We start from the raw sequence: 135346 nt of genomic DNA, 5'->3' as shown, positions 1-135346 counted from the left end.
GGGGGTGGGGCAGAAGTGGAGCTGTGGCTTATAGTAGAATATATAGCTCATGGAGGCTGGGAATGTAGTTTAGTGGCAGAGTGTTTGCCTAGCACGCATGAAGCCCTGGTTCAATTCCTCAGTACCACATACACAGAAAAAGCCAGAAGTGGCCCTGTGGCTCAAGTGGTAGAGTGCTAGCCTTGAACAAAAGAAGCTCAGTGCCCAGGCCCTGAGTTCAAGTCCCAGGACTGGCCAAAAAAAAAAAAAAAAAAAGCTCACAACAGCAACCAGGATCATAGTTCGAACCCCAAGATGGGCACAGGAAAAAAAAGCGTGACTAGGCCATACTGGGAGCTCTGGCTAGCAGTCTGGAGCTCCTATGCATTGTCACTAGGGACATACAGTACCCAGGTTTGGGGGGTTTGGCAAAACTGTCATACCCCAGAACACTCAGCCTCCGAACCTCTGCGACTGGAAATATCCAGAGCTGACCTCTCCTGCCCAGCTTCAGCTCTACTTCCAGTCGCTGTGCTTCATAAAGTTCTTAGGCCATGGGGCAAGGGGGCTCCTCACTGTGACCAGGGCAGTGTATAGCCTTGGGATGCCCCACCCAGACTCTTCCTCCCAGGTACCTGCACTGACTCATCCACCCAGCATCCTCCTGGCCTGGTGAGGGCCCAGCGCCCATACCAGGAGCATCTATAAAAGCCTGCTAGTCCGGTCCCCAGTATCCTACTTGTCACTGCTTGCATTTGAACCATGTTCGGAGGTTTGGGGAAGCTGGCGGCCGAGGGCCTGGCTCACCGAACTGAGAAGGCCACTGAGGGAGCTGGTAAGATCTGGGCTTCTTTCTACTTGGCGAGGTAGGGGCAGACTCACCTGGGCCCATGGAAAGCTGGTGACAACACATGGGTGAAGGATTTGGAGGCGATTGGGGCCCCATTGGGACCTTTGGTGGGCAATCTTCATCAAAAGAGGGAGGTACTGGGGACCTAGCGACTGAGAGGGTGACTCAGGAGAAGCCAGTGAAGTCTTGTGCCCGAGCAGGCTTACTTCCCTGGGTCACCTGCACGAACCTGCTCAGGGGCTGTGAGTGTTGAGGGTTAGGAGGAAGACCAGGCCTGAGGGGAGTGTTCGCCCCAGGTACTAAGAGCTGGAGACTTAGAGCCTTCTCTTTGGAAACCTGGAGAGACTTCCCTCCAATCTGCCTATTCTGGAGCTGGAATATAGCTTAGTGGTAGAGCACTTACCTAGGATATGCAAGGCCTTGTGATTTTTCTTTTTGCCAGTCCTGGGGCTTGAACATAGTGCCTGGGCACTATCCCTTAGCTTCATTTGCTCAAGGCTAGCACTCTACCACTTGAACCACAGCACCGCTTCTGGCTTTTTCTGTTTATGTGGTACTAAAGAATGGAATCCAGGGCTTCATACATGCTAGGCAAGCACTCTACCACGAAGCCATATTCCTAGCCCAGGCCTTGTGATTTTTTTTTTTTGGTCCAGTCGTGGGGCCTGAACTCTGGGCCTGGGCACTGTCCCTCAGCTCTTCAGCTCAAGGCTAGTGCTCTACCACTTGAGCCACAGCGCCACTTCCGGCTTTTTTCTTTTTGCTTATGTGGTGCTGAGGAATCGAACCCAGGGCCTCAGGCATGCAAGGCAAGTGCTCTACCACTGAGCCACCTTCCCAGCCCCGTGATTTTTATTTTTTAATTTCAGTACTGGTGCTAGCGCTTGAATTCAGAACCACATGCTCTCACTCGGCTTTTTTGTTTAAGGCTGGTGTTCTACCACTTGAGCCACAATCCACTTCTGGCTTTTTGCTGGTTAATTGAAGATAAAAGTTACATGAACTTTTCTGGGCTGGTTTTGCACTGTGATCTTCAGATCTCAGCCTCTTGAGTACTAGGATTATTGGTGTGAGCCACCAGAGTCTGGCAGTTGATTTTATTTTTTAATTTTTATTTTGTTTTGCATTATGAAATGACACAAAACATACACAAAAACCTGCCTCTTCTATCTAGTCTATGCAGCCAAAGGAGGCCAGATTTTACTTTTTACCATAAAGTTAAAGCTTCAAAGATTCACTTATTACAAAAGCACAGAGTCTGTGCCTGTTCAAAGTCTGAAAGGACATTTCCATTCTTCTGGGAACCCAGGACCTGGCTTTGTGTGAGGTGAATGGCCAGGGGCGGCATGTGGCAGCTCATGCAAGTTCCACTGGTGGGATGTGATGGCAAAAATGCTGTGCTGAACTTTCTGTTCTTTAGACAGCTGCAGACACACCTGCCCTTTTATTTTCAATCTGTGAGTGGTACAGACCTCTTTTTATCCTCCACTAGCACCTCTGAGGTGTAGTTTTCTTTCATTATTATTATTTTTCGTGTGTGTGTGTGTGTGTGTGTGTGTGTGTGTGTGTGTGTGTGTGGACTCAAATCCTCTTGCTTTCCTTAGCTTTTTTACTCAAAGCGATTGTACTACCACTTGAGCAACATCTCCATTTCCAGCTTTTTGGTGGTTAATTGGATATAAGAACCTCACAGAGGGCTACGAATGTGGCTTAGTGGTAGAGTGCTTGTCTAGCATGCATGAAGCCCTGGGTTCAATCTCTCTCCCTCAGTACATAAACAGAAGAAGCAAGAAAGACAGAAAAAGCACTGTGGCTCAAGTGGTAGAACACTAGCCTTGAGCACAGAGAGGCTCAGGGATAGAGCTCTGGCCCTGAATTCAGTCCCCAGGAATGACAAAACCAGAAACAAAACCAAAAAACAGAACCCTCATAGGCTGGATGCTGGTGGATCATGCCTGTAATCCTAGCTACTCTGGAGGCTGAGATTTAAGAATCTCTGTTCAAAGATAGCCAAGGCAGTAAAGCCTAGCTTATCTCCAGTTAACTAGCAAAAAGCCAAAAGTGGAGCTATGGCTCAAGTGGTAGAGCACTAGACGAGCCAAACAGTTCAGGGACAGTACCTAGGCCCTGACATTAGTCCCCAAGGCTGTGCACATATGTATACACACCACACACACACACACACACACACAGAGCCAGCTTGGGCTGGCTTTGAACTGCAACCCTCAGATCTCAGTTTCAACCTTCTGAGTAACTAGGATTTCAGGCATAAGGCTGTAATTTTTGATTTTTATTTTGTTTTGCACTATGAAATGACACAAAACATACACAAAAACCTGCTTCTTCTATCTAGTCTATGCAACAAAGGGAGGGTAGATTTTTACTTTTCACCCTAAAGTTAAAGCTTCAAAGATTCGCTTATTACAAAAGCACAGAGTCTGTGCCTGTTCAAAGTCTGAAAGGACATTTCCATTCTTCTGGGAACCCAGGACCTGGCTTTGTGTGAGGTGACTGGCCAGGGGCAGCATGCGGCAGCTCATGCAAGTTCCACTGGTAGGAGGCGGTGGAACCTGGCTTCTGTTTTTCCTTTTTTAACAGATGAAAAACTCACAGTAGAAAAGTTCTGACTCCCAAATCATTCAATTCTAGCACATTATCCCCCACCCTTCCCCACAAAAAAGAAAACAATATAGAGACCCTATGGTGTTCAGGGAATTCCTTTATCCTGATAACTTGCTTGGGGTGGTGGGGGGAGAGTTGGTTTCTTTGTAAGAGGCGTGGGAATGAGGCCAAGGCCAAGGCAGGACAGCCAGCTCATCCTGAGAGGCGTGGTGGCTTGGTAAATACACCCAACTTGGCTCAAGTGTCCAGCTGGCAGAAGCCAACCCTGGCCTCCAAGTCCTGTAAGGCTGTGGGGCATGGAGGGCTTGTGTCCTCAGGCTGACCAGGTCATCTACAGCAGCCAGGCTTCTTGGGTCTTTATAGAGAGCCAGCTGGGGGCTTATCCTGAGTCATTTTGACCTGGCTGTGGGGTGGGGTGGGCAGCAGGCTGACACTGGCTCTCACTCAATTTATCTCTCCTATTCAGTTCATGCTGTGGAGGAAGTGGTAAAGGAGGTGGTGGACCACGCCAAGGAGGCTGGAGAGAAAGGTATGGACACTGAAGTTGGAGAGAGGAAGGAGGGCTGGATGGGGGAAAGAAAGAAGAGATGGCGGAAGGAAGCAGAGAGGAAAGGAAAGAAGAAGAAAAAGGGAAAAGAAAAGGCTAAGGCCTAGGGCCAGGGCTCTGGTGGCTCATGTCTGCAATCCTAGCTACTCAAAGAGGCTGAGATCTGAGGATTTTGGTTCAAAGCCAGCCAGGGTAGACAGATTTGAGAGACCCATGTTTCCAACTAACCAGAAAAATGCTGAAGTGGAGGGGTGGCTCAGGTGGTAGAGTAACAGCCTTGAGTAGAAGTAAACAAGGCCCTGAGTTCAAGCACCAGTAATGGCACACACGTGCGTGCGCATAGACATGCACATGCACGCAAAGGCTAGGTGTAGCTCAAGGGTGTACTGTTTACCTAGCATGTATGAGAGGGTTCCTTTCTCAGTGAGAGGACAGAAATCAATGAGAGACACAATCAAGCAGGGAAATAGGGAGGAAGAAAGAAAGGAAAACTAGGTGCTGAAGCCAACCCCTTTTTATCCCAACTAGGTCAAGTCTTGTCCCTATAGTGCATCCCTTCAGTTGGCATGTAATTATTTATGCATGCAATTATTATGCAGACCACACCTTGTGTGAGGTTCCTTCCTGGTAGTCCTCTCTGTGGAATGGTATGATAAGGTCTGAACAGCAGCACACAGAGACCGAATAATTAAATATATAAGTATGTATTTGTGTAACTATGTGTGTATGTGTGTGCTGTGGTTTGGACAGTGTAAATAAATCATGTGGTACTTTATTCTTTATATCCAAATAGAATTATAGCCAGACACTGCTGGCTTACCCCTGTAAATCCTAGCTACTCAGAGGCTGAGGTCTGAGTTTAGCCAGTTCAAAGCCAGCATAGGCAGTAAAGTCTGTGAGTCTCTTATCTCTAGTTAACTAGTAGAAAGCCCAAAGTGGAGGTGTAGCTCCTGTGGTAGAGTGCTAGCCTTAGGCAAAAAAAGCCAAGCATAAGGACCAGAGTTAAGCTCCAGGCCTCCCCCACCCTCCAAATTGAAGAAATGTAATTTGTTAGGGAAATAAAACTCAATCAAATTCATTCTGCCAGAAGCCCTTTTTTCTTAGTCCTCTTGGGTCTGTTCTAAGGGCAGATCCCATGAGACATCACGGTGACCCTTGTTTAGACGGTGGCTAACTCAGCCACACTTTGTTTTTCTTCCCCACAGCCATCGCTGAAGCTTTAAAGAAAGCCCAAGAGTCAGGGGAGAAAGTGGTGAAGGATGTCACTGAGAAACTGACCCACACTGTCACTGACGCCGTCACCCATACAGCAGAGGGCCTGAGCAGACTGGGACAGTGAGTCCGTGCCGCTGGGGCTAATCCTCCCAAGTGTCAATAAAGAGTCATGAAGCCTATACACAGAGTGCTGGATTCATTTCTAACTGGATGGAACCACTAGGCAATCCCTCCTCTGCTGGAGGGGGAGATGGCAGCATGCGGTGGGATAGCCTCCCAATCAGATGCTTATCTATCACTCCAAGATTTCTCCTGTTCACCGAGAAGCTTGAATTGTTCACGTGCTTGCTTGCTACTTTCTGTCTCCTGTCTCTCCCTCTACCCTCATCCCATTCATTTCTGTTTCCTCTTCCTCGTTCCCCTTCCTCCTTTCATTCTAAATTTGTGCTCTACCACTGAGCTATATCCCCCCATATTGCTTCATGAAAGCCTTTAATTAGTTTGTTTGTTTTGTACTAGTCCTTTAGGGCCTAGACTAGTGCTCTACCATTTGTGCCATAACTCCACTTCTAGTTTTTGGTGGTTAATTGAAAATAAGCGTCTCATGGACTTTCTGCCTGGGCTGGTTGCAAACTTCTATCCTCAGATATTAGCCTCCTGAGTAGCTAGCATTACAGGTGTGAGCCACCAGCCATGGAAACCCAGTGAGAAACCATAATTGACATAATTGAGTGCATTGATATCCCCAAAAAGGACCAGAATCTGTCTAGCATATTCTTCTCATTTTTCTTGCAAGTTCTTGGAGGACTAAGAAAATGGACCAACCTATTAAGAGTTTGGCTTTAGGCTGCCTCATCTGAAAGAGGCTCAGATGACTTCCTTCCTTCTTTCCTTCCTTCCTTCCTTCCTTCCTTCCTTCCTTCCTTCCTTCCTTCCTTCCTTCCTTCCTTCCTTTCCTTCCTTCCCTCCCTCCCTCCCTCCCTCCCTCCCTTCCCTTCCCTTCCCTTCCCTTCCCTTCCCTTCCCTTCCCTTTCTGTCTTTCTTTCTTTCTTTCTTTTCTTTCTTTCTTTTCTTTCTTTCTTTCTTCCTTTCTTCCTTTCTCTTTCTTTCTTTCTGTGCACACACATGCATCCAGTGGGGCTCTATCCCTTAGCCTTTCTATTCAAGGCTGGTGCTCTATCACTTGAGCCATACCTCCACTCCTGGCTTGATGGTTAATTGAATAAAAAACCTCATCTGCAGAGAACTGTCATATTTGACCTAGCTGGTAGTCAGGAATACTCCACAACCAAGATGTCTTCATTTGTCTAACAGGCCCAATAAAAACCTGTGAAGGAAAAGCTGAAATGTCCGTAGGGGCTTTGAACACTAACACCTGGAGATCACATTCTTGAAGACTGCTGTGTAGGACTGTGTACATGCTCAGTAGAGACCTGACATGGCTCAGAACTCTTCCATCGGACTTATCTTGGGGATCTTGGCAAGCAAGAAGCGAGGGTTAGGCAGCAATGTACACTGCCTCACAGAGTGTTGGAGGAAAACCTAGACATGCACACATAGCACTAAGCCCCTTGGCAAAGATAGGAGATATATTGGTTTGTAGACTCTTAAAGAAATCTCTGTCCAATCATTGGTTGGCCACTAATCTAAATGACTAGGAACTTTAGCGGTCATATATGACAGGGAAAATGGACTTCAGTGTCAGAAAGTTTACTAAACAACAACAAATTGAGGAAAAAGGGCAGAAAAGTGAAATTTCCTGTGTTGCCACATTATTTTATTTACAACATCGTGGCTAGGGGTGCAGGTCAGTGGCAGAGCATATGCATGAGGCTCTGGGTTTGAGTCTCAGCACCAGAAAAAAATAAAATTAACAAAATTTGGGCTTGGAGTATAGCTCAGTGGTAGAGAGCTTGCCTTTTATATCTGAGGACTTGGGTTTGATTCTGAGTACCACAAATAAGGTAAAATGAAAGAGAATAAAATAAGCTGGATACCAGTGGCTTACTCCGGTAATACTACTTACTTAGGAGATTGCAATTTGAGGATCAGAATTTGAAGCTATCTCAGGCAGGAAAGTCTGTAAAACTCCCATCTCCAATTAACTAGCAAAAAGCCAGAAGTGTAGGTGTATCCCAAGTAGTTGAGTACCATCCTTGAGTAAAAGAGCTAAGAGACAGCTCTCAGGCCCCAAGTTCAAGCCCCAGTATTGGCACTAAAAAGTAACTAATGAAGTAAAAGAGATGTTCCTTCTTATTTAAATCTTATGCATACAAAGTTTAAATAGTCACTAACCTCCTGCTCCTTCAGCAAACTGTCAGGTTTTAAAACATTGCTGGGCCCTGATGGCTCACATTGTAATCCTAGCTATTTAGGAGGCTGAGATCTGAGAATCAAGATTTGAACCAGCTTTCTCATGGAAAATCCATGAGATTCTTATCTCCAATTAATTGCCAAAAGAGTCAGAAGTAGAGCTGTGGTTCAACTGGTAGACTGATAGTCTTGAACAAAAGAAGCTCAGGGACAGTGCCCAGGTGTTGAGTTCAAGCACCAGGACCAGCAAATAAGATAAGATAAAATAAATATATGCCTACAGAGTATCTATATGTCCATATGATGCTGCTGTCTCATGCCTTTAATCCTAGCTACTTAGAAGGCTGAGATTTGAGAATCATGGTTGGAAGCCATCCCTGAAGGAAAAATACGAGAGACTCTCATCTCCAATTAACCAATAAAAAGCTAAAAGGGGAGGTGTGGCTCAAGTGGTAGAACAAAATGGCTAGGGGATAGCACTTAGGCCCTGAGTTCAAGGCTCAGCATTGGCTCTCCACTCCTCCACCATCCTCAAGAAAAGAAAATGAGAGCCAGAGCTCAAGGATCAAGGTTAAAGTCCCAGCACTGGTGTCTACACACACACACTCCACAAAGAGCAGAGCGCTGGTGGCTCATGCCTATAATCCTACGTGCTCTGGAGGCTGAGATCTTAGGATTTCAGTTTGAAGCCAGTCCTGCAGGAAAGTCTGTGAGATGTCTTATCTCCAATTAACTGCCAAAAAGCAGGAAGTGGAGCTGTGGCTCAAGTGGTTGAGCACTTGCCTTGAGCAAAGAAGCTAAGGGACAGTGCCTAGGTCCTGAGTTCAAGCACCAGTACTGGTGCTAAAACAAAATAAAACAAAACCCCGAATTCTGGTGTAAAAGGTTTTAATTGCTCATGGTAAGAGCAGCCTGTCACATGATGTACTCCTCAGGGCTGGATAGGCAACGGGAGCAGCCATGGGATGCTGAGATCAGGTGGGGTGGGAGAAGGGATTCCCAGCCTGTGGAGCACTCTCCTGGTCACCGCCAGTGTTGGAGGTGAGTCCAGAGGTCCAAAACAGCTGCTGATGCTGCCTGCCTGCTTCAAGCCATTTCACTGGAGGTTGGGCTCTGCCATCCCTCATTGCACTACCTGAAATTTCCCCCACACAGCTCAGCTCTGGCTGATACACAGTGGCAGAGCTGGAGAGCACTCCAGAGCTTCTAAACTCACTTAATTTCGATCCCTCACTAGTTCCCTAACCTGGACCTTGTGAATATTTTGCCACCAGTGGTTAAGACTTTGTTAATCATACCTAAGATTTTAGTTGATGTATTCTTATGTCTTTTAGGAAACACTGTGAGGGCCTCAATGGCTGTTAACCTTCTAGAGGAGCAAGAGAGCTAATCCATACATTTTGGGTCAGTTCTAGGAGTCTCAGAGTTGATTAGCTCACATGATAAGTCCGCACAGATGCCCGGGGCCCTCCAATATTCTTGGCTTCTCAGTCTATCTTGGGATACAGAGAAGTGGCTTCAGTCATCCATAGATCTTGAGTAGAATCTGGGGCCATTAATCAAACCAAATTCATTATCTTTTTTTTTCCCTTTTTTTGTGAATCAGATACTATGTCCACACCCTGGGCTTGGCTGGGCAGCAGCCCTCAGTGAGTAACACTGACTATGGGGAGTTCACATGGCTTCACCCAGTTGTTAGTCTGGGCTGGAAATTCATCAGCCCGGTGGGCTTTATCAGCTGGTTTAGCTGAATGTTTTTCTCCCGGGGATAAACATGCTGGATGACTCATATCTGTAACATTGCCCTCATGACAGAAAATGTTCACCCCACTGGCTGGCTGGCTTTCCTGCTGGCCTTTTGGCCAGGCCAAGATTTCTGGACCTGTGCTTAGCCCTTTGGGCCAGTATTTTGTTCAGAGCAGCCTGTGCAGGTAGCTCTTGCTGGAACCAGAACCCAGCAGGCCAGGTATTTAAAAAAAAACAACAACAACAACACAATAAGCTCTGGGTGGAATGCAGCAGATCTATGTGAGAACCCTGGCTCTCTCTCTCTTTTTTTTTTTCCAGGGCTGAGGACCTAACCCAGGGCCTTGCTGGGCTAAACCCCCAGCCCCAACCCTGGCTCTCTTAAATCAATGTTTTCTTTTTAAAAAATAGCCTGGTTAGCTGGGCATTGGTGGCTCAGGCCTGTAATCCTAGCTACTCAGGAGGCTGAGATCTGAGCAACTCAGATCTCATAGTTTGAAGCCAGCTCCAGACAGGAAAGTCTGTGAGTGCCAGAAGGGGCACTGTGGCCCAAGTGGTAGAGCTAGGCTAGCCTTGAGCAAAAGTAGCTCAGGGACAGTACCCAGATGGAGTTCAAGCCTCAGGACCAGAAAAGAAAAAAAAGCCTGGTAATTTTCATTTTTTTGTCTCGTGTGTGTGTGTGTGTGTGTGTGTGTGTGTGTGTGTGTGTGTGTGTGTGTGTGTGTTGGTACTGGGGCTTGAAATCATGGCCCAAGTGATAGCCTCAGGACCAGAAAAGAAAAAAAAGCCTGGTAATTTTCATTTTTTTGTCTCGTGTGTGTGTGTGTGTGTGTGTGTGTGTTGGTACTGGGGCTTGAAATCATGGCCCAAGTGATAGCCTCAGGACCAGAAAAGAAAAAAAAGCCTGGTAATTTTCATTTTCCATTTTCTGTCTTGTGTGTGTGTGTGTGTGTTTTTGTCTCGTGTGTGTGTGTGTGTGTGTGTGTGTGTGTGTGTGTGTGTGTACTGGGCTTGAAATCATGGCCCAAGTGGTATCCCTTAGCTTTGTCTACTCAAGGCTAGCATTCTACCACTTGAGCCACAGCTCAACTTCTGGCTTTTTGGTAGTTAATTGGAGATGAGTCTTTCACAGACTTCCCTACCCATGCTGGCCTCACTCACAATTTTTTTTTTTTGTTCTTTATCTCTCCTACATATTATAAAACTACAAGCCATGGGTTCTTGGGTCTTTATATTGCTTTCAGTGGTGTCTTCTGCTAGCTTACCAATTTACCCACTTATTTTAGCAGCCATTATTTCAGTGATTCACCATTTTGATTCTCCCCAAATACCTCTAAAATCTCTTATGGCCAGGTGCTGGTGTCTCATGCTTGTAAATCCTGGCTACTCAGGAGGCTGAGATCTGAGCATTGCAGTTCAAAGCCAACCTGGGCAGGAAAGTTAATCTCCAATTAACCACTGGAAAACCAGAAGCGGTGCTGTGGCTCAAGTGGTAGAGTGCTCACCTTGAGCTGAAGAGCTCAGGGACAGCATCCAGGCCCAGAGTTCAAGCCCCATGATTGACAAAAAAAAAAACTTTTATGTTGGGCTGGGCACCCGTGGCTCATGCCACTCAAGAGGCTGAGACTTGAGGATCACAACTTCAGAGGTAGCCTAGGCAAGTCCCTGAGACTTTTTTTTTGCTGGTCCTGGCATTTGAACTCTGGGTGCTATCTCTGAGCTTTTTTGTGCTCTACCACTTAGCCATTGTGCCACTTTCGGTCTTTTCTTAGTAGTTTATTGGAGATTAGAGTCTGCTGGACTTTCCTGCCTCAGCTGGCTTTGAACTTTGATTCTCAGGTCTCAGCCTCCTGAATAGCTTAGACTACTGGTGCCTGGCCCTTAAATCTCTCATCTCCAATTAAACACACACACACACACACACACACACACACACACACAATTTTATAACTATAAAATTCTTAGAACAGCTGTGTGACTTTGAATTATGTAGGGATTTCTTACTATACTACAGGTACAGCAATCAAAGAAAAGTTTGTACTATTATCTTTTGGTGCCAGTTGGGAGGTTTGAACTCAGCCTGCTGCTGTTTGGCCTTTTTATTCACAGCTAGTATTCTCCCATTTGATCCATTTGAACCAGCTTTTTGCTGGTTAACTGGATATAAATCTCATTGGCTTATCTGCCCAGGCTAGCTCTGAACCATGATCCTGAGATCAGAACCTCCTGAGTAGCTGGGATTATAATAGTGAGGAGCCACTGGTGCCCAGCTAAATTGGAGGTTTTAAATGAAAAGGGCAGCAAAAGACAACCGACAAAGGGAAAAATATTTGCAAAGCATACATCCCCCAAAGGTCAAGTACCTATAGACTCAATTTAACAAGAGATAACTGTTACAAAATGGGAAAAGGATTTGAATAGAATGAAAATTGAGAATATAGTTGTCAAAGTGGTTGTGTTTGGAAGTGAAAGAGGGTGAAGATGTACAGACTGGAGGCAATAAGCTATTGTTTACAAGAAACCTTGGAAGCACTTTCGGGGTCTAGATCAGAATTCTCAACAAGGAATGGCTGCATGTAATGACCCTGCAGGGTCTTGCTTATGTAACTGATCTTGTTGATCCTTCTGCCTCAGCCTCCTGAGAACACAAGCATGGGCCTCCCCATCTGTTGGAAAACACTTGATCCTATGTTAGGACACTGCTGGAATCTTCTAGACAGAGGTCAGAGTAGTGTTAAACATTCTTAAAGGGACAGCACAGTCCTGCTTCCCCACACAGGGAAAATGACCAGCATAAAATGTTACTAGGGCTGGGTTTGAGAAACTGCATATCCAGTGTATGTCAGTTTGACCAAAAAGTCAATGAAAGTGATCTGTGAAAATAAACTGAACAATCTAATAACCAAACTACAAAGCAACCCTCCAGACTTTTGTACAAGGTCCATACAGCCATGCCTGGGCTATTTGATTAAATAGCAGGGGTAAGGCCTTAGGAATATGGAATTTGCTGTCCAAAGCACTTCTTTTTGGTGGTACTGAGGCTTGAACATAGGGCTTCTAGCTCGCTAACTAGGTTCTCTATCCTATGAGACATTGCCAGTCAAAAGAACTTTTTCATTTTTCTTTTTTTTTGAGTTGGTCCTGGGGCCTGAACTCTGGGCCTGGGCACTATCCCTCAGCTTTTCAGCTCAAGGATCGTGCTCTACCACCTGAGCCACAGCGCCACTTCTGGACTTTTTTGCTTATGTGGTGTTGAGGAATTGAACCCAGGGCCTCATGCATGCAAGGCAAGCACTCTACCACTGAGCTACCTTCCCAGCCCCCTTTTTCCTAAATTTAATCAACCAGAAAATGAAAATATTTCCTGACATGGGACTTATAAGCAGCCATTAAGAATTTTTCAGGTAGCCAGGAGCTGGTGGCTTATGCCTGTAATTCTATTCAGGAGGATGAGATTTCAGGATCGTAGTTTGAAACCAGCCAGGGGAGAAAAGCCCACAAGACTCTTATGTCTAATTAGCCACTCAAAAACCGTAAGTGCAGCTGTGGCTCAAAGAGCACTAGCCTTGAGCAAAAGAGCTCAGTGACAGTGCCCATGTCCTGAGTTCAACCCTATGACTGAAAAAAAAAAAAAAGAAATTTTCAGGTGCTAAGTGGTTTAAGACTATTTTAGAAGAAATTAAGAGCATTATGTCCAAGGCTTTAGAAGAATTTTAAGTTGTTGGGGCAGTAGTGCTATTTTGTGTTTGTGTTGTTGGCAAGGACAAGATTTCTTTTACCCATCAAGACTCCATTCCTTAGACAATTCACTTCTCTAACTTGAATATTAGGAAATCCCTCAAAATCAATACTCCTGATGTTTAGCTCAGGGCCTGACTAAGGCTTATCTCCATACTTCAGGTGGGGTGAAACATCTGCCTCACTCAGCATCCTTTCAAACTTCAGTACTTTACCTAAAGAGCAGACAGACATGAAGTGTCCAGGAACGGCTACATCCCAGTGCTACCAGGCTTGCCCATCTGACTGCCTTGGCTAGGAGTACAGAGGCAGAGCAGTGAAAGCCAAAGAATCCAGTGAAAGTTACACGTACACTGGGCACTTTAGCCGATAAACTCTATCATAGGACCCTGCTCTGCTGATTAGAGCTAGTATTCTTACAAGGCTGTTACACTCGGTGGCTAAGTCATTCCAAACTCCCTTAATTTAAAAGGCACTAGAAATCACTTTTAGTATGTCAGCTTTAAGCATTACAGATGCTGATACTGTTTAGTAAAATGAAGTGTGAGTGGCACAGAAATAAAATTTGAGCAGCTCATAATATAGTGAATAGCAAAGTTACACAGGCATTGCTAACCCCAATTAAAGATTTATTGTCTATTCATAATCAGTATTAAAAACCACAGAAAGGAAACATAGGCTTTAAAAAGGTAGGCTTTTAATAACTGCTCTTTATCACCAGGTTAAGTCATGCAGTTACAAAGTAGTTAGAAATTTGAAAGGATATGGTTAAAAAAAAAGTGTTCATTTTTACATAAATAGTATCTAGTAATTCATTGGGACCCCTACTGTTCAAAAGGACTCGACCAACTAATCCCCAAACCAAACACTCAACCTCAGGCTGTTTCTAGCCTGCTGCTGAAGCCAAGTGCAGCATGATTAGTCTCTAAAAGGAGGACACGGTCAAGCCACTCACTGGAAGGGTTCAGACTCCATCAGACTCCAAAGGGAGCTCAAATGTTTTTTTTTCCCCTTTTCTGGAACATTCTACTTCAATTATGGTTCAATGACACAACAGAAGCTCTTCAAAAGGGAACAACTAACATGATAAGGAAGTTACTGTATTCTTTGGACTATGTGTTGTAATTGTAGTTATTTAGCAAATTCTCTAAAATAGCCTCCCTCATTTGCAGATAGGTCTCTGTAGGACTATTTTTGCTGGACAGTAATATATGACTGATAAACTACAAATGATACTGTTTTATGTTATAAAAATACTAGCTTTCATCATTTATTATGTTTATAGGCTTTCACTGCTTGAGTCAAGTTAGGCTTGTTAAGTAATTAAAGGCAATATTACAGCAGCATGTTCTTATTTTTTTCTGGAAGAATAAAATGCATTAGGAGAAACAGCTTTCATTCTGGTTTTGCTGATGTGCAATACCAGTAACGCACTTGAGGACCATGCCACTTTCTGAAAATGCCATGTACTACTTCTTCCATGTGTCAGAGTCATGTGCCCAGGCTTGTCTGGAGATAAAGTAGTAGGTGGCTGCTCTTAATGCCCTTCCTGGCAGCAGCACTGACTGTGGAGAAGAGCCTGGAATGAGGCAGCAAAGCCAGGTGGGAGAGACCTTTTTATTAAAAGGCAAAATTTCTAAATGGTTTTCTAGCTTAAGTGATTTATACTTTCACATTCCATTTGTACATGATCCTCTAAACTTAGTTTCTTTCTTAAGGGGCTGATTCAGACTGACTTGTTGAGAACAGTGTCCATTACCTAACGAGTCATAAGAGAGAGAGAGAGTTCTGTGGTTACATGTAAACTTGTGATAGGTCGGCAGAAGTTATGGGTGAAGAGGGTGAGGAACGCAGCCACAATCCATCTATGTGAAAGTCACACCAGCCTCGTTGTACACTTTGAAGACTTTCTCAATGGCGTTGACATAGGCAGCTGTTCTCAGGTCCAAGCCCAGGTTATACTTCATGGCTGTGCGCATAATTTGCTAGAATAAGGAAGAAAAGGCAGAGAAGACCACATGACTTATGTAAGCTGGGACATGACATACAAAGTACACAGAGGGATCAAGGAAGTGCTGGTGGCCAAAGAAAACTTCTGTGGCAACAGACTTCCCTCTAGGCAGGAAGGACTAATCTTATAGAATATGAATGATTATTATCTATGCAGCAGCCAAGAAGTCACCCTGTGATCTCTGTCCATTAGGCATCCAGTTATCCCAGCTCTCAGCCTCTTGAGTAGCTGGATTACAGGTGTGAGCCACAGTAGGTGGTTGGATTTATAACACTTTAATAAGATCTCAAAAAAGAACTATCAAAACAAAGCACAGCTTTCTTTATCAGTATCTGCTCATGCTACTCCAACTTGGAGATCCAATGAGAGAATCTGAGCTCAAGAAGGAATTAGAAAAATTAGACTCACTTATTTTTGGCCTTGTCTGAAATAGGAATTAAATGGTCAAAAAATCCTTACTTATACCAAATTCTATAGTAAGATAGCTTCCTACAGCAGTCACGTTGTGAAAGACGGAGCAGCATTTCAGTCTATTTGGTTATTCAGTATTTAGCCAACTACCAAGCATTCCTTTTTAACTCAGCCTGATTTATTGCTGAGGGCTGAGAGACTTATCTGAGGGCTGACAACAGTTCTCTGAGTGTGAACAGGCATAAATCTACTGCACATAAATGTGGATCATGTACCAGATTGGTGTTTGCTTTCTTTCACCACACACAATCTGTCCAGAGATAACAGCTGAGCAGAAAGCAGACGCCATCTGCATACCTACCCGGGCAGACCGCTCCATGGTGTAGGCTAAGCCAGAGTGCACGATATCTTTCTCTGATGCACCCTGTTAGGAAAAAGAACACAACTTTAACAAAATCATACAAAGACTTGATTTGTGTCTCTAGAAGGATTCAGTCTTTTTTCATTTTTGGCTAGAGCTTGAACTCAGGGTGGGTCTCTACTATTTAAGCCACATATCCAATTTTGTTTTATGCTGGTTTTATCTATCCTATCCTGTTCTGTCCTGTCCTATCCATCCATCCATTGCTGGTCCTGGGCCTTGAACTCTGGATCTGGGCACTGTCCCTGAACCGTTTTTGTTGTTGCTGTTGTTGTGTCTTGAACTCTGGGCCTGGTAGCGGTCCCTGAGCTCTTCAGCTCAAGGCTAATGCTCTACCACTTGAGCCACAGTGCCACTTCTGGTTTTCTGGTGGTTTACTGGAGGTAAGAGTCTCATGGACTTTTCTGCCTTGGCTGGCTTTGAACCACAATCCTTAGATCTCAACCTCCTGAGTAGCTAGGATTATAGGCATGAGCCACCAGTGCCCAGCTTGTTCCTGAACTGTTTTGCTCAAGGTTAGCACTCTACCACTTGAGCCACAGCTCTATCTACTTCTGGCTTTTTTTGGGCAGTTAATTAAGATAAGAGTCTCATGGACTTTTCTGCCTGAGCTAGCTTTCAACTGTTAGATCCTCAGATCTCAGTCTCCAGAGTGGCATTAGCCACTGGCACCCTGCATATGCCAGTTATTATTTTTTTTTTGTTGGTCGTGGGGCTTGAACTCTGGGCCTGGGCGCTGTCCCTCAGCTCTTCAGCTGTAGACCTGCACTCTACCACTTAAGCCTCAGCCCGACTTCCGGCTCTTTCTGCTTATGTGGTGCTGAGGAATCAAACCGAGGGCCTCATGCATGTAAGGCAAGCACTCTACCACTGAGCCAACTTCTCAGCTCCATGCCAGTTAGTTTTGAGACAGGGTGTCACTTCCTGCCTGAGCTGTCATACACCTTCTTCAGGTGTTTTTTTCTTTGTTGCTGGGATCACAGGTATGTGCCACTGTGTTTAGCTTCATTCCTTGGAGTAAGTTAGTCCCTCTTGTAATGTCATTTTTCTGCTCTAGCTGGCCTCCAGGCCAGTGACCCAACAGTGACCCTCCTAGTCTTAGTCTCTCATGTAGCTTGGGATGACAGGCAGCTGCTACAGTACTCGGTTATGGATTGAGAAGGAGAAATTCACAAACTTTCTGCCTAGGTTGGCCTTGTTGAACAGTGATCCTTCCATTCTTGGTCTCCCAAGTAGCTAGGATTATAGGTGCAATCCACTGGTGACCAGCTGATTACCAAGGACTCTTAAAATACCCTTTTCTTCTCAATAAAGACTTGTAATTTCTGTACAGTATCAAGATACAATATGTTTTTTCTTTTTGGTACTGAGAATGGAACCCAGGGCCTCAGGCATGCTAGACAAATGCTTTACCACTGACCTACATATACCCAAGCCAAAGCATAGTATCTTCATAATCTCTTCATTGAGGCAGCTACATTTTAACCACAATTTAGTTTTAATGATGTTGGATAGAAAGAAATACTCATTAAGTAAGATCATGGTAAAACACTGAAACGGAATAGTATAGCCAAGAAACCTGAGGGTAAGTAGCAAGATTAGCACCTCTAACTCATCATGGCATTCACCTCAGTTTTCCAGGTGAACAGCAACACTGGACAGGATACAGGAAGGAATCTTGCTAACGCTACAGTTCTAGGGTAGAACCAAAAGATCTTAGCAACCCTTTAATTTTACTAATGAGGAACAGACAGGCTAGAGAAGGTTATAGATGACCTCCAACCCCATCAAGTCAGCTTATCTCTTTCCTATACAAATTGAATCTATAGATGAATTTCTTTGAATAGACTTATCTTGAAAAGCTTTCTATGAAATTTAAAGGTAAGTAACTACAACTACCACTCTTAATGTAACATATGCAGCTATAAAGAGGGTCATTAACACAAAGTTATCTGTATTGAACATCTTGATGACATACTGTATTCATTTGAGAAGGTATACTTACATAACTTTTACATTAAACTCTGTTTTGGTCTGTTAAATTAGGGAAAAAGAAAACTTCCTCTGTATGCTGAATACTACTGTTTCATTGGTTGATTCATACATTCAAACATAACCGAGTACTTCCTAGATGCCAGGTTCTTTTTGGTATTAGGGACACAGCTGAGGAAAAAATGTTTGCATAGAGCCTACATTCTAGTGGGGTGAGGGATAATGCATATACATGGACTTAAAACCATGAGGCATTTTGAATCTAGGTAAAGGCTCAGGTACTAAGGCCTCCCAATACTAAGAGGTAGGAAGATGAGCAAAAGGCAAGCAGAATTAGCAAGCAGGATGGAAAGACAGCAAGAATGTAGTGTTCTGAGAGCTAAGAGATGCCAATATCTCCAGGCTGCTGTGATCAATCAATAGTGAGATGAGTTGCTGATGAGTCTGGTTCAGATGAGGACTGAGAAGCTGGAGACAAGCCATGTAATGCGTAGAACAAGAGCTGAGCTTAACTAGAAGCACAAACATCTGATCTACTACAAGAGAAGATGGCTTAAGTAAGGGTAGGGAAAAGGAACAGGGTAGGTATGCCCAAGTTCTTGGCCTGCTTCTACTTTCCCCATGATAAGACAGTCGCTCATAAGCTGGAGAGCAAGAGGAAGGAAAGGTGAGGAGGAACACAATGCAATCAGTGAGAGAGGAGGAACACAATACAATCAGTGAGAGAGAAGAGAGGAATCTGATTCCTGAGCGCCACATGGGGCTACAGGTCAGGATTTAAGTGCTGGCAAGTCTGCAAATACAGAGGCAGTGGCATGGAGGAGGCAGAGAATTCAAGCCTGGTGTTGTGTTGCCTATATGAAACAAAATGATCAGTTAATAATGATGGAGCATGGAACTTAGTGAGAGAAGTACGAGTACTTTGTGAGGATATTAGGTCAGAAAATGGGATGCAACCCTTTAGCTGGGGGTAAGTTTTTTTCTTTTTGGGCTGTATGAGGTTGAATGCAAGATTTTCCATTTGCTACAGTGCTCTACCATATACCCAACCTGTTTTTAGTTTCCTGGTAAGGTCTTACTCTTGTCTGGGGCCAGCCTTCAACTAAGATCTTTGACCTTTTAAGTAGCCAGGATCATAGGTCTGTACATCATGCCTGAGTTTATTATTTATAGTGGGGTCTTACTAAATTTTTGCCTAGGCTTGCTTTGAACTGATCTTTGCTTCCTGAGTAGCTGGGCTTTACAGGTGTGAAGCTGCAGTTTTTTGTTTTCTGAGGCAGGGTTTCACTAACCAAAACCCAGGCCAGACTCCCTACATAACACCCTAGTACTGGAACTATAGATGCATGGTAACATGCAGTTAAAAAATGCATTTTTGACTGCTAAGACTCCTTGAAATCAATGAGAGTGAAATATAGCACTACAAGTCTAAAACCAGAGGATACAAAATCATTTAAACACTGAAAGACCAGTAAGTTTACCAAAGATTGTTTAAAAAAGGGGAAAGAATGGGGCTGGGAATGTGGCTTAGTGATTGAGTGCTAGCTTTGAGCAATAGCAGCTCAGAGACAGTGCCCAAACCACCCTGAATTCAAGCTCCAGGACTGGCAAAAAAAAAAAAAAAGGTGGGGGGAGGGGAGAAGGCTGGGTATTGGTGGATACCTATAATCCTAGCTACTCAAGAAGCTGAGATCTGGAGGATCACAGTTTGAAGGAAGAAGTCAGCCTGGGCAACGAAGTCCATGTACTTGTTGTCAGCAGAAAAGTCCATGGGACTCCATCCTTAAATAACCAGCCAAAAGCCTTCTCATTGCACTGCCAGTCACTCATGATGGAAATATGCCCTAAATTCTGGCATGCAGCAAAGACTTTAAAAAAAAAGGCACAGTTGTACATGGGAATCAGGCTTTCCAGCCAGAGAGCAGGAATTAAGAGAGTTGTGGTTCTGGGAAGAAGGAGGTCATGGGGGATATCACTGCGTGCTATAGTTTTTATGTTACCATCTGTGACTGACTATATGTGAAGTGCCAGACTCACCGATATTCTGTCCTGGAATTCTGCTGTGGGCACGACAGGAATTGTTCCACCATGCTTTCCGAATTTTCTTTCTAAGCTCTCTTGAACAGACACTATAAAAAGCCAAGAGATCAAGGTAAGATACTGCTGGTAGAGGAAGGGGGAAATAGTAAGAACTCAAAGTAGTCCCAAACTATATCCATAACCCTAAACCAATAGTTTTAGATCCTTAGCACGAGTGACATGGAAGGGTTAATCATTAAAAACTCAGAAAGGAACACAAGACTGCCAAATTCCTGTGTAAATGTGAATTTAGGTCACTGCTCTGTTTCCATAACACCCATTACCAGAGGTTTCCTTTAGTTCTACTAAAAAGAAAATGCTGGGGAAAAAGAAAAGGCAATCAATGGACACTTTGCCAGCTTTTCAGTGACCAAGTACAGGAGCTCAGCTGGAGGCTCCAGTCTCATTTCAGCCTGATGAGAAATTCTCCTCTTAACTGTGGAGCTGACTTTACTTAGACAAAAACAAGTATTCTCATCAGAGGACTCAAAACATTTCAGAACTTTTCGAGGAGCAACCAGAAATGGTTGAATGGATGAATTTCAATGATAAAAGGTAGATGCTTAAAAGACTTATAAAAACAAACAATATTAACTTGCAGATTACATTCTGGAATATTACTTTGTAATATAAAAATCTTAGTAAAACATATCAGTCAATACATTGAATAGTTAATGAAGCATATGATTTTTTTTTCCAGCCTTTTAATTGTCCCACATTATTATTTCTGGAGAACAAGAATATGGGAACTCACTGAGCAAGTGGTAGTTAGAATCTCTTTCATATTTGAAGGTCAGTCGACCATAGCTGACATGATTTAGATTCTTCAGCCACTCAAAGTAAGACACTGTCACTCCTCCAGCATTCAAGTAGAGATCCTATACACAAATTGTGACAACAAAGAAATAAGAACATGAACATGCTGAGTACCTGTGGCACACGCCTGTAATCCTAGCTACTCAGGAGGTTCAGATCTGAGTATCAAAGCCAGCCCTGAGAAGAAAAGTCCACGAGACACACAAGTCCAATTAACCAGTAAAATGCCAGACTTGAGACATAGCTTAAGTGGTAAGAGCACCAGCCTAGAAAGCGTAAGGCCCTGAGCTTCAAACTTCAGTACTACCAGCACCAACACCAAAAACAACAATTCATTATATAAAAACAAGTAAATCAATTTTCCAGTTATTTCTTGTAGTCAAGAAATTCAATACCAAGGCAGTCTAAGCTTTAAACAATTCCACAGTATCAGAAATTTCAGAGTTAATGACTGTTTTCCTTCTCCCATTACCCTTCAGTAGCCTATTCAGTTAAGTTCAATTTCTTACATGCTTCTCTCAAAAGAGGCCCTTCAAAATGTATCCTCTGCCCACACTTACTTCCAATGACATACCAGGAACACATGCTCCTCACAGTAGTTTTTCCTTTATTTTTTGATACATGATCTTACTGTGTAGCCCAGGCTGGTCTCAAACTCACTATCCTTTTGCCTCAGCTTTCTAAGTGCTGAGATTAGAAGCATGAACCATCATGCTTGATTCACTTTATTTTCTCAAAATAAAGGAAAACAAACAACACAATCTGGGAAACAAGCAGGCCTTCTCTCTCCTAATTAATTCCTAGTGAAAGACACTTATGGTTTCAGATACTGTTGAACATAGATGACTTACTGGAATAACCATGATGTTCCTCTCCAGGAAAATCTTATCAGCTTCTGGAGTGGTCGGTCCATTGGCACCTTCAGCAATGATCTGCAAGAGTCAGGGACAGATGGAAAATGCCAGAAACACAGTCATTGGGCAAGAGGTGTGGATAGGAGGATGAGAGGAAAAGCATAATTTTAATTAAACTTTACAAGTTATTTTGCTCTACTAAATTTATGAGTATATAATGCTAATTTTGTCTCTATTTTTCTTCCTTACATTTTGGAAGTTGCACAACTCTGAACATACTGAAAATTATGAGAGTACTTTAAATGTGTGGGATTTATGGTATATGCCACCAATAAAGATGTTAATAAAATGAGATTTTTTACTCAGATCACCCTAATTTTATAAGACAATGGTAATGCTTGCACCTTGGCTTTGACTCTGGGTGCGTTGGACTTGGTTAACTGCTTCTCGCTGGCAGCAGGGATCAGTATGTCACAGTCAGCTTCCAAGATACTTCCCTCATAGACCTTTGCCTTGGGGAAGCCCAGAATCGATCCATGTTGCTGTAATTGATTGAAAAACAGAATTAATGCCTGTTCCAAGGTCTAGATGGCTTTATTTTGTGCCTACTACATAAAAATGTATTCATTAAAAGCTTTTAAAACTGTATTAATAATTGAAAAAAGAGCAATGGGAATAGGTTTAAATAAGACAAGGCTAAGGGTAATCAAACTGTTCTAGAAATTAGATTAACATACCAATTTGAAATCTTCCAGTTCCTTTGGGTCAATACCATCTGGATTCCATATACTCCCATCAGATTCACCAACACCAACACATTTAGCACCAAAACGATGTAAATATCTCATAGAGTGCAGGCCCACATTACCAAATCCCTGTGAAGAACAATTATAGATGACATAAAAAGGCTATGTATGAATCTTTTTTTTTTTTTTTTTTGGTTTGTCGTAGGGCTTGAACTCTGGGCTTGGATGCTGTCGCTGTGCTTTTCAGTTCAAGGCTAGTGCTCTACCACTTGAGCCACAGCACCACTTCTGGTTTTCTGGAGGTTAATTGGAGGTAAGAGTCTCACGGACCTTCTTGTCCGGGCTGGCTTTGAACTGCGATCCTCAGATCTCAACCTTTTGAGTAGCTAGGAATACAGGTGTGAACCATCGGCGCCCGGCATGGATCATATTCTGACCAATGTACTCCCATGGTTTCTCATTCCATAGTAATGACTACTCCACTGTGGTCATTCTCCAATGACCAGTGGTTCCTATGGCTGTATAAAGGTATGTCCCTAGGTTAGAGGAATACAATCTCTATTTTAAAGTATCATTCATTTTAATTTGCAGTCCCTTAGATTCACATATCAGATAATTCTGAGCCAATGGACAAACTTTTCTGCACATTCACAACAGTTGTAGAAAACTGTTATGTCCCCAAGATACAACTAATATATAAAGAAATAAAAAAATAATTCACTAGGGAGACGAATTAAACCAAGGTTAAAGGAAAAGGATGTATTATACAGGAAACAACCACACTAAAAACCTAAAAGATTCAAAAGAATAAAATTTAAAGCTATACAAATCTATAAACGTTAAAAAAATGTAAATTATAAACTTTTTTTTTTTTTTTACCTGAACAACAAATGTCTTATCCCCAAATCCTGGTGTCATCCCTAAAATGCTCATGTAAGAAGCTTCATTGATGAAATTTTCAATCCCATGGAACACACCACGGCCAGTTGCAGAGATGCGCCCATGGATGCCACCTTGACTGATGGGTTTACCAGTAACGCAGGCATGTGCATTAATATCCTGCAAGAGGAGGCATGACTTAAAGAAGGAAATAACTCAAGTCCCACGATCAACCAACTAAAGTCAAAGCACATTTTCATTTAACAAAAAATACTCTCATGAAAAAATGTGTAACAGGAGGCTTCTAAGTTCAAGACCTGTCTAGGATATATGGTAAGGCCTTGTCTCAAAATATCAAACAAAATGTGTAAAGGGTGACATGGTGGCACACACCTGTATTCCCAGCACTTAGGAAGCTGAGGCAGGAAGAACTTGAGAGTTTGAGGCCAGCTTGGGAGGCCTAGTGAAACCTCAAAAAGCTGAAAAGAAAAAGGGTGTAGTGCCAAGTGCTTGCATGTCTGTAAGTATGCATATATCTAAAGCACAATTCACTAATAGGGACAGGCCTCATTTTTTCAACTTTCTGTTCTAGAAAATATAGAAAGTTCCTGCCAGGAGAAAATAAGAGTTTAGATATTAGTATCAAATGCAATAACCAATTATTATAAAAGTAGGCACATTCAACCTGAAGCTATTATTTCAATGGAGCACAAGTCATTCTGAGTCAAGGTATATACATTCCACTGGTCTTAATCTACCACAAGACTTGACTGTATCACCAAATCAGCTAGAGACAGGAAGAGGCAATGTGCAGCATTCTTGGATGGGGAGATTCAGAAATATTGCATTCTTCTGACAAGCTATTCTTCTATTTTAAAAAGGGAACTTGGAAAGATACTTAAGTTTATTTAAAAGAGAGGAGGAAAGTATTTAAGAATGTTTAAAAAGGTATATGTGGGCAAGACACTGAGGACTGTGCCAGTGTGGGTGCCAGTATCACTGGCCAGCATCATTAGCTCTGCAAAGCGAGAGGCATCAATCCGCTTGAGTTTTTACCAGTCATCTCTTGGCCCTCCCCTCTCTCTTTCCACTCTGGGTGTACATGTATACTCTTGGTCAAAATTAGGTTTAATTAGAAGAAAGGAAGGAGGTTTCCTTCAAAGCATCACACCTACTACAAACAAGGCAAGCAGAATACTGGAACAGACACATGGATCATGAACTGGAGAGCAGAGGCAATCTCCCTATATATATAGGAAATCGGCAGAGGATTGAGGCAACTTGCTACCATTGATCATGTGCAGTGCCTAGTGTCACATCAAATTTCTATCCCCAATATTACGCTATGGTTGGAGAGTTAGTGACCTGGTCTTTATATTCATCAAGTATTTTTACATAGAGAATCTGTATAATTACCAACAGAAAGGAAGGAGGTTAAAACGGACAGTCTTATAAAGCACTATAGAAACAGTAGTTTTCCCACAGTTTCCTTTCATGAATAATTAAAACTTAACTGCAAGCCTTGTAAGTTGCCAAATGCTTCTGAACAGTGGAAATGCAAATGCTGAGGCTGAAGGAAAAACTGTCTGAGAACAGGCCTGGTGCCAGCTGCCAGGCTCACTAGCATACCTAATGGTCCTAGAACCTTGGGAGGTAGGGAGATAGCACCACTCTTCCATGCTGCACTGACAAGAGGACAGGGCTCTAGTCTAAAAAAGAGTAACCAAAACTATGACTTCCTCACAATTAAAAAAAAAAACAAAAAAAAACCCAAACCCCCCCCCCCCCCCAAAAAAAACCTATGACTTCCTTATATAGGCCTGGACTTTCAATTTCCTATCAGTTGAAGAAAGGTCTCTTATTAGTACAGTTTAGCTGACAATGCCTTGTAAACTTTTCTTGTGCTGCCATCACTGTGAACAAACTACAAGTAATAATGCTATTAGTTTACAATCCTCTCAATACAGGGTGAGGTGGCCTATAAACTTAGTTACTTAGAGATTCAGTCTGAAAGGATGGCAGTTTACGGCCTAGGCAAAAAGGATGGAAAGACCCCATTGTCAGAAAATAATGGGTAGGGCAAAGAGCACCTGCCATCCCAGCTCCAACAGGAAGTGTAATTAAGAAGATTATGGTCTGGTCCAAGCCAGGTAGGGCAAGAGTGAGACACTATCTCAAACACAGCCAAAGCTTTTTAAGGGTTGAAGGTGTGGCTCAAGAAGAAGAGCATATGCCTAGCAAGGGTGAAACCCTACATCCAAGCCTCAGCATTATACTCCAACCTACCAGCCAACCAACCAAAAGTGGAGCTCATTTCACATTAAAAGGTGACATATGGAAGTGGTCCTTTTGGGAATGGTGGTCCATACCAAGATTCTCTGATGTATCTAATATTGCTCCTGTTTATTTCAATGGATATGTGCCATTGACTAGATGTAAAATTTATACTTATTTTTAGTGTTTACTAAGCACTGTGGATAGTTCTAAGTGTACTAGATAATTCCCCATGTAAACTATGAAGTACTATTTATTCAAAGGTATAACTATTACTACCCAAGCTCCTGGCCACAGGATGTTACTGAGTGATACTCTATCAGGAAATACACCATACCTCTCTGTTTCTCCTTCTCCAAGACCTATCTTTCCACTTGGGCTCTTGAAAGACCTGCCCTGTTCACCTCCAACCCCTTTCCTGAGGGACATTGCTAATACTTTTCATCGCTCTCTCACACCAATGAATCTATGGTTCAAAGCCAGATTCTAAACTCTACCATTTCTATTCCTCTTATCTTCCAAATTCCTAGATGTTCAAATCCAACCCATTTTTAAGATTTATCCCTCTTTTAGAAACAGCAGCCTTGTATAACTCATGTATTATACTATTCTTGTACCTTATCTGCTCCTTTTAAGTGAAAGCTCTGGAGTCAGAATAGATTATCCTCTAACTCATGATCTTCCTGGATTCAACCTCCTGAGTGCTGAGATTTCAGGTACGCACTACCAGGCCCACCTTAGAATATTTCTTAAATAACCTATTTCAGTAGCTCATGAAATGAACTGCCCTAGCTGAGGACAGTCCCAGCCCCAGGGCCCAGCTCAACCTATGTTCACTATGTTTATAGTTTTATAACAAAGAAAAGAGAAGCAAAGTTATATGCATGGCAAGCTTATGATTTTTCAAAGGGAAGAGATGAACCCAGATTCCCAATTTCTCATACAATCAGCTGCATTGTTACTTCTTGTGGACAGCAGTGCAGGAAGCCTTGGGGCTCCAGTGGATACTCACATAGTGCCCTATGGTGCTGGCATAGGTGTCAGCGATCCAGGACATCTCCCGCTCGCCGGTGCTCATGTCCGGGGCAGGCACATCAATGCCAGGACCTGGGAGCACAGGGAAAGGGCAGTACGCCAGTTTTGAAGACAAACTTACCCCAGACCAAAAATCCTTGCAATTCTCTAAGAGAACAAAGTCACTGTGGCTAGAAAAGTTTAGATCTCATTTAGGTAAGGAAAGAACAGAAATCCTCATTACGTGTTTCTCTATATGTAGCACTTTCTCCTACTGGCATTTACAAGTCTGGAAGCTAGCTATGCACAATAGATAGAAGCCACCTCATGGGAGTTCTGAGTGTGATCACAGGCAAATCGATTTGGTCTCCCAAGTTCAGTTCCCTAAACTGTAATAGAGATAGCAGTACCATTTTGCTTGACATAAGCAGGATTATCATGGCAAGAGGATCCATATGAAGTACATAGCAACAGGCGGTTACTGGTTTATTCCTCCTTACCATCCTGAGAAGAGGGAAGTATCATTGTTGAAGCAATCATTTAATGCCCATAAAACTATAACTTGTGTTAGAATGATGCTCTGACCTATCCATTGTGCAGCGTGCTTAAAAATTTAAGCCTTGGCCTTTAATTCCTCAGGTCACTGCCAGCTCTAATGCTGATGGTCAGAGTGAACCCTGAGAAAATGTGTTCAGTGATGCTCACTCCAATCTGTAAAGGCAGGACTATGTAGAAATACTCCTCTCAAGACAAATTATAAACAAGGTCATTTACTATTTTCTTTGGATTTCAGCCTTCTTATAAAGTTACAACTATATAGTTAATTGTATTAGACAAACTCTTTCTAAAAACACAACTTTAAAAGTGGTTAAACTATTTTTTAATTCTCTTACAGGAAATCCTATAAATCTCATGCTATCTACCCTCCCTAGCACCCTCTCTCCACCAGCACTGCCACTTAAAGACTGAAACCCTGTTCTAGCCTCTTCCACTGGCAAAAGGGCTCCTCTTACCCTAGCTGCTCACTTTCATTCCTTGAAAATGACATACCCCAGCAGCTGCAGCTTAGTACAATTTTTCTATTTAATATTTCTTTTGTAAGGGACAAATGACACATTGCTACTACTATTTCTAGAGATAATCTTGTTTCTACCAACATGAAGAATAAGCATGTTGTTTCAAAGCAACAATTCCAATTGGCAAGCCTAAAATAGTTTGTGATTCAGAAAGTATATTAACTGGTCCTTAAAAATATTAGTTTAGGGCTGGGAAGGTGGCTCAGTGGTAGACTGCTTTCCTCACATGCATGAGGTCCTGGGTTAGATTCCTCAGCACCACATAAACAGAAAAAGCCGGAAGTGGTGCTGTGTCTCAAGTGGTGGAGCACTAGCCTTGAGCTGAAGAGGTGAGGGACAGCGCCCAGGCCCAGAGTTCAGGCCCCACGATCACCAAAAAAAAAAAATAAATAAAATAAATAAAATATTAGTTTAGAAAGACAACCTCCCCTACTGAAGATAAAATCAAAGTACTACTGGGTTTACGAATGTACTACTTCACAAAAATCAATCTATGGTGGCGGATTAACTACAAGTAACTACTGACTGCAAGTAGTCCCTGAATTGCAGAATTTATTTATAATATTTAACAAAAAGGTCTGTGGCAAAAGTCCATTTTTTTCTGAAAAAAAAATCAACATCTCTAAGAACATGAGTATAAGGTAAGAACTGAAGGTATATGTAGACATAGGAGATGAGAAGGTTGGAGACATAGGGACCTGCAGGGAAATGTCACAGTATGTACACAGTATGTTACAATCTGACACAAGGTAATAAATAATTTCAAACTTTTCAAAAAATTATGAGAAAGCAATACTTTCAAACTCATTCTATGGGGCTGATAATCACCTTGATACCAAAGCTAGAAAAAGATATTACAGGAAAACTACAGACCAAATACCTCTTACAATTGTACCAAAAGAAATAAGATATTTAGTTCTAAGCCTTCTAGACTGAGAACTATGAGACATTATTGAAAGAAGTTAGTGATCACAATAAATGGAAAGATAGTCTATGCTCATAGATTGGAAGAAAACATGGTTATGATGCCAACACCCCCCAAATTGGTCCATACTCAATACTTCACTATGAAAACCCCACCTGCTCCACTTCCCTCCAGCACCTGTCACTCCACCAGGATTGTGACAAGCTGATTCTGAAGTCATAAAATGAAACAATCAGAATTCAATCTCATAGCTCAGATTGTGTGAATCATTAGCTGACAGTTTATGGAAAGTCAAAAGAATAGACATGTAAACTTTGATGTCATTCAGTGTCTCCACAGTCACTTAACTTACTGGTCAAGATTCATTAAATTACGCTGGACTCACTCTAAATGTGAGCAATAATCAAGACTGGATAAAGGTTAAAACCAAAGCTATTAAAATGCTCAGGCTTAGAGATAAGATATAAACATCAGTGAAGGCCATCATGAAGCTAAACATGCTTTCAACTCATCATATCAGAATTAGGGAGCTTTCCCACAGGCGTGGATGAGGTAGTGAACATGCTGCCTCTGTCAGTATGCTTCCACTTTGCAAGGATGCGTAAGTTCCTGCTGCTATGGGGAATGGTGAGAACCCAAATGCTTTTTAAAATTTGGAATTCAGGCCAAATCTTGTAAAATTCCAGCTTTAGTTGTATTTATTTTATTTCCATAGTAGTTTACCTTATGCTTTAATTTTCTAAAAATGGGACAAATTTCAAAATATGAATACCTTAGTTTGCAAGTAAAGGGAATGTGGGGAAAAAAAGAGCAAAGGCAGGAAAGAAAAAAGGACTCATTGTTGTTTTTAGTCTTTTTTAGTGTTATGTGTGTAGGTATAATAAGGCAAACATTCTATTAATTTCTATTTATTTTATTCAAGCAAGTGAGAAGCTTTTTAGATCAAGAAAAGAAACATATATAAAAAATATAAGTAAGCCAGTTACCAGTGGCTTATGCCTGCAATGCTAGCTACTCAGAAGTCTGAGATCTAGGGATCACAGTTTAAAGCCAGTCTGGGCAGAAAAGTCCGTAAGACTCTTTTCTCCAATTAACCAATAAAAGCTGGATGTGGAGCTGTGGCCCACTCAGGGACAGTGTCCAGGCCCTGAGTTCAAGCCCCAGGACTGCTGCATATACATACACAAAAGTTAAGATTGCTTGAAAATTTATACATTGCAAAGAATCCTATCTCACACAGAATGTATAAACACAGACACTAGGAAGTAAGACAATAAATATCTAGCAAATGAGCACAAGTATACTTAGAACTGTATTGTTGTTGAGAACCACATTAGCTTCACTACCTATTTTTATTGCTTTAAAGCTACAGCTATACTGTTTAAAAAACAGTATCTCCAAAAAGCATCAGATTCCTCCCCACTTTTGGGAAGATAGGATGGTTATTTAAAAAAACTGATTTCTACATATAAATTTTTTTTTAAATGAATTCAGGTATTTCACATCCTAAGCATTTCAACTGGCTCAGTAGAGAAGCTATCAGAGAGTACACTGATTCAAACACTTAGGAGGCATGCACAAGAAGAGGACATGTACATTGACAGCCTGAACTTCCCTATTATGGATGTGTTATAAAGAGTCTGAGTATGTCTGCCTATGACATCTATCACAGAACCTGGCTTTTAGGTAAAAAAGGGCTCTGTGTTGAGGCACACATAAAAGATTTATCAGAATTACTTTGTAAGTCTCATTATACACAGAAAAGCATATAGCAATACATACCAATAAAGCCCTTCTTTGCTAGTTCCATGGTGAACCTCCTTGTGATCTTTTCCAATTCATTATCCTAGAAAAAGGGGTGGGGGGGGGGGTTGGGGGGGAGAAAACACCAATAACAAAACAATGGAGAAAATCATTTAGGGTTATTCATATTTTCCAAGCACAGTGCATTTCCATGTATTTCTTATTGTAATCCTCTGTATAACCACAACACATTTCCATTTTAAAGGCACAAAAAAGGATAAAAAATAAGATTATAGGGGATGAGGGTGAGCTTAGCATGCATGAGCTTCTGTACTCAATCTATGTAACAAAAAGGTTAGGAAAATGATGACAGAACTAGGACTCAACACCAGTTCCTTTTCTCCACTTAAAAGAAAAACACTAGGGGCTGGGAAGGTGGCTCAGTGGTAGAGAGCTTGCCTTTCATGCATGAGGCCCTGGGTTCGATTCCTCAGCACCACATAAGCAAAAAGAAAAAAGCTGGAAGTGGCCCTGTGGCTCAAGTGGTAGAGCGCTGGCCTTGAGCTGAAGAGCTGAGGGACAGCGCCCAGGCCCAGAGTTCAGGCCCCATGACCGGACCCTCCCCCCCAAAAAAGAAAAACACTAAACCTTAATCAAGCTTAACTGAAAAATGATACAGCCAAGTTTGGTGGCACATGTTTATAATCCCAGCACTCAGGAGGCTGAAGTGGACCTGGGTTACATATCAAGATCCTCTCAAAATGATATATTATATTCATATGGAACATGTGAACTATGTCTACATTCTCATTTAAATCGTACATTTTAAAGAGAATGATACGTATTTATTATGTTTTTATATAAAACATTAATTTACTAATGGGTAGATCACTCTAAAAACCAATTTTAATTATCTTGGAACTGATAGGATCAACAATATACTTTACTGGATTAAGATATTTGCTCCCTAAAAGATATATGTACTATAAATTTAGATCATAGTTTTAAATCATAGATGTGTCTGAATATATTAAAGTAGGAAAATGAAAAAAGGTACTGGTAAGTAGTTAAGTTTTTTGTATGACAACACACTCTATAAGGTAATTATTTGCTTTTTTCATACTGCTTCTGGAAATCATCAAAAACCATTAATCTCACTGGTACAGGGTATAAATAGAAATCCAAAATGTCTAGTTCTTTGGTAAATGCATTGTATGTGTATATCTGTCACTTTGTTACTTACTGTGTAGTTCTTGGGATTGATCTTAACACCGGCTTTAGCACCCCCAAACGGCACATCTGGAAGAGGAGACTAAAAGTTGTTACTCTATAAAGGTTAAAATACAGGTTGAGGATTTTCTTTTTTTTCTTTTCTTTTTTGCCAGTCATGGGGTCTGAACTCTGGGCCTGGGCACTGACCTTCAGCTCTTCAGCTCAAGGCTGAAGAGCCACAGTGTCACTTCTGGCTTTTTCTGCTTATGTGGTGCTGAGGAATTGAACCCAGGGCCTCATGCATGCAAGGCAAGCACTCTACCACTGAGCCACCTTCCCAGCCCCAGCTTGAGGATTTCTTATCTGAAATCAGAAGACTTTTTAGCTTTCTGATTTAAAAAGATCTGCATCTATATAATGCTGTATCTTGGGGATGGAATTCAAGTCTAAACAAGTGTATTCTGTTTTATGAAGACACAGAAGCCTATGGGAAATTTGGCATGACACTGTTAGTATGCTTGCTCTTTAATTGCCGGGTAACCATTGTATAAGGTCAAGTATGGAATTTTCTAATTGCTACATGTTGGAATTCAGAAAGATTCAAATTTTAGAGCACTCTGGATTTCAGATGTTTACAGATGTTCAACCTGTATTACAAAAATGTGAATGTACGGAAATGTAACAATGAAATCCCTCCCTGTATAACCAATGTAAGCTGAAAAAAAAAAAGGTGAGATGCCCTTTCAGAATACTCAAGAAATAAACTCACACCAATCTCTTCTAAAATAAACTTTTAACTAAAAACTAAGTTTTATCATTAAAACTAATTGAAAAATGTTTAAGACTTAGTATGCAACTAAAAACAAAAAAAATTCAGTTCTGATAAGATACATTTCTAAAACATAAAAATAAACCTTATATGTAAACATATAGTCCAAGAGTTATTAAGTAGCAACGAAGAGGATCACTTACCCACCACTGCACACTTATATGTCATCAGAGAAGCCAGGGCTTTTACTTCATCTACACTCACATCAGTGCTGTAACGGATACCTGGTGATGATTTTTATGAAAAAGAAAATAGGGGTGGCGGGAGAGGAGGGATATTTATTCAGAACAGATTTCCAGGAAGTTTCAAAACAAAGAAACACCCCAAATACAGGATCCATTTTATTATCCCTTTGCTTCTAAGAATACTTGAGCTAGCTTATGTGTAAGACCATAAAATAAAATGAAAAGCTGCTATGTAGATACCCAGAAAGTACTTCAGTATGAACACTGACTTTGGTTTAAAGTATTCCAACAGTGATGGTAAAGACCCTGCTGAGGCAGGGCTTTAGAGATGACAAAGGCAGTCCCTTGTCCTTGAGGAAATTACAACCTAGCAGGACATAACACTAACTGATTTCTCAAGACAAAATTTATCTTCAAATTAATGTTTTTAATGCTTTCCAGAAGGCAACTAAGTTAAGATTTTTTTCTTTTGTTGCCTGGTTTGGGTGAGTTTGTAGAAGTGATTTAAAAAAAAAATCTTTTTTTTTTTTTTTGCCAGTATCAGGATTTGAACTTGATCTTGCTTGGGTTGCTTACTCATATGACTGAACTCTACCACTTTTGAACCATGCCTCCAGTTAGTTTTTTGCTGATTATTTTGGTGATGGAGTTTTAGGATTTTGGGCCTCAATCTTCTGGCTCTCAGCCTCCTGAGTAGCTAGGATTACAGGCATGTACCCAGCTAGAATTCTGCTTTCTGATAATACATGAGCATAGGCAAATAGCATAGTTACTAGGTTTGAGAGATTTAACCTCAATACCAGATGTATAGATGGGGGCTCTGGTTTCAACTGAGATATACAAGAAAATCCTTTTTGTTAATCCCTTACCCAACTGTCAGCCTCTCTCAACTGGGAGATGAGAGAAGAAAGGCCATCTCCCCTTTTCGGGGGATAAGCACTTCTAGTTTTGCCTATACTTCTGTGCGGATTAGAGTTGGCCAGTGGATGACAACTCCAAATCTTAATGCTTCTGTACCTGAAGGCACCAGGTATTTGGTACAAGGAACACAGAGTGTGAGTTTGCTCTTTCCACTGGCTTTGGGAGTCTAAGTTTCACAGGGTTAGGCTGCCTTTCCTCTACGGTTTCTCAGCCCATGGCACCATGTGAACAACATTTATAGGAAGCTACCCTCTCTTGTAAGAACTCTGGGAACCACTGGCAGTTTGAGAAAACCTCTTTATTCTAGAAACTATCAATACAAATACTGATATGCTTCAAGAATGTTTTTCTATAGTACAACCATAAAGAGCAAATCCTTAGGGGCTGAAGGCATGCCTTCCAAGTGTGAAACCCTGAGTCCCACCACCATATGGGGGGCGGGGTGTATGTGGAGGAGCAAATTCTGACATGTGATATAAGCCTCCAACTATTAGGAGGCTAAGGCAGGAAAATAGTTCAGTCAGGGTTGGCTGGGAGGCTTTGGGTTTGATCCCTAGCCTAGCACCGAGGGTAATAAACATTCTCTTGTGAATAAAAGCAAAACAACTAGTGTGAGAGGGTGGTACATTCTTGTAGTTTTAGCCATGTGGAAGGCTGAGTCTAATATAGACATCACAAAAACTTCTCTCAACCAACTGCCTTGTCCCCAAATAAACCACAAAAAAGTTAGACACCAGTGGTTCATGTCCTTAGTCCTAGATTCTTAGGAGACTGGATAAGAGGCCAGCTCTGCCTAGACAGAAATCTTTGCAACTCCATCTCAATGGGAGAAACTGAGCTTAGTGGCATGCCCAAACAATGCAAAAATGGACTGTGTGGCTCAGCAGTAGAGTGCCTGCCTAGTATCACCCATCTCCTCAAAAAAAATTCTTCATATATAAGTGTAATCCAAATTTCTATTTAATTTTTTTTTTTTTTGGGTCGGTCGTGAGGCTTGAACTTTGGGCCTGGGTGCTGTCCCTCAGCTCTTCAGCTCAAGGCGAGCTCTACCACTTGAGCTACAGCGCCACTTCCGGTTTTCTGGTAGATTATTGGAGATAGGAGTCTCACGGTCTCTCCTGCCCGGGCTGTCTTTGAACCTCGATCCTCAGATCTCAGCCTCCTGAGTAGCTAGCTAGGATTACAGGCATGAGCCACCAGCGCCCGGCTCTATTTAATTTTAAGTCTTGGAACAATACTGGAAACTGTGTGTAACAAAAAACACATTGTTTTTACTGGATGGAACCTAAGTGTTCTTTGTAAAGGAAGAAAACTGCCCCCGGCTATACCCATTTGGAATTACCTGTTACACCACGGGCATTATTAGGCAGACTATGAATACAGAACTCTTATAGCACCATGGGCTGGGAAGGTGGCTCAGTGGTAGAGCGCTTGCCTTGCATGCCTGAGGCCCTGGGTTCGATTCCTTAGCACCACATAAGCAAAAAAGAACAAAGCCGGAAGTGGCACTGTGGCTCAAGTGGTAGACTGCTAGCCTTGAGCTGAAGAGCTGAGGGACAGTGCCCAGGCCCAGTGTTCAGGCCCCACGACCGGACCCCCCCCAAAAAAAAACAAAAACCAAAACTCTTATAGCACCAGAGTGGCTATCTGGAAAGCAGCAACAGCTTAGAGGAGTTAAGTCCTGGAGTAATATAGGTGGGGGCAGGTAAAGACAGAAACTGAAGCAAGGCACACAACAGAGTACACAAAGCTTTTACTTCTAGCAGTATACTAGTAGAGATGTAAGCTATTGACATGAAAAAATAAAAATCTCAAAGTACATTCACAAATAAAATATTACGTAGTAGTAGTTGAGACCAACTGCAGTAAACAGGATACACTCACATTCCAGGAAAGTTAGTTATTTTTATTCCTATGGGATCCCAAACCAAAGATAACCGCTAAAAATATACTGTTACTTGAATATTCTGCACTATATTCTAATGGAATAAAAGAATACAAAAAGGAAGATATTCTGTACAAAATTTATGCATTCAGTAGACATCAAGAAATGAGTACAAGGGGGCTGGGAAGTTGGCTCAGTGGTAGAGCGCTTGCCTTGCATGCATGAGGCCCTGGGTTCTATTCCTCAGCACCACATAAGCAGAAAAAGCCGGAAGTGGTGCTGTGGATCAAGTGGTAGAGCGCTAGCCTTGAGCTGAAGAGCTGAGGGTCAGTGCCCAGGCCCAGAGTTCAGGCCCCACAACCAACCAAAAAAAGAAAAAAAGGAAAGAAATGAGTAGAATAGGAGTGTGTGGACACAACAAAAGAATTTTTGAATGGTTATATATCTTAAGAATTCCTATTTTGCTTCCTAAGTTAAAAAAAGAAGGCCTCAAATAGATAATATATACATACACATTTTTAAAATAATCCCTAAAACTTCATGTATTGAAAGGAATTGCTTAGTTGCTCAATTCCTTGGGTATAGTTCATTTAGAAGATGGCCTGGCCCAGCCAGGCTGAATTTAAACCCCAGTATAGGAAACAAAACAACAACAACAAAGATGACTCTTACTTGCAATCTGAATATTGACACTTTTTCTATTTAAGCAAGTCCTCCTTTATCTGTGAGACAGACCAGTGCGGCACAGAAGCCAAAGGTGAGCAGGTCTACCAGGAATGGCCACTTCCCCCCTTGCAGCACTGGGTCTGGAATCCAGCCTCATACTTGCTAGGTTAACAGAGATTGAATGAGTGCAAATGGACAGAAAGTAGAAGAAATAATTTAATTTCAACAATGGAGAAAGGTAAATCTGTGAAGGATATTGGCCACAGATGGTTTTAATGAAAAGTAGGTAGTATTCCATGACTGACTGAGCCATGATGATTAATTGTAAAGCCAAATATCATTAGAAATGATGTCTAAAAGAAAGGACCATATTCTGACGGATGACAAAATAATCTATGCTCCTGCCCACCAGAGCAAACTAGAGAACCACCATAGCGATGTTTATACTCATCAACTGGGTAACAGTTGAATGAAGAGCAGAGGACAGAATGAAGTTCTTACTAAATAGAACTATGATAGACCTTCTTTTCCTTTTTTTTTAGTGTGTGTGCTGGTACTGGGGCTTTTGAACTCAGCCTTTTTTGGCTCAAGGCTGGAGCTCTACTACTTCAGCCATGTCTCCAGTTCCAGATCTTGCACTATTATATTTTTTGACAGTCCAGGGCTTGAACTTGGGGCCTGGGCACTGTCCCTGAGCTGCTTTTGCTCAAGGCTAGCACTCTGCCAAATGAGCCACAGTGCCACTTCTGGCCTTTTCTGTTTATGTGGTACTGAGGAATTGAACCCAGTGCTTCATGCCACACTAAGGCAAGCACTCTACTACTAAGCCACATTCCCGGCCCCAAATTTTGCATTCTTAAGAGAAACTGACTACAGCTGTTCTACATTAAAAAGAAAAAAAAAACACAAACACTAATGAAATATAGGAGGTATCTGTAAACTATACACAGAACAAAGCAGTTCTCTGTCTCTTAATATGACAAGATACTGCTTAGTATGCTCAAAAATTATGATTGGTACACACTAAAGTTTTTCTAGGAGAAATAAAAATCAAAAGCATAAACTAGCCTGAGTTACCATAGCAATCAAGAAAACAGACCCACTCAATATTTTGAATGATTCAGTGAAAACCACAAGTCACTAGTTTAAATTTTTCTTCCGTTTCATGGGTGACTCCAAACCAAACATTAAGCAAGAAACATATAACCTATTACCAGGTTTATGTGATGAGTCAGTAACTTTCAAGTGTTAGAAAAAGTATATAAACTGAGATATTTTTAATAGGATATTATTTATTCCCCAGAAAATTATAAACTATCAATATTATTTTACAAATACAGAGGAATTGCAGACTAGGGATTTGGTTCAGAAATAGAGGCATTTGCCTAGCATGGGCAAATACCTGGTATCTAGACTGAAACAAACTTTTACCACAAATAGAGCCCCCAGAAGAACAAGAAGGGCATTAAAACTTTTCAAACACATTCAAGATGATATTTAACACTGCTACCACTGACCAACCAGAACCTGTTTTCTCAATTTTGGTTTATTTTCTTCACTTATAATAGCCTAACCTAACTGAAAGGACTAGAGCAGCAGTGAAGAGCTGCTGCCCATAAGTAATGACCATCTGGAAGCTTGGCACCAACTTAAAACATTCAGCTCTGGGAAGACCAATCCCACCGAGAAGCTAAGAAAAACCACACTTCTATTTGCTTAACTGGTACCAACTAACTGTTCCAAGAAGGCAGGGAAACATTGCATTTAAGCTTTAGAACCCAAGCCGGGCACTGGTGCCTAGCGCCAGTAGCTCACGCCTGAATCCTAGCTACTCAGGAGGCTGAGATCTGAGGATGGCATTCAAAGTTAGCCAGGGCAGGAAAGTCGAAGAGATTTTTATCTCCAATTAACCACCAGAAAACAGGAAGTGGCACTGTGGCTCAACTGATAGAGCACTTGCCTTGAGCTAAAGAGCTAAGGGACAGCACCCAAGATTTCAAACCCATTATTTAACATTTTTGTCTTTTGTCTTATCCATTTTACAAATAGTTTTATTTTGGGTGCAGATCCTGGGGCTTGAACTCATGGCCTGGGAGCTGTCTCTGAGCTCTAGATCTCAAGACTAGTGTACCACTTGAGTCACAACTCCACTTCTATCTTAAACCTTTTTTTTTTTGGTCCACCAGGGGGCTTGAACTTAGGGCCTGGGTGCTGTCCCTGAGCACTTTTTTGCTCAAGGCTAGTGCTCTACCAGTTTAAGCTACTTCTGTTTTTGTTTGTTTTCTGAGTGGTTAATTGGAGATAGCCTCATGGGGGACCTTCGCGCCCCCCCCCCCCCTCTCCGCTGGCTTCAAACCACCAATCCTTAGTTAGATCTCAGCTTCCTGAGTAGCTAGGATTACAGGCGTGAGCCATCAGTGCTCAACTTATCTTAACCATTTTCTTTTCTTTTTTTTTTTTTAAATTTTATTTTCTTGTAAAAACGCTATACAGAGGGGTTAGAGTTACATGAGTAAGGTAATGAGTACATTCTTGTCCAGCACTGTTAACCCTTCCTTTGTTTTTCTCCCACTATCCCTTCCCTCCCCACCTCTCCCACTTCCCTACCAAAGTTGTAAAGTTCATTTCCAACATAGTGATCTTAACCATTTTTAAGAGACAAAATTCAAGCTTCCTGGGAAGCAAATATTTTATCTATAGTGAAAAACATCAATTTCTTTTCATTAAATGTGAAATTATAAGAAGATGAAAATTGTGTGACTCAGTGGAAGAGTGCTGCATTTTTCAGGTCTTATCTTTCCAAACCATTCTCCATGTATTCATATATGGATGCATCTCTAAAAGACACAGTAGTGTCAAATGCTTAAATCTTTACATTATTTCTGGATGGATGGAAGATTATACACTAAAAGGAGGTTCTGGCTAAATTTTTCTTTCTAAATTTCTTATTCTGACAATGACTAATAGCAAACTCTAAGTCATACATTCCCAATAATTTTGCCCTTTCAGCAAAGAAACCTCAAGAAGTTAAGCAATATTCTAGTTAAAAGAGAACAATAACTTATTGTGTTCAGTGTCATATTTATATTTTCAATTCTAAGTGATAGGTAAGATAGGTCTTCAGCGAGGAAGAGAATTGTTGGGAGAAGGGAACAAAAAGACGTGCAGGCACCATAGGCAAAGGGACTGTTTTTTCCCTTTTGCTCTTTTTTTTTTTTTTGATGCTGAGGGTTGAATCTAGGGCTTCCTGCATGTTAGGCAAGCCCTCTACCACTGAGCTGTTTCTCTAACTTGACCATTCTTTTTTAGTTTCAAGACCAAGTACCAGGAGTAATTTCTGGGTCTTGGGATTCCAGATAGATACCACCATGTCTGGGCCATTGTCTCACTCCCGGTAAGGCTCTTTGGGGTGCCTGCAAGGCGGGAGGGTGGGGGTAGAGGGGGTGTCTCCAGTGGATAACTGAAAACAGGGATGGTACTGAACACTTTAAATATTGTGTTTTCTTCACACATATTGTATCTATTATAAGCTTTTACTTTTCACTTAAAGGAAGCATCTTTCTCTGGTATACCTGAATGCCAGCACCACTCTTGTGCCTTGGAAGCCATTAATAAGTAAAATAAGGGTTATTTGAGCCCAAGTACTGTGATTACCAAGACCTCTACTAAATGACTTAATGGGGTAGGTAGAACATATAGTGGAATACACTAATCAAGATAAGAGGGAGCTATTATAACACTTTTCTGCTCTTGGTACCTCATTTTTCTACCAATATTTGATACGGGTAACAGTCTAGATATCCTTGACTCTTTTCTCCTTCACCCCATATATCCAACTGGGGAATGTCACACTTTCTTCCAATTCCGATTCCCCAAGTTGAGGCAGATCTTACAGACAGAGCAACCCTTTATTTTAGATACCGGTTCTAAGTACAGAGCACACAATTCTGTTCATCTTGGTTCAAACCCTAGAACTGCCAAAAATATATAAATAAAAATCTTCTTAAATATAGAGCATAGTACTTGATAAGAGTAAGCAATTTAAAAACATAAAATGAATAGGCTATCAGAAATTTATGTGAACCAAGGAATGATTTTTAATTTTAAGGTTGCAGGTGAGAACATCTAATGAAAAACAATGATTTAAAATATGGACCCTAGTTCTTAGAGAAGGTTCTTATCTCATTCTGGATAAGATTACCCTTGGTTATTCATTTGTTCTTTCTCTCATGATAAGAGTGGTTAAGGAGTGGAGGGGGAGGGCACATGAACACTCATATAAGTCCTAAGGTCCAATATGTACAAAATGTCTTTTGAAGTTCTATAGTGTTATAGTTGTAATAATGAAAAATGGTAAAAGGAGCCATATTATTGACTACTTTTATGTATATACATTATTTTTGGTACTGGGGAATGAACTCAGGGCCTCATGCTTGCTAGGCAATAGTTCTACTGCTTGAACTATACCTCAAGCCCCATGATTTTTCATTTGTGTCATCTTTCACATTTTTCTCTGACCTAGAAGTCATTCAGAAAAATTAGGCTGTGGACATTCTCCAAGACTAATCAAGAGAAATGAGAGTGATTCATGACAAGGAGAAATTTTCTTAGTTTTGAACGGGGAGATGTGAAAGCTATTTCAAAATTATTCAGCTGAGTAATTAAGGAGGTTGGTGCTAGAATCAGGAGACAAGTGAACGAACTTTAATTTCATTATTTATGCAGCCATGTCACCTTTCCAAAGGAAACTTTACCCGTAAGTGTTGGCTACATTTGGAAGTTGGGGACAATGGTTTATTTAATAAAGCATAAAAAGCAATGATGCATGACAAGTTCTGAGCAAAATACCTGTCATACACGTGGATCTTTACTGTCAACTATTACTGTTAACCACTTTGCTTTGCCAGAGGGTAGAAGGCAAATGGCTCTGGGCTCTCCCACACAAGGCCAGTCTTTTGGTAACAGTAAGTCCAGCATTTAACTGATATATGAATCACATATGTGTTCTGAAAGAGGTTGGTTGAGTATAAGAATATATGGGCCATTTATGACTCTGTGCATTATTAAAGCACACAGATTTAATATCTCTTTTACTTGTACTGGAAAGATGGGTTATTATGCAAAATAAAAGAGAAGCAGAGAGAAGTGGAATTAGTGCCTTGGATATTTTTTTCAACATTGGTTAGTGTCTTAGTCTTTATCAACCGCAAACCAAATCTTTTTTTTTGGTCGGTCCTGGGGCTTGAACTCTGGGCGTGGGCGCTGTCCTTCAGCTCTTCAGCTCAAGGCGAGTGCTCTACCACTTGAGCTACAGCGCCACTTCTGGTTTTCTGGTGGTTTATTGGAGATAGGAGTCTCACGGTTTCTCCTGCCCAGGCTGGCTTTGAACTGCGATCCTCAGATCTCAGCCTCCTGAGTAGCTAGGATTACAGGCGTGAGCCACCAGCGCCCGGCCAAACCAATCTTTGATATCTCTAGTATTAGTGAACATAAAGATGTTCCCAAGCAACTTAAATTAACAACTGTAGTAAATCCAATTTTTTTTTTGAGCAGTGAGAATTCAGGGCCTCACACTTGCTAAACTGGCATCACATTGCATAAGACATGCCTTCAACCCTGTTTTTGCTGGTTATTTTCGAGATAGGCTCTTACAAAATATTCTGGCAGACCATCAGTCTCTTAAGTAGCTAGAATTACAGGTATGGGCCACTGGTAACTATCAGATAAATCCAAATTTTCCCTTATTCATAAACCAGCAAACCCCAAACTTAATTTCTTATCCTTAAATGTTATTACCAATTTTATTGGCATTTAATAATGTACACTGGTGCTTAGTTTTCAATTGATGGTGTCCTAATTCTTGCACTGTATACCTTGAATAATGAGTAACAATCTTTGTTTTCCCACATGTGGGGTTTTTACTGTCACAGCAAAGTTGCTAAATAGACTCACATAAATCATAGGCAAAACGAGAACTATTTGAAGCATACAAGTCTACCAACACTACAGATCTTTTCTGTATTCTCTAGTATACGTGGAAGGAAGAGACATATGGCTTCAATGAAATAAACAGTTCTGCATTTAACTAAAAAGTATTATAAACAACCTCTGAACTAAGAGCTAAGATACACAAATTACCTGTCTTCAAATCTATCAGACAGGTTAAATTGTACATTTTATCATGTGGCAGCAAGATGCAGACGCAGCATACTTTCAAAATATTAGAAGGTATGTTCATTCAAATTCTCAAGTTGATGATGGTTCAGCAGGTAAAAAAAGTCAGAAGAAGCATTTTTCCTCCTGGTAAAGACAGGATTGTCTCATTTTATTGTTTTTTTGCTTTTTTTGGGGGTCCGGTCGTGGGGCCTGAACTCTGGGCCTGGGCGCTGTCCCTCAGCTCTTCAGCTCAAGGCTAGCGCTCTACCACTTGAGCCACAGTGCCACTTCCAGCTTTTTTCTTTTTGCTTATGTGGTGCTGAGGAATCGAACCCAGGGCCTCAGGCATGCAAGGCAAGTGCTCTACCACTGAGCCACCTTCCCAGCCCCAGGATGTCTCATTTTAAAAGGCACCAAGCTTTGTGCAGTCTTACCCAAGCCCACATGGACTTTCCAATCTGGCCTGGCCATCCTGTCACTGAGCGAAGAATATCTACTTACTACTGCTGCTTTTTGCCATTAAACTCAATGGGTTGGGGTGTGTGAGTGTGAAATGAGTTGAGTGTGTGTATGTATTTATCAATCTATTTATATCTAAGTAAAAGATTTGGGGTCAGTGTTATCTGAGGGTTTAGTCCACAGCCCAACAACCATATGTAGACTTCTTTTCTGTGTGTGTGTGTAACTTGAGGCACATTGCCAATTCCCCATCCACCATATTTAAATGATGACAGCTTTATACCAGCACAACTATGTTTATTGCAGCATTATTTACCATAGCTAAGATATGGAACCAACCCAGATGCCCTTCAGTAGGTGAATGGATCAAGAAAATGTGGTATATATACACAATGGAATTCTATGCCTCCATCAGAAAGAATGACATTGCCCCATTTGTTAGGAAATGGCAAAACTTGGAAAAAAGTATATTAAGTGAAGTAAGCCAGGCACAAAGAAACACAGGTCCCATGGTTTCCCTTATTTGCAATATCTAGTATATGTATGAGTCAAGCGGAAAAAGTCAGATAATGTGATGTTAGGAAAATGAACCCTTAGATATGTATTTTAATGTTTTTTTTTCTTTCATGCATGTGTTTCTAACGCATTTATAAGATTATTTCTTTGTTGCTTTGTATGTCCCTCCCCCACAGTATAACCCCCGCTTTCAATATATTTGATGTCAGTATAACTTGTGGAGGAGATGGGGAAAAACAAGTGGTTTAAGGATTCAGGTGGACCTGTTGCAACAATGAGAAGTACAAATTGTCATGTCAAAAACAAGCTTTACAATGTCGGTTGGGCGGGGGGGGGGGGGGGGGGGGGGGGGGGGGGGGGGGGGGGAGGCTGGGAAGGGAGGTGAAGGGTAAACAAAGGAGGAGGCTGCAATGCTTGGTAAGAAATGTATGCATTATCCTGCCCATGTAATTGTAACCCCTTTGTACAATATGTTCACAAATAAAATAAAATTAAAAAAGATGACAGCTTTAGAATATAGAATTGGTGATGGAGGAAAATAAAGACAATGAGGGACAGGCTTGAAGAGAAAGAAGATTAACTTGGACATCAATGAGTCATTTTCTATCAATCTGTTATCTTTCCTTCCACCTGCTAGAGCTCTACCACTTGAGCCAAAGTATTATCTCTGTTTTTTCAGTGGTTAATTGGAGTCTGGTGGGGTCTTTTCTGCCAGGGATGGCTTAGAACCACAATCCTCAGATCTCAGCCTTCTGAGTAACTATGATTACAGATGTGAGCCACTGGTGCCCTACCCAAATGAACTTTTAAGTAATAAATTTTCTATAGTCCTTTGCAGAACTATGATAAATGATTTAAGAAAGAGTTTACTCTGACAACATTCCTATTGTACCTAATGTAGGAAAAAGCCCTATTGGGAGTGGTGAGGGAAGAAGGGGACCCCCACTAGTTGGCTGGATCAGCACAATCAACCCTTGGAAACCATTGGGGTAACAGATACTGCAAGATTACCCTCACATCAAATAGGACAATCCGTGTAATGTTTTCCAATGTTACCAGAATCACTTATTTTCACAATATTCATCTATGTGAAAACGTTTTTAAAGCTTCACTTAAACATCTTTCCAGAGCCTATAACATATTTTTTTTTCTCTACAAATGCTCACATGTCCGACTGAGTTACATCTCTACCCATTCTGTACATCCTTAATGTCTGAAAATCCAATGGCCTCCACTAAATATGATATTCAGGGAAGAGATGCACAAAAACAATGTTTTGGTGTTATTAAAATAAATTACTCAGCCACTTCCAGGTGACTAAACTACTTGTTTCCCTGAGGTAGGTAAATGGTCACTTTGCTTCAACCATGAGTATTTTATTTTCGGTTTACTAAGGATGCTGAGGAGGGAAGATTAGACGTAAGAAGCTGAGGGCTGGGAAGGAATGGAGAGAGCAGATGAGGTTTTCTATTAGTAAAGAGCACTGGGAAAAGATAGGTTAGTTGGGGAGTGAGTGGGAATGTGCTAAAATGGGTAAAAGGTAAACACTGAAGCTCACTGGAACTATCACCTAAATATTCTGTATTTCTAGTATCAGAGTAACATCAAGATTAACACTTTTCTTGCTTCTTTTTCAAGTTTGAGACTTAGTCTCCTATGTTGTTCAGGTTGGCCCCAAATTCTTGGACTGAAGTGATTATCCTGCTCCAGTTTCCTAAGTAAATAGTTGAGAATTTTAGGTGTGAACAACACAGTAGTACCGTTTTTTTTTTTTTTGCCAGTGCTGGGGCTTAAGCTTCTTTTGCTCAAGGCTAGCATTTTACCAATTGAGCCACACACAGCACCACTTCCAGCTTTTTCTGTGTATGTGGTAATGAGGACTCGAACCCAGGGTCTCATAAATGCGAGGCTAGAACTCCACCACTAAGCCCACAGTCCCAGCCCAGTAGTATCTTGTATTACTTTAGTGGTGGTACTGGTGTTGAACTCAGGGCCTGACACTCTAATTATTTCAGCCATGCCTACAGCCCAGTTCACCATGCCGCGCCCCTCCCCGCTGCTGCCCCCGGGTTATTCTGGAAATGGATTCTTATACTTAACTGCCCTGCTGGCTTTGAACCATGATCTCAGCCTCCTGAATCAATAAGATCACATGCTTGAGCCACCAGTGCCTGGCACAGCAGTCACCTTTTGAACAACCTTCTTATACATCAAAAAAGTTTTGTCCCACTAAAATAGTCCTGCTTAGAGAGTACATTTTTTTTTGTACTAGAACAAGGATAACAAATGTATTGCACCCAAAATCCTGAATGTTCTCAAAGGCACAGAAATTTATAGTACAGTTCCTAAATTTTGCCAACCACCTCTTTATTAACTTTCTAAAGGCTTTCACAGCTGTATAATCCTCAATTCAGTCTTTCAAATTCTTTAAGATACTAAGTAAATGTATTAATGTACAGTTACCAATTTTCTTTGACGCTGTATCACTTTGTAATATTTTCTACTTTAACTAGTTACAATCAGTTTCCCAGTCCAGGTAAAACAACTTTAGTACTATACTTCCTGTAAATGAGATAAACAAAATAGAAACTATCAGACATACTAGCACAATCCAGTTCTACAGTAACAGTGCTCTGCTAAGGAAAGTTGATGCAATTTGTTGCTAGGTTTAATATTTTGGCATTAAAACTGCTGTGGCAACAAGAGGAAGAGGACTGACAAACTAGCAAACTTGAGGTGTTTTTAGTTAATTTGTGGGGACTTGGGCTCAGAACAAACAGAGAGCTTCAGAGACCAAAACAGATTCTGTAGCAAAACTAATATACTGATTTATATGTGGGTCTTTAAGGGACTGGAAAACTACTGTCAAGATTGTGAAATATATTTGGTGTCCTTTGTAAAGAAAATCTGCAACGTTAGTATGGGCAGACATAGTTCTTACTCCAATATCCTTGTTTGCTTTTCATGTGATTTTAAACTTTCATTCCAGTTTTGGAAAATAAGGGCATGGTAGAAGGGAAAGCAAGGGAGGGGGGGGGGTAATTTTGGAGTTAGAAGAGAAATTACAGGTCAAGTGGTCCCACCAGTTTTTTGCAGAGGAAACTGAGCCAAAGGACAATTAAACTCCAAAGATAAAACCTCGAAGTGGGTGGAGTCAATGTAAATTTAGTAAATCATTAAATCCTTACCAGCAACCTTTGTCTCTTTCCCCTCCACCCCCACCCCAAGCTGGGAACTCTCTTCAAGCTTAAGTTTTTTTGGGTAGAGAAAGGATTTCTAAAAATTACCCCCATAAACCAGCTGGTATTAGAAAGCACTAGAAAAGGTTGAGGCAGACAAAAGGCCTTGCCTAACCTCTTATGTTTATAATCCGCCTAACCTCTTATGTTTATTATCCACCGCAAGCAAGACTTTCCTCGTTTTAAATGAAAAAAGAAGTGATCTTGTCTGTTGTAGGTTATTTTCAAGCATCTTTATAGACGTATATACCGCACAATTTGTTGGGGGACAATATGAAAAAGGCCCCAAGAAAGCAATCTTGACTATAAAAACTAAATCTACCAACTTCCAAAAGTTAAACTACCAGACAGCTCTGTGACGACTAATTGGTAACTTTTTCTGACGCTCCAATCTGGTGCTAGCCAGGACCGGTACACACCCCCAGGGCTATTTCATTCCATTGGCTGGCAGGTTGTCCTGAAGTCTAGATTTAATGTCAGGCTGTCCGGTGTTTATTTGTTAGAGATGTTTCACTGTTCATTAAAAAAATTTTTTTGATTAGTAGATTCCTTTGGTTGATACAACTGTCTAAATTTCAAACCTAGACCTCAAACCTAGAAGATGAGTCCTTTTCTGTGTTCTTATATCATCTGTTACTGTTGGGGAGAGGGGAAAGCAATAAAAAATTTCAGTTTGCATTCGAGGTGAGTCATTAAGAACCACCACAATAACCACCCAGGCAGCACCAGATGGGCTGGTCACTGACTTTTGTGGGAAGGCAATTTCGACAAGGCCCACCCTGGGTAAGGGACAAGGTGGCCCCAAAAAGACTGGCACCGCTCTTCTGAATCCAGCACCAGCAGATGCAGAGGCCCCGGGTGAGCGCTCCCGCGGTAAAGGAGGCGGGCCGACTACGTGGTGATTTTAGGGAGGGGAAGGAAAAAAAAAAGATCGTTATCCTCCCAGCCTACCACACCCATGCTGGGCTGGGCTGGACTGATGTAAACAGCGGCCCGAGAAAGCTAGAGGCCGGTAGCCGAAGGGCCAGGGCGGGACCGAGCCGGGGACGCTCACCTCCCTTGCACGGAGTGCGGTGCTGGCTGTGCTGGGCCCGGTAGCCCTCGATGACCTCCCAGGAGCCGTCGTCGCGCCGGATGGGGAAGGAGACGCTCAGCACATGGTTGCAGGGCTTGATGATCCGCAGGATGCCGCGCACCCGGTTCCGCTTCTGCTCCTCGCTGTCCCGGGTGCGCAGGTCCTCCACCAGCTTGTCTTCCACGATGCTGGCGCCGCGGTCGAAGAAGCCCTCCACCATCTTGAAGAAGTTGGGGGTCGTCCTCCCGGTCGGCAGCCGCCTCGCTGTAGTGGCGCCGGGCGGGCGGCGCGAGCCCGGCCGGCGGGGCGGCGGTGGGCGGCCCGCGGGCCCAGCCCAGCAGCGCGGCCGGGGTCGGCGGCGGCCGAGCCCAGCGCGGCGGGCCCGGCGCGGGACAGCAGCAGCGCTTCGCCCAGGCGGCGGTACATGGCGGCGGCGGACGGGAGGCCAGGAGGCGTGCGGGCCGCTAGGAGAGGGGCGCTCGGAGACCGGAGACCCAGGGAGGAAGGGCTGGGCGCGGGCTGCCCTTTTAAGCCGCAGCTTCCTGCCTGCACAGCTGTCCCCTCCCCTTGGCGGCTCGTCGCCTAACGGGGGAGGACGGGCCTCGGGGGCCACGCGCCGCCCAGGGCGCCGGGCCTCCGCCTCCGCCGCGGCCTCGCCCGGCCTCCCAGGCGGCGGCGCGTGCCGGCGGGGAGACGGGAGCGCGCAGGCGCGGGCGCGCTTGGCGCGCATGCTCGCTGGCGGGCGGGCGTAGAGGAGAGGCGGGGCGGGCTGGCGTGCTGGGATCTCGGGGGGGAGGACGCCCCCCGCCTCCTGCGGAAGCTCTCAGGTGTGTGCGGAGCGGAGGAGGAGCTGGTGGGGAAGGGGTGCGGGACGCTGGGATGGGGTGGGGCGGGAGCTGAGCCGGAATGAGGCCCTGGCTCTGGCCGCGGGCCCGGGGTGCGTTGAGTCACGGAACTCCCCACCCCCGCTGCATTTCCGCCCCAGGGCTCAGGTCTCCTGCGGATCCCCGGGTGCGGGCCGGGCCTCCGGACTGTGGGCTTCCTTCCTCGGTCCGCTGGCGCGGGAGGTCAGACTCCTTGCGGGTGGGACAGTGGCGGAACCGGAGAGGAAAGGAACTGGGGCTGGGGAATCCCTCGCAGACTGGCCTTTTTGTCCCATTCAGTCTAGCCATGTGCATCTCTTCCTACGTTTTACTGGCTGTGATAGGCACTTTCAGAATTGTAAACAAGGAAAGTAGAAATGACTTAGAAATACGACTATGCGCTCTCCCTGGAAATTCTGGAGGATAGGTGTATCCATTCAACGATCCAGGATCTGAGTTGTAGACTCAGATTGTAAAGCAATTTGAGGGGAATTGCTAAACCTAACAGTCCTTGAGTAAGTTTAGAGGTGCTTACAAAAGTCATTAAGGCAAGTTACCAAATACCACATTCCTATCATTAGTGGTCACAGAGTACTTTGGTGGTTTTATAATGGCACCTTTTTGTACTTCCGGAAATAATTCATCTTTTAAATGACATTACCCATCTATTAGAATACGAAAGAGAAGCCCTTAATTCTCATAGCAGTATTCTGCAAAGCATAAAGTGACAACTTAGCTCTATTAAACTACATTCACCTCTCTCAATGTACTCTGAAAAAAAAATTATTTTTCCTTAACAACAAAGTTTGTATCTCACTTGATAAGTAAATGATAGCCATTAACTATTTTTGTTTTGTGTTTTTCAGCCAAAAAGATGCTCTGAACTGCATCAGAAATTTGTCTTGATGGCTAAAAGATTAAGGTATCAATTTTCCTTTTCATTTTATTTTATATTGCAAAAAAAAGGCACACAAACCTGAAGTTTAAAACTTCCTCAGTTGGGAGAACAAAAATTCCAAATCCTTAAATTTCATCACAATGTGTAAGCTTAAAGAAATTTTTTTCTTTTCAGGCTCAATTCTTGATAAGTTCTCCAGGGAAAGTGGCTTTAGTTTTATCTCCTTTATCTTGTTCTTGATAATATAACTTTCAGAAAAAATAAATGTTTAACTTTGCTGTTTCTTTTAGTTCCCCTCAATTCAAGGAAGTAGATAGAATTTAAGAGGCTTTGGAAATTATCTTTATGGAGCATGTACGTATAGATGTCTTACAAAATGGCTCTATAAGAACCCCATAAGAGAAGCTGGGTGCTGGTGGCTCATGCCTGTAATCCTAGCTACTCAGGAGGCTGAGATCTGAGGATCACTGTTCAAAGCCAGCCCAGGCAGGAAAGTCTGTGAGACTATCTCCAATAAAAACCATTAGGAAACCGGAAGTGGCGCTGTGACTCAAGCAGTAGAGTGTTTGCCTTGAGCTGAAGAGCTGAGGGATAGCGCCCAAGCCCAGAGTTCAAGCCCCATGACAAACAACAACAAAAAAAGAACCTCTTAAGAGCCAGATCTGAGCATCACAGGTTGAAGACAGTCCAGATAGAAAAGTCTGTGAGACTCTTATCTCCAGTTAAGGATTAAGAAGCCACATTTGGAGCTGTGGCTCAAGTGGTAGAGAGGGGTGGTGCCTAGGCCCTGAGTTCAAGCCCTACTACTGCTACAAAGAAAATAAAAGAACACAGAAGATTTTTTTTAAAGTTTCTGTTATGTTTTACATACAAATTGCAGAAAGTTCAACTAGTATTTACAAGGTTGTGTTTGTTTTGGTGCCAGTCCTGGGACTTGAACTCAGGGCCTGGTCACTGTCCTCCCTGAGCTTCTTTTGCCCAAGGTTAGCACTCTGCCATTTGAGCCCCAGCTTCACTTCCAGCTTTTTTTTTTTTTGTTTTTGTTGGTTGTGAGGCTTGAACTCTGGGCCTGGGCCTTGAGCTCTGGGCCTAGGGGCTGTTGCTCAGCTCTTCAACTCAAGGCTAGCACCCTACCACTTAAGCCACAGCGCCACTTCCGGTTTTCTCTTGGTTTACCGGAGATGAGTTTGATTCCTATCTGGGCTGGCTTTGAATCGCAGTCCTCAGATCTCAGCCTCCTGAGTTGCTAGGATTATAGGCGTGAGTTACCTGCGCCTGGCTTCTGGCTTTTTTTTTTTTTTTTTTTTGGTAGTTTAGTGGAGATAAGTGTCTCTCAGACTTTCCTGCCTAGGCTGGCAATGGACCCTGATTATCAGATCCTAGCCTTTTGAATAGCTAGGATTACAGGTGTGAGCCTTTGGTACCTAGCATTTTGTGTGTGTGTGTGTGTGTATGTGGGTTTTGTTGTTGTTGTTTTGTTGGTCATGGGGCTTGAACTCTGGGCCTGGTCGCTGTCCCTCAGCTCAAGTCAAGTGCTCTGTCACGTAAGTCACATTGCCACTTCCGGTTTTCTGGTGGTTATTTGGGATAAGAATCTCACAGACTTTTCCTTCCCGGGCTGGTTTTGAACTGCGATCCTCTCAGCCTCCTGAGTAGCTCAGATTACAGGCTTGAGCCACCAGCGCCCCGCTTGTTTTTGGTTTTTAATTCCAGCTTTTTGGTGGTTAAATGGAGTTGAGTCTCTCAGAATTGTCTGCTGAGGCTGGCTTTGAATTAGTATCTTCAGATTTCAGTCTCTGAAGTAGCTAGGATTATAGCTGTGAGCCACTGGTGCCCAGCTGTAAATAGGTTTTAAAATTTGAGTTGAATTATTCAACTCCCCTTCTCCACTAGTACAGAATTGGAGTTATTTTTCTTTCTTTTAAAAAAATTTTATTGTTAAGATGTTGTACGGAAGGGTTACAGTTACACCAGTAAGTAAGGCAATAAATGAGTACATTACTTGTCCATCATTGTTACCCCTTCCCTTCCTTGTTGTCCCACTATCCCTTCCCTCCCCCAGCTCCCAACCTATCCCCCCTCTCCTCCTCTCTGCTGGAAGTTGTAAAGTTCATTTCCAATATACTATCCAGTGGGTATCTTTGTTGCAACGGGTCATCCTGTCCTTGTTTCAGTGTTTTGTTATTCCCTTTCCTCTCCCCAGATTAGACATATGTATATACAAGATGCAGGATATTGTAGTTATTTTTCTTTACCTTAAATAAATATTGTAATTTCTTAGTAAATTTTTGATGTTCCCTTGTGGGTAAATAGGCAAAGATTCTAACCCATATATCTGTGCCAGCTGTGGTGGTACAGGGCCATCATCCTCTTGCCTGTAGTTTTGTGGTGATCCAGGTGTTTCTTGGGTACAATGCCTAAAATTAGGATAATGCTCAAATACAGCAGGAGAACCACAAAAAATAGACAGATAGCAAAAAATATTTTTTTAGGAAAAGAAAGCATGCCTCCAGGGATTAGCTGGGGAGTTTTGGTAAGTTTTGGGAGTTTTGCCTCTTTAGAAATTGTTGGGATTTTAATCTAATAGGTTTGGAGAATAGGTGGTACAAAATCAGGAGTTTCCCTTTGAGGCCCTCCCCCAAAGGGCTTGGCCACTGGGCAGAGGCTTCTGGGTGTTGGACCCTAAACCTGAGTATGGGAAAGCACTCTTTGACCTTCCTATTTGACCTTCTTTGTCTTTCCTACTTTAATGAGGTAGGAGGAGTGTTCTCCTTAAGTATGTTGTGTCATTTATTTTCTTCATCCTTGGCCTAGACTTGGGACAGCTGGGCTTTTTTTAGGCACTAATGATGTCTACTTAGTTTCCTATGCCAGTAATCCTAGCACTCTCAAAACTGAGGATTGTAAGTTCAAGCATGCCCTATATAGCAAGTTCCAGGCCATTCAGAGTTATATAGAAAATCTAATCTCAAAAAAACAAGATGGGTGCTGGTGGTTCATGCCTGTAATCCTAGCTACGCAGGAGGCTGGGAGTACAAAGCTCTGGCAGGAAAGTTTATAAGACTCTTATCTCCAATTAACCACCGGAAAACTGGAAGTGTGCTGTGGTTCAAAATGGTAGAGTACTAGCCTGAGCAAAAAGAGCTCAAAGTCAGAGCCCAGACCCTCAGTTCAAGCCCCATGATTGACAAAAACAATTAAACAATGTCAACAAAACCTCTTCCTTTCCTTCCTCCTTTGCCTTCTTCATCTTCACTCTCCCTCCCAAAACTGGGGCTTGAACTCAGGGATTTGAGCTCTTCCTTAACCTTTTCTGTTAAGGCTTGTGCTCTAGCACTTGTACCGCACTGGCTTTTTGATGGTTAATTGGAGATGAGAATCTTGGATTTGTCTGCTGGGGCTGGTTTTAATAGCCAATTTGAATGTCAGCCACCTGAGTTGCTAAGATTATAGACATGAGCCACCAGGGCCCTGTTTGTTTCTTTTCTTTTCTTTTTCTTTTTTTGATCATGAGGCTTGAACTCAGGACCTGGGTGATGTCCCTGATCTTTTTCACTCAAGGCTAACACTGTACAACTTTGACTCACAGCTCCACTTCTGGTTTTTCTGGTGGTTAACTGTAGGTAAGAGTCTCACAGACTTTCCTGCCCCGCCTAGCTTTGAACAGGGATTCTCAGATCTCACTCTCCTAAGTAGTAGGATTACAGGCATAAGCCACCGGTGCCTGATATATATTCTTTTTTTTTTTTTGGTGGTATACTACCACTGAGCTATCCCCAGCTTTACATAAACACATACATACATATGTATATTTTCATCCATTTGTCATTGGCACATTTGGTTTATTTTAAGTATTAGTATTATGAATAGTCCACTTAACAAGCATTTTTGTCCAATTTTTGTGTGGATCTATTTTTAGTGTTTATTTGGAAGTGGAATTGCTAGGTGACCCTGTGCTTATCCTTTTGAGAAATGGCCAAATTGTTTTCCATTTTATTTTATTACACCATTTCAGTTTCTACTAACAGTATAGAGGGTTCCAATTTTTCTACATTCTCATTATAACTTCCTATCTGTCTTTTTTAGTATAGTTTCATTAGTGCATACATAGTATCATTTGCATCTTGACAGCTAATGATGTTGTTTGAGCATCTTTTCATGTGTTTAAATTGAGTTTAAGGCCAGCCTATGCTATATATAATCCCAAGTGCTGGGATTGCAAGTATGTGCCACTTAGCCTGGCTATTTTATTATTTTTGGTGCTATTATAAGTGAAATTGTTCACTCTAAGTGTATAGGAATACAGGTTTTTTTTTTTTACTGTATTATGATCTGTTATGCTTCTGCATTATTGAGTTCATTTATAATTAGGGGTGTGTGTGTGTGTGTGTGTGTGTGTGTGTGTGTGTGTGTGTGTGTGTGTGTGTGTGTGTGTGTGTGTGTGTGTGTGTGTGTGTGCGTGCGTGCGCGCGCCAGTCCTGGGGCTTGAACTGGGGCCCTCTTTTTGCTCATGGCTAATATTCTGCCACTTGAGCCACAACTCTGCTTCAGGCTTTTTTTAGTTGTTAATTGGAGATAAGACTCTCATGGACTTTCTTGCTTGGGCTGGCTTTGAACCTTGATCTTCAGATCTCAGGCTCCTGTGTAGCTAGGAATATAGGTGTGATTCATGTTGCTCAGCTATAATTAGTTTTTATAGATATTTCAGAGGATTCTTTAGGAACTCTACATAAGAGCCTAGCAATTTCAAATGGAGATAGTTCTAGTTCTTCCTTCCCAATTTAGTGCTTCCTTTTTCCTCCTCCTCTTCCTCCTTTTCTTCCTCCTCCTCCTCCTTTTTTTTCCTTCTCCTCCTTCTTCTCCTCCTCCTTCTTCTCTTCTTCTCCTTCCCCTCCTTCTCCTTCTTCTCCTTCTCCTCCTCCTCCTCCTTCTTCCCTCCCCTTCCTCCTTTTTCCCTCCTCTTCCTCCACCTTCCCTCCTCCTCCTCTTCCTTCTTCTGTCTTCTTTCTTCTTCTGTTTTTGGTGCAAGTACTTGGGCTTATATCAAGTACTGGCTGCTATTCCTTAGCTTTTCTGCTCAAGGCTGGCATTCTCCCACTTGAGCCATAGCAATACTGACAGCTTTTTAGTGGTTAGTTGGAGAAAAGAGTCACATGGCCTTTTCTGTCTTGGCTGGCTTCAAATTGTGATCCTTACATCTCAGCCTCCTCAGTAGCTAATGTTGCAGGCATGAGCTAGTCCTTCAATTCTTAATTCATAATTTTTATTTTGTGTAGATACAAATGACTTAAGGAGTTTGGTTCCCTCCTCATAACACATATACACACAGGAGACATGCTCTCCATAAAAGCAATTTTGTCTTGTTTCCCGTTACCAAAAATGCCATTTAATAATAGCAGGATTTAGCAGACAAGGCAGACATTGCCTATAAGTAATCATTCAATAAAGTTATGAAAGAACAGGTGGCTCAAACTTGTAATCCGAGCTACTTAGGAGTCTGAGATCTGAGGATTGAGATTTGAAATCAGCAAGAGTGTATGTGAGACTCTTATCTCCAATTAACTACCAAAAATTTGGAAGTAAAGGAGTGGCTCACAGATATAATGTCAGCTTTGAGCAAGAAACTGAATTTAAACCACAGTACTGGCATACCAAAAAATGATAAAAGATGTAAAAGTAGATTACTTAGAACATTTCTTTTGAAACATAGTAATCACCATAGTAGTAATAATAATAGCTACAACTTACTGCATTTTTACTATACTTCAACAGTCTGGTGCATTTTATTTGTTTTATTGGTCTCTACATCCTCATGTACTGTTGTATAGTATTTCGTTATATAGATGCATCACCATTTTAATCTTATACTTACTAAGCTTGATTTTGGCCAAAAGGCCAAATCATGGTTTGTAAATACAGGGTAGCAGTCACTTAGGCTCAGAACAGCCTAATCAACATAGCAATTTGGCTTCAAAGCAATTAGACTGAGAAGTGGACCTTTTTCAGTAATGGTAAATTTGTTATGTCATAGGTTGTTTTTCAACCTTTTGGCCCAGAAGCTTTCAGGAAAAAATTTTCTAACATTTGCTTTTGTGTTTCTAATTGATTTTCTGGGAGGTTTGCGATTTTGACTTTCTTCTCTTGTAGGCAGCATGCTTTTGTAATAAGCAAAACATAAAAAAACTCCACAAAAATAAAAGAAGCTATATCAGGGAAACAGATCTGGAGTCTTCATGATTTGTAGTCTTTATTTTTTTCCTTGAAAAAATCCTTTTTCCTAATAAATCCTAAGTTAGACATATCTGTTTGGTTTGGTTTTTACTTAGCTGCATTATCCAGCAACATGTAAGAAACAGTGTATTAATTCCTGCCTGAAGACTCTTTCCATGTGTGAAAAAACATGAGAGCTCATGGAACCATGTATCCCGCTCAAAGCTTAACTGTACTAATGTTTGATTCTGGTCTCACTCTGTGTTATTCAGTATGTCCCAGTCTCTTTCATTGTTTTAAAATTGAGGTTGATTTTTTTTTTGTTTTCTTATATGTTCAAAGCATATTTACTAACTCATCATTCAAAGCTCTTTATCTTATACAGGGTCTTCTAGACAGGCTAGACTCAAACTCACTATCTTTCTATCTCAGTTTTCTAACTTCTAGGATTATTGCCTGGTGTATTTATTAATCTATGTGAACGACACTCTATTCCAAGCACTTTAAAAATACACATATAAAATTTTATTGTGATTATTAAGGTGTTATACAGAATGATTACGATTTCATGTCAGGTATTGAATACTTTCTTTTTTTAGACAGTATCATCCCTTCCTTCACTTATCTGTATCCAAGCACTTTTATTATTTTTTTATTTTATTGTCGGTCGTGGGTCTTGAACTCTGGGCCTGAGCACTGTACCTCAGCTCTTCAGCTCAAGGCTAGCGCTCTACCACTTGAGCTACAGCGCCACTTCCGGTTTTCTGGTGGTTTATTGGAGATAAGTTTCACGGACTTTCTTGCCCGGGCTGGTTTTGAACCGCGATCCTCAGATCTCAGCCTCCTGAGTAGCTAGGATTACAGGTGTGAGCCACTGGCGCCCCGCTCCAAGCACTTTTAAAAGGAAAAAAAAAAAAAAGGCAAAACTTGCTGGGCCTGGAGGCACAGACTTGTAAATGCTAGCATTTGGGAGACTACAGCAGAATGGTCATTTTGGGGCCAGCATGAGGAGACCTTGTCTAAAAATCCAAAACAAATCTTTATCCTCTTTATATAGTAATCTGCTTTTAAAATTTTAGATAAATTATAATTTCTCTGTCTGTGTGTGTGTGTGTGTGTGTGTGTGTGTGTGTGTGCGTGTGTACGTGTGCGCGCACGCGCACATGCGTATGTATACTGGTACTGGGGCTTGAACTCAGTGCTCGGGCACTGCCTCTTTGTTTTTTAGCTTAAGGTTGGTGCTATACTACTTGAGCTACATCTCCAATTCCAGTTTTTTGCTCATTAATTGAAGCTAAGAGTCTCGTAGACTTTTCTACCTAGGCTGGCTTTAAATTGAAATCCGCAGATCTCAGTCTCCTAACTAGGTAGGATTATATGCATGAGTCACTGAGGTGCCCTGCTCAAGTATGATTTTAATATGGGGTTTGTGTTTGGATAGTAAGAAACGGAGTCTAAGTTAAAAAATTGTGATACATTTGTTAATCATTTTAAAAGCAAATTATACCAGGGAAGCAAAAACTTATTTTCCTTTGACTGTTGTGAAGGAACTACAAAAAAGAGACTTTGTTACATAAAGCTTGTTTAGAATAATTCAACTCCCCCCCCCCCCCCTGCAATTAGAGTTTTTAAAAGGCAGGAGAGATATACTCCAGTGAAGCAGAAGGGAGTAAGATAAAAACACCGATATTGTTGAGTCAGCACTGATAATGTTGAGTCAGCTAATTTCACAGTGTTTCACTTCCTGCTTTCCTGGACAATTGTGCGCTACCTGTAATACTTAGGATGCTTTGGTTCTCAGGTAACAATATCCATATAAACTAAGCCATAAACTAAGATAATTGTAACCTATCAAGGAACTTAGAGGCAGAACCTTTCCACTGTTGGTACAAAAGTTCAGGAATACACCAGATACTACCTGATAATCATTGTCATCTATATATTTAGCTAATTAGTGATACTTTTTTGTAATTGGAAGAGAACTATGGCAGTTCTAGGGGTCACAGACTCTAACAACTAGATACTATAGAGACAAATTTCCTCCTACTTTTACCCCTTTGTTAGCAAAGTGATTGCCGTCCAGCTTCAGCTTGCTGAGGTCTCAGTAGTGAGGCTTGGGTTCCATTCCCATGTCCTGGCTGGGAGGGAGTTTAGGGCTTTCTAAAATACTTTTAGCCTTTGAAGTGGAAGCAGGTTCTGCCATCTGGGAAGAAGGGTGGAATCATAAGGTAGGCAACAATTATTTTATTATTGTAATAAAATAATTTCCTAGATTACAAGTGAAATTTAATAAGAGGGCATACTTCTTAACTATGTCCTGCAAATTATGATGCTGTAGTTTGATATTCTCTACCTGGAGAAATCTGCCTCAAATTGTAATTATCTTCAAGGTTTTAAGTAATGATGGCAATTGTAGGATTATGCTTTTGTAAATTACTATTTATAAAGCTATTGCTTATAAACTGTTTTAAAGATTAACAGTTTATAAAGCAGTAGCTTCATGTTGTGGTGTTACTCTGTTGCTAGAAAGGAGGACAGATCAGAAACACCCCCTCAACTTGTTGGAATGCCATTGAAACACCAAGGGCTAAAATGACCTCATAGACTTTCTGACAAAGTTGCCATCAACTATTGGCTGTCTTGCACATAGAAGTTAATAGAAGAAGGCTAACCTGGTGCTTAGGTTGAAGTTAGGATTCTTGCCTTTTATTATCCTAACAGTAGAAATGACAGACTCATTGGATTCTCTAGAGTATAGTAATATAGTGTCATAAACATAGTTTGAGGTGAGACTACTTTAAAAACAGGTAAGGTACCTTATACATGGTTACTATCTTCTATATATTCCCCATTAAGAATATGAAATCTTTACAATTACATCCTTGGAGGGTCTTTGAAAATCAATGAAACACAGAGACTGCACCTTGGTTCTAGATATTGCTCTGTGCTGGCCAACCACAATGTAAGTTCAACAAGCTCTTCCAAATTAAGCCTAAATGAAACAAAACAAAAAAAACCATGAAGTGAACATATAAATGTCCACATGTCACTGGAAAGATACTGGCTTAGAGACAGAAGAAGCAGGGAACTAGAGGCTTGGGTAAAGTGAGATAGCTTTCAGTGAAAAATCCAAGCTGCCCTAGCTAAAAGAAAAAAAGAAAAGAAGCCAGCCTCTTCAAGCCTAAGCAGTTTGTAATTATAATGACAAGCTCAAGTTATAGCAAGTGTTTACCTTTACTTTTATGAATATTTTCTAGGTGTTTTATTAATTATATAGTCCAAAGGAAATTATTTTGAATAACGTTATTGGGCATATTCTTCTAAGTTGGCTCTAATGAGCTCCAGACTTGGATTGTCCTTCAAAGTTTCATATTCTTTTCTGTTTCTTCTTTTGATGGGACACACAAAAAAATTGAAACCAAATTAGAAAAACAGTCACAAATGGCTTTAATTTTCAAAAGTTTAAGTGGAATGAACCAAAGAATTCAAATGCCGAGAAATTCCATTTTCTGGGCTCTTAGATTTCACGTAATACATTAAAAAGAATACGAGACTAACAAAGGACTCACACATCCATAATAACTGAATTTTTGGCTATACATTTTCCTCCCTGACATAGCTCCTTCATTAAAAACTGAGATGCACCATAGACAAGATGGCAAGAGGCACAATTTCATTGCTAATCCTGTGTGCGTATACTGGTACTGGAATTTGAGCTCAGGGCCTTGAGCTCTTGCTTAGCTTTTTCTTTTTTCTTTTAATTGTTATTATAAAGGTGATGTACAGAAGGGTTATAGTTACATAAACCAGGTGAAGAGTATTTATATATATGTATATATATATTTTTTTGGTCAGTCATGAGGCTTGAACTCTGGGCTTGGGCGCTGTCCCTGCACTCTTCAGCTCAAGGCGAGTGCTCTACTGCTTGAGCCACAGTGCCACTTCCGGTTTTCTAGTGGGTTTTTATTGGAGATAAGAGTCTCACGGACATTCCTGCCAGGGCTGGCTTTGAACCGGGATTCTCAGATCTCAGCCTCCTGAGTAGCTAGGATTACAGGGTGAGGCACTGGCACCAGAAAGAGTATATTTTTTCACAATGTCACCTTGCTTGGCTTTTGCACTCAGGGCTGGCACCCTACCACTTGAGCCACAGCTCCACTTTCAGCTTTTTGCTGGTTAATTGGAGATAAGAGTCTCAAGGAATTTTCTGCCAGGGCTGGCTTCTAACTGCAACCTTCAGATCTCAGCCTTCTGAGTTGCTAGGATTACAAGGAGGAGCCACTAGCTCCTGGTTGCTACCCTATTTCTCAATCTTCATCACTACTGTCTCCTGTTTTCATACAGTCACTGCTATTTCTCACTGAGGAATTTTGAAGTTTTTCTAATTTTTCTCTGTAAGTATCAGCCTAAAGCAGTATAAACCGATGACTTAGTATTTGAAATGTGCTTCAAGGGTCATGAAAAGCATGCTGATTTATTTACACTGATTATTTACTAATAAGTGGAAAACAGTAACAATGAAAGTTTTTCACCTTTCTTTTTTTTGGGGGGGGGGTCCGGTTGTGGGGCCCTAACTATGGGCCTGGGCACTGTCCCTCAGCTCTTCAGCTCAAGGCTAGCCCTCTACCACTTGAGCCACAGCGCCACTTCCGGCTTTTTTCTTATGTGGTGCTGAGGAATCGAATCCAGGGCCTCATGCATGCAAGGCAAGCACTCTACCACTGAGCCACCTTCCCAGCCCCTTTCTTTTTTTCTTTTGGTAGTACTGGAGTTTGAAATCAGAGCCTCATGCTTACTTGGCTGGCACTCTGTTGTATGAGCCACACCTCTAGTCCTGACTTTTGCTATATATGTATATTTGTTGGTCATGGGGCTTGAACTCTGGGCCTGGGAGCTCTCCCTCAGCTCTTCAGCTCAAGGCTGGCACCCTACCCCTTGAGCCACAGCTCCACTTTCAGCTTTTTGCTGGTTAATTGGAGACAAGAGTCTCATGGACTTTCCTGTCTGGGCTGGCTTTGAACTGCAATCCTCAGATCTCAGCCTCCTTAGTAGCTAAGATGACTGGCGGGAGCCACAGGCACCCGGATATTGCTGATTATTTTTGGGATGGAGTTTAGTGAACTTTTTTGAAGGGGCTGGCTTTGAACCTTAATTCTCTAGATCTCAGCCTCCTGCATAGCAAGGATAACAGGGATGACCTACCTGTGCATAGCTTCTACTTTCAGTCATTGATTTTCTTATTTATAGTTGTTTTATTTGTATAGATTGTTTTGACGTATCTCTGGAAACTCTTATAGAAGAGTTGTAAAGTTAACCACAGAGTTCTCATAAACTTCAATTTTTCCTTAGCAATAACATCTTACACTGTGATGTTAGGCATTAGAGTAAGATATTACCATTGGTATAGCTATAGACTTCTTTTTCCCCTAGTACTAGGGCTTGAACTCAGGGCCTCAAGCTCTTGCTTAGCTCTTTTTGGCTCAAGGCTAGAGCTGTACCACTTGAGCCACACCTCCACTTCTGTTTTGTGTGTGTGTGTGTGTGTGTGTGTGTTATTTTGGCTGGTTAATTGGAGATAATTGGAGCCTTGAATTTGTCTACCCAGGCTAGCTTTGAAATCTTAATCTTCAGATTTTAGGATTACAGGCATGAGCCACCATTGTTCAGCTGCTTTAGCCATTTTAGAGGCTCATTTATGGTGTTGATCAACATGCTTTCTGCTGAAGTACCTGGAACTGGACTACTGATAATAGTTAGAGTTACTGCTGTGTTCTTAGTCCTTTTAGGTCATCATGTTTGGTACCCTGTGATCTTACTCCTTTGTTCTCAAGCTATAGATGACTGCCTTTTAGGCAGGTGCCCAGATGTGTTCAGTGTAAATGCTGACCAGAAACCTATGGCATGACTTTGTCTGAAAATGGCTTTCCAGTGTTAGTTTAGTTTTTAATCTGATATGTCTTTATAACATCAACACCCTTGATTCACATCTGGTTTTCTGTTAGCTAAATGGAGATAAGAGTCTCACAGACTTTTCTGCCCGGGCTGTCTTTGAACTGTGAACCTCAGATATTAATCTCTTGACTAGCTAGGATTACAGGAGTGAGACACCAGTGCCTTTATGCCTATAATAATCTTTTATACTGCTCTGTCCCTATAAATATATTAGGAGGTTTTTCCTCTCTCTTCTTCACTATGAGACTTAGCTCCAGATAGGAGAGGAGGTAAGATCTGAACTTGGATCTAATCTGTTGTCTAGTTCTTTCTCTGAACTGTTCTGTGTATCCATATTCTCAGTGGTTATGGGAGAAGTACACTTGTCAACACCTGCTCTTCTAGCTGTAGTTTACATGGCAAACTTTGCCACCAAAGTTTTCTTCTTTTGGTTAATGATTTTTAAAGCGATAGTTTTACAGTGTGAAAAGCTGTCATTTATGCCTTCAGCTTTCAAGAATTTTGATTTTAATACATCAAAGGAAAAACTATAAAACTCTTAGAAGATAGCTGAATATGATGGCATGTGCATGTAATCTCAGCACCTAAAGGCAGAGACAGATGGATCATGAGTCCAGGCCAGCTTGGGTTAACACAGAAAACCCTGTCTTTAAAAACAAATAAGCAAACAAACACAAAACAAAACCCAACCCTCCCCCCAAAAAAAGTTTAAGAAGAAAATGTAGATATAAATCTTCATGACCTGGGTTTTGGCATTAGTATCTTCAATATGATCCCAGAAGTTCAGGCAGTTAAGGAAAAAAATAAATCGCAGCTTATCAACATTAAAACTTCTGTGCTTCACAAAAAAAGAAAAAGACAACCATGGAATGGGAGAAAACAGTTAAAGATTGTGTATTTGATGATAGTCTAGTATCTAGAATATGTAAAGAGCTTTCTCACCTTGATAATAAAAAACAACTTAGTCAATTAAAGGATGGTTAAAGGATTTGAGTAGACATTTGTTCTAAGAAGATTTACAAATGGCCAACTAAATTGGGTTACTGGGTATTCATGCTGGTAATTCTAGCTATTCTAGAGGCTAACACCCAGAAGATTTAGTTTGAAATTAGCCTGGGCAGACTACATACATAATGCTGGGCTGGAGGCATGCATGGTTCAAATCTTAGAGTAGTACTGGCAAAAAACAAAAACAACAATAAAAAACCTGAAAATAACTCTCTCCCCTCCAAATCCCACAGATGGCCAAATAAACGTGTGAAAAAATGCTTAATGTCGCTATGCTCTAAGGAAATGTAAATAAAAATGAAATCGAAGTTAATATTTGCTTCTGTTGTATGTACAAAGGATAGCATGTTCAGTTACCATTCATCTCTGTTCGTTCACTCATTCATTTATTCTGGACAGTCTTGCTGTGGAGCGCAAGTTGGTCTTGAACACACATCCTCTTGCCTTCAACCTCCCAAATGCTGGGATTACAGGCTCTATGTTTATTGAGGGATCTGTAACCATGTTATGTTTATTTTATCCTTCTCTGTTATCAAGTTCTTTCAGCAAATGCTTGTTAAATCAGGTCTGGGAGATTTTAAGGGAAGTCATAGTCAGCATTGTCAAATGTAGCAACAGTTCAGCTAACTATGAGGACAGAGAAGTATCCCTTGATTGTGCCAGAAAGTGGCTGGTCGGTCATCTTCTGTGGCGTATCCATAGTAGAGATGAATGCTGTGGTGTTAACATAGCTAGATTGGTGAGACAGTGGAGACATCAAGTGCAGACATTCCTTTAAAAAAATCCTTTACTAGCCGGGCGCTGGTGGCTCACGCCTGTAATCCTAGCTACTCAGGAGGCTGAGATCTGAGGATCGCGGTTCAAAGCCAGCCCGGGCAGGAGAGACCGTGAGACTCCTATCTCCAATAAACCACCAGAAAACTGTAAGTGGCGCTGTAGCTCAAGTGGTAGAGTGCTCGCCTTGAGCTGAAGAGCTGAGGGACAGCGCCCAGGCCCAGAGTTCAAGCCCCACGACCGACCAAAAAAAAAAAAAAAATCCTTTACTATGGTAAGATGTGGGAGAGACCTCAGCTTAAAGAGCTCAGCATATTTCTTTGCTAAGGGGAACAATCAATAGAAAGGCAGAAGTTGGGGATGTATGAAGAAGGCGTGTGTAATTGATTGGACTTGTCCTTGGATTAGCAGGAATGGAGTAAGATGCTGGGTTCTAGGAGGGATTAACAATACACTCTTTTGCTGTTCATGGGGCTTGAACTCAGAATGTTGGTGAGGTCTCTGAGCTTTTTTGTTCAAGGCTATTGCCTACCATATGAGCCACAGCTCCGCTTCCAGCTTTTTGGTTGCTAATTAGGGATAAGAGTCTCACAGACTTTCCTGCTTGGGTACTGGCTTGAAACCAGGATCCTCAAATCTCAGCCTCCTGAGTAGCTAGGTTTATAGACATGAACCACCATTGCTCGGCTCACCTCAGCCCTTTGGATAATATTTTAGAAAGTGAAGTAGGATAATATCAGCTGAGATCATTGGGGAAAGAGGGTGATAATAGCAGGGAAGAAAAGAAGAAAAATGGGACTTGTATACAAGAAAGCCATTGGAGGAAGTGAAGAGAGAAACTGAGTAAGAAAGAATAGTGCATTTTTCTCTATTCTGGTATATGCAGTTATATTAATGATTTTTTTTCTTCCTTTGCTCAGAGCTCAACAGCCTGAGTATTTGAACAGAAAGTTAAGCAACCGGAATTGTCTTGTTCTGTTTTTTAAAAATTTCTACTTTCATTCAGAGTGTGTGTGTGTGTGTGTGTGTGTGTGTGTGTGTGTGTGTGTGTGTGTATGCTTGAACATAGCACCTGGGGTACTGCCCCTGAGCTTTTTTTGCTCAAGGCTAAGTGCTCTATCACTTGAGCTATAGGTCTATTTCAGTCTTTTTTGGTGGTTAATTGGAGATAAGAGTCTCATGGATTTTCCTACCTGGGCTGGCTTTGAACTTTGATCTTCAGTCTTTTGAGTAGCTAGGATTGCAGGCATGAGCAATCAGTGCCTGTCTTCATTCGCTTTTTTGTGTATTGGTACTGGGGGGCTTGGACTCTGGGCCTTTATGTAATCCCTTATTTTTTTTTTTTTAAATCAAAGATAGCACTCTACCACTTGAGCCACACAGCTCCACTTCTGGCAGTCTCTGATTTGTCTGCCTGGGGTGGCTTTGACCTGTCATCCTTAGAACTCAGACTCTTGAGTAGCTGGGATAACAGGCATTAGCCACTGGCACCTGGCTTTATTTTTTTGTTTTTTAATCATTTTAAAGCGGCTATACAAAAGGGCTTTAATTTGCCATGTCTGAATTTTAAGTGCTGGTGTGACAGAATGTTTTCAAGGTGAGAGATTTCATTGGTGAGGGTACTTAAGGTGATGGGGTCATAGAGATGAGACTGAATAGGGATGCAGTGATACCACTAGACTGCTGCTGGGAGAGGAAGGAGTTGGGGTGGAGACTGGATGGTGGAATTGCAGAACTGGAGAAGCCGTTGCCAGAAGACGGAATCTAGGATCTAGCTATTGAGAACAAAGTGAAGTTTACTGGCGTGGAGGTGGTCCAGGCTTTTATATGAGAAAGCTGTCAGAATGGTGGCTGAGCAGGGAGCAGTAAGATTCTGAGCCAGGTTGCGAAGCATTTAGTGTATATAGAAGGATGAGGAGTGAGTAGAGGACAAAAATAATGAGAGGGCTAAGGACAGAGAACATAAAGCCCCAGACAGGTACTTTTATGTGAGGGTGACAGAATAGTCATGGACCAAGAGTGACTTTTGTGGTCTGTGTTTGTTGGGTGAGAGAAAGTAGCTTACAATCAGATTTTAGCTAAGACTTGCAGGGTATTAGTGGAGTTGGTTCAGGACTTAAGGGTGTTGTTTACAGAGGAACAGTGGAAAATGTGTCAGAGAATGTAGCAGTTGAAGGCTACTTGAAGGGAAAGAGGATTCACAGGGCAAGACTGAGATGAGTGTGTAACAGAGAAGGAGAATTTAATTTTGCATGAAAGCCAGTACAGGTGGCTAGCATCACAGCTCTAATCCTAGCTAGGAGGTTGAGATCTGAGATCCAGCCCAGGCAGGAAACTCCATGAGACTCTTATCTCCAATTAATCACAGAAGTGGTGCTGTGGCTCAAGTGTGAGAGTGTTAGACATGAGTATAAGGAACTCAGGGACAGTGCCTAGGCCCAGAGTTCAAGCCCCAGGACCGGCCAAAAACATTTAAAAAAATGTTGCATCATGGTAAACAACAATGAAAAACTTGCGAGTCTAGGCTAATGTGAAAGTTTCAATTAGTTTTTCAGGAAAATGTGTACATGCCGATAGACTGAAATCCTAGCTTATGCACAAAGCCTTGAGTGGTAAACTGAGTTCAGGCCCTAGTATGAGCACATACACACACACAAAGAATAAAATGGATTTTCTGTTCAAGGCTGGCTTTTTATCACTCTACTTCCAGCTCTTTGTTGGTTAATTAGAGATAAGAGTCTCATGGACTATCCTGCCTGGGCTGGTGCTGGCTTTGAGCTTCAGTCCTCACATCTCAGCCTTTTGAGCAGCTAGAATTACAGGTGTGAGCCAATAGGGGCCACTTGCTGTTTTGTTCCTTAGCAGAGCTCATCTCTGGGTGAGGAGGGCCTGGATGAAAGCCACTGATGCTCATTTGATAGCTTGCCTTTGGCAATCGTGTTTGGGTAGAAAAAACCTTGAATCTGAAGTAGGATGAGAAAACATTGAGTCTTCGGGTTATTCTTGGCAGGTTGAGAGGAATATAAAAAGTTGAATCCCATTAGGAGTAGCAGGATGAGTGAGCCTTTGCTCTTCTTCTTGACTAGCTACTTGTCCTTAAAACAGTTATTTCATTTCTCAGAACTTCTATTTCTTCCTCTGATAGATAAAAATTGCATCTTACAAGATAAGGACATATGTGTATTGTGTGGCATATCAAGGGCTTTCAGTTAATGATCTTTTTTTTTTTTCCTTAAGGAAATTGTTTCTATATACCATGAATAAGTGAATGAATTATGAAGTTGCTGGAAAGGAAGGGACTGTTTTAATGGGAAATACCTTTTTACGCTGGCATCAGCTACATTGCTGACAAAGTGATACAGTCATGATACAGGTTGGATGGGAGTTAGAACCAGTTTCCTTCCGGCTTCCAACTGACATAATAAGCAAAACCTGACTGGGTAAACATAGGCCTATTTATTAGCTCACTTATTATTAATGTTAAACCAGCTTTGGTGCTGACTTCTATTCTTTTGGAAATTTCACTGTTGTCATTTGAAAGTTGACACACCTTCAAAAGCTTCACAAAATGCTCACTATCTCTAATCATTCTCCCAAAGGCCTGAAGTGTCTTTTCTAAAGTGGCCTTATCTTGCATGTGTTCACAATCATTGCCTGGAAGATGGATGGACTGGAAACCACCAGATGCTCATTTGGGTTTTGCAGGTGTCAGCATTAGGGTTTATAGATAGAATTTAACATTTATAACCTAAGCAAGGACAATCATTCCAAACAAAGCTATTTAAGAAAGAAAATCCTCAGGGAGTTTTCAGTTTCACAACTTACTCTGAATTTATTTTTTTAAAAAAAGGGTCAAGGAATGAATCCAGTCCTGTAATCTCAGCATTTTGGGAGGGGAGACAGGAGTTCAGCATCAGCTGGGACCGCATGGTGAGTTTGAAGTCAGTCTGGGATACAGATCAAGACCTTGCCTCAAAACATTTTCATGGAAATGTTGCCTAAGCAATACACTGAAACTGTGCTTGAACAAAACAGCTCAGGGACATAGTAGGTACTTAGTAAATTTTGTGCATTTATTCATTTATTTACTTATTTTGGTGCCAGCACCCAGGCTTGAACTCAGGGACTGGACATTGCTATTCTCCAGTTCTAGAATTTGTCTTCGCCTCAGAAGGACATTCCTTGTCCTCTAAACTCGCATCTATTTCTGCCGTCCTCAGCTCCTCTGGTGGTTTGCCCCACTGAATGTTTCATGTAAGTGGAATTCTACAAATGTTACCTGGTGTCTGGCTTCTTTCTTTTAGCATTAGGTATTCACTTAGCATAATGTTTTCAAGGGCACAGATCAAAACTCCATTCCTTTTTATAGCTGATAACAATCCATTATGAGCACATAGCACATATATTTTGCTTACCAGTTCATGGACATTTAAATTTTTTCTGCTTTTTGGGTATTATGAAGAAAGTACTGTTAGGAGCCCTTGTAACACCTGTTTGTTGGGACATGTGTTTTCAGTACTCTTTGGTATTTTACCTAGGTTGGAATTACTGAAGTCATATGGTTAAACAGGTTTTTGTTGTTGTTGTTGTTGTTATTGTTTATTTTTCTTCTCTTTTATGGTTGTACTGAGGTTTGAACGCAGGGCCTTGCCCTTGCTAGGCTGGTGCAATACCACTGAGCCATTCATTCATCCCTGGTTTTCGCTGGTTATTTTTAGGATAGGTCTTGCTTCCTGCCCTGGCATTCACCTGAGCTATGATCCATCTACTTTTAGCTTGCTGTTGTTGCTAGGATTACAGGTATGCACTACTATGACCAGTTTCCCCTTTGTGGAGATGGAGTCTCAAGAACTTTTCTGCCTAGGCTGGCTCCAAATAATGATTCTCCTGTTCTCAGCTTCCCAAGTAGCTAGGATTGACAGGCAGGAGCCATATGGGCTGATGATCCTACTGCTGCTGCTCCTTCTGCTTCCTGCTTCCTCTTCCTCCTCCTTTTTCTTTTGATGAGGGTCTTGCTATGTTAGCCCAATACTCCTTCCTTGCCTCCCAAATGCTAATTTTACAGACATGACAGGCTGTTTTTAACTTCTTGAGGAACTGTCACAACTGTCAAAGAAGCTACATTTTGTAGTAGTTTTCTTTTGTGGTGCTAGAGATTAAACCTAGGACCTTACCCATGCAAGGCAAATGCATTATCACTTAGCTACACCCACAGCCCTGTTCTGTAGTTTTTGATGTTCTCACACTTGAATAAATGACACAACTCTATTAAAATGCTGGCCTGAGGCCATTCATTCTCAACACAGCCCTTCTGGCAAGCCAGATGGAGGGTAAGAAATCTTAATTTGCCTCATTTGCTTCTCAGAATGAAAACATTCCAATATAAACCTACACTTGGGGATAGTGCCAGGATTTTCAGGCAGTTACTCTACCCACCTTCTTCTAAAAGTTACCAATGTACTTGGAATTGAGGGCATTTACTGTTATATGGAGACTTGTCCTAAAGTGACATGTTACAGTTCCCATTTTTCTTTAGTGAACTTCATATTTGGTTACATAGTATACTAAAACAGGAACTTGAGTATTGTTTTTTCTACAAAAAATATACTGACTCAAAATTTAGATTTGTAGTTCGTTAGGGAAGCATACTCTTTTTTTTTTTTTCTTGTTGGTTGTGGGGCTTGAACTCTGGGCTTGGGGCTTGAACTCTGGGCTTGGGCACTGCTCCTGTGCTCTTCAGCTCAAGGCTAGCACTCCACCACTTGAGCCACAGTGCCACTTCTAGTTTTCTGGTGGTTGATTGAAGATAAGAGTCTCATGGGGGCTGGGAAGGTGGCTCAGTGGTAGAGCGCTTGCCTTGCATGCCTGAGGCCCTGGGTTCGATTCCTCAGCACCACATAAGCAAAAAGAAAAAAGCTGGAATGGTGCTGTGGCTCAAGTGGTAGAGTGCTAGCCTTGAACTGAAGAGCTGAGGGACAGCACCCAGGCCCAGAGTTCAGGCCCCACGACCGAACCCAAAAAAGAAAAAAAAGAGTCTCATAGATGTTCCTGCCCGAGCTGGCTTTGAACTGAAATCCTCAGATCTCAGCTAGGATTACTAGCTGGGATTAGTAGCTAGGATTACTGCGTGAACCACTGGTGCTCAGCTTGGGAAGCATACTCTTAATCATGTGAATCATGGATTTGAAAAATGTATTAAAGGCAAATGAATGAAAAGTATTCTGCGTGATGTCTTAGATGTTTGAATGTTATCATGAATAAAATTATATGAAATTTAAAGGCTCTGGGATAGATTTGATTGTAATTAAATTTTACTAGATGTAAAATAATATTCAAAAATCATAAAAATATTACTTAAAGATCTGATTTTCTTTTGGTGGAAGAAAAAAAAAACCTCCACACACTGTCAATGGGAATGTAAAGTTGTGCAACCATTATGGAAATCAGTATGGTGTTACCTCACAAAGTAGAATTACCTTATGACCCTACCATACCACTCTTGGGCATAATCCAAAGGAGAGTAATTAACTATACAGAGAGTTACCTGCATACCCTCGTTTAACTCTTCACAATTGCCAAACTATGAAATCAGCCAAGGTGCTCAACAACTGTTGAATGGATAAAGAAACATGATGTGCATATGTATACACACCATAGAGTATTGCTCAGCCATAAAAATACAGCTACTGTATTTATATATATTATATGTATTTATATTTATTTTATAATATTTTAATATATTTTTGTTACTGGAGATCATCATGCAAGGAAGATAAGCAATGCTTAAAAAGCCAAATATCACGGGACTTGGAAGGTGGCTCAGTGGTAGAGCGCTTGCCTCGCATGCATGAGGCCCTGGGTTCGATTCCTCAGCACCACATAAGCAAAAAGAAAAAAAAAAACCAGAAGTGACGCTGTGGCTCAAGTGGTAGAGCACTAGCCTTGAGCTGAAGAGCTGAGGGACAGTGCCCAGGCCCAGAGTTCAGGCCCCACGACTGGACCAAAAAAAAGTCAAATATCACATTTTTGCTAATTTATGGAATCTAGCTCTAAAGGAGATCCTGTCTGCCTGTCTGCTCTGTCTTCTGTCTCTCTATCTAAAACATGACTATAAAGTGTAGGTCTGGGTAATAAAGGGAAAGAAGAGAAAGAATGATGGAGGATGAATAATAATGACATTATTCATTGTGTCTATGTATGGAAGTGGCATAAAGAAACTCACTGAAAATTGTTGAAAATAGGGGATTAGGGGAATGAGAAAAGAGCACCAGGTAAGTAAATCAGATTCAAATAAAGCATGCACATATGAAATATCATGGTGAAAACCCTTTGTACAATTAATACATACTGAAAAAAAATGAGGGGGGGAAAAACGAGCAAGTCAGACACAGGTGGCTCACGCCTATAATCCTAGCTGCTCAGGAGGCTGATCTGAAGAGTGCGATTCTAAGACAGCCTAGGCAGGAATGTTTCTTAGTTCCAATTAACCACCAGCAATCCAGAAGTGGCACTGTGGCTCAAAGTGGTAGAGCACTAGCTTTGAAAACAAACGTTCAAGGATAGTACCTAGGCCCTGAGTTAAGGCCCCATGACTGACTTCTCACCCCCAAATGAGCAAAGTAAACAGGCTCTGCTGAGGAGTGGACACAAGCCAAAAGTGGATTGGCCAACAAAGAGAATGAATGAAGGTGAATGTGGTGGAAAGTACTTTATGTGTATGCATGTAAGTAATATAGGGAAGTCTGTTAACAAGGACATATCAGGGAGAGTGATGGAGGTGTAAGTTTGATCAGGGTACATTGTGTACATGTTTAGAAATGTCCCAGTGAAACCCCATTGTAAAGGAATACATGCTAATATATGTTGGGTGGGGAGGGGCGGTCCTGGAGCTTAAATTCAGGGCTTGAGCTCTGTCCCTTAGTTTTTTTTGGCTCATGGCTGGTGCTCTATCATTTGAGCCACAACTCTACTTTTGGCCTTTTGTTGGTTAATTGGAGATAAGTCTCGGAGACTTTCCTGCCCCAAATCTTGATCCTCAGATTTCAGCCTCTTGAGTATCTATAATTACGGGCATGAGCTACTGGTGCCTGACAGGGACTTAAAAAAAAAATCTCTCTCCCTCTATTTTCCCTAAGTGCTGGTATTACAGGCATGTCCTACTATACTAAGAGAATTTTAATCCTTTTTGTCTACAAAAAAGATTTGAAATCTACAGTCCCATGTTCACTAAGCAGACACTCTGCCTCTTAAACTATTCTGCTAGTCACTTTTTGTTTGCATTGGTTAATTTCAAGATAGGGTCTCAATTTATGTGTAGGCCAACTTGAACTGTGCTCCTTCTATTTGTTCTTCAGTTTGGCCTTGAGATGTGTGTGTGTGTGTGTGTGTGTGTGTGTGTGTGTGTATGTGCCATCATACTCAGTCCTTGATTGAGATTGGTTCTCTCACACTTTAATATCTGGGCTGGTCTGGCTTTCCATTTCCTAATTAACTAGGGCTATAGGCATAGGCCACTGTGCCTGGTGACTTCTTTCACATTTTTGAGGATTGAATTCAGGGCCTTTTGTTTATTTGGAAGATTTCTTTTTAGTTTTTTTTTCTTCAAGTTTTATGAAGACCAGTATCATTATGAACATTGAATGGGTGTAGATTAAATTTTGTAGTTTTCTCTTATTCTTCAGTGATTTTTTTTTATCATTTTGGTGCTTAAAATTTTTTTTTATTATTATTGTTGACTTTGTGTTGTATAGCTCTTTACTTCACTTTGGGAATGTGGAAATACAGATAGTTGCATGCAAGTTAGAAAAATACTGAATTTTATCCAGGATTTGTATCTGAATAGAGTCTTGCACGTATGTTTGTATTCTGTGTGTGTGTTTGTGTGTGTGTGTCTGTCTTTCTCTCTGTCTGCTATTGTGCCAGTACTGGGACTTGGATTGAGAGCCTCATACTCTCGTCACTCCTTTTTGCTCAAGGTTGGTGCTCTATTATTTGAACCATATCTTCATTTTGGGCTTTGTGTTTAATTGGTTAATTTGGTTAACTGGAGATAAGAGGCCCTCAAACTTGTTTGCCAAGGCTGGCTTTGAACCTGGATTCTCATATTTCAGCCTCCTGAATATCTAGGTTACAGGAATGAGCCACCTGGGTCCAGCTGAAAGTAAGTCAGTCAATTTTTTTTGGGGGGGGGAGATCATTATGGCCATAGTAAGTGTACAGTTAATAACTTTTGTACTAACTAGGATTATACAGAAACTGCAATAGGAAACATGACCGAAAGAAAAATGTTGGTGACTGCTGTTTTTATTTAATGTAATGATAAAAGGAATGAAGTTAGGGCAGTAATGAGAATCCTAGTTATTCAGAAGGCTGAGATCTGAGTATCTCAATTCAAAGCCAGCCTGGGCAGAAAAGTCTAAGAAACTCCTATCTCCAATTAACCATCTAAAAGCCAGAAGTGGACGTGTGCTTCAAATGGTAGAGCACTAACTTTGAGTGAAAACGCTAAGGGTAAACATGTAGCACTAAGTTCAGGCCCTCAGTATTGGCATAAAAATAAAAGTAATTGAAAGTTGCCTAAATGTGTTCCTTTTATTTTCTGTGGGTTTTAGGGACTTTATGGATTAAATTGGCCTTTGTTTATTGTCTGAGATTTTAACTTTGTTTCACAATTCTGTTTCTTTGGAAAAATGTTCCTCAAATTTGTAGCAATGCATAACTAATCTTGAAGAACAACATTAAGTGTGAATTGAGACCTTTCCTATTGAAAGCAACATGGTGCTGCCTCAGCATTGAGTTAATCTATAGTTGTTACAAAGTTTCTTATTTAAATTGCTAACTTGCTTAGTAAGAGTGAATGATTGATGACAGCAACTATAAAGTGTAAGATAAAGCCTGAGTGGTTTGTAGGTATACCCCATGCTTCTGGTTGATTGGAATGTCCATAAATAACTTGCACTGATTGTTTTGTTAGGCATAGTTTCTAATGGTCAGATTTAGCTGCCAAGTTTAATTTTATGTCCCAGGGAAATCCTCAAATACTTAACTTTCTTTTTTTTTTTTTTCCTCCTGTTAGTTCTGAGGTCTGAACTCAGAGCATGGTCTCTGTCCCTTAGCCTTTTCTCTCCAGGGTGGCACTTTATAACTTGAGCCACACCTCCATTTCTGATTTTTTAGCTGGTTAATTGGAGATAGGAGTCTCATAGACTTTCTTGCTGGCTTTGAACCTTCATCCTTGGATCTCAGCCTCCTGAGTAGCTAGAATTACAGGCATGAGCCACTGGTACCAGGCTCTCTTTTGTTTTTAAAGCTTCAAGCCTCCTTATCTCCCATAAAAATAGCTTTGCTTTTATAAAATACAATAGCTCTCTTGTATTTAATTAGTTTCAAGCCAAGCAAAACTATTTATTATGTATAAGCCATTGTATTTTCTCCTAGTCTTATTCATAACAGACTTTGTTCAAAGAAATAAGACAAGCTGGCCCTATAAATTGATCAAAATGCAAAGGACTAAGAATGGCCAAATAGTTTTGAGAAATGACAGTGTTTTATTTCCTGATGTCAAGATTTTCTTTAAAGGTACTGTAGATACGACAGTCTCATCTTGATCAAAGTGGAACACGATAGAGAGCTCAGAAACAGACTCACATATTTGCTACTCCAGTGCCAAGCTAACCCAACTGGAGAAAGAAAAATTCACCATAAATCTCTATGTACATAGGAAACAGTGAATTTCCCTTTTATTGGATCCACACAGAGAAATTAGTGCAGTGGAGGATCATATACCTAAAATGCAAAAGCAAAAACTGTGAGAACTCCGTGTTCCCTCTTGCTGTATAACAAAAAAACCCAATACTTGGTGGCTTAAAGCAGCAGTATGTATTACCTTAAACTTTGTGGAGATGTCAGAAGGAGATTAGCCAGATAATTCAAGTTCAAGGTCTCTTAAGGAGTTTGTATCCAGATGTTAGCGAGGGCAGTCGTCTAAAGGCTGGACTGGGGCTAGAGAATCCCGGTGTGAAGCGGTCATGTCCCACCGCTGAGCTGGAGCAATAACTTCACTGGCATTGGCTGGAGAACCTGGTTCTGCACCCAGTGAACCTGCCTGTAGTGCTGCTCCAGCGCCCTTAGGACTTGGCAGCTGGCTTCCCTCAGGCTGAATGACCAAAGAGTGAGAGCAGGGAGGAAGCTGCAGTACTTCAAGTTACACCTTATTGTGCTATAATCTACGTGTTACTCAAGGGTAGGGTAGAAGAATTCGTTTCCCCTACTCTTTTGAGTCAAGATCTTGCCTTGATTCCTAGCCTGGCTTGAAACTCTTAGGTTCAAGGGACCACCTTCCCCCACCCTTCCAGCCCCTGATTCTTGCCTTATTTAGCCTCCTGAGTAGAGGAACTGTAGACATGGTCCCCTCTCTCGCTCTTCTCTTTCTCTCCTCCCCCCAAGGGTTTTCAGCTGAGCTCCATATACTTGCTAGGCAAGCTCCTAGCCACTTGTGCTACATCCCAACCCTATAGCCCTACTCCCTTAAATGGAGGAATATCAAAGAATTCGTTTATTCTGTGTATATGTATATGTATGTTGCTGGGGATTGAACCCAGGGACTCACATATGCCACATAAGCACTTTACCACTCTGTGTCACACACAGAATGTTTATAGAATTGGAGGTGTGGCCTAAATGATAGAGGCACTGAGTTTAAACCCCAGTATCATAGAAAACAAAATATTAGGAGTCTTATGCAAAATTAAAAGAAATTGGAAAAAAATAAACTATATTCCTACAAACAGTTGCTACTAAGTATTGAAAATATTGAACTAAAAGTCTTTAACTTATTTCCTGTATTGGCAATAGAAAATGTTTCTCTCTTTTTCTGTTTCTCCATACTATAACCTTGTTATACTACAATAAATCCTTGCTAAAACTCCTCCCCCCCAAAAATCTGCTGATACAGATAAATCATAAAACCATGTATTTAGAAAAATAAATATTAGTAATCATATGCTACATGACTTATGTGGAATCCAAAAAATGGCAAAACTATTCTACACTTACACACATCAGAAAATAGTTATGAGGGGCTAGGAATGTGGCTTAGTGGTAGAGTGCTTCCCTAGTATGCATGAAGCCCTGGGTTCAGATTCCTTAGTACCCATCTAGAAAGAGCCAGAAGTTGCCCTGCACTGGTGGCTCACACCTGTAATCCTAGCTGCTCAGGAGGATGGTATCTGAGGATCGAGTTTCAAAGCCAGCCCGGGCAGGAAAGTCAGTGAGACTCTTATCTCCATTAAACCGTTCAGAAAACTGGAAGTGGTTCTGTGGCTCAAGTGGTAGAGCACTAACATTGTGCTGAAGAGCTGAGGGATGGCACGCAGGTCTAGAGTTCAAGCCCCACGACAGAAAAAAAAAAATAAAGAAAAAGCCAGAAGTGGCACTGTCGCTCAAGTGGTTTGGTGCTAGCCTGAGCCAAAGAAGTTCAGGGACAGTGCCGAGGCCCTGAGTTCAAGCCCCAAGACCTTCAAAAAAAAAAAAAAAGGAAAAGAAGAAAAAGAAAAGACTGTGAGGTGAAGGGTGGTGAGGGATTCCAGAGGACCAAGAGCTACTCTGTGTTGTGTTTTGACCTGGGAAGAGAATGGTTTTTAATAGTCATTAGATTGAACTCTTAAGTCCTATGCATTTTACTGAGTGTTTAATTATACTTCCTTTAAAAGCAATAAATAAGGCTGGGTGAGGGAAGAGTGGAGGTGAGAGCAGGCTTAACCCCAGCACCCAACTATGAGATTGTGATTTCTAGTCTTAAAGGGGCAGACCTTTGGGTGCTGTGTAGTTGGAGGACTGGGGTAAAGTGTGATGTTTTAGGGTTTTCCCTCTCATCTTCTCTGAGATGGGTGACTATGGACAAGTTGATCCTTGGATGTGTGTCTAAGACATTTTCTAGTAAGAGATCTATTCCATTGTCTGCTGCTTCATTGCCCACACCTGCCAGTCTGGCTCATTTCCCCTTAGTTACCAAACATTGGCTATTTTCCTTCCTGTCTGTATTTACATTCTCAAATTGTATTATTAATTGCTAGATACAGTTTAGTCTCATTTATTTAATTTTTTAAATTTCAGTAGTGATGATTAAACCCATGGCAACTTCTCTCCTATTTCAACTAAGCTCCCAGCCCTTATTTAAAAATTTAACAGGAAAACTGATCAGAACACTTAACTGTTTAGCTTGTTCCTGTTTCTGATACTGTTTTAAAGAAAATAGGGAGACTCTTCAGAAGTCGAATGCATAGTCACTATGTATAACCTGTTTCTAACAGAGGCACCTGTGAGAGTGAAAGAGAAAGCCCGCACATGGGTAGCATGCTTTACCTAGGATTGTTGAGGACAAGTCAGAATGTGTGGTCACCCTATTGGTGAGCCAAGAGAAATAAAGCAAGCCATGCACCAGTGGCTCACCAGCCAGTAATCCTAGCTACTCAGGAGGCTGAGATCTGAGAAATGAGCTTGAAAGTTAATCCAGGCAGGGAAGTCTGCGAGACTCTTATCTCTAATTAACTGCCAGAAAACTGCAAGTGGAGCTGTGGCTCAAAGTGGCAGAGCACTAGCCTTGAGCAAAAAAGCTCAGGGACAATGCGCAGATCCTGAGTTCAAGCCCTATGACTGACAGAGCATGGGGATAGTAGGAGGAGTTCCTCAGTACCCTTATTGGCAAAATTACCCTTTAAGATACTAGCTAAGTTGTGGAAAGACGAGTACCCTCAGGCACTGTTGATAGCATTATAAATGGTTCCATTCTTTTGCAACCAACAATATATAATACATATTAGAAGCCATAAAAGTTTTAGCAATTACATGCCTAAGAGTGTTTATAAGACAAAATGGGGTAATACTAAATGCACTTTTATAAATAAGTTGGTGTATTAGAGATAACTTACCAAACTTAGATTTATAATTCAGATATTAAGGTAATGTTAAAATGATTAAGAAGATTGTAAATTGGTACAGAAAAGTGGCTAAAAGTGGATTAAAGCAAAATAGAAAATTATTTCCATTTTATCATTACCACATTATAAAAAGCACATAGGAGAAGTATAGTGGGTCTGTGTACCACCAGGAATGTGCATAGAGTTCTCTGTTTAAAACCATAAAAAGCTAATGTTCATTGAGTAATTACTGTGTGCTCTGACTTAATACTGGGAACTAGGAATGGATGTTATTCTCAACAGACAAGAAAGCATAATTCTCCTTTGATACTATTGTGTTTTTAGATATACAAAGAAGTAGCATATGAACCTTGTAATACTGTCACCTGGTTCAACATTTTTCAGTTTGCATGTTTAATAAATTTCAGGGTAGGAGTTGGGCACCAGTGGCTCATACCTATAATCCTAGCTAATTCAGAAGATGAGGTTTGAGGATTATGGATAGAAGCCAGTTTGAGAAGACAATGACCTCACATCTCTCTTATTCTAAAACTTGTGCATTTAGTTACCATCCCTCACTGACTCCTCTTGATTTTGTTATTGATGCTGTTGAGTAATACTCTGATTGTTTAGTCTGTGAAAGGCACATGAAAAAGGTTCATAGTAATTGTAATCTATAGAAGATTTTTTTGTTGGTTTTGATATGGAAAAAAGCACTCTCTTTTAGTCACAGGTAGTTTGGAACAAGTGTTTTTTGGTTGTTGTTGTTAGTGTTGGGCAAAGACAAAACGTGCTGATACAGTTCATCCTGTTTTATAAATCTTTTACCCATTCGTCAGACTCTGACCATTCTAAAGATAAAGGATGATGGTTGTATTGGTCTTTCTGAGTGGTGGCCTTCTGCAGATTGAGAAACTGTATAATTATTAACTGTGCTAATGGATATGTACTCGCAGGTTTTGTCTGGTATCGTGATGAGCTTTAACCTTCTCTGTGCACACCCAAAACGTATCCTAGAATCTTTGAAACTCATCAGTTGTCAGTGACTTAACTCTTGCTATGATAAATGTTTTCCCTGTTCTCAGCCCTCTATATCCCTGACACACACTTGTACCTCTTATAAGTGCGTAGGAGCAGCAACCTTTGGTATAAATATTTTAATTACACATTTTTGAACAATCAAGGGTTTTTTTCTAGTTAATTTTTTGGATGGCTGGGAGTCCCATACACAGGTGTTTATGGAGGATAATAGCTGTTATGTAGTAAAAATTTATGTGCTTTACTGAATCTTGATTTCTATCAAACATTTGTCATCCTGGGAGATTAGATTCCTGTGAAATCTCAAAACTGCTTTGTGTTATGGGTGCTCTGCCATCTTGCCCAGAAGCTAAGGAAGGCTTTAAAGCTTGTCTTTGATTCTTTCATGATAATATCAAATGTACTGAGGCTAGAAATATAGGCCTAGGGCTGGGAATGTGACTTAGTGGTAGAGTGTTTGCCTAGCATGCATGAAGCCCCGGGTTCGATTCCTCAGTACCACATAAACAGAAAAAGCCAGAAGTGGTGCTGTGGTAAGTGGTAGGGTGCTAGCCAGGCCCTGAGTTCAAGCCCCAGGACTGGCAAGAAAAAAAAAAGAGAGAAAAAAGAAAAAGAAAAAAAATGCAGGTCTGAAGTGGGGAGAGAGCTTTCAGTACCAATTTGGAAAGCATATTGGGTATGGGGTAGTTGAACTGATATGATGGAGGAAGTAAGGATGGAATATAGTATTTGACTTGGTTTGCATAAAATGGATAATGAATTATTTTGATATATATGTTACTGTGCATTCTGTAGATAAGACTTCCCTGGTAACTAGCTATTTTAGCTAGTAACTGTAACTCTGTAACTCTGCTTCTGCTGTTTTCTGAACAATGCCAGCCCTAACCCAGCTGAACCATCACCACCTTTTGTTCTTTTTCTCTGCCTCCTACCAGCAAAACCTTGGTGGAAAATTTAAACTTAAGGTGCAAATTTCTTGTAACAACCATTGGCTAAAACCAACACCCAACCTCCCCCTTTCCCTGCCCTAGCCCAAAATGCTTAAAAGCCAATGTGCGCTGGTACTCTGGGCCACTTCCTGAAATTCCTGACTCCAGGTATAGGTCCTGGCACATCAACACTTTTCACTCAATAAAAACTTTTACATTTTCACTGAGGACTGAGTGGTCTCACATCCACACTACAAAACAAATGGGATTCGATACAAATCTCTAGATATGTGTGAAATGAAGAGATGACCCAAGGAGGAAGAGAAAGAGAAAAACCAGAACAGTAGAAAGGATGGCTAGGAAAGAATGGTGTTCTAAGAGTGGAGAAGTACTATGAATACTTAACTTGGCAATTGGACTTCATTATTGTTAATAGATATAGGAAGTGAGCCTGACTTCAACACATTTAGAAGAAAATGGGGGGAGGGCCACAAGCAGAGAGAGTCTTACAGTCTTTTTACACATCTTGGAGATTACTGCAGCAGGCCTGACCCTTGGCTAACCCAATTAGGGCAGCTTCCTTAAGCCTTTGTTGGGCTGGGCAATATGGATCACTCAGTGCCAAAGTTTTATGATTAGCCATAGTCCTAAGAGCCCATGAAGAAAGCAGGTATAGAGCAGACAAAACCATATTGTCTCAGGCTTTCCCTTTCTAGTGACACCTTTGCTTTTAAGCTCTGAATCATTATTTTCTAGTTACCACTCTATGGCCCTCATTAGATTATGAACTCCTGGTTAGGGGTGAATTCCCAGAATGCCCACAAATAATCTTATGTGTTTGTTTTGTGAATGATTGAATGAAAAAGAAACAATAAATATCTGTCTTTTAAATCTTCAAATAATCCCATTTTGGTGGTCTCACAGATTCAATAAGAATAGAAGGACTAAGGAAAAGATTGATAAACAGTTGTAAATGTTGCAAATTGATGAGGACCGAAAGTTGTCTGATCTTTGGGTTTTCCTATTAGTTTGCATTACTGAAAATATTAGAGCAAAATTCAGGAACAGAAGGTATGTTTAAGTTTGTTGAACAAACATGAGAAAGAGAACAAAGAAACCACCCAGGAGAAGTTCTTTTTTTTACTTCATTTTTAAAGGTTTAAGGCTATCGGGATGAAACTATTGGAGAAGAAACCCAGACTTCCTTGATTTAGCTCATTACATGGTTAATTGTATGCATGTGGGTTGCTTATAGCTAAATATTCCTACATTATGATCATTTGTTTCTTCCTTCCTCCTTCCCTTGGTTTTTTCTTTTGTTTGTTTTTTCTTGTGCAGGTTTGAACTGTGGCTGCTCTCCCTTAGCTTTTTCACTTAAGGCAGGCATTCTATCACTTGACCCACAGCTCCATTTCTGGTTTTCTGCTGGTTTATTGGAGATAAGAGTCTTATGTACTTCCCTGCCTGAGCTAGTTTTGAACCATGATCCTCAGATCTTAGCCTACTGAGTAGCTATGATTACAGGTCTGAGCCATTGGTGCCTGGCTCATCCTTGGTTTATTTTTTAAAATAAACCAAGTTAATGGTTTAATGAATTTTCTTTTTTGGTCAGTCATGGGACTTGAACTCAGGCTGCTGGGTACTGTCCCTGACTTCTTTCACTCAAGGCTAGCACTCTACCAATTTGAGCCACAATTCCACTTTTGTTTTTTTGTTTTGCTTTGTTTGGGAGTTGTGGTGGTGGTGGTGGTGGTGGTGGTGGTGGTGGTGGTGGTGGTGGTGATGGTGGTGGTGAATTGTAGATAAGAATCTCATGGGCTTTCCTGTCTGAGCTGACTTTGAACCTCAATCCTCAGATCTCAGCCTCCTGAGTAGCTAGGATTACAGGCCTGAGCCACCAGCCCTGATTCCTCCTTGGTTTTGAAACCTAATTTGAATTTGAAGGCTTTTGCTATGCTATTTGGGGGCCTCCTAGTGGCATATCTAGTAATGGTATTTAAATAGTAATGTAGTGGAGCTTGAACTCTGGGCCTGGGAGCTGGCCCTGAGCTCTTCAGCTCAAGGCTAGTGCTCTACTACTTGAGCCATAGCACCACTTCTGGTTTTCTGGTGGTGAACTGGAGATAAGAGTCTCACAGACTTTCCTGCCTGGACTGGCTTTGAACTGCAGTCTCAGATCTCAGCCTCCTGAATGGCTAGGATTACAGGCGTGAGCACCGACGCTTGGCTTTGGGTTGTTCTTTCTATGAGAGTTGGTATGTAGTAATTACAGATGCTTGGATCTTTGACTTTCAGTGAGTCCTGATGTGAAACCTAAACTTAATACAAATTTGTCTCCCCAATAATTCATTAGTATAAGCAGTTTGAAACTTACTATATGTCTATTTTAGTTGCTAATACTGTAGCAGCTGCGTCACTGTACTCTGATACCAAAATCTTAGCTAGAGGACATTGTTCTATATGGCTTTGATGTTATATTTGAGTTGAAGGTTAGTCAAGAATTGCCTGAATTATCAAACAAAAGAGATTGACCTTGTTAAAATAATACAAATTAATTATCACAACAAAAAACTTAGAATGTAGATATAGTTTAAAAATTTATCCATGATGTTGAGTGCCAGGGGCTCACACCTGTAATCCTACCTACTCTGGAAGCCAAGATCTGAGAATCCCAGTTTGAAGCCAGCCTGGGCAGGAAAGTCTGCGAAACTCTTTTTTTTTTTTTTTTGTCGGTCGTGGGGCCTGAATTCTGGGCCTGGGTGTTGTCCCTCAGCTCTTCAGCTCAAAGCTAGCGCTCTACCAGTTGAGCCACAGTGCCACTTCCGGCTTTTTCTGCTTATGTGGTGCTGAGGAATCGAACCCAGGGCTTCATGCATGCAAGGCAAGCACTCTACCACTGAGCCACCTTCCCAGCCCCAAGTCTGTGAGACTCTTATCTCCAATCATGTATCTCTTGCATTCTCTTTTCCTCCCTCCCTCCCTTCCTTTTTCTCTTTCTTCTTCCCTCGCTCCCTCCCTCCCTCTCTTCCTTCCTTCCTTTCTTCCTTCCTTTCTTGCCCCCCTTTCCTCTTTTCCCCCTCCCCCGCTCCAACCCCCTTTCTCTCCTTTTTCCTCCCTTTCTTTCTGTGCTGGTACTAGGGTTTGAACTCAGCCTTGGAACTGTCCCTTAAGCTTTTTTGCACTTGAGCCACAGCAGATTCACTTCAGGCTTTGTGGTTAATTAGAGATTAGAGCTTCATCCTAGCTTGCTTCAAACCACAATCCTTAGATCTATCAGTTAGTATTATAGGTATGAGCTTCCCATGCCTGACTTTGGTATGATTCTTTTCTTTATCTCAGTAAATAAGATGTTTACTTAGATTTAGTTACATCAAATGCCACAGCTAATGAGAAGCTTGAGTGGTAATAAAGTTCTCTTTTTCTATATGTTATAAAATGATTACTAGCCAGATATTAGGAAAGAAGATAAATATAGATACAATTATTAATTGTATGAACAGATTGAAAATAGAACATATACTCACATATGCATTTTAAAGAAAACTTCACTTTTTTATATTCTTTGCCTTCTAGTTAGAGCCTTCTATTTTGGTTTGGGGGAGTTGAGTTCACAGTTGAAGGAAAAAGGATCCCAGAACTTACAGAAATAATCTATGCACTAAAAAGAACAGGTAACTTGTCATACAATGAAATGAATGCTTTAAGCTGAATTATTATTTCAGTGAAAAACTTTTTCAATATAACAAATAAGTGTACTAAAATTTTTTTTGAGGGGTGGGTCGGTTGTGGGACTTGAACTCTGGGCCTGAGCACTGTCCCTCAGCTCCTCAGTTCAAGGCTAGTGTTATACCACTTGAGCCACAGTGCCACTTCTGGTTTTCTGGTGGCTTATTGGAGATAAGAGTTTCATGGACTTTCCTGCCCAGGCTGGCTTTACTGCGATCCTCAGATCTCAGCCTCCTGAGTAGCTAGGATTATAGATATGAGCCACCGGCGCCCGGCTCATATTAAAATTGTATTTGTTTAATACTTAGCTTTATTTCTCTGAGAGTCTTTAGATGAAGATTTTTGATGACTATTTTGATTTATATGTATCATATTTCAATGATGATTTCTTGTGTATTTATGAATTTTATAACCAAGTGGAATTTCAAAAGAAACCACCTCTATTAATTATATTTTTATTCACTATATTTTATTTGGGTAAATTATTTTGGTAAAAAAATATGTAAGTCTGACAAAAAGTAATTTTGTACTTTTAAATTTGCAACAGAAATTATGAGTGGAAGATCTCAAGTCCACATTTTTTGGGGTGCTCCAGTTGTTCCACTGAATATGACGGTATCCCAAGGAACAACTTCCTCAAAGCCCACTGCTGCCCCCTGGAAGGAAATGCAGCTTTTATACAATCAGGATTCTTTCCATCTGACTGAAAACCATGAGCTCCAAGACCTGAGAAATAGTCATAACCTGGAAGCTGCAGGACTTCCAAGCCTTCTTAGTGGCCATCTTTTAGAGACCTCTGTGTATAGATCTGTTCTGTTGAAAGATGACCGTCTACATTGCACACAGAACATAAAATCCCAGGAAAGTCCCCCCTTGGGCCCGAGTGATGAGGCTTGTGGATTTAAAAGCATCGTTCAGCATCTACCTGAAGAAGAAATATTTCAAGAGCTTCACTGTAAAAATAAGAACATTATAGGTGAACAGCCCCCAAATCAGTCAAACATATGTGGCCAAAACTTTCAAACAAATTCCTTTCAGTTAAATCATAAATGTGCAGCTATGTTGGATTTGGCCTGTGGTACTGAACAGATTAACATAGAGCCAGAAACTACAGAAACAAAGAGTGTGCCAACAGAACACCATGGAATACAAAACCAGCCTGGGACATGGTCTGAAGGAGCAGTCAAGAAAACCTCCAATCCAGGAGTATCTACTGACACGGAGTTCCTCAGTATATTGACCTCTAGTCAGGTTGCTTTTTTAGCTCAAAAGAAGGATACAGGCAAAGAGACTATAAATAAAGGCATCATAAAGATGCAGATTGAATCAAAACCAGGTCCTGGGGACTTAGGAACAACCGCAACTAATCTGATTCAGCCAAATGGTTTTACAGAAGGATGTGAACATAGGCAGAACCAAGCCTGTTCTGGAGAACTTCTAAGCCGTGTTTGTCCTGAAACAAAAAATAGCCTCGTTCACATCAGTCCTGCAAAAGGTCTGAAAGAAAATTTGGGATCTGAAGAACTTTACAGTTCTGATGATGAGCTGCCACCGAATGAGATACACATTGAGCTGTGTAGCTCAGGGTTCCTGTGTTCCCAACTAAATGCTTCCCATCAAAGTGCTACTGAACAAAAATGGACTTCTAAAGATAAATTGGACCACCCCAGTGCTCGGTCTAAAGTACTCCCAGTGCCTAAGAAGCAGAAGTTAGGTTCTAATGCAGGAGAGGCAGCTGGGGCAACGTGTCAAAGGAATGTGTCTGCACTTACGAATATTAAAAAAATAACATTAATCAAAAATTGTGATTCTAAAAGTCAGAAGTATAATTGTTTAGTTATGGTGCTAGCTCCATGTCATGTGAAAGAAATAAACATAAAATCTGGACCAAATTCTGGTTCAAAAGTGCCTTTGTCAACAATTGAAGTAATTGACCAATCAGAAATTAAGAAGAGGGTTGAGTTGTGGAGGACTGCAGCATTTTGGGCACTTACAGTATTTCTTGGAGATATAATTTTACTGACAGGTGAGATCATCGAGGTAGTGGTGTCATCTTATTTCATAAAGCTGTTTCGTCTTCTTCTTTTTTTTTTTTTTGTATTGGTGTTGGGGCTTGGACTCATATGGGGACTGTCCGTTGGCAAGCATTTTTCCTCAAGTTTAGTACTCTACCTCTTGAGCCACAACTCCACTTTGGGCTTTTTGATGCTTTACTTGTATAATCTCACAGGGCTGGCTTAGAACTAGGTCCTCAGATCTCAGCATCTTAAGTAGCTAGGATTACAGGTATGAACCAGCAAGGCTCAGCAAAGCTGGAGTTTGATTTGTTGTCTCTCACTTTTAAGTCTTTGAGGACTGTCTGTACCATTTGCCTTCACTGGATTCAGCATGACTGGTGCCTAATAGCATCTATGTTTGTCTCCTTATCTGAGTATCCTACGTGTTGCTATTTCTGAACCTCTCTTTTATTATTACTTCTCATTTGTTATTTATTTATTTATTTTTATTATTCTCTCCTTACTTTGATCCTACCTTTCCACTCACTCTCTCCTCTATGAAGCCTTCTTTGATTGTTCCTATTTCTCATTCGCCATCTAACTGTTTGAGTCATATTATTGGTCTCCTCTCCATTGCCTTATGATTTTTGTCTACATGTCATATTATTAGCCCTTCACTTTATGTTAACAGTCATATGATGGACAGTGGTACTGCTTTGCTATTGCTGGTAATGCTGTTGTATTGTGCTCTTACTGAAGAAACAGGTAAAAACTGTATGAGGAAGATCCTGTTTATGATCTCCATTTTTCAGTTGAGAAAATTGAGGCTTAAGAAAAGTCATACTTATAGGAAAGGGCAAAGCCATAATTACACCTAGACTCCAGAATCTATGCTCATCTAGTTATATACATAATTTCTATCCTGCTTTTTCACCTATCATAAGAAATCTAGCTGGGCGCCGGTGGCTCACGCCTATAATCCTAGCTACTCAGGAGGCTTAGATCTGAGGCTCATGGTTCAAAGCCAGCCCGGGCAGGAAAGTCTGTGAGACTCTAATCTCTAATAAACTACTAGAAAACAGGAAGTGGCGCTGTGGCTCAAGAGGTAGAGCGCTTGCCTTGAGCTGAAGAGTGTAGGGATGGTGCCCAGGCCTAGAGTTCAAGCCACACAACCGACCAAAAAAAAAAAAAAAGAAAGAAAGAAATCTAGGATTTTGTTATATGTTCTATGTAGGTTAAAATCAGTACACAGAGTCAGGTGCTGGTGGCTCATGCCTCTAATCCTAGCTACTCAGGAGGCTAATATCTGAGGATCACAGTTCAAAGCCAGCCTGGGCAAGAAAGTCATGAGACTCTTATCTCCAATAAACCACCAGAAAACAGGAAGTGGTGCTGTGGCTCAAGTGGTAGAGCATTCACCTTGAGCTGAAGAGCTGAGGGCCAGTGCCCATGCCGAGTTCAAGCCCCATGACTGACAAAAAAAAAAAAAAAGTCAATACACAGTGTATTAATGCCAGGAGGAAACTGATTAAGCTTAATAACCTGTCTAAGAAAGGATGTAATGGACAAGAGGTAGATACAAGTTTCATTAGCTTCAAAAGAAGGAAACCACAGTATTTAAGAAACAGAAGATTTAATTTATCAGAAATATTCTTTAGATATTGGTGATGGTGGCTCATACCTGTAATTGTAGCTGCTCAGAAGGCTGCAATCTGAGGATTGCAGTTCAAAGTCAGCCTGGGCAGAAAAGTCTGTGAAACTCTTTTCAATTAACCAGCTAAAATCTAGAAGTGGAACTATAGGAATTATTTATCTGCCAAGCTTGAAGAAGGTAAGACACATTTTGAATGTATTAATTTCTAGTAGAGTACCAGCCTTAAGTAGAAAGCCATACTAGAACACAGGGCCTTGAGTTCAAACCCCAGTACCAACACCAAAAACAAAGCCTTTAGCTCAATTGCCTTAAGTAAAGGAAACTTTTTCTGTAGAGCAGTGAGCACAATACCATTAAAGTTTTTTTGTACTGTTCCTGGGGCTTCAACCTGGGGCCTAGGTGCTATTCCTGAGCTTTGTTTACTTGAGGCTAGTGCTCTACCATTTGAGCCAAAGCCCCATTTCTGGCTTTTTTGGTAGTTTAATGAGGGTTAAGTGTTTCATAGACTTTCCTGCCTGGGCTGGCTTCAAACCATGGTAGGTCAGTTAACCACAGACTGAAATAAGGCATGATCACAATTTTTCTCCCCCTCTAGATATTACTACTAAAGAGGATCAATGGATTGGTGAGACAGTACTCCAGTCAACATTTACCAGTCAGTTATTGAATCTTGGGAATTATTCATCTGTCCAGCCTGAAAAATGTAAGACATATATTTTGAATGTATTAATTTCTTAATACTGAAAGTACAGGTGCTACCAAATTTATTACACTTCAATTTATGGTTTTTTTCACTTTAACATATGCACAGCCTTTGGGTTGTGAATTTTGATTCTTAACAGATGCTAGGAGAAAGCAGGGCAAGTGTAGGGAGAACCAGCCAGGTGGCCTCAGCCTGGAAGGGAGCAGGGCATGTTCGTGGAAAGCCAGCCAGGTGGCTCATAGAGTATTTCACATGTGGTACCAAGCAGCTTATAAGAGAGTGACAATGGTCAAGATATTTGGGTAAGACAGGACCAGTAAGACTCTAGGAACTGAGGAACCAATGGGATACAAGGTGGTAAGGAAGTTAAAAAGCAATGGAGTTAAGAGCCACATGCTGATCTGACACATTTGTAATACTACTCAGGAGGCTTGAGATCTGAAGATTATGGTTCAAAACCAGCCCAGCAGGAAAGTCTGTGAGGCTCTTATTTCCAATAAACACCAAAAGGCTAGAGATAGATCTGTGGCTCATGTGGTGGAGTGTTAGCCTTGAGCACAAAAGTTCAGAGACAGTGCCCAGGCCCTGAGTTCACACCCTTGGACTGGCACAAAAAAATAAAAAGGGTAATGGAGTAAAAAAAAATTGGTTTATTAGTAAGGATGGCCAATAAACATATGAGGGAATGCTAAACACCTCTGGCCACAAATATGCAAATCAAACAAAACTGAAATTTCATCTCACCATAGTCAGATTGACCATCATCAAGAATATGAACAACCACAAATGCTGGCAGAGAAGTAGGGGAAAGGAACCCTATTAAACTGTTGGTATAGACTAGTGAAACCACTCTGAAGACAGTCTAAAGATTCCTCAACAAACTAAACATAAAAATCCATGGGTGGAGGGAATGGCGCAAGTGGTAGACTGCTAGTCTAGCAAGCATGGGACCCTGAGTTCAAAACCACCCTATGATCCAGTAATACTACTCTTGGGCATCTGTCTAGAATATTGGTACAGTAAAGACACTTGCATATCCATGTTCATTGCTGCTCTATTCCAAGTAGCCAAGCTATGGAAGCAGCTCAGATGCCCTACAATAAATGAATAGATCAAGAAAATGTGGTATATTTAGACAATGGAATATTACTCATCTATCAGAACTAATAACATTATGTTTTCCGCAGGGAAATAGATGGACCTAGAAAAATTATGTTATGTGAAGTAAGTCAGGCTCAGAGAGGCAAACAGTGAATGTTTTCTCTCATACGTGGAGTTAGATCTAAATTATAAACATATATGAAAACATAGAGGGATAAATGCATATGTATACAAACGAATTGACTAAAGATGGTATACTTAGGACAGGAGTCCAATGGAGTGACTCCTCTGAACAACTAACCAACCATTTAATAACATGAATACTAGGAAGCTGACACATGTTTTATTGAAGGGGAGAAGGGCAAGGGGAGGGGGGACAGATGGAGAAAGGAAGAGTCACTAGATTCAATATATATTTTATATATACGTTGAACTATACAATGAATATATATGGATGAGATTGGGAAAAATAGGGGAGAAGGATGAAAGGACTTTGATCAAGAGGCATTGTCTCATGCCTAATCTGACCTGTTGAATTGAAACTCCTTGGTACATGTACGTAAAATCACATTTTAAAAATTTAATAAAAGATAATTGGTTTATTAATAGGAGAGAAATATATATAGCCACATAAAGAAGTAAAGTAACAAAACAAAACTTTGGGAGATGGTAAATAATTCTGTTTCCATTGCTTAAAAATACCAGCCTTTAGCCCGGTGCTGATGGTTCATGCCTGTAATCCTAGCTACTTAGGAGGCTGAGATATGAGGATCACGGTTCAAAGCCAGCCCAGGCAAGAAAGTCCATGAGACTCTTATCTCTAGTAAACCACAAAAAAACTGGAAGTGGTGCTGTGGCTCAAGTGGTAGAGTACTAGCCTTGAGCTGAAGAGCTGAGGGACAGTGCCCAGGCCCAGAATTAAAGCCCATGACTGACAAAATAAATATAAATAAATAAATAAATAATATATATGTATCAGCTTTTAGTTTTGGTTCTGCAGTAACTCAAAAAGCTGCATGTTTTGTAGAAATGAAGTCCTGTTTAACATCTAATCATGCAACATAAAATACAGTTCTAAGAAAATAGGCAGTTGTCAAGAAAGTACCATGCTGCCATTTTGTTTGTGTGTACTTTCTTCCTTAGATTTCAGTACAGTTGGCAGTGTTGTGCTTCAGGACCTACTGGCATATGTGAGTTTACAGTACTCATATCTCAGAGATCTTCCTCCCAGGCGACCTCAGAGAGTGAACACTATAGAGTTTGTGGAATTGGCACAGCTGCAACCTGATATCCTGGTCCATGCTCTGCTAAGAGTGGTGGATATTACCATACTGACAGGTAAGCATTTTGACTGCCTCTTTAATTTTAGGTTATGAAAATTAAGGTACCTACCAGGCACCAATGGCTCATGCCTGTAATCCTAGCTATTCAGGAGGCTGGAGATCTGAGGATTACAGTTTGAAATCATCTGGGGCAGGACATCTATGAGACTCTTAGGTCCAGTTAACCACCAAAAAGCCAGAAGTGGAGGCATCACCCAAATGTTAAGAGTGCTAAATTTGAGCAGAAAAGCTCTAGGGCAGTGCCTAGGCCCTGAGTTCAAGCTTCAGAACTGGCACCAAAAGAAACAAAACAAAAATTAAGGTACCAAACCATCTTAGTGTATCATTAAGTGATCATTGTGTTTTTCCTGAGATACAGTGTTACCTGTACCCTAATGCCAACTAAGGTACTTCTTTTTCCTCTTACAGAAGCATTGTATACTTACAGAGGACAGAAGCAAAGGAAAATCGTATTAACAGTGGAACAGGCCCAAGGGCAACATTACACGCTTGTGTTATGGGGTCCTGGAGCAGCCTGGTGCCCTCAACTTCAAAGGAAAAAAGGTAAATACACCAAAAAGCCTTTCATCTATTTATACTTTGTAAATGATTAATGAGTCTAAGATGCAAAAAATCTGAACACTGGATTGCATGCAAAATAAAAGTAACCGTAAATATTCTGCCTATTTCTGGGTTATAATTTTATATTCACAGCAATTTAAAAAAGTAACTGAAGTCTTCTATAATTAGTAGTGGCAAAATAAAAGATTAAATTTAATCTCAGGTATACTACTTTACCTTCTTAGTGAAGGTCTTATTTTGTTCAAATAATGTTCTTTAGAATTTAATTATGGAGAAGCTCCTTCAGTTTTTTTATTTTATTTCTAGTTTAGTTTTGCCAAAGTTCTCTGGTTTTAAGGTATAGCTTAGGGAGTTACCATAACTTTCAAATTACAGTCATTAGTTTACAAATAACTGTCTTTGAGATTTTTTTCCATTTGTTTTAAAGGCATGAGCTGTTAGCTGTCATAGGGCGCTTTTTTTTTGTTGTTGGATTTCTTCTTATCATTATTAAGTAGCTGTACAAAGGGTTACAATTCCATAATTGTAACTCAGGTCAGTGTCACCCCTTCCTTTGTTGTTTCCCATTTTCCCCCTCCCATCCCTACCCTCACATTACATAGTTCACTATTTACATGATGTACATTGAATATATTTATTACATTTGCTCAAGGATGGTCATTTTTAAAATATGACTCAAAGCTGGGTACAATGGCACATACCTATAATCCCAGTACTCTGGAGGCTGAGGCAGGAGGGTCAAGACTTTAAAGTCAGACTGAACTATAGTAGCTAGACTGTATCTAAACAAATTAAAAAGAAAAGAAAAAAATCACATATGGACTAATATTACATTTTTCTTTAAAATATCAATCAAGGGCTGGGAAGGTGGCTCAGTGGTAGAGTGTTTGCCTTGCATGCATGAGGCCCTGGGTTCAATTCCTCAGCACCACATAGGCAGATAAAGCCGGAAGTGGCTCTGTGGCTCAAGTGATAGAGAGCTAGCCTTGAGCTGAAGAGCTGAGGGACAGCGCCCAGACCCGGAGTTCAGGCCCATGACTGGCAGAATAAAAGAAAAAATAGAAACAAAATCAATATTTTGTAATGTATAGATTCATGTTTCTATAAATTAGTGTCTTTTGCTATTGTGAGATTGTTTAGTAAACAGTCAAAAATGGTTTAATTAGTTGTCTATAAGTTATTTTTTTCCCTCAAGAAATAGTTTGGTTAAGTATATAACCCACATACATTTTCCCTTCAGCCCCTCCCCCCTCCCCCAGTACTGGGGCTTGCACACTCATTTGGCTTTTTTGCGCAGTGCTGGTGCTCTACCACTTGAGCCACCTTCACTTTATAGGTTTTTTTGCTGCTTAGTTGGAGATAAAGGCCTCACAAACTTTCCTGCCTGGGCTGGCCAAAAATGCAATCCTCATATTTCAGTCTTCTGACTAGCTAGGATTACAGGCCGTGAATCACTGTTGGTGCCTGGCACTTTTTTTTTTTTTTTTTTTGAGACTGCATCTCACTATGTCATCCACACTGACCTGGAAGGAACCCACTATGCAACACAGCCTGGCCTAGAATTCACAGTCCTCCTGTTTTCAGCCTCTTGAATGCTAGGATTACCACTGTGCAGCACCATACCCAAAACTCAACCCATTATATTTTACCTGAAGGAGTTAATGTCTCTTTCCAAACTTCTGCCTCCTTCCTAGTTATTTGTAGGTAGGATCTGTCACATTGCCTCTTAATCATTAATAGGGTTTGAGATTAGTCTGACTTTTGACTTTTATGTTAGGGTCAATGACAGGTATTTGTTCAGTTGAGAAATTTGACAAACATGTATTGATGATAGATGGGCATGATCCCTTAGTGGCATGCCTCTGCTGGGAACATGCATGTAGTGCATGCTGGGCTGATAGGTAGGTCAGAGGTAGACTGGAGCTGAGGCAAAGCCCATGGCACCATACCTACTCTGAATATTCTCTTAAGTAGTTATTTTTCTGTATACTTACGTTACTATTGAAAACCTGTGCATTCAGAAATTAAGATACAGTTGTTATTTATGTAATTTGTTAATTTGGCTTGCCTTTATTTATATCATCATCACTTTTTTTTTTTCTTTTTTCTTTTTGGGTCCGGTTGTGGGGCCTGAACTCTGGGCCTGGGCGCTGTCCCTCAGCTCTTCAGCTCAAGGCTAGCGCTCTACCACTTGAGCCACGGTGCCACTTCCAGCTTTTTTCTTTTTGCTTATGTGGTGCTGAGGAATCGAACCCAGGGCCTCAGACATGCAAGGCAAGCACTCTACCACTGAGCCACCTTCCCAGCCCACATCATCATCACTTTTAAGTTTTAAAATTCATATCACTTTCTCAAGACAGTTTTTAAAATAGAAAATAGCAGTTTTGAAGTGGTTGTGCTTTCAGATATTGTTAGCATTCTGTTCATTCATTTAGTGTTTTCTCAGTCATTCTCTGTGTTCACCTCTGTGTCAGTCTGCAGCCACTGGTTTTATTTGCTTCCAGGGACAATGAACTCACCCTGAGATAAAATGGGCCAGAAATGGGCCCCAAGCAGACATGATTGAATACTAGAGGAAATGGAATTGATTTTTTTTTTTTTTTGCAGAGGAAAGGTGAATAATAATAAACCTCCAGTTCACATTCTTTGAAACATGGCATTGCTGGTAGGAATTTGGCCTGCTTTGTTGCACCAAGCCTTAGTCACAGTTTAGGTACTAATGAGAGAAAGCTGGGGACATAAATTATACTTGCAAAGAGAATTTGCTAAGCCAGGCTCTGGTGGCTGACACCTATAATCCTAGCTGCTCAGGAGGTTCAGATATGAGGATTGTGATTCAAAGCCAGCCCAGGCAGGAAAGTATAGAGATGTGGTTCAAGTGGCACTAGTCTTGAGCAAAAGAGCCAAGGGACAGCACTCTCCTTGAGTTGAAGCCACAATACTGGTGTGCCCACATGCACATGTATGCATACATACATATACACATGCACATACACATACACATGCAGGCATACACACACAGATACAAAGACTTTGTAGCTACCCACAACTAAACTTGAGCACTGAGGGCGTATCATTAGAACTGGAATATAACTCAGGCAATGCTGGTGGGCTTCAGGAGGACATGGAGCAGGAGCTTCAAAGCTGCAGTGATCTTGGCAGCCACTTTGTGTATCATGTTCCTCCCTTGGCACCACATACAAAACAGAAAACATTTACCAGCTACTGATTCTACTTTCTTTTTTTGCTTGTTCTTTCAAGAGGCAAGTCTCATTTTCAAATTTCCAATAAAGAAAATCTGATTCATACACAGTAACCTAGGAGGCAGAATTGCAAAATGCTAATGTGAGGGCTTAACTTTTTCACTCAAGGCTGGCTCTCTACCCCTACTGGCTTTTTGCTGGTTAATTGGAAATAAGAGTCTTGCAACAGACTTTTTTTTAAACCTGAACTGACTTTGCACCTCGATACTCAGATCTCAGGCTCCTGGGTAGCTTGGATGACAGACATGAGTCACTGGCAACCAGCTCCAAAATTCATTAGTGATAAAAGTTGTCTTAACTGATTCAATTGGCTCAATCTATTTAATCTGATTCTGAGCCTAGACTTTTTTCCTTTTTTATGACTTCCTGTTTTTATTTGTTTAAGATTACATTTGGGAGTTTAAGAATCTTTTTGTTCAGCACAATTGCATAGTAGAAAACCTCGAACTGCATACAACACCATGGTCAACCTGTGAATGCCTATTTGATGATGACAGAAGGGCTGTTGCATTTAAAAAAAAATTTCAAAAAAGTGCACCTTCTTTGGTCAAGATGTCAGACTTGGAGACCCACCTAAAGGATAAATGTTCAGGTAAGATCTTTACATAAAGTGTAGCTATGTTTAATACAAGCAAAGAAGCTACCATTTGTGAGAAATATATAATTAAATGTAAAAGTAAAATATAGATCTGTGCACATAGGAGATCCAAATGTTAGCTTTCTGCTTCCAAATCGGTGAGATTAATCTGTAATGATTCAGGATCACTTAAAGTGCCTTCTATGGGTAATTACTAGCAACTCATCATTTGATAAAGCAGAAATAAAAGTGGCTTTAATTAGAGTTACTGTTGAGATCAACTAGCTGTCATCTAGACATGGCTAAGATCTAGAACGGATACTTTCTGTCCTGTTTTGATGTTTGTCCCCAAGGCTTCACACACTGGAAGCTGGGTCCCTACTGTGGCATTAGGAGGTGGACTTTTAAGAGGTGTGTGTCTAGGGGGGGGTGTGAATGGGAAAGATGAGAGAGGGTAAATATGGTCAAAGTATACACATACATGAAAATAGAACAATGAAACCTGTTGGAATTATTTTACAAAGAAGAAGATGAAAGAAGGATAGAGGGGGTGAGATTGATGGTGTACATTGTATGCATGTATAGAAATATCACAATAAAGCCCCTCTGTACAATTAATGTATGCTAATAAAATGCTTAATTTCAAAAAAAGGTGGACCTGGTGCTAGGGGCTCACATGTGTAATCCTAAGCTACTCAGGAGGCTGAAATCAAATCTCAGTTCAAAGCCAGCCTGGGCAGGAAAATGTGTGAGACAGTTATCTCTAATTGGATACCAAAAAGTCAGAACTGGAGTTGTGGCTCAAGTGGTAGAGTGTTAGCCTTGAGTGAAGAAGCTAAAACACAGCCCAGGCCCTGAGTCCATGTCCCAGTACTGCCACCAGTACTGGCAACAGTGCCAGGCAAGCTTTAGAAGAGATTGTGGGATCGTAGTCTCCCTGAGAGATTTCCTGTTAAGAAATAGGACCTCTTATATGAACCCTGTTAATCACTATGAGATTCTTAACAAAATCAAGCCAGTACCAATACTATGCCTTGAATTTTCAGACCTGTGAACTAAATCTATTTTCTTAAAAAGCTAGCCTGTATTATGTAAAACAGTCTTCTGTACATCCTGAACTTAGGTGTGTACACAGGTGGAAAATTAGTCTTCAGAGGCATACCACGTAGAAGAACATTTGCGATGATGAACGGTATCACATGTTCACATATTTTCCATTAATTCTAATTACAGTGATTTGTATTCTTTGAAGGAGAAAATGAACACATTTTTGGTTCACACTGTCATAGACTTGGGATTGAAGAGAGACTACAATAGTGAAAATAACTACATAGATTTCTACAATCTACATAAGAAATAGGTTTTAGTAGATTGCATTAGCTTCCTACCAACATAATGTTAAAAAAATTTTATAGTAAATTCTATTACAGCTTAGCTAGCATTTGAAGCCTGTTTAAGGTTTGCTAAATGAGAAAATTATAGTAATTAATACTTTTGGAAGCTAATGAAAATTTTTCATTGGCTCTGATAGTAAGTGCATTTTAGAAGTAAGAAGGGTTGAAGAAAAAAGAATATGCAAACCTATATCTGTAGGTTATTTTTGTGGTACTAGGTTTTGAACTCAGAGCCTCTGACTTACTAGACAGATTCTCTACCATTTAAGCCATATTTCTTGTTCCTTTCTGCACTGTTCTATTTTTATTTTTTTTTAATATTTTTGTTAGTCATGGGCCTTGAACTTATGGCTTGGGCACTGACCCTGAGCTCTTTTGCTCTACAGGCATGAGCCATTGGTGTCCAGCTCTGCACTGGTTATTTTTGAGGTAGGGTCTTACTTTCTGCTCACGCATGTACTTGGACCAAAATCTACTATTTCAGGCTTCCCATTGTATTTGAGATGAGAGGTGCATGCCACCACACCCAGCTTCTCTATAACCTTTTTTTTCCTGGCTGGCCTGGAACCATGCTCTTCCCAATCTCAGCCTCTGACATACCTAGGATGACTGGCCTGAGCTATCACATCCAGCTCTGGGTTGAGAAGGGGTTTGGGAGCTCTTTGTCCTAATCTGGCCTCATACTACAATCTTCCTGATCCTAACTGCTCCCAAGTAGCTAGTATTATAAGTGTGAGCTGCAGACAATTGGCTGGAAGTCTGATTTGTATACATTCTGGTCAACATTTGGAGTGGACAGACTTTCTAATTTTAGTCACATGCCAGCATTCTACCAACTATGCTACATCCTTAGCCCTATATATTGATTTTGTAATTTGTAACCTTGATAAATTTCACTCAATAGTTATTCGATGTAGATTTGGATTTTCTAGCTCATTGTCTGTGAATAAAGAAAGACACACTACTTTCCAGGATGGTGCTTATTTATTTATTTTTCTTTCCTGATTGTACTTGGTAGCTCCTCCAGTATAATACTGAAGAGAGGAGTTGTGAGCATAACATTATTCATGATGTTAGGGAGAAAGCACTCTTTCATTATTAAATATGATATTGGCAACAGGTTTTTCAGATTTTTTGATGAGGCTATCTTGTGTTTATAGTTGATGAAACATTTTAATCTCCATTGTGCTTGGCTTGGTTTTTCTTGTTTTTGTTTTTTGGTTGTGGGACTTGAACTCAGGGCCTGGGTACTGTCCCTGACCCTTTTTTGCTCAAGGCTAGTGCTCTACCACTTTGAGCCAGAGTGCTACTTCTGGTTTTCTAGTGGTTAATTGGAGCTAAGAGTCTCAAAGACTTTTCCTACCTGGGCTGGCTTCAAACTGTAATCCTTAGATCTCAGCCTCCTGAGTAGCTAGGATTACAGGTATGAGCTACTGGCACTTGGCTGGTTATATTCTCTTTTGTTTTTGTTCTTTTTTTTGGTCATGGGGCTTGAACTCTGGGCCTGCGTGCTAACTCTGAGCTCTTTAGCTCAAGGTGAACACTCTACCACTTGAGCCACAGTGCCACTTGCGGTTTTCTGGTGGTGTATTGGAGATAAGAGTCTCAAGGTGGCTGGGAAGGTAGCTCAGTGGTAGAGTGCTTGCTTTGCATGCATGAGACCCTGGGTTCGATTCCTCCACCACATAAGCAAAAAAAGAAAAAAATGGAAGTGGCACTGTGGCTCAAGTGGTAAAGCACTAGCCTTGAGCTGAAGAGCTGAAGGACAGCGCCCAGGCCCAGAGTTGAGGCCCCACGACCGGACCAAAAAAAAAAAAGAGTCTCAAGGACTTTCCTGCCTGGGCTGGCTTTGAACCATGATCCTCAGATCTCAGCCTCCTGAGTAACTGGAGCCACTGGCATCTGGCTTATTTCTTTTTAATTTCATTTCTTTTTACTTATTTTTTGTTGTTGTTATTTATGTGGTACTAAGGAATTGAACCCAGGGCCTCATGCATGCCAGGTAAGCACTCCACCACTAAGCCATATTCTTAGCCCAGCTAAGATTTTATAGTTTATAGCTCCTAAGAATTTTGTTCATTTCATTTATGTTGTTGGCCATAACAAGAAAAAAATCATTACATAAAGTTATAATATTCTCTTACTGTCCCTTTTAATATTGTTATTGTAATATTGTTTAATATTGATAGTGATCTGAGCTCATAATGGTAATTTGTTTCTCCTTTCTCTTTTGGCTAGAAGTTTATCAAATTTTATTGATTTTTAACTACCTTTGGTTTCACTGCTTTTTTTAAATTTAATTTAATTTTATTTGTATCAACACTGATACTAATTTCTTTCTTTCTTTCTTTCTTTTTTTTAGTTGGTCGTGGGGCCTGAACTCTGGGTCTGGGCACTGTCCCACAGCTCTTGAGCTCAAGGCGAGTGCTCTGCCACTTGAGCCACAGTGCCACTTCCAGCTTTTTCTGCTTATGTGGTGCTGAGGAATCGAACTCAGGGCCTCTGCATGCAAGGCAAGCACTCTACCACTGAGCCACCTTCCCAGCCCCCTGAATGATTTCTTTTCTTCTGCTTACTTAGGTTTTGCTTCTTATTTCAGCTGGAAATTGAGGTCACTGGTATGAGACTTTTATTTATTTTTACAACATGTATTTTTATTTTTTATTTTTTTATTTTTTTGGGTCCGGTCATGGGGCCTGAACTCTAGGCCTGGGCGCTGTCCCTCAGCTCTTCAGCTCAAGGCTAGAGCTCTACCACTTGAGCCACAGAGCTACTTCTGGCTTTTTTCTTTTTGCTTATGTGGTGCTGAGGAATCAAACCCAGGGCCTCATGCATGCAAGGCAAGCGCTCTACCACTAAGCCACCTTCCCAGCCCCAACATGTACTTTTAGTGCCACTAATTTCTCTCTAGTGAAGCTTCTGAATTCTTTGTCCAATTCCCTGTGCATTGGACTACTATAGCTGGTAGAAAAGCTCTATTCCCAGCTTTGCCAGCTCTAGGGATTGTTCCTTGACCTCTAACTACCTGTACCAGTCAGAAGATACTCTTCCCTCTCTGGGGATTCTAAGGGTTTTAGAAACTGTCAAAGAGGGATTGTAAATCTTATCCTTTATTCCACCTTGGTCAAATGCCACATTAAAATGCTGCTAGTTGTATTAATTGGTGTACTTATAACTATTTTCCAAGGTATGGTTATAGGCAAACATTGTTACAGTTTGAAACCAAGCTAAAGAGAATGCAAGTAGAAAATTAAAATACTTCAAAATAACCAACTTCTGCTAGGTACTATGGTCCATGGCTATCGTCCAGCTGTTTGAGATGCGGAAGGATCACTTGTACCTAGGAGTTGGAGACAAGCCTGAACAAGATAGCCAGACCCCATCTCATGAAAACAAAAAAGGAAAGAAAGCCCACAAACAACAACAACAAAACCCTTTTAGTTGAGTATAAAGCTTTTCTTCTCAGAGAATGCTGTAAACCTGATTTCAGATTGAGGCCTTTACTCTTGTGCATCTCATCTCTAACACTGTGTAGAATTAAGAGAGACAGGGGTACCCCATTCTGTTTTCTGTGGCTGGGATTTTTGAGACAATCTTGCATTTTCCACAGTCCAGTCCCCTCTTTCTAGGCCAATAGTGCCTTCCATTGCAAGATGTTCTCTAGGGCCCTAACTAACCTGCCACACTATTTAACTTCTTAACAAAATCTACCAGTTCCATTAGAATAAATGATATCATTGGTAGAACTGACAAAGCTATCTTTGGGCCCTGAAAGACTACAGCAAATAGATGAACTTATGAATGAAAGAGTTCACTGTTCAAAAAGAAAGGCACTCATTACCTTACTTAAGTAACTAACCATAACCCCTCTGTATACCACCTTTACAATAAAAAATTGAAATAAAGAATGAAAGAGTTACCACTACTGAACTCCAAAAGAGATAACAAGAAAATATAATAGGAGTTCAAAGTGTTGAGTTCTTTCCCCCCCATTTTTGTTTTTAAGATATTAAAAAGCAACATGGTACAAATGTTGTGGTTACTAGTAAAAAGGACTCAGATTTTTCAAAGTGAATTTTTATAAACAATTCTGCAAGGAAACAAACAATCTTGGTACAAAATAGTTTTTGTTAATAAGATTAGAATTTTTTTAATCAAAAAATGTTAACTTTCTTTTCAGTCGATGTTCACAAAAAAACCCACCAACAAATAAAAACAAAACACAACAAAAAATAACCCTGTACAAGCTCCCTAGTAAAGTGTATCCTTACACCCTGTCCTGGGCATTTTGAAAAGTTAAAATTTCTGCACTCTGAGTGATAGAGACAGCACATAAAGGCTTTCATGAATCTTTTCCAAAAAGAGCATTTTTGGTAAAACATTTTACTATTTTATCTGACTAAGCATTGATATTTTATTCTTCTGAAAAAAAGAATTTACATTAATAGTGTAATTATTAATGTAAAAACATATAAGGAGAGACATTTAACTTCCTGAGTGGACAGTCTTATATGAAACATGGTTTAATTTTTTAAATTGCTTAAATTTGCTAGAGGCACTGGTGGTTCGTGCCTGTAATCCTCGCTAGTCAGGAGGCTGAGAGCTGAGGATTGTGGTTTGAAGCCAGCCCAGGAAGGAAAGAGACTTTTATCTACAATAAACTATCAAATCAGAAGTAAAGCTGTGGCTCCAGTGGTAAAATGCTTTAAGCAAAGGTACCTCAGAGATAGTGCCTAGGCCATGAATTCAAGCCCAGGGCCAGCAAAAAAAAAAAACCCAAACAAACCCAACACAACAACAAAAAAAACCTCCTGAAATTTTAGAATGAAATAGTATGTGTAGCTCTACATATGTGAGTTCAAACAGGGTTCAAAAGAACAAGTCACCAAATTTATACTTAAAATTTCTAAGGCAGTATTTCTCCCCAAACATAATCAATATGCTTCCTCAAAGAAAAGTGTTAATAAGATGAATCACTGGGAAGTTGTATTTGCTTATTAACAACATACAGACAGCCATTTCACATTATCAATTTAAATGCTTTCTATTATAGCCATGGGGATTAACAAGATATTCCTGCAATACAAAAGGACAACAGATAATTAAATATTTGCCTTATAATATAACCAACCAATCTATACAATTCATCCTATCTAATTGTTTAAAATGATCCGGAACTGTAGCACTTTCTTTTGCATAAAACTCTTTTCTCTTCCAAAAACCATGAAGTGAAAGGTTATTACTGTAATAAGACAGAACCACAGTTCTTCTCATTTCTGTATGAAACTGCAGCTATAGGTCTTAAAACTTACAAGAAATATGCAACTTGGAAATCCTCTCTGTACAGTTTTATACAGTTTCCAAACCAGCTTAATCACAAGGACCTTAAATGGCCCTACAAGATAGTCGCATTGTACCACTTCATAGCATCAAGGTAAGTGCCATTTTCCATCTCTACTATTGTCTCTTCTGTTATTGTTCCAGCCATCAGGACTCCTGTCTTCATAAAAGAAATCATCTCTGATTCCTCCATGATGGTAGTTAGGCCCTGGACCAGTGTTGGCTATAATGTCTCTCTGTTAGGTAGGGATGGGAACTTTGTCTGACTTTGCACTGTGATGGCAGTGTATCTTGCCGCCGCCACTGGAAACTTGAAGACGGTTTAAAGGTGTGACCATGTGACTGAACTGATGATGAAAATCCAGACAGATCTACATGCAGAAACCAAATTTCCCATCATATGACATCTGTCTCAAAACATTGCTCATCACTGCTTGTCTTGGATAATTTTCTGGCAAAGAGAAAAGTCTCTGAGTTATTTGTGAAAATGGAGTCATATTATCCACAGTCCTTTCATATCTGGTAGGAGATGTGGAGATAGGGTTTGAGTACTGGGTATAGGATGGACTGACATCCTGTGAGGCAAGACTAGTTCCTGATCTGAACCAAAGTTTGATGGGCCTTCCAGAAAGTTTGATTCCATTAAGTAGATTCATTGTGTAAGGAACATTTGCTTCTTGTTTGAAGTTGACACATGCAAACTGCTTTGGTTTATCATCCTTGTCTTTGGAATTTTCACCTTTATTTCTGGCCTGGATTGGTGCAACAGCTCGAAAAAGTGCTCCTCAGTGACTTTAGTCACTGAGTGACTAAATTCTTGGCCCAAGAGTGTTAAATTCTTGACCCAAAGTACCCTGAGGATTATGATGCTTAATCTTGATTGTCAACTTGGTAGATTGAGAAGTGCTCCCCCTCGAGACTGTACAGCACACCTATGGTGAGGAGGAACCACCCCAAATATGGACAGCACCGTCCCATAGACTGGGGGCCTGAATGGGATAAGTGGGGGAAAGGGAGAGCACCAACTTGCACAGGCACATTCTTGCCCTCTCTTCCTCTTTCCCTTTCTCTCTCTGCTTCCTGACTGCCTGGTTGTGAGCTGCTCTGCTCCACCATGCCCTCCCTGTCTTAAACTGAATCAAAAGCAAATGCTTTCTGCGTTAGATTGTTATGTCAGATATTTTGTCACAGAATTGAAAAAGCTAACTCAAGAATGAAGAACAAGCCGGGTGCTAGTGGCTCATGCCTGTAATCCTAGCTACTCAGGAGGCTGAGATCTGAGGATAATGGTTCAGAGCCAGCCCAGGCAGAAAAGTCCCTGAGACTCTTCAGTTAACCACCAGAAAACTGGAAGCGGTGCTGTGGCTCAAGTGGTAGAGTACTCTTGAGCTGAAGAGCTTAGGGACAGTGCCCAGGCCCAGAGTTCAAGCTCTATACCAACAACAACAACAAAAGAATGAAGTCTTCAACCCTTAAAAAGGAAAAGAGAGAATGGTGCTCAAGTAGACCCTTAGACCTCACTGGTATACAGAAAGACCAAGATGTATTAGGAAGGAGAATGTCTGGTAGATAGCAATTAGCCAGTATTTCTTCAGTGGGTGAATATGTGAACCTTTAATTGGTGAGCATGCTTGAGGTTCCAGTGAGTCACACGAGAAACCTTTTTTTGTCTCATCTCATCTTGATCCATTCTCTTCTCTTTTTTATTTATTTATTTATTTGGTATAGGTACCAGGGCTTGAACTCAGGGCCTGGGTATCCCAATCATGGCTGGCACTGTATACCACTTCAGCCACAGCTCCACTTCTGGCGTTTTGCTGGTCATTGAACATAAGAGTTGCACAAGCTGGTCTTCCCAAGCTGACTTCGAACCACAATTCTCAGATCTCAGTCTCCTGGTTAGCTAGGATTATAGGTCTGAGCCACTGGAGCCCTACTCTTCCTTTATTTTTGAGGTAGGAGCTTAAATACATCTTCAGTCAGTTGGGTTCCAGATTTAGTATGGAAGCCTTGGTAAGACTCTAGGAAGGGGTGAAGACCAAAAGCAAGACTTCAATGTAGCCTTTACTATAAGTTGTTAGTATTATCCCCACCATTGGTCCTCAACTCTACCCAGATCTGAGCTCCTCCCTGCTCTGGAGATCCTGCCCTACAGCTAGCTATTCCCTCTCTCCACCTAGACCTGACAGTGCATGCATCTTACCTCACCTTCCCCTCCTCTCCACCCTACACCCTTTGACTTGGATGGGAGCAGACGCCATGTGCTCCCTCTCCCGGAGAGATGGCCCCTCTAATAAACTGTATATTTCTCCTGTGCTGCCTGCCTCTGGGTGGTCCTCTGGGAGGGTCCTGAAGGATCCTTTCAGAAGTGACTACAATCAACCAAATTTAGCCTTGTAAGTTAATTTGATCATTTAGGTTCAATAACATAAACAATTTCTTTTTATCTTTCATAGGAGTAGTTCTGATTAAAGCCCGGATTTTAGAGCTGGCATTTCTTATCCCAGCAGCTCAGAAGATAGTCCTAAATGCTCACAGTTCTTTGAAGAATATTTTTTCCTCTCTTCCTAAAATTATATTTACTGGCTGTGCAAAATGTGGATTGGAACTAGAAACAGATGAGAACAGGATCTATAGACAATGTCTTAGCTGCTTGCCCTTTGTTGGGAAGAAAACATACTATCGGTAAGCAAACAAAGCCACCCAATTGGTGGAAATATTTATGATTATAGGACTGGAAATTACTGAAAAATTTCAAATATCAATGCTTACTTTGTATTAGAACTAATGAGAAGCTAGTCTAAGAGCATAAACATTTCCTGTGTGACAAATAGCAATTCTTTTTTTACTGGGGAAAAATACTGGATTGGACCTAGGGCCTCATACCTACAAGGCCAGTGCTCTACCACATTGTGACCCATACACAAATGGGAATTTGTGTGTGTGTATATGTGCCTGTAGTGGGCTCATATACACAACTCAGGGCCTTGCACTCTTGCTTGGCTTTTTTGCTCAAGCCTCGTGCTCTGCCATTAAGTCACACCTCCACTTTAAGATTTTGGCTGGTTAATTGGAGATTAAGAGTCTCATGGACTTTTTTTGCCTGGGCTGGCTTAGAACTGTGATCTTTAGATTTCTGCCTCCTAAGTAGCTAGCATTATAGGCATGAGCCACCAGGGCCCAACTAGGATTTTTTTTTTTAAGAACAAATTGGAAGACGTTATCATCTTCACTTTCTTGGGGGAGGGCACTGGGCTTTGAACTCAGAGCCTCACGTGATTTCCCTGTCTTAGTCAGATATACTCAAGATTCTGTTTACATTTTTAACCAAGATCTAAATGTTCCATATATGCATTTCCCCATCCTAATATATAAATAGAATTTAAGGGTTGACAGTATTGCATGTTCTTACCCCTGCCTTGTTTGTCCAAGCTAGTAAATGTTTAACTCTCAGTATCTTAGTTTTCCCATCTGTACTTTTGAAATTAAAGATGCATGTTCTATGGTAAAATTGTTAACTAACTCAGTGAAGAGGTTATTTTCTATGCTCTTATTATTTTCTACCGCTTCAATATCTAAAAACTAAATGTAGATATAGTCACCATTTTTCACTTTTTGAGACAAGATCTTGCTTTATAGCCCAGGCTGGTCCCAAACTTATGATTGTCCTGCCTAAGCCCCCCAAATGCTGGGATTGCAGCTGTGAGCCATCACACCCACCTAAATTTAGCATATTTCAAGAAAATGTATAGAAGCTTAATCCATATATTTTATTTCTATTTGCAAATAAGTATGATGATGAGGATGATGATGATGAAGAAGAAGATGATGATGATGATGATGATAAACCTTGTGCTGGTTCTAGGGCTTGAACTCAGGGCCTGGACACTGTCCCTGAGCTTTTGTGCTCAAGGCTAGCACTCTACCACTTGAGACATAGTTCATCTTATAGCTTTTTTACAGTTAATTGGAGATAAGAAGGTCATGGACTTTGCTGCCTATGCTGGCTTCAAACCATGATCCTTAGTTCTTAGCCTCCTGAGTAGCTAAGATGTGAGTGACTGGTACCCAATTTGTATGCTTATTATAAATAACTGAATGTATCTTGCAATTACTTTATACTTTGCTTTTGTAGGAAAGAAATTAAAGTGACATGTCTGGTTTATAACAAACATAATTAAAATTGACATACACCAGTAGTTAAGTGGTAGAGCACCAGCCATAATTGGAAAAGCCGAATGAGAGCACAAGGCCCCAAGTTCAAACCTTAGTACAAAAAACTTATTTTCTTGGGGCTATATGTCCTGTAATGACAAATGGCTTGTCTAGCATACCTACGGCTCTGGGTTTGATCCACAGCACATGAAAAAAAAAAACCAGAAAACAAATAAACTTTCTTTTTTTTCCTCCACAAGATTCCTAAATTCGTTGAGTGAAGGAACAAGATTTATCTTATTACTAATGTATACCTAGTGTCCATAGCACATGATAGACATGCCGTTTGTGTTTATTAAAAAAAAAAAGAGCCTGAAATGTATGGAGGAAGGGTAAACAAATGCAGTCATGGTATTCTATATATGCTATGTAAAAAATGAACTCTGCAACTTGTAGCAGGGATGGGAGGAGATGACTGGTAGAAAATGAAGGAAGGGGCGACATTGTCCAGAAAGAATTATAGTCATTACCTAGAATCTTAACCCCTCTGTGTAACATTTTACTAATAACAGTGAAATTATATATTTTTAAATAACAGTAACATTAATAATAAATAAAAAACCTGGAGAAAGAATATAGAGCCAGAAGAGGAAAGGGCCTGGAATCATCAGCTGGATAATGATGGTGTGGAGAGTGAAAATCACCAGTCATAGTTTCTCTGTTACACTAAATTTTTCTCTCTCAGTGAATCTGATTCTAAATTCTGTTCTCAATTTCTTCTGGGCAGGCCAGCTTTAATGACTGTAGTCGATGGAAGACAAAGTGTTGGCATCCATGTGGGATCAAAGTTGATGGAGAAGATTCTTCTTAACATCTCTCCAGACTGTCTCCACAGAATGATAGGTAGCATATCAGCACACCAGGGAAGGCTCCTTGTGGGATCATTAATTCAATAGCATACATGACATATTGGAACAAAAGGAATGCTGTGTTGTACATAAAACTTTTGGGGACAATGTTAAAGCAGAGGCTAATTCAGCTTGAGTGAAACATAAATCTTTCTAAGTTGGAAGATAAGACTTATTCTCCTCCTCACTCAGTGAATAGAGGGAAGCTTCTAAATTCTCTTTACTGAAATTCATTCCTGGTCAGCAAAAACATTGGGACCCTCATTTTTTAGTACGTTTTTTATTGTAAAAATACTGTACAGAGGGGTTACAGTTACATGAGCAAGGTAATGAGTCCATTTCCTATTGAGCATTGTTGCCTCCTCCTTTGTTTTCCCCCTATCATCCCTTCCCTCCCACCTCCACCACTACTCTCCCCCCACCCTGCCAGCCAGTTGTAAAGGGACCCTCATTGTATAATAGTTCAACAAGGGAATGTGTGTGAAGCTCATCAGCCATCAGTGGAATAGATTGTACAGTTTTGTAATACCCTACTTGTCAGGTGATCAGTCTCCATACCTGTCCTCATAAGCCATAGACTGGTTAAACAAAGTTAATTTGGTTCTTGTGTGTGTGTGTGTGTGTGTGTGTGTGTGTGTGTGTGTGTGATGTGTGATGTGTGAGGGTCTGGGGGTGGGGAGATGTGTGCGTGCATGCTGCAGTCTGAACTCAGGGCTTCATGCTTTGACTTAGCATTTTCCACTAAGGGTTATTTATCATTGAGCCATACTTCCACTTCCAGCTTTTTGCTAGTTAATTGGAAATAAATCTTTCCAATTTTTCTGCCCAGGCTGGCTTTGAATTACAATCCTCAGATCTCAGCTCCATGAGTAGTTAGGGGCTTCCCCAATCTAGCTCTTTCATTTGCTTTGTCTTTATAGTACACTGTTTTTCTTGAGTTTGTTGCTTACATGGTGAACACTGCATGCAACACAGAGCAGTATGATAGACAGTGTTTGTACTGGCCATGGGCAGAGCTTCTTCCAGACTTTTCTGGGGGATAATGAGTGGGGGCAGGGTCACATCAGCTTTGCTGTTGGCTATGTTTGCCTTTGGGTCAGCACAGGCTTCAGGTTTCTTGCCTGTCCTCTGGGTTGTTGGTGGGGAGTGATCCTCTGCAGCCCTGCTGTGCTGTCACCTTTAGCCCTGTTCTCTGCACCTTCCCAGAGGGACCTCCAGGAGGGGGCCTCCCATGTTCTCTTTCCAAATTGACTCATAATGTTTTTACAGATTCTGTAGTACAGGACTTGGTACTTACAATGTGTAGTGATCAGATGGGTACGTTACATTTCTATAACTTTAAACATTTATCTGTGTGTGTGTGTGTGTGTGTGTGTGTGTGTGTGAGAGAGAGAGAGAGAGAGAGAGAGAGAGATATGTTCAGAATCTCCCGTTCTTGCTTCAGTCATGCATCAGTTGAAGTTGGGTCATATTCTGAGTGGTGCATCTTGCATGAATGCTACAGTGTGCTTATACAGACCCTTGTGGTACAGTCACTCCACCTGGCCTGTGGATGCATTCAGGAAACTTGGGAAACAGCATGAATGAGGCTACTGCCAGTGTAACATAGCATTCTGCTTTATAGTAAACCTCCCTCCACCTCCCACTTTTCTTTCTGGTGGTACTGGGATTTGAACTTGAGACCTCATGCTTCCTAGTCAGTTGCTGTACCAGGCAGTTATGCCTCCAGACCTTTTTGGCACTAGATTATTTGTGTATTTATTTATTTATTATTTCCCAGTTCTGGGGCTTGAACTCAGGGCGTGAGCACTATCCCTGAGCTTCTTTTTACTCAGGATAGCACTCTACCACTTGAATCATAGCACCACTTCTGGCTTTTTCTGAGTAGTTTATTGGAGATAAGAACCTCATGGACTTTCCTGCCAGGGCAGGCTTTGAACTGCACTCTTCAGATATCAGCCTTTTGAGGATCTAGGATTACAAGCATGAGCCACTAGCATCTGGCAGCACTAGTTATTTTTGAGATAGGGTCTTGCTTCCTGCCTATTTACAGGCCTCCACCGAGATCTGCCTATATCAGGCTTCCTGTCATGGCTGGGATTTCAGGCACGTTCTACCCTTCCCAGCTTCTTTTTGTTGAGATCTCACAAACTTTCCTGCCCAGGCTAGCCTCGAACTGCAGTCCTCCTGATCTCAGCTTCACAAGTAGCTAGGGTTATAGATACTAGCTATAACTGTTACCTGTCTAATAAGCTACATAGAAAGAGTACAGTGTAAAATAAGTTTTAAAAAGCTATAATGAATATGTAAACTAGTAGCACAGTTGGTTAGTTACTATCATTACCAAGTATTATGCGCTGTACAAAATTGTATTGCAAGTGGCAGCACAGTAGGTTTGTGTACCCCAGCATCACCACCCCCGTCATGAATTTGCTGCCTATGACATAATGACAGCTCTGTCGTCGGGCAGTCAGAATGCTTTGCTCCGTGTCAGTGCCGTGGGACGTCATTGTATGCGGAAGCCCCTCCCTGACCCCACGTGTCCCACGACTGCATTTTGAATCCCTTCATGTTCTCTCTCAGTCTCAGCCTGTCCAGGCTTCTGTTGTTCTTTGGTGCCTGCCTGCCTAGTGAGAGGCCACAGACTCTGGTCCAGTCCCACACTTACAGCCATGGTTTGGCTGTGGCACTTCCTTCATGGCCCTATCTCTTCTGCCCTGGAAGCCAAGCTCTGCCGTGAGCCTTTGGGGGTTTCCATGTGGTCCTGCCCCTCCCACAGCAGTAGGGGACCAGAAAAGGTCTTGATCAAAGGTGAGTTTTTTTTTGTCTCTCTCTCTCAGGGTTAGAAGGAGGTTTTTGTTGTTGTTGTTGTTATTGTTTGCGTTTTTTAACATCTGGGCTATAGATCTACTACCCATCCTTCACCTTAGGGCTTTTGTCTCTTATGGGGAGGCCCAGGTATACGCTATTTTCCTCCTTCTCTAGATTGCCCTGCAGTTGGAAGCTTTTCCCTGATGTGTGCTCCAGACTTGGGAGCACCTGGCAGAGGCAAGAACAGCTAGGAAGGGCCTGTGCCTAGGGCACTGGGCTAAACTTGGCTTTTAGCAGTTCCTTAAGGCCTCAGATTCAATCCCCTTGTCCCTGTTGGGAAGGCCTAGCATCTTCCCAAGCCTGGTCTCATTCTCCTCACAGGCACCTGACCTGCCTGGCTCTGCTGCCGGACAGCTGTTCAGATTTCTCATGGGTTCAAGGGAGTGTTCATTTTGTAGTGTAGCTTTTTATAATAGTTTTTAGGGTATGAGCCACAATTTTTTCTCCCTCTGCATTCTAATTTAAAACCAGTTTGGTTCTTTAAAAATCAATTTCTTTATTTCCTTTTTAATGGTCTCTTTTCGTGTTCAGTATTCATTTTATGTGTGCTGGTATGAGGGTTTGAACTCAGACCTCATGCTCCTGCTTGGCTTTTTTGCTCAAGGCTGATACTCCACCACTTGAGCCATACCTCTACTTCCAGCTTTTTGCTGATTGATTGGAGATAGGACTCTCACAGATTTCTCTGCTTGGACTGACTAGAAGGCATAATCCTCAGATCTCAGACTCCTGAGTAGCTAGGATGACAAGTGTGAGCCATTGGTCCTGGCTTGCTTTGACATTTTTGAGATACAGTCTTATTTCTTGGTGTTAGATTATGACCACAAATGAAAATGTCACTAGTCAAAGTTATCAGATTATCACTAATGCTAACTTTCCTAGTTTATCCAAGTGGAAAGGCAAATACTTTAAGTTACCTCTGAAATCATGTCACTATATTGCCATGACAGTAGGGCCCACCCAAGAAGAACTGGGAGTATTGATGAGGGAACTGGGATTTGACAACCTGCTAAATTTCTTCACTAGATTTTAAAGAAAATAAGAGGAAGAATAGGGGAAGCATCTACCCATAATTTTAATCATCAAGAATAGGTAATCATTAAATTACAGATTCAAGGCTCTTTTCTAGCTAAGATTGATTAGTAGTCTCAATCCAAAAATCAGCCTTCTGAAATGCTCCAAAATCCAAAAGTATTTTTGAGTGTCAGTGTGCTGCTACAAGTGAGAATTCCACACCCAACTTCCATGTGATAGACTGCAGTCCAAATGCAGATGCAGTCCGGGCTCCAGTGTCTCACACCTGTAATCTTAGCTGTTCAGGAGGCTGAGTTCTAAGCACTGCAGTTTGAAGCCAGCTTGGGTAGAAAAGTCTGTGAGATTCTCATCTCCAATTGAAAGTGAAGGTGTGGTTCAAGTGGTAGAGCACCAGTGCCCAGGCTGTGAGTTCAGGCCCCAGTACTGGCACAAAAATAGAGAGGGAAAAAATGGAAGAGAGGGAAAGAAGGAAGGAAGGAAGGGAGGGAGGGAGGGAGGGAGGGAGCGAGGGAGGGAGGGAGGGAGGGAGGGAGAGAAAATATTAAAATGTTACATAAAATTTCCTTCAGGTGATGTGTATAAGATGTATGAAGCATAAATAAACTTCATGCTTAGACCTGGTACTTAGACTTGTTCCTAAGTTCAAAACAGTCCAAGACCCAAACCACATTTTCACCAAGGCCTTTGGATGAGGGCTGCAAGCCTGGGCATCTGTGTGACTGTGATGCTACTACCATAGACTGGATGTGGTGAGCCTTCTCTGTCAGTCTTCACCCCACTAAGCCTACTTCTTCACTGTATTGAAACAAGAGGATGAAAACGTTAGAATGAGGATCTTGGGAGAGACTGAATTCCCTCAGTGGAGTGGCGGGGTGCTGCCCAGCACACGGAGCACTCAGTGTATGCTTTGTCCCTCCGCAGTGCCTTCCACCGATGTCATGTTCGGGATGGTCGCCGCAGACCTGCTCCATGCCCTGCTGGCCGTCCACACTGACCCCTGCCTTTTGAAGATCCAGAGCCTCTTTGTGTCTGATGAAAACAGCTATCCATTGCAACAGGACTTCTTCCTGCTGGACTTCTGTCCTGACCTGTGGAAGGCTTGGAACCTACGCTCGGCCCAGAGGCCAGGGGAGGCACGTACAGGCCCTCCAAGGAAAAAGTACTGAAAAGATGTCTCTTTTGAAGTAAATGAGTGACATTATTTTCCTCTGGCATTTACAATCAGTTAAATAAATGAATTTAAAATATATTTATTAGCTGGGCACTGGTGGCTCACGTCTATAATCCTAGCTACTCAGCAGGCTGCGATCTGAGGGTCACAGTTCAAAGCCAGCCCAGGCAGGAAGGTCCCTGAGACTCTTTATCTCCAATTAACCACCCAAAAGCTGGAAGTGGAGATAATAGCTCAAGTGATTAAGTATCAGCATTGAGCCAAAAAGCTCCAAGAGAGTCAGGAGAGTACCTAGTCCCTGAGTTTAAGCCCCAGGATAGGCACACTTAAGAAAAACTATTTATTGGGCTGGGAAGGTGGCTCAGTGGTAGAGCGCTTGCCTTGCATGCATGAGGCCCTGGGTTCGATTCCTCAGCACCACATAAACAAGAAGAAAAAGCCAGAAGTGGTGCTGTGGCTCAAGTGGTAGAGCGCTAGCCTTGAGCTGAAGAGCTGAGGGACAGCGCCCAGGCCCAGAGCTCAGGCCCCACGACCGGACCAAAAAAAAAAAAAACAAAAAAAAACTATTTATTAATATGTATTTAAATAAATACAATGAATAAATGTATTTTATTAGCACAATAGAATTGTGCTAAATGAATAAAGCTGTAAAAATTCTGTGAAGTTTTGATTATTGTGTTTGTTGCTTTTTCCTTTTCTTCTGGAGAAATGTGTAATAGTGCTCCAGGAATTACAGAGTCCCTCAGGCTTGGGAGGTGGCACGTGCTTGTAACATCATTATTGAGGAGCCTGAGATTCACTGGGCAAATCAGTGTTCAGTGGTAGTCTGGGTAAATAAATTCATGGGATCTCATCTTACAGAAAAAGCTGTACATCTGTCATCCCAGCTATGGCAGGAAGCAAAAATAGGGGATTGCAGTTTAGGCAAAAAGCAACCTCCTACCTCACAAGTAACCAGAGTCAAAAGGACTGGAGGTTTGGCTCAGATGGTAGAGTACTTGCTTAGCAAGCATGAATCCTTGAGTTCAAATCCCAGTATACATGTTTGTGTGTGTGTGTATGTGTGTGTACATATATACATATATGAGTCCCTCATTTCATTGCATTTAGCTTCTGCTACATTCAAGGCACTGGTTTAGAGGCATTTATTTAGAAATTGTAAATCACTAATTTAATTGTAAATCACTTTGTAAATCACTAATTTAAATAATTTTCTTGATTATAATTATATATGATAAGGAATTAGTTTGTATAAGTTTGTGTGTTTAGGTAAGCTCAAGACAAGTATGTAGGGGCTAGGAAGGTGGCTCAGTGGTAAAGTGTTTGCCTCGCATGCATGAAGCCCTGGGTTCGATTCCTTAGCACTACGTAAACAGAAAAAGCCAGAAGTGGCACTGTGGCTCAAGTAGTAGAGCACTAGCCTTGAGCTGAAGATCTGAGGGACAGCGCCCAGGCCCAGAGTTCAAGCCTCAAAACCGACCAAAAAAAAAGTGTGTCCTCCCAAGAAACACACTTCAATGGAAGGAAACAAGATTTGTTTTCAACTCATAACTAACTCATAACTAATGGCTGTTAGTTCATGTGTAGTATTTGCGTGCCTTACTGAAGTTCTTTATTGACACTTAATACTGTTTGTTATTTTGTGCTTACAGAAGAGGCATGTGTGAAATGTTAGTCACCAGTGAAGAATTATATGGTGGGCCTTAACCTGTAAGATTGGAGCATTAGATTATCAATAGATTATTTATTGATTAATCAAATTCATGAAGAAAACACATTTATTGCTTGTTTTAAAAAGATTCAGTTCATTGAAATTTTTTTTTCTACTTGAGTTTAAATTATGGCTTCCCTAACAATGCAGAGTTTGGTGATTCAATAATAATATCTAAAATGGCATCTGTGGATGCATGCATGTGTGCACATACACACTCCTCCCCTACTTCCCATGGAGCAGGATCTGTAGTTTTCAACAAGTTCTCAGAGGGATCTGTGACAGACAAAAGAACAAGAAGCTTAAATTAATCAATTTCTTCATAGGGGACTGAAAAAAAAAGAAAAACTAGAGCAAATGCTTGTTAAGGCTTTGTCTAGCGCATTAGTCGATGGATAGAAAACAATTGTCCTGATCTTGTCTCAGAGAATCTGGGATTTGAACAAAAGCAGCTCTGTGGATAATCCATCTAATGGGTGATGGGACGCCAGCCTGTAAATAATGGCTTCCATCTGTGCTCTTCATTTTTTCAATATTTGTGTGTGTGCGTGAGTGCACACGCACATGTGTACATATGTATGCCAATTATGGGGCTTGAACTCAGGGCCTAGCTTTTTCATTCAAAGTTGGTGCTTTACCACTTGAATCACACCTCCACTTCCAGCTTTTTGCTGACTAATTGAAGCTGGACTCCCATGGATTTGTCTGGACTGGCTCCAAACCTCTATTCTTATATCTCAGCCTCCTGAATAGCTAGGATTACAGGGGTAAGCCACCAACCAATCCATGTTCTTTAGACTAACACCATTAGGGAACAGACTCAGAATTATATAAACTCTGCCCAATCAGTGAAAGTTCAACAAGAGAAGCAGTCCAAGTGCCCTCCCTCCTTGGTTCATCCTGTATCAACCAACACACAATCCCTCAGAGCAGATGGCTCACATGTCTGCTGGGAAGAAATCCTTACACTATTCATACCAAGACAAATCAACCAGCTTATAACAACATCTCTGCTTTCACTATATGTCTTGCAGAATATTGCAGAATATTTCAGATTTTCTATGGCATACTGCCATAGAAGATGGAGGAAAACTTTAACGGGAAAATAGTTGCCTTTGTCTTTAAATATGCAAGGTAGCTGGGTGCTGGTGTAATTCTAGTTGCTTTTAGGAGGCTGAGATCTAAAGATCACAGTGTGAAACCAGCTTGGGCAGGTTTGTGAAACTTTTTTTTTTTTTTTTGGGTCCAGTCGTGGGGCCTGAACTCTGGGCCTGGGCACTGTCCCTCAGCTCTTCAGCTCAAGGCTAGTGCTCTACCACTTGAGCCACAGTGCCACTTCCGGCTTTTTTCTTTTTGCTTATGTGGTGCTGAGGAATTGAACCCAAGGCCTCAGGCATGCAAGGCAAGCACGCTACCTCTGAGCCACCTTCCCAGCCCCAGGTTTGTGAGACTCTTAACTCCAGTTAATTTGTGTGGTGGTCTTAGGGCTAGAACTTGTCTTTTTCACTTGAGGCTGATTACTACTAGTTTTATGGACCTAACTGTCTAGGATGGCTTAGAACCTCAATCTTCAGATCTCAGCCGCCTGAGCAGCTTATTTACAGGCCTTAGCAACCAGTGTCAAGCAGTCTTAAATGCTCCATTTGTGCCTAGTGAGTTTCCAGAAAGTTAGCAATCAACAATTAGAACAAAATGTTCGTTTTGCCTGGTAGTTTAAAGTTGACTTCTCTCTTTATGTCAGTAGGAGAGTGATGTAGGCCAGGAAGCCAGATTTGCCAATCCTCATTCTGTCTTTGGGGATAATGAACTTAGTTTGTTATTAATTCCACCCACTTACAGTTTATATTTGCTAAGGGTGACCTTTCTGCTTCCATGTTGGACTTCATGTTTTGAAAACCACTGCCAGCTTGAGAGTTCTTGTAGAAAGATCTAGAAGCCTGTACAAGTGGACTTATATCTCAGGACAGGAAGCTTAGATTCCACATGGAGTTCAGACATTACACACAAGGTGTGTGCATTGTCTTTGACTTTATTCACTCAAAACTGGCAGTCTACCACTTGATCCACAGCTCTGCTTCTGGCTTTTTGGTGGTCAGTTGGAGATAAGAATCTTAGAGTCTTTTCTGCCTGGGCTGGCCTGGGACTGCAATCCTCAGAGCTCAGCCTTCTGAGTAGCTAGGATGACAGCTGTGAGCCACCAGAGCCTGGCAAGCATGAACAAATCTATGGCACCGATTAAATCCTCTGCATTAAGCTGCCAGCAGCAGCAGCCAATGGAAGTCTCGGCCTTCCATTTGCTGCTGGAAAGTCTTAGAATACATTTTTTTCTAAGACTTTTGATCTTTGCAATGACCAGAAACAGATAAGAAGTGGCACTGGATGGATGCTGAGGGAACAGATCCTCAACACTCAATTTAGCTTTTTATTTTAATTTTCAATATGTTAATTTATTTTTTGCAATGCTAAGGACTGAACCTAGAGCCTTGTGCATTCCACCAACTTACCACACCCCATCCATCCCTAGACTACTGTTGGTTTCTTTTGTTTTGTTCACTATAGAGTATTACTATGTAGCCTAGGCTGACCTAGAACTTGTGATCCTCCTACCTTAGCCTCCCAAGTGCTGCCTGGGATTACAGGCATGCACTACCACACCTGGTTTTACCTAAGGTTTTATTTTGTTTTACATGAGCTTATAGACCCTTCAGGTAAAATCACAAGTCATAACCATGACAAGACAGTCAACTGCATCTTCATTTGAAAATGGAAATGCCCTCAACTTCTCATTAAAAAAAAAAAAGTTCAGAACAAAAGTAGAAAGAATACTATGATCACCAGATGGGGTCAGTTTGGCACATCTGCTCTTGCTCATGACCTCCTCTCCACGGTTTCCTTTGCACGAAACATCTGAAAGTGATGTTCAGACATTCCGAAGCTGCAGCCTAAGTGCTCAACACCTCCTGAAAATGAGAACCTTCTCTTGTAATCCACAACTCCTCAAGTGGCTGGCTTGTGTCAGCTTGCAGCCATCATCTCCAATGCCATAAACATCACAATATGCCACCTCCCTCTGCCAGCTGGCTCACACAGAACCACAGGAAGCCCCTGATGCCATACATCTGCATAACCACAGGGCCCAAACCGCCTCACTCCAGCTGTGTGCTACTCTGAAGAGTAGCTACCACAGCTCAGTTCCTGCTCTTCTAATGTAGAATCTTTCCTGAACTATTAGATTATAATTATAGTTATTTTGTTGTGCTATCTAAAAATAGGTTTAATGACTGGGCACTGGTGGTTTATGCCTGTGATCCCAGCTACTCAGGAGGCTGAGACCTGAGGATGGCAGTTATAAGCTAGCCCCAGGCAGAAAAGTCTGTGAAACTCTTATCTCCAATTAACAAATGAAAAGCTAGAAGTAGGGGTGTGGATCAAGTGGTACCAGCCTTGAGTGGGGAGAGAGGATAGGGACATGGACAAGTGAGAGCAAAAGGCCCTGAGTACAACCAACCCCCCCCCTCCCCCACACATGTACAAAGGCTAAACTAAGCACAATGTTTAGAAACTATAAGCTTTTTAAAACTAGGACCTTTTTGGGGGTCCGGTCGTGGGGCCTGAACTTTGGGCCTGGGCACTCTCCCTTAGCTCTTCAAGGCTAGCGTTCTACCACTTGAGCCACAGCGCCACTTCCGGCTTTTTTCTTTTTGCTTGTGTGGTGCTGAGGAATCGAACCCAGGGCCTCATGCATGCAAGGCAAGCGCTCTACCACTAAGCCACCTTCCCAGCCCTAAAACTAGGACTTAAAAAAAAAAACAAACTACGTTTCTATCTTAATTTTTAATTATCTTTAAGTAGTTGTAAAAAGGGGTTATCAAATTCAGCATGTATGCTTACTAGTTTTTAAAAATTAGGAAATATGCTGTGTGCTGGTGGCTCATGCCTGTAACCGTAGCTACTCAGGAGGCTGAAATCTAAGGATCATGGTTTGAAGCCAGCCCTGGCAGGAAAATTTGTGAGACTCTTTATCTCCCAATTAATCACCAGAAAACCTGGAAGTGGAGCTGTGGCTCAATTGGTAGAGCACTAGCCTTGAGTAGAAGAGCTCAGGGACAGCGCCCAGGCCATGAGTTCAAGCTCCAGGAACAAGCACCAAAAAAAAAAAAAAATTAGAAAATCTGCTGGGATGTAGCTCAGTGGCAAAGCACTTGCAAAAGAAGTTCAGGGACAGTGCCCAAGTCCTGAGTTCAGGCCCCAGATCTACACAGGGAAAAAAAAAAGAAAGAAACAGGGATATGACTATTAGATGGGTGAATTTCTTTGTGACGTACATCTTAAGAAAAATAATAAACACGTAAAAGACTTATTAAAGCAAAAACTAAGTTAATAAAACTTTTAAAACTCGTTTTAGTAATTCCAGTATAGTTAGTGAAAAACATCTTTTTAGGAAATTGTATGGACGTAAATATTGCTAAAAGAAAAACTCTGGACCAATTATATTGAACAAAGTTCACTTGAACAAGGAAAAACTTGCAAATTGGGTTGTCCTTGGGCCAGAACAGATTCAGGGACCAATCTTGCTTGCAATGCAGTCTGAAAGCTTTTTTCCTTGTTGTTGTTGTTGGAGTTTAAACTCAGGGCCTTGTGCTTGCTAGGCTGGTGTTCTACCACTTGAGCCATACACCCCCATCCCGTTTCTGATATTAGTTGTTTTTTCAGGAAGGGCCTTGCCTTTTTGTATGGGCCAGACTCAGGCTTTGATCCTTCTACCTATGGCCTCCTGAGTAGGTAGGATTACAAGTGTACACGACCTCATCTAGTCTGAAAAGCTACTATGGACAGAAAAAGGAATTGATACCCAGCAAAGAGAAGTGAGGAGCAGAGAAACATGGCTTGGTTCCAGCTTGGCATTCGTCTTACTGAAACAGTGGGTAGCCTGCGGCTGACTGAAGTTGGTTGCTGTGAGTGACCAGGACTCATAGGTGTTTCAGGGACAAATTCCAAAAATAGATTGCTAGTTTGCTTAGTTGCAAAAGTTACTTAACAGTTCTTTTCTGTTGTTGTTTGGTGTATGTGGTGTGTGTATGGTGTATGTGTGTATGTGTGTGTGTGTGTTTTGTTTTTGACAAGGTCTTGCTATGTAGCTCTAGCTAGCCTCAGACTCACCATGTACCTCTGGCTGGCCTTGAATTTGTCATCTTACTGCCTCAGTCTTCCAAGTGCTGGGATTACAGGCATGTGCTACTCTACCTAGCTTTAGATTGTGTTTTTTTTTCTATAAGGAAGCAAGTGTTTAAGTAAGTGGGCCAAATTAGAGTAGTCAAAAAATTGTAAACATTTTTTTCTTTTTTGAGTGTGCCTGCACAGGAACTTGAACTCAAGGCCTCATACTCTTGCTTTTTTTTTTTCTCTCAAAGCTGAAATTCTATCACTTGAACCACACCTCTATTTCCAGCTTTTTGGTGGTTAATTGGAGATCAGAGTCTCACAGACTTTTCTGTCCAGACTGGCTTTGAACCACAATCCTCAGATCCCAGCCTCCAGAGTAGTTAAGATTATAAGGGTGAGCCACCAGTGCCCAGCAGAGAAAAATGTTTATTCTGACGGAGTGAACAATTATAGTAAAACTTTTCCTTAATGCAATGTGGAAAGGTGTCTGAAATCAGAAATAAGCCAAGTAGCTTTTCTCTATACTACAATGAAAAAGATGAGAATGAAATCAGGAAAAAATTCCATTCATAATAGCCTCAAAAAAACCCCAAGAAAACAACAAAAATACAACTTAGGAATAAACTAAGGAGGTGAAAAACCTCTACAATGAAAACTATAAAACCTTAAAATATTGAAGACGACATCAGAATATGGTAAGACCTTCCATGTCCATAGATTGATAGCATTAGTATTTATTAATTACAAATTAGTATAGAATGGTCATATTAACACAATGTAGAGACTCAATGCTTTTTCCCATCAGAATCCCACTGTTCGTTCTTCACAGATGTAGAAAAATCAGTCCAAAAATTCATATAGAAACATAAAAAACTCCAAATAGGAAAAGTAATCCTAAACGAAAAGAGCAACAAGAGATGCATCACAATCCTAGACTTCAAATTATACTGAAGAGCCCTAGTGACAAAACCAACACGGTACTTGCACAAGCCCTATGTTGAACAGTAGAGGGCGCCAGAGACAGGGCGGTGAGCAGCGCTGGGTCGCCGCGGGAGCAGGAGGCAGGCCCAGGGTGCGCAGTCCCGCCCCTTCTAGAGGGACCTGACAATCACGTCCCTATTTTTCTCCTAGCTCTCTACGCTCCTCCCCTCAGCCCCGCCCCCTCCGCTCATCAAAGTTGTCAGTCAGCAAACTGAAGCAAGCAGATGGTCAGATACAAAAGGGCCAACCAACAAACTGCTTCTTTGTCCCAGGTTTTATTTCATCAATGGAAATTTACACCACAGAAATCTGGAAGGAAATGTGATCTGTAAAAGAAAAAGGGAGGGAGGCAGGAAGGAAAGGCTGAGTATGCACACATAGAAGAGACTTCATTCGATGGATATCACTGGACCTTGGATAGACCCCTTCCCAGGAATGCAGGCTGTGAAGCAGCTACAGATGATCTGTCTTTTCTTCACTGTCTTTGGCAATATGTAATAACAATTTTTCAACATCCGGAGTCTGTCTCAAGTTCCACCTCTACTACTTTGTATGAGTGTGAGTATGTGTGTGTGCCAATACTGGGGGTTGAACTCAGGACCTGGGCTCAATGCCTTGGCTTTCTTGCTCATGGTTGGTGCTCTACCATCTAAGTCACAGCTCCACCTCTGGCTTTTTGGTAGTTAACTCAAGATAAGTCTCACACAGACTTTCCAGATTGGGCTGGCTTCAAACCTTACTCCTCAGATCTCAGCGTCCTGAGTAGTTAGAATTACAGGTGTGAGTCACCAGCACCCAGCTAATTCCTCTTAAAATAAAGCTAAGAATGGAAAGGAGAGCAATTTGGGCAAATAATCCCACACTAAATAGTAGGGGAAAAAATACGAATATTACAATCTGTCTTCACAATGGCATACTAAATTCAGTTAAGAAATATAGTCATAATGGAATAACCAGGTTTATGGAAATCTAATCAGTAAATTACTCTTATTCTAGTTACCTATTCAAACCTGCTTAGCAAGTACCTTCTCCCTGCTCCTTGGATAAAATATAGAGCAAGTCCCATGACTTTTTATTTATTTATTTTTGTCCCATGACCTTTTCCAATTACTGTTATATAAGAAAATCTTTCTTCTCTTGCAATTTCTGGTTCCAAAAACAGGCTCTTCAGCACTTAGGCTACAATTACAAACAGACTGTTGGGTCTTTTCTATTTTGTTTTTCCTTCCTTTCTCTATTTCTTTCCCTCCCTCCCTCCCTTCCTTTCTTCCTCCCTCCCTCCTTCCCTTCTTCCTCCTTCCCTCCTTCCCTCCCTTCCTTCCAGATTCTTGAGGGGGATCTTTGCAGGATTACATTCTAGAAAAAACAAGTGACATAGAGCTGTATGAAAGCTACAACCCAGCCTCAGGTGAGTTTAGGATCTCCTTAGAATAAGATGGCCTCTCCATGCTCTGTCTAGCAGAGAAAGATATTCTCTACTGATAATTTTGCTGGAGCCAGTATAATTTATTATAATGGGCAGAATTCATTAATACCTGATGGAATATACCAGAAAACATGATTAAATGAGGAAAGCACACACAATAACATTGAGCCATTAATGACTCAGAGACTTGATAGTATCAGATACTTGACTGATTAAAAAAATAGAGTTTCATCCAATCTCTGGACCCTATGGGAAAGAATTAAATGGAAATTTAGAACTGGAAAACATAACGAATTGAATTAAGAACTTAGCATATATATTAACCACAGTTTTACTCAGCATTTTCCTTGTATGCCAACACTGAGGCTTGAACTTAGGGCCTCTTGCTTGGCTTTTTCTTTCTTTTTTTGTGCTGTTCCTGGGGCCTGAACTCAGGGCCGGGCCACTGTCTCTGAGCTTTTTATGCTCACTGCTGGCACTCTACCACTTGAGCCACAGCTTCACTTCTGGCTTTTTGGTGGTTAATTAAAGGTAAGTCTTATAGACTTTTTTGCCCAGGCTGGCTTTGAATCTTGACCCTAGGATCTCAACCTCATGAATAGTTAGAAATACAGGTTTGAGCCACCAGTACCCAGAAACAGAAGATTTCTTTCTGCCAGGGTTATGTGTAGATAGGATTTGAAACAACCCAGGTGGCTCATACTGAGGCACAGAAACACACATGTAGTTTTTGCCCTGTGTCTATAGCCCCATTCCTTTTTCTTTCAGCAGACCTGGGAGTCTCTTACCATTTATATTTTTCTCAGACCAGTCAGATACACTGGTCCACTATATGCTGCAAACAAGACACTTAAAACTTTACAAGTGACCCTAGAAAGGCCACTATTAATCATGAACCTTGGAAGTGGAGGTGTGGCTCAAGCAGGAGAGTGTCAGCTTTGAGTGGAAAAAGCCAAATGAGTGTGAGGCTGTGAGTCCAAATCCCAGTGATTGGCACCAAACACCCCCCAACATGCACATGCACACACACACACACACACACACACACACACACACACACACACACACAAAGTGTGGGGTTGGAGGCTTGGATCAGTTGGTAGAGCACTAGCCAATGAGCAAAAGCACCAGGTACTGAGTTTAAGTTTTGGTTTCAGACCAAAGAAAAAAATAAAAGAAAAATATTGAGTCATGAGCTTCACCTCAGAATGTGGGGGTGTTTGGCACTCACTGGTTCCTGATCAAATGGAAATAGTCCTTAGTAACCTAGTCTGTAGAAAGGTCTTATTCTAAGTGTGCTATGAAGCTGTTAAAAGCTATGACAGTGTGTGCTATTCTGAAAATATGCATGTGAAATACAGTAGCAAAAACACTCAAAAGCTAGTCTGGCAGTATGGACCAGTGCCGAGCAAAGTCTATATGCACTGATGCATCTGAAGTGAAGTCTGAGGCACAAACTCAGCTGAAGTTGCTTTGCGAGGTAAGGAAAGAGAGACACGGGTTCAAAGTTCTGCTTTAGTTACACAGTAACAACGGCATCAGCTCTGCAAACTCTGAGGGACTAGAGTACAGCTATAGACCCTTGCTCTATAACAGTAACCGTGAAGAGCACAACGGGGGTTCATTAGCTTGAACAGGACTTTTGGGCAGTTGATGGCAGTGACTGTGGAAATCGCCATCTTAATTTTTTATCTTATTTTGTACCAGTACAGAGGCTTGCATTCAGGGCCTTGGGCTCTTGTTGCCAGTATTCATTCAAAACTGGTGTTCTACCACTTCAGCCATACCACCACCTCTGGCTTTTTAATGGTTAACTGGGGATAAAAGCCTCATGGACTTTTTTCTGCCAGGGTAGTTTTGAACTCTCTGAGTGGCCAGGATTGCAGGCGTGAGCCACCGGGGACCAGCTGCCCTCAGAATGGCGTTGATGCCTACTAGGCATGAAAGTCATACATGGATTGTTAGGTTTAGGAGAAAAGTTCTCAGGCCCATGGGCTATGCCATGGCTTCATTCCTTCACCATTTTCTACTGACAGTGAGAGCCCAAGGGCTGAATACTGTTGGCTAAGGCCAGCACAGAAACCAGCAACAGATCACATATAAGGGAGAGAAGTTGGGGCCTCTAGGGGAGGGTGCGTCATGAGCAAGACTTGACATGAAACCAATGCTTGGAAAGAAGTGCAGCACACTGCCAGCTTGCTGGCAGGTCCCAAGGTCACCTTGAACTTCCATTCAGCCTAAATAGTTCAAGACACCTGAGATCCCATTATAAATCATGACCGTGATGAGCAGGATCATGATCTGAGTTCCAGTCCAGGCAGCCCCTCAGGTAAAGAGGGGTGGAGTGTGTGGAGAGGGCTCCTGGCCATACCTGCAGACAGGGCAGGCTCCTTTGTTCTTCTTCTCCGCTGTACAGCAGCATTCACGTTGCCATGCCTCCTGCTGGCCCCACAGCACAGTGAGATGTTGGATGAAACATCCATGCTGGTGGCTGCCTGTTGCATGCAATTGCGAGAGCTGTGCGCTCCAGGCGCTGTGTCATGGCTCAGAGGGGCTGCAGAGCGCATGCCAGCGCTTCACCAGTTCCTTGGGCTTGTTGAGCATCTCATTCCAGTGTTCCAACTCCCTGCCTCGGGAGTACATGTAGGGGCCTAGCACCACACGACCCAGTGGGTGGCTCTCTTCAGTGGAGAGAGAGAGAGAGAGAGAGAGAGAGAGGGGGGGGGGGAAGCACTGTTAATCTTGAGCATAGAGGATATATTTCTCACATCCTGACATCCCTACTGGTTTCTTTCTCTGACTTTCACTTCCTTGAAGGAAGTAGCAAGTCTCCCTCTTTCTAAGCAACTCAAGATCTTCAAGAAGGTCCTCATTTCGCTCTAAAGGGCTATATGTGTACACACATGCATGTACATGCGTGTGCCAGTACTGGGGCTGAAACTCAGGGCTTTGCTCTCTTGCTTGATTTTTTTTGCTCAAGGATGGCCCTCTACCCCTTGAGCCACAGCTTCATTTCTGCCCCCCGCCTTTATTTTGCTGCTTCACGGGAGAGAAGAGTCTCACAAAACTTTTCTGGCTTTTATCTCTGTCTCCTAAGTAGGTAGGATTACAGGTGCAAGCCACAGCACCCGGCAAGAGCTACTTCTTGTCTCTGGGAAACCCCAGGAGAGGGAGCCTCATCTGCATCTGCAGGGTGTGTTATGCCCACTGCATGCCAAGGGGATGGCAGAGGAAAAGGGCCTCCCTAGAGAGGTGTCTCCCATCAGCTGCCTTCAGAATTTAGAACAAGCCACAGTGATATCTATTTCCTAACTACCACATGCACGGGAGATGGGTCCTATATCTAGCCCAAGTAACCAGCCATAGCCTGATGGCTCTCCTTCCCCGATAGTGGCAGTGCATGGCTGGCGACAGGCAGTGTGGGGTCCCTGGTTGATCTGATACCTTCTCCCTCTCCCCAAGGATCTTAAAGGATTTTTAGAAGGCAGGACAAAAATGCAGAGTGCACAAGGCCACAAGCACAGGTCACTGCACTGTTGACCGAGACAGCCATCTTGCCTCCTGATCTCTCTGCAGATTTGCCCAAGTAAAGCAGCAGAGAACAATCTTAATCCTCTTTCTGGAAACCCACAGAGTCCAACTGGACCACAGCTGAACTCCTCAAGCCCCAGTCCTGATGACGAGCTGTGTGTTTTTGGCCATGGACCTCAGCCTCTCTGACAGTGAGTGTCTATAACCAGGAGTCAGATGGCTCTTTTAGTAGTCATGTATTCATTTTTTTTTTAGCCAGTCCTGGGGCTTGACCTCAGGTCCTGGGCACTGTCCCTGAGCTTCTTTTGCTCAGGGCTACCACTCTATCACTTGAGCCACAGGACCACCTCCACCTTTTTCTGTTTATATGGTACTGCAGAATCAAACTCAGGGCTTCATGCATGCTAGGCAAGCACTCTACCACAAAGCCACCTTCTCAGGTCTTTATTCACTCTTTCTTGGCAGCTTCTCCTTTGCCCACTGCCCCAGCAGCCCAGGTCCCAGCCCCGGCCTTACTGTCCCCTTCAGTGTCCTGCAACACCGTCAGACTGAGGCTGGCCGTGTCCAGCTTGGCAGCATCAGCCTTGAAGCTGAAGGTCTCATTGTACACAGGGTTGATGGAGCCCAGGACAGTCGAAGTCTTCTTGCACTTGACAAATTTGTTGTGGTTCATCAGAGACAGTTTGACATATACACCTAAGGGGCAGCAACACACCAGTGGGCAGGGAGAAGAAGGCAGGGCCCAGCCTCCACCCGTGGGAGCTCTGGCTTAGGAGGACACATGCCCAATCTCAGTGCCAAGGCCCCTTTGCTCTCAGCCACCGAGACCAGAGGAGGTGACGAGAGGAAACAAGGTTGATTAGTGGGATAGCTTCTAGCCAAGGAAACACTGGGTCTCCTGCCTTTTCCTTTCTCTGCCTTGGGAGGTGTCCGACGTGTGAGAGCCCGTCCCTCCCTTTTGGGAAGGGGGCTCATGGTCCTCGACCCCCGCAGGGGTCTCTGGAGCAGCTGTTTGTTCAAAGGGCTGAGGGTGGGACTCAGATGGCTTTAGATCCACAGTGGAGGCTTGGCTCCCAACCTGCTTTTGACACCCTAGGTACAAACCCCACCAGGCGGCAGCAGGCACCTCCACCTTGTTGGGAGCATTAAAAAGGGTTGGGTTAGGAGGGTCAGCCAGGGCCAAGTCTTTGTCTCTGTTTCTGTCTATCTGTCTGTCTCTCAGTTTCTCTCTCTCTTTTGGTGCCAGTCCTGGGGCTTGAACTCACAGCCTGGGCACTGTCCCTTAGCTTTTTTTTACTCATGGCTAGCACTGTACCACTTGAGCCACAACTCCACTTCTGGCTTTTTTGCTGATTAACTGGAGATAAGAGTCTCACACATGTTCTTGCCTGAGCTGACTTCAAACCGAGATCCTCAAGATCTCCGCCTCCTGAGTATCTAGGATTATAGGCATGTGTTACCAATGCCCAGCAGGGCCATGGCTCTTGATTTCAGTGTTCTGAGAGGCAGAGGGAAGAAAACCAGACTATGGGCATGAAGCTCCTTCTCCAGGGGCTGGGGGATGCCAGGCTGAGGGATAGGTGGAGGTAAAGGACAGTTCCAGGAGACTGCACTGAGGAAAGGATGGTCTTGGGTCAAGGTAGAACTCTTGGTAGGATAGAATGACTACAGCTGGGCTGGGAAGGTGGCTCAGTGGTAGAGTGCTTGCCTTGCATGCATGAGGCCCTGGGTTCGATTCCTCAGCACCACATAAGCAAAAAGAAAAAAGCCGGAAGTGGCGCTGTGGCTCAAGTGGTAGAGCACTAGCCTTGAGCTGAAGAGCTGAGGGACAGCGCCCAGGCCCAGAGTTCAGGTCCCACGACTGGACCCAAAAAAAAAAAAAAAAAAGAATGGCTACAGCCTTGGGTTCACTGTAGAAAAAGGCTTCTCCTAGCAGACTTGTCCACTGTGGAGGGCAGGACACAGGAGATAGTGCGTAGCTGGTGATGGGGTGTGTGCAGGTAGAAAGTTGGGTGGTGAGCTAGGCACGGGTGGCTCACACCTGTGATTAGAACTACTCAGGAGGCTCAGATCTGAGGATCACAGTTCCAAACCAGCCCAGGCAGAAAAGTCTGTGAGAGTCTAACCTCTAATTAACCCTCCCCCTCCCCTCCCCCCAAAAAGGAAGTGAAGCTGTAACTTAAGTAGTAGAGCACTAGCGTTGAGCACAAAACTCAAAGACAGCACCCAGGCCCTGAGTTCAAGCCCTGTGACTAACCAAAAAGAAAGAAAAGAGAGTGGTATGGCTAAAGTCAGATTTCAACCTCAGGGCCCAGGCTTAGAGGGTGGGAGATTCCCTAAGAGGAGAAAGGAAGGGTGGGGGGACTCACTGACAACACCTCTGTGTTCCTGGAGCTGGAGGCCCTTAGCACGCAGCACAACCACGGTCAGGCGGCTCAGGTAGTCATTGTAGCCAAGGCAGAACTGGAGGTCGCCAAACTCCGAGGGAGGCTGGGGAGGCCAAGATGGAAGCCCCGATCTACTCACCAGCAAGGGTGCCGGGGGGGGGGGGGGGGGGAACCACAGAACCCCACAGTGCCTCCTTCCTCCTCCCAGTGGTCAGACACCATGCATGTGACCTGCCAGCCCAGTCTCCTTTAACCCCCTACCATTTTACTGGTGGGGAAACTGAGGTGTGGACAGTTGGAGGGACTTGTGCAGTACAGACTGAGCAACTCTGGTGCCAAAGGCTGAAATCCGAAATGATCTGACAGCCAAAATGTTAAGTAAGTAGAAATTTACACAATGAAAAAATGTTGTTTCATTTACAAAACCATTTAAAAGAGTGTATAAAATTATCTTCAGATGAGCCAGGAGTCAGTGGCTCACACCTATAATTCTACTCAGGAGCCTGAGATCTGAAGACAGGTTCAAAATTGGTCTGAGCAGATAAGTCCAAGAGATCCCATCTCCAGTTAAATAGCAAAAAGGTGAGAGTGAAAATATGGCTCAAGTGGTAGAGAGCCAGCCGTGTGGAAAAAAGCCAAGTGAGAGCATGAGGCTCTGAGTTCAAGCCTCTGTATGGGCACTCCCCATGCCAAAAAAAACAAACAAAAACAAAACCCAGACTTACCTCCAGGCTATGTGTATGAGGTATGTATGAAATGGAAATGAATTTTGTGTTAGACTTGGGATCCTTCCCCAAGATATCTCATTATGTCTATGCAAATGTTCCAAAATCTAAAACAGCAGCATTTGAAGTAAGGATGCTCAACCCACAGTAATGGATCAGAGGCAAGAATTCACAGCCAGCTCTGTGGCATTCCCCAAATAATTTTGAGGCGCTCATGTCCTTCTTAGAATTGGGCAAATAATGGGTAAATACTTGTCAGGCTGGGTGCGGTGGCTCAGGTCTGTAATCCTATCTACTCAGGAGGCTGAGATTTAAGGATCACGGTTCAAAGTCAGCCTGGGCAGGAAAGTCCATGAGACTCTTATCTCCAATTATCCAGCCAAAAGCCGATGCAGAGCTGTGGTTGAACGTTAGCCTTGAGCACAAAGAGGCTCAGGGACAGTATCCAGGCCCTGAGTTCAAGCCTCAGGATTGGTACCCCCTCAAGATATATAGAATATTAAGTATAATCAATTATACATAATATTACATAATATATTATATTATGTATTATATAATATATTTTTTAATATCATTCCCCCCTCCCCGTGATCTATTTGTCACTGCTGACTTGGGTGAGAATCCAAATGTACATTCTCCAAGTTGTCCAGGTCATCTGACAGCCTGAGTAGCAAAGACCTTGGGGGTGCCCTCCCTGCCCAGGAGCAGGTCCTTGTCCTTGCACCCCATGTAGCTCAGTACCTGTGCCCACCACAGGTACTGAGTGGTATGCAGGGAGCTGAGGACCGACGCTGGCAACAGGTAGGGGGTGGATCCTGTCTGCACCTGTGGGCTGCCCACGGTGGGGCTGACACTTGGGGACCTCCACCTTACCTCCAGGCTCTCAGCCTCCAGGTCTCTCCAGATGATCCTGCGGCAGTCACCTGCCAGGGTCTCACTCTTCAGGGGGAACAGCACGTGGCCTAGGGGCTGGTGTTTCCTCTGTTTGTCTACGTGGTACACTGAGAACCTCAGCACTCTCTGGGTGATGTTCTTGCTAGACACCTGAGGGTGGTGAGGATCCAGCCAGGAACAGACATAGGGGTACAGAAATGTGATGATGTTTGATACATTGTACACAGGCACTTTGGGAGAGAGGCATCTCAAGATTACATACCTCAAATCCAGGTACCCCTAAGGGACCCTTCTTAGCATCAGGATCAAACACTGTGGAAGTATGTGCCATAGTTGGGTCACATAGGAAACTGGGCAGACCTGCAGTGTCCACCAGCAGCTGGGGTCTTGTTAGAAAGGTCGGATTTGAGGCCACTCCCCAGACATAGGAATCAGAATCTGCCCTTGAACAAGGCCTTGAGGTAATTTTCTTGCACATAAAGCATAGCAGGACATGGCCTGTCTCTGCTAATGACTTCAGGGAGACCAGCTCTTCTGGTTCTGAGACTTAGCCTGCTTGTCTATAAAATGAGATCTAGGTCCTTCTTCGCAGAGAACACCCAGTCATGGTGTGTTACCTACCACAGAAGGCCAATTAACACTGATCCTCCCTGGTCCCCCCCCCCCCCCCACCGCTCCCTGTGGCCCCTTTTCTTCAAGGATCAGGTTGAAGCTGGGTAAGGTAGAGAGTGCTGAGTGGCTGAGTGCCTTGGTCTTGATCCCCAAAATGGCAGATCCACCTCTGAGTTCTCATAGCTTGACCCTTGCTGGAACCAAGCCACCCATTTTCCTAGCTCTCAGCCTCTGAAGAAGGCATGAACTATGACGCTGACCTCAGATAGTGCACACTTTCTGGAAGCCAATTGGCTTCTCCTTACCTCTCAGGTCAACTGGCTGCACAGCTCTTTCGAGAATGTTTGTCCAAGGCTTCTAAAGCAGGTGTTGATTTCCAGTGTCCCCCAAGGGCCCCTAGTCACCTGCTGAGGCTCTCAGGTCACTGTGGACTAAGGGCCCCAAGTGCCTTGCCACATCCAGACCTTACGCCAGCCCTCCCAAGGGCAGCAGAGGTAGCATTTCTGTCCTAGCATGGCCTTCTAGCCTCTGACAGCTTAGGACATTCCTGCCCCACTCCAAGGTGCCTGGGGCGAGGGGGTGTTTCTAGGTAGAATATAACCAATATCCTGCCTTCCTGGTATAACTTTGGCCAAAATCCCATACTACCCAGGCTTTGGGCTTCCTTTGAGCCTTGTGGACCAGGGCTTGGGACTCAATAGGTCGTCCAAAGCACCTATTGCCTGGATCTGGGGTGTGTAACTGTTTTTAATTTTTATTTATTTTGTCAGTTGTGGGGCTTGAACTCAGGGCCTGGTCACTGTCCCTGAGCCTCTTTGTGCTCAAAGTTGGTGTTTTGCCACTTGAGCCACAGAGCCACTTCCAGTTTTTGAGTGATTAATTGGAGATTAAAAAAAAAAATCTCACAGGGACTTTTCTGCTTGGGCTGGCTTTGAACTGTTATCCTCAGATCTCAGCCTCCTGAGTAGCTAGGATTACAGGTGTGAACCACCGGTGTCCCTTAATTATTTTTTTTTTGAATTGTGCCAATAATGAGAGCTTGAACTCAGGACCTGAGCTATTTTCCTTAGCTTCTTTTGCTCAAGGCTAGCACTTTACCACTTGAGTCACAGGTCCACTTCAGGCTTTTTGGTGATTAATTGGAAATAAGAGTCTCATTTTCCTGCCTGGGCTGCCTTTGAACTGTGATCCTCAGATCTCAGCTTCCTGAGTAGCTAGGATTACAGGTGTGAGTCACCAGTGCCCCACTCTGAGTTGTGTAATCTTGAGACCTCCTCCAGGCAGCCAGCACAGGAGGGTCCCAGCTTCTAGCCATCCCCTTCCAGTCTCTCCTCTGCCCACCCCATTAGGCACTGACTTCCGCAGGCCCAGCCCCTGCTTGCTAGGTAAAGCAGGACAGGAGGCAGAGAGGTTCATGGGAAGTAGGGCGTGCAAGGCCTTGGCTATATAGGGGTCTGGGTTGTCCTGGGCAAGGCTCCCTCCAGAGTCCTCACCTGGAAGATGAAGTGTTCATCGAACTGCGGGTTGGAAGTTTTGCGTTTGGTCTTGGATTGAAGGAAGCGTCGCTCATCAGGCAGCAGGTGGAGCTTCACCAGGGGGCTGCAGGTCTCAGAGGGAGCTTGCAGCTGCCGTGCCTTGATCAGGCCTACCAGCAGCCTCTCAGCCTCCTGCTGATATTCCACCGAGAACCACAGCCTGCCCAGGCAGCCAGCTGGGAAGTCAGTCTCACTTGTGTCCTTGGGGAACTTGTACAGCTCTGGGTTGATGGCTCCCATCACACATGCCTTTCCTACAACAGAGGGGCAGCAAGGTCTAACCACCCGGAGGAAGACAGGGACATGGGGAACAGTGGCGAGCCCTTGATGCACCCCCACACTGGCCCTTGTCCTATGCTCTGATCCTAGTTAGTCTGATGGCTCTCTCTCCTCCTGTCCTTTTCAGACTAAGTCCTACTCCTTCAGCTGGTATGGTATCTCCAGGGAGTTTTCCAAAGCCAAGCTGAAAGCCTTAGCAGAACCCAGAACATTCATTCCACACTGGTCCCTCTCCTGACCTTCATCTCTAGAGGTAAATAATCTGCTTTGTAGCACATGGTGCCCAGTGCCTAGCTGGCTCTTATCTGTGGTGTCTAGAGAAAGACTCAGTGATAAGAGGTTTCCTTTTTCTTTTCATTCTTTCTTTTCTTTTCCTTGGTGCCAGTACTAGAACTTGAACTCAGGGCCTGAGTGCTGTTTCTTAGGTTTTTTTCTGCTCAAGGCTAGCACTCTACCTCTTGAGCCACAGCTCCACTTCTGGCTTTTTGCTAGTTAATTGGAGATAAGAGTCTTACAGACTTGCCTGCCAGGGCTGGTTTCAAACCAGTCTTCAGCTCTCAGCTTCCTGTGTAGCTAGGATTACAGACGTGCCCCACTTACACCCAGCTAAGATACGTCCTTTTTTTCTCTTCCTTTCTCTTCAAATTAGAAGGGCCAAACTGGTTATCGTCTGATTCCTTGGAAGTTCTTCGAGGATATCTCCAGAATAAAGGAAAACTTAGGAAGTTGTGTCTCTCCTTTTTAACCTTCTGCCCTCCACCATTCTAGAGTAGGACCCAGGCACAGCTCTGCAGCTGGGATGGCTGGGCTCTAAACCATCACTACTACTTCATGACCTTGAGGAAGATAATGCTAACCTTCCTGAGCCTCCATGTAAGAACGTACAAAATGGGGTGATATTATTTCCCCCCACAAAATCATGATAAGGTCAGCTTACTGGCATGGAGTTCAGCTGGCACTTAGTGAATGAAAACTAGCAGAATGAATGGGGTAACTCTGACATCTCTGGGCTGGCCTAAGCAGTGTTCAGGTGCCAGATTGGTGAAAACAGATGGATTTTTTTTCAGCTGCTGAGCCCGAGGAGTAGTACAGGTAGTACTTACGCACCAAGGCTGTCAGTGGAGGTGTGAGATGGGAGCTTGGGGGCTGGGCAGGGGTCCTGTGGGGCCTGAGCCCTATCTCGGCTGTCCAGGGGCACCCAGTCTCGGCCTTGGAGAGAAGGAGGCACCACAAATGGCACATTTGGTGGCCTGATCAGAGGTAGGGAAATATAAAACAACATGTAAGGGCTGGTGCAGTCACTGAGGGCTCAGAGGAGAGGCTGAGTACCAGGGGCTAGAGGGAGAAAAGCCACAGGAACAAAACAAAAGAGCATAATTTCCTGGGTCTGTTTGCCTTCCCCTCGCTATTTCCTCCCTTCCCTCTCTCCTCCCTTCCCTCTCTTCTTCCTTCCTTCTCTTCTCCCCTCCTCCTATCCATCCCTCTTTCTCTTCCCCCTCTCCTTCCCCTTCCTCTCTCCAATCCCTCCCCCTCTTTCACCTACCCTCTCCCCAACCCCATCTGCCAGAACCAGAGCCCCAGCATCTCTTTGCTCACAGGTGTGAGCAGAGAATCAACATAATCTCAGCCTGTTTGGGTTCTAATTCTTCTCTTGCTTGTCATGCTACCTATGATGTATACACTCTAAGCCTCAGTTTCCTCACCTGGAAAGTTAGGTTCATAATGCCTGCCTTCATCTTATGGCCAGGTTTCTGGGATTTCTTGCAGAGTCCCTCGTATGCTGATGACCCATAATAAGTACTCTACAAACAGAACTTTATTTCCCACTCCACCCCAAAGGCAAACTCCACAGGAAGGGTCCTAAAGACCCAGAATCCCCCCCCCCCTCCAAGTTTCCATATTCTGCTTCACCTGTGCAGCTGGCCCTCCCCATGTGGCTGGCAGCACCCGTCCCCAGGGCTGTTGGAGGCAGCAGTGGTAGTGGTCATGGCTGGTGACGCTGGCAACTCCTCATAGGTGAACGTGACACAGAGCCTTCTCCACAGGCAGCAGCTCACCCCGATCAGCAGCACCAGCAGCAGTCCCCCAACGATGCCCCCAATCACCAGGGCCAGTTGAGCTAGGGGCAGAGGCCACCACGCAGAATGTGAGTCCACCTGAGGAATGCTACTTCTCTCTGACCTCTGGGGCAAGGTAGGACAACAGCCCCAGGAGTGGCAGGTAGGTGAGCAGGCTGCTTGTTGACTAACTGCTAAGGTCTCAGTGGAAAAGACATTTCCCTGGAGCCCCTCTGATTCCTCTTGGCAAGCCAGATGTCAGAATGTGGTCAATGGGAATCATTTATTTGTGTGTCTGAACAGAAAGCAAACCTAACCAGGGCACTTGGTGGCTCAAGTCTGTAATCATATCTACACAGGAGGTTCAAAAGTCCTGAAGAGGGCTGGGAAGGTAGCTTGGTGGTAGAGTGCTTGCCTCACATGCATGAGACCCTGGGTTCGATTCCTCAGCACCACATGAGCAGATAAAGCCGGAAGTGGCGCTGTGGCTCAAGTGGTAGAGTGCTAGCCTTGAGCCGAAGAGCTGAGGGACAGCGCCCAGGCCCAGAATTCAGGCCCTACAACCGACCAAAAAAAAAAAAAAAAAGTCCTGGAGACTCTTATCTCCAACTAACTAACAAAAAGCTGAAGCAGAGGTGTGGCTCAAGTGGTTGAGTGCCAGCCTTGAGTGAAAAAGCTAAGAGACAGCACTTCAGGCCCTAGTTCCTGCACAAAAAAAGGAAGGAGAGAGAGGGGAAGGGGAGGGAGGGAAAACCTCCCTGGCCAAGCCTCTGCTTCCCCTGATCTCCGCTCAAGGTTTGAGTGTGGGCTTGGGTGTGCATTCAGTGATACCCCAGGAAGACTCGGCTCTGATGTTCACTCAGAGCTCTAGCTTAGGGATCTGGAACCTGCTGCAAGGCTGGATCCCGGATCCAGTAACCTTCCCCAACACCGCTCGGCCCTCTCCTCCCCCCTCCGACCCCCCCCCCCCAAAACTTTGGACGGGAGGTGGGAGGCTCAGCAGCTAAGTGGGAGAGGGGGAGGGGTGTTAGGTGAGACAAATCCAGACTTGAGTCACCCCACCCCCACATGGGGGGCGGGGGGACCTGGGAGGCTTCGCTCAGAGCCCACTGAGCACACAGACGCTGGATCTCTCGTTGGCGATCCAGGCTGAGAAAAAGAGTATGGTGCGGGCAAGTGCCAGCATGGGGTTTCTCCAGCTCCAGGGCCCGACAGGGCGGGTGGTGCGAAGGCGGGGTCCCCCGTACCTGGCTGACTAGGGTGGCCCCAGCGTCCACTGCCTTGCGGGTGGGAGCCGGGCCGCGGCCGGCGGGCCGAGGAGGGGCGTCGCTCCAGCGGAGCCGCGGGCGCGCTGCGCCCGGGCCCGGGTGGGGAGGCAAGCGCACTTACCCGCCATGGGGCTGCTCTGGTTGGCTCTTCTTTGGGGGTGTAGGGGGCGCCAGCCGGGGCAGGGTCGCACGGGTCTCTTCGGTGCAGGCTCTTAAACCTCAGCTCTTCTTCTGTGGATGGCGCGGCGCGGCGCGGTGGGTCCGCGGCGCGGTGGCCGGAGGCAGGCGGGACCCAGCGCCCCGACGCCCCGGCTCCGCCCCACGCCTCGCCCGGGAGGGGCTCCGAGCGGCCCCTGAGCCAGGCAGGTCCTCGGGGCCAGAGCCACGGGCGCCAGGGTGAGCCTGCGACCCCAGGCTGGGTAGATCACTCGTGGATGATCTTAAAGCCTTCTCCTCCAGCATCCGACAGAGGGCTTGCTTGGTGGCCTCGGCACGCGCGGTGCCCACGGTCAGAAACGCGCCTCCACCCATGCCCAGATCCTGAGCACACTCCCTGAATCCCAGGGTGGAATCTCCACTCTTGTCGCTGGCTCCCGTGTTCCCTGCCTAGAGGTCTGGGCATCATCAAGGTGCCCAAGTTTACCCTCACTGTCCTGGGAGCAGGAACGGCCGCAACAAGCAGGAGCTGGGAGCCGGGCGATTCTGTGGTCCAGCCTCCTGCGTTCCAGCTCGCCATCTGTGCATCTGGGGACACTTTAGCACCTGGGTCTACTTTCCTTATTGGGTTCACAATAGTAAGTCTAGTGACTGACCCACTGATGACTTACAGAGTACGCAAGGGGGCCTTCAAAAAGTAGCATCAAAAACCTGGCACCAATGGCTCACGCCTGTAATTCTAGCTACTCAGGAGGCTGAGATCTGAGGATCAAAGTTTACAGAGCCAGGTCAGGAAAGACAGTGCAACTCTTTAAAAAATATATTTGAAAATGCTAGAAACAAAGGGGTTACAGTTACATTGGTCAAGCAAAGAGTACATGTCCTTTTGGACAATGTCACCCCTTCCCTTGCTGTCTCCCAGTTTTTTCCTTCCATCCCCACCTATAAGTTGTACAGTTAATTTTCAACATAGTGTCCAGTGAATACTATTGCTGTATTTGTTCACCCTTTGACCCTCTGTTTCTGTGCTTCCCCTTGTACTGCCAATGACATATAGACAAACAACACAAAAAAGAAAGAAAACACAGTAAAAAAAAAAAACCCACAAAACCTCATTTCTATTTTGTGAAGTTCGTTTTGACAATATTATTTTGTATGATCAGTGAGACTCATCTCTGATTAGTCACCCAAACAGCCAAAAGTGGAGCTGTGGCTCAAGTGGTAGAGCACCACCCTTGAGCAAGAAGGCTCAGGAGCAGTGCCCTGGCCCTGAGTTCAAGTCTTAGAATTAGCAGTGCACACACGCACGTGCGCACACACACACGCACACACACTACACACACACACAAAGTAGTGTCTTGCGTGTCCACTGTTAATCAGTGACTAACAGAGGGAGGTCATTGCCTGTGCCCACTCACTATCCACAGCTCCTGTTACTATGGTGATTATCATCCGAAAGCCTGGCTGATCCGGGATGATAAAAGCAGCTTTGACAAAGGCTCCTTTACCTTTAAGGGTGCTGGGGTTTTCCACTCCATTCCACCTGAGGATCCACACCTGCTTTCACAACTCCCCCACTCTAGAGAGGGTTGGGAGGGGTGAGCATTTGAGACCTGAAGGTATCTGTAACTTGTGATCAAATGAAATGAGAGGTGGTGGTAGTCCATCATGTTTTCCAGCCTCACAGGTAATGTCTGATGACAGAGCACTGGTACTCTTCCTGCAATCTCCTATCGATGATGGACCAGGGTGGAACAGGGAAGACAGGGTGGAAAGCTGCTCCTTGATCAGCTGCTTGAAGCTCTGGCCCCCTGAAGTTGTAGGGGTTGGGTGAGTGTGG

At 42.3% G+C, this 135346-nt stretch overlaps 4 protein-coding genes and 1 pseudogene across 6 annotated transcripts in view; 2 read left to right on the top strand and 3 right to left on the bottom strand.

The window, feature by feature from the left end:
- Positions 1-5392, top strand: part of Fam25a (family with sequence similarity 25 member A) — an 8608-nt gene extending 3216 nt beyond the window's left edge. The window contains exons 2-4 of the mRNA XM_042690349.1: positions 611-814; positions 3918-3980; positions 5204-5392. Coding sequence (XP_042546283.1) covers positions 742-814; positions 3918-3980; positions 5204-5337 — 270 coding nt within the window. The 5' untranslated portion in view covers positions 611-741 and the 3' untranslated portion in view covers positions 5338-5392. The remainder of the gene's footprint in view (positions 1-610; positions 815-3917; positions 3981-5203) is intronic.
- An 8293-nt stretch (positions 5393-13685) lies between these two features.
- Glud1 (glutamate dehydrogenase 1) lies at positions 13686-47916 on the bottom strand. The gene is given in 15 exon segments (XM_042690108.1): positions 13686-14995; positions 15794-15856; positions 19883-19974; positions 20679-20802; positions 21592-21672; positions 21999-22136; positions 22332-22469; positions 23220-23399; positions 26506-26600; positions 30291-30354; positions 31495-31550; positions 32436-32516; positions 47374-47629; positions 47631-47744; positions 47746-47916. Coding segments are annotated over 15 exon segments (1677 nt in total). The 5' UTR covers positions 47821-47916; the 3' UTR covers positions 13686-14875.
- Positions 47917-48158: 242 nt separating this feature from the next.
- Positions 48159-110906, top strand: Shld2 (shieldin complex subunit 2). 3 transcript variants are annotated; one of them, XM_042690300.1, is made up of 11 exons: positions 48159-48221; positions 49124-49179; positions 82556-82652; positions 83251-84734; positions 86955-87062; positions 89307-89501; positions 89915-90049; positions 93716-93922; positions 103098-103326; positions 105584-105699; positions 110532-110906. In XM_042690300.1, the coding sequence occupies exons 4-11, from the start codon at positions 83261-83263 to the stop codon at positions 110774-110776; spliced, it is 2709 nt and encodes a 902-aa protein (XP_042546234.1). In that variant the 5' UTR covers positions 48159-48221; positions 49124-49179; positions 82556-82652; positions 83251-83260; the 3' UTR covers positions 110777-110906. The 3 variants fall into 3 exon arrangements, with proteins under 3 accessions (XP_042546234.1, XP_042546235.1, XP_042546236.1); XM_042690301.1 differs by having other exon boundaries at positions 82556-82653; positions 83256-84734; XM_042690302.1 differs by lacking the exon at positions 82556-82652 and having other exon boundaries at positions 83256-84734.
- On the bottom strand, positions 100498-101893 carry LOC122116560 (annotated as a pseudogene).
- A 1754-nt stretch (positions 110907-112660) lies between the features above and the next one.
- LOC122116558 (synaptotagmin-15-like) lies at positions 112661-133515 on the bottom strand. Its single transcript, XM_042690303.1, has 9 exons — positions 133472-133515; positions 131937-132144; positions 131133-131275; positions 129705-130000; positions 127579-127749; positions 125963-126083; positions 124110-124289; positions 122434-122743; positions 112661-112768 (listed from the first exon to the last, which is right to left on the bottom strand). Exons 1-8 carry the CDS (start codon positions 133476-133478, stop codon positions 122601-122603), a joined length of 1269 nt encoding a protein of 422 aa, XP_042546237.1. The 5' UTR covers positions 133479-133515; the 3' UTR covers positions 112661-112768; positions 122434-122600.
- Between the last annotated feature and the right edge of the window lie 1831 nt (positions 133516-135346).

The sequence above is a fragment of the Dipodomys spectabilis genome, unplaced genomic scaffold, assembly GCF_019054845.1.
Source record: "Dipodomys spectabilis isolate Male_0828 unplaced genomic scaffold, ASM1905484v1 ptg000136l, whole genome shotgun sequence".
Classification (NCBI taxonomy): domain Eukaryota; kingdom Metazoa; phylum Chordata; class Mammalia; order Rodentia; family Heteromyidae; genus Dipodomys; species Dipodomys spectabilis.
The sequence above is the reverse complement of the archived record's forward strand: the minus strand, read 5'-3'. Positions and strand labels throughout refer to the sequence as shown.

Coding starts and splice junctions, on each gene's coding strand:
- LOC122116558 (XM_042690303.1), bottom strand. Junction 131,276..131,936: donor GGGGAGGGCCAGCTGCACAG/GTGAAGCAGAAT, acceptor ACCTCTGATCAG/GCCACCAAATGTGCCATTTG. Junction 127,750..129,704: donor ATGAACACTTCATCTTCCAG/GTGAGGACTCTG, acceptor CACCACCCTCAG/GTGTCTAGCAAGAACATCAC.
- Shld2 (XM_042690302.1), top strand. CDS start 83,261: ATGAGTGGAAGATCTCAAGTCCACATTTTTTGGGGTGCTCCAGTTGTT. Junction 90,050..93,715: donor TCAACTTCAAAGGAAAAAAG/GTAAATACACCA, acceptor TATTTGTTTAAG/ATTACATTTGGGAGTTTAAG. Junction 103,327..105,583: donor GGGAAGAAAACATACTATCG/GTAAGCAAACAA, acceptor TCTTCTGGGCAG/GCCAGCTTTAATGACTGTAG.